At 45.9% G+C, this 144179-nt stretch overlaps 1 protein-coding gene across 1 annotated transcript; it reads right to left on the bottom strand.

Moving 5' to 3' along the window:
- Window positions 1–24479: 24479 nt before the first annotated feature.
- On the bottom strand, window positions 24480–128353 carry NECTIN1 (nectin cell adhesion molecule 1). The gene is made up of 6 exons (XM_083368776.1): window positions 127601–128353; window positions 47155–47502; window positions 44644–44946; window positions 43777–43894; window positions 39144–39295; window positions 24480–26821 (listed from the first exon to the last, which is right to left on the bottom strand). Exons 1-6 carry the CDS (start codon window positions 127680–127682, stop codon window positions 26286–26288), a joined length of 1539 nt encoding a protein of 512 aa, XP_083224902.1. The 5' UTR covers window positions 127683–128353; the 3' UTR covers window positions 24480–26285.
- Window positions 128354–144179: the final 15826 nt, after the last annotated feature.

Genomic DNA, 144179 nt, shown 5'->3' with positions numbered 1-144179 from the left:
CACTTTGGGGAAATCATCGACAGAGTCCAGCTGAAGTTTCTGAAGCTCTTTCAGATGTTCATAAAAGATTATCTGCAAAGTACTTATGCGGGTGACATTTTTCTCAAATCCACAAAGAGCTGATCAGACATTCAGGTGCACGAAGGGCTTCTGGATGGAAAGATAAAGTTTTTGGAGGAACAGACCAATCTCATTGTCAGAACCAAACTACACCCATTGCTTTTCTAATTTCTTCGGACTTGAAGTTACCAAGTTTTTATTCATCTGGCCTTGTGGCAGTGGCTTATCCGGAAATGGGTCCCTGCCTACTTCCAAGCTAATGGTCTAGAGAGAACGAATACTGAGGTGGATGGACTTCAAGACTAAACTTGTCCTTACCAACTTGTCAGGGTTAGTAGACTCAGTAGCTGCCATGTCATAATAGGGGGGCTGGGATGATGTCTTCTGGGCCTCTTCCTCTTGTTCCTTCATGTTATCCAGGTGCACAACCTGTAGTTGAGGCAGTAGGGAAGGTTCAAGACAGCAGGCCCAGCCCAGGTGAAAAACTATTTCCAAGGTGGATTGGATGGTGAGACCATCACACTATGGAGCCATGTTTCTCAGAGGGATTTAGGTCATTGCATTTACTGAGAGATGAGAATATTTGGGGCTTAGGGTTGAACAGCTGAGCTTGGATGTTGTCTTGCAGACATTTTATTACCAAATTAGATAACATCAGCAGTGCTAGAAGAGAGCGGGGTTTGCAGGGAAAAGGAGGAGGGGGAGGAGGGGGAAGAGGAGGAGGAGGAAGAACTATGGGGTCCTGGTGCTTTCTGAGCTTGGTTGTTTCCTTGAAGATGTTTCATTACCAAACTAGGTAATACCATCAGTCATTCCCTTTAGGAATCTCAATACTGTAGAGATTTAGCTACCACCTTAGCTACCACCTATCCTTAATAGGAAAGTCTGAGAACTTTAGGGACTCCAGATGACCAGTGTGAGATAAGAAAGCTGACTCTGGACTCATCTTTATGGAAAATGAGAAATTATTCCAGGAATTAGGATCAAATACAACTCCATGCTAGAACCCATGCTTTGCATGCATGCAGCCCCAAATTCAGTTCTTTGCAATTAAAAAGAGAACTGCAGTTAATCAGAGAAGTTAATATTGATTTAACGAGACAAATAATCCAACTTGGTATCCCCATAAATCCATAAGTCACAGAAATAATGGAGAAGCAGAGAACTAAATATTGGAGAAAATGGAGACTGTTCGTTTCAAATGCCCATCCTACTTTCCTCTTATCTATTCTTCTATACTTGGCTGAAACCACTGTGAAATAATGAGAGAAGCATTTCATTCTTGTAATTCCTTTATTCTGGGTGGCCTCTGAAACCAGCTAATTGATATCCAGATTTTTGGCACTTGTTTCAGAAGCACTGAGATGCTTCTGGGTTGGAAGGATTAGCCCGTGATATACCGTTGCCCGAGGGATGCCCAGTTGGGAACCCCTTTCATGTCCGTGGCAGGAGCAGGAGGGAAGGACAGGAGCTCAACCCTGCTCCGGGGCAGCACTTTGGCCTCGAATGTAGGCTTGCTAACCTCCAACCCAGTGTCCTCACCATGGGATCAACCACATGGTTAATATCCAGATGTGGAGACTCACTCTAGAAATGGCTACTGTTCTGAATTCAAGAGGCATGCTGGGAAATAAACTTTTGGATACCCGATCCAAACATTCTGGATAGAATCAATAAATAGGTAGGAAATTCTACGAATGGCAGAAGATACCTGGATATTCTCTGCAGTCAGTTGGCTTTTCACTTCTTGGTTCTGGCTGAGGGGCAGAGAAGCAGGTTTCTGGGAAGAAGGGAGGTCTATCCTGTAGGAAGGAAAATGGCCAGTTGGACAGACAATGCTTATTTATTTATTCATTCACTTATTTATGAAATCTACATGCTGCCCATCTCACTGTGAAGAGACTCTGGGTGGCTTACAACAACATTAAAACATTGTATAAGATGATAAGAACATTAGAAACATTCAACAATAAGAATTATAAAAAATTAAGCAAAAGTTAGATGAAAAGGGATCAATGCATATATGGGTTAGAAGTGGGATCTTCTCCTAATCTACTTCCTACCTCCAACATGGGACACCTCCCATTGGGGCCCCAGGTCAATTGGCAGAGCCAGATTTTGAGGGCCTCTTGGAAGGCCAAGAAGGTGGGGCAAGATCTCATCTTGAGAGGCACCATGTTAGAGACGTCAGGGGCCACAACAGAAGAGGCTCTTCTCCTGGAGTACAGGAGAAGTTCTGAAGTTCTTTGGCCAACAGGGTCATCAGCATAACTCTTATGCTGGAGCAAGTGAGGTGGACCAGTCCCATTGGGGTGATGCAGTTCCTCAGATAGCCTTGACTCAGGCCATAAAGGGCTTTAGAAGTTATAACCAACACCTTGAATTTGCTGGTTAATAGGACTCAAACCACTCTGATCAACTAACTTTGATATCCAAGAAAGGCTTTAGCTAAATCCACATTCAATACCATTTCAGTCTTACAAGACTATAAAATCTGGTGAGATTTCAGCAATTTAGTTCAAGTTCTCCATATATTGCCAAAATTTCGCAGGCTCTTGCCTAAGCAAGTTGAGATCCCTTTATTCCACAGCAGGTGGAATCCTGGCTGCAAGCCAAAATATCTTTTGCCCAAGTTAATTTTGAACAAAAGCGTTTTCGCACTTACCCAGTGCACAAATCACAGTTTGAGCCGTTATGTATGGCCAACAGGAAATGAACCACTGCCAGGAAATGGGATTTCAGTTTGATTGCTTGACTTTTCTTTTCTAACCTAGTAATTTTTTTCCCAATGAGAGAGAAAAAAAATCTCCCCATTTTTTATGAATTGTTATTTCTGAAGACATTATAGTGAAAATGGCTCAGAAGGACCCATGCAATTCTGGTAGAAATGGACATAAACTGACAGAGTAATGAACAACAGAGAGAGGGAGGGAGGGGGAGAGGGAGAGAGGGAGGGAGAGGGAGAGAGAAAGAGAAGGGGAAAGAGGGGGAAAGAGAGAAACACATTTCAGGAACAAGGATGTTCAGCTCTTCAGTTTGCTAAAAAGTCTGTGAAGAGCCAAGGCAGATAGAAATGTAAGCTGAAGTGCACCTCCCTATAACATTATGGGTGGATCCTCCTGTATGAAGAAGCAGTGTGAACTGTGTTCAACAAGTTGCATCTTCAGCATCATGGACAACTCTCTTCCACTCAGCATTACTGCTGTGTTCTGGATTCATTCCCCCAAAAGTATTTCAGAGCATATAGGGTTTTGAACAGAGTCCCTATATGCAACTTTTTAAAACACCCACATCTTTTTCCCCAGGAACACATTGAAATTTCAGAGGACAGCTGCATTCAATCTGAAAAAAAATATGAAGTGGCTGCTTTAAAGAATACTTGGAGGTGATGCTGGCACTCCTCTGTGTTCCGATGTATCTCGTTCAAATTGTTTCTCAATTGCTGCAGTTTCTGAATTGTTCCTGTTCAGTACACCTCGAATGCCAAAGTCCTTCATTCCCATAAATTCCCATGCAGAAGTAATCTTAGCTATTGTTACCTATCATTTCATATATTCTTAAAGAATGATCGCCGAAATAGGTTTAACATGGAGGTGTGGATACTCACAGGTCATTTTCAGTGTCTGACCGATTCTTCTTCTGTCTTCTGTAGATGATGAAGACTGTAACAGCCCCACCAATAATGAAAAGAGCAGCAATCACAGCACCCAGGATTCCCAAAACACCTCCTAGACCCCTCTGGGGCAACGGCTTATCTGTAACAACAAAGAAGAAGATGAACAAATGAATGATTATGGTGACTAGCAATAATTATGCTTCTTTTAATCATGTAATTTCATTGCTTATCTTCTCCTTTTAAGTATTCTACAGGTACTAAGAGGAATAGAACAATCTAGCTTTAACTTTTCATTGATGTACGTGTTGCAATCTACCAAGGGAAGGAAGGAAGGAAGGAAGGAAGGAAGGAAGGAAGGAAGGAAGGAAGGAAGGAAGGAAGGAAGGAAGGAAATATTGTTTGTCCAACTCTGCATATGAGGCTATTATTATACCAATTTTGGTTTTTGATACGCAGTTTAAGAACAGGTTGTGGAAGATAACATGCTGATTCTAACTGCATAATCATGGCTGGTTATGGGTCTAGATCTGGGATGAGAAGCGAAATGTCTTTGAGAAAAAAAATAACCAAGAAAGTCCAATTGCCTTTTGAAAAAGCACCTTAAGGACAACCATGACCTGGAGGAATAAGAATTTCCATAATCCTTCTTTGGCTTTTTAAGGTGTTGACATTTCCCTCTGTGATCACCCCGGTCAGACGCTGCTCCTCAATCCTCTTTTCCCCAATCCTGCCACCTGTACATCTTCATCTCGCCAGACTGTCATCCTTGCTGTGGTTGCAGACTTGTTTTATTTTTCTGGCCCTGCAAGACTCTTTTGTCTTTCCTACAAAACAGAGCTGCCTGCCCAGTGATGGACAGGGCCATCCAGGTCTCCATCATGGAATGACACAGCCTTCTCGGCTGCAGCAGATGTGAGGAGAAAGGGGCTGAGAGTTGCATCACTCATTCTCCTACCAGCCAGAAGGAGATCTGGTATGGTGCAGGTGGGCAGGAAAACCAGGTTCAAGGAAGACTTGTAATCAAAGCTTAGTGGGATCCTGCCGGATTCTAGGCAACGGGTCTATCAGCTGCTTGAATGATCGGCAGCCCACTTCATTTTTACTGGATAGAATTGGCTTACATTTTCTTCCTTGGATTATATTTCACCTTTTTTGCTACCAAAATGAACAGAGAGCATCCCTTCCTTTCAAGAGGCGGAGAAGACACACATAACAGAATAACAGAGTTAGAAGACACCTTGGAGGTCTTCTAGTCCGACCCCCTGCTCAAGCAGAAAACCTACATCATTTCAGACAAATGATCGTCTAATCTCTTCTTAAAAACCTCCAAGGTTGGAGAACCCACAACAAATTGGCAAACGGGTTCCACTGATCAATTGTTCTCCCTGTCAGGAAATTCCTCCTTAGTTCCAGGTTGCTTCTCTCCTTGATGAGTTTCCATCCATTGCTTCTCGTCCTGCCCTCAGGGGCTTTGGAGAAGAGCTTGACTCCCTCTTCTTTGGGGCAGCCCCTGAGAGATTGAAACACATGCTCCTCTCATCTCCCATGCAATTACCCCAACAGCTCCCTGAGGAAAGCAAGGCTGGGAAAATCTCCCCAGGAGCCTGATGGTGCAATCCAATTTTGAACCCAGTTTCCAAAGCAAATAATTTGACGCCATAATCATGGCATCATCACCACCATCATCATCACCATCGTACCAGAGTTTCATTTCATGGATGTGATAGCCTCGTCCCAGCTGCTTTGTTGTCTGCTGCCTGTGCTTTCCTTAACTTTCGGCAGCTGTGTTATTGTGTTTTTTTTTATTGGATGCAATTGTTTTAATCATTTCATATTCCAGGGAGGCCTCTTGAGAGGCCGGGGCAGAAAGACAGGCTATTATATTTGTTTCCTAAATAAGGTCTAAGTGGAGTTGAAAAGTAAATGTAGCTGCAGAATCAAACCCTAAGATTTGGAGCTGAAATTTAGCGCTTGCTTTATTCCAGGAACCTCTTTATTTAGGGGGCAGAAACCCTATTTTGCTTTTGGCTGCTGCTGAGATTGAAATGAGTACAGGGGGTGGCAGCCAAAAAGCTTTGCAGCGAGTAGCTTTCTGCCTCTCTCTTAACCTTCTCAGACCTTAAGGTTTTATACAGTATTAGCACTTGAAAAAGCTAATCGTTTCATTCTTGGTAATAGAAGCAGCACAAATATCTAAAAGGAAGGAGGGGGAATTTAAGAAATCTTTGCACTCTGCTATCTGTGGGGCTGATTATGGGCAGCTTCCCAGCTTGGTAATGGAAAAGAGTAGCGGTTTGCCCAAGGTTGCCAACATGCTCCCCCCCCCTCCCTGGTAAAGTCAGACGATGCTGGGGGGCCAGACTGAGTTTGCTGGGAAAGGATTTCGAAACACATGATAAAAGGATTTAATTTGCGCTACCTTCCAAGCTAATTAAAGTTGAAAACCAGCTAATTGGTACTTTGTACTTCTAGCTCCAGTGGTGATGAAAGAGAAAGATAATTGGGAGGGGGGGGCAGTGGGGGCAGTGGAAAGTCAGAAGAAGGGAGGGGGGAGAAAGATCTGATCACCTGCAAATAATAGCGAAGGAGAGTGGGAAGGAACTAAGCTACCCAGCAATATCCAGGATTGTCTTAAGAGGGTTAGGGCGAAGAAAGGATCCACAAGAAAGCCGTGGCTCTTTGCGTAACACTTGCTCATGTTTAAAGAAAAAAGGGCGGAAAAAGTCTGCATTGAGTGAAACAGATTCTTGCAGCTTGCTGACAAAGAAGAACAATCTTAATCAAGTCCTCGACCTACAACAGTTGTCTAGTGACCGTTCAAAGTTACAGTGGCGCTGAAAAAAGTGACTCAGGACCATTTTTCACCCTCATGATCACTGCAGCATCCCCATACTCATGAGATAAAAATTCAGACACTTGGTTCATATTTATGACCATTGCTGTGTCATGGTATCCCCTGGACAGGCAAAAACAACAGGAGAAGCCAGATTCACTTAACAACCGTGTGACTAATTTAACAACTTCAGTGAGTCACTTAACGAATGTGGCGAGAAAAGTCGCAAAATGGGGCAAGACCTCGCTCCACAAATTCCTCACTTAACAACCTAAATGTTGGGCTCGGCTGTCGTGGTCTACCTGTAGCCCCTTCAGGACATTGGCGAGTTCCTCTCTACATCCATTTCACTTGTACTTAAGTCCGATCCTGATGCTGGATACTGATTGCAATCCCGACATTTTACATTCCCTTTCAACAAGGGCCAGGTTGGCATTTCTTGCAGAGATGAAAGGACGGGTTTTGTGCAACCTTCAAGTTTTCAGGCTTGAAGATATACGGCACCCGATTGTTCTGACCCCAGATTAGGCAGAGCTAATGCTTTCCAGATGTTTTGGGGCGATAGCTCCCCCCCCCAGTCCTATGTACCTGGTCATGCTAATCAGAGTTCAATGTCCAATCCCTTGAACTGAGGGGTTACTTCTGCAACCCTGTCGGTTTTTCCTGGACTGTAAATATCACTCTATTTATAATTAATCCAACACTGGGATTTGTCCAGCTTTCCCAGTAATCTGATTTAGCAGCTTGGTTTAATGGATGCTTAGGAACAGAAGCACCACTCCGTCTGATCCCTCTGCACCGTGGCTGTGAGGATGGACAGAGATGGCCTTCTCTGGTGGCTTTGCCGGGGTTCAAGATGCAGCGCCTCTCTGTGTGAAGGCTCCTTCCAGTTAGTAGGGCTAATAGATGCAAGATGACCTGTCTTCCCTTCTTTGAACACTTACTGTCTCGCGAATGTATGTCAGGATCCAAAACCCAAGAAAGACACATTGAGTTTCTTCTAAGCAGTTTCCCTTATTGTTCCTCGCCTATAGACAGAATCTTACCAAACTAAAGCAAACACCTTGCATGATTAGGGGACCTGGTGGCACAGTGGTTAGAAGGCAGCATTGCAGGCAAACTCTTCCCACAACCTGGAGTTCGATCCTGACGGGCTCAAGGTTGACTCAGCCTTCCATCCTTCTGAGGTCAGTAAAATGAGGACCCAGATTGTTGGGGGCAACAGGCTGACTCTGTAAACCGCTTAGAGAGGGCTGTAAAGCACCATGGGACACTATATAAGTCTAAGTGCTATTGCTATCATTAAGGATACACTCTGAGAATTGCTAGGGAAGAGCTGTCTTAACTCTCTTCCTCCCAACCAGACAATCTAAGCTTCCCTGTCTCTTGGTCCTCTGGAATGCAGTGCCTCCCTTCTGGGAATCCAGACTACATCCCACCACAACATGTAGGACATAAGATGCTTTTCCAAGTTCAGACTTTTTGGCTTTCCCCCCCAAGCACCTGTTCCATCTTTTGCTCCTTTCTTACAAAGTCATTCTTAACTACCCCCAAGCCTCTGTCCTGGACCCAGCCTTGCAAGCCCTCCCTCAACCCTGCAGGACCGAGTGTCATCAAGATGAATGGAAGCAGCCCAGAGATATCAGCATGCTAGACTGATCTTCAACTCTTCCCTGCCTGTTTCCTCTCCCTGTCTGGGTCCACCCTTTCTCTCCCTAAATGACATTTCTGGTTTGCGACAGCTCACTTAACAGCCAGGCCTAAGCAGACAACTGGGCTAATTTGATAAGATCTTTTTGACTGCATTAAAAACTGCAGTAGCAGATTACTCTGGTTGTGAAGCAGAGGTCTTCTCCAGGATGGATTGGCCTTTACTAGCCATCTTGGGGGACGCAGTGGCTCAGTGGGTTAGGATGCTGAGCTTGTTGATCAGAAGGTTGGCAGTTTGGCGGGTCGAATCCCGAGTGCCACGTAACAGAGTGAGCGCCTGTTACTCATCCCAGCTTCTGCCAACCTAGCAGTTCGAAAGCACGTGAAAATGCAAGTAGAAAAATAGGGACCACTACGGTGGGAAGGTGACAGCGTTCTGTGTGCCTTTGGCGTCTAGTCATGCCGGCCACATGACCACGGAGACGTCCTCGGACAAGCGCTGGCTCTTCGGCTTTGAAACGGAGATGAGCACCGGCTCCTAGAGTCGGAAACGACTAACACGCATGTGTGGGGGAACCTTTACCTTTACCTTTAGCCATCTTGGGAGCAAATGAGAGGCAGGATGGCATGCTCCCCCCCCCCACTTGCAGGAAAGTTCATAAATCTAAGCAGGTGAAGAAATCAGAGTAGCTCCAAGTAGAAATTCGACCTGTAAATCGAGGTGAAGGTGCCAAAGCAAAGAACTAGCCAGAAGTTGTGGGTGCTCCATCACTGGAGATCTTTAAGAAGAGACTGGACAACTGTTTGTCTGAAATGGTATAGGGTCTTGTGCTTGAGCAGGGGGGTGGACTAGAAGACCTCCAAAGTCCCTTCCAACTCTGTTCTTCTGAGTTCTGAGTTCATCAATAGAGTTGAGCGTCAGCATTTCTTTTTTGGTAGAATCTGTTTCCTGATCTGTCCTACACAGAAGGGCTGACAGATATCTGCAGCCCGAGGGGTTTCTCAGTGGAGAGATGAGAACCAGGATCCACCTCTCGTCCTTATAAATTCAAGGCACCTTAAAAGGCACACCTGCACACACTGCTGAACAAGTCGGCAGCCTTTCTGATCTCAGCTACTGTGCCTGAAAGCCTTCTCAAAGCTTGGGATCAACAGCAGCTGCAAAATCAGGATGTAATTTCAGGAAGGGAACAAACTATTGGGATTGCGTGAAAAACACCGGAGAGACAACTTGATTTTCTCTTCCATAATTCTAATTGTTCCAATTAATTTGAGCAGGAAGGATGCTTCCCTGGAGCCCTGTTGGCTGAGATGGACTCAGGTGCCTTTCCCTCTCCCAAAAGCCTGCTTCTCTCCACCCAATTTTTGGCACGTAAACGTAGATGTGTATTTACTCCTTTCAGCCCTGCTTGGTGTGGGGAGCTCTCCTCCTCCTCCTCCTCCTCCTCCTCCTCCTCCTCCTCCTCCTCCTCCTCCTCCTCCTCCTCCTCCAACAGCAGCCCAGGGATCAAGTCTATGTCTCTTAACCACTAAAATTGGCAGGTTGCTCTTCTGCAACACAACTACAGCAGATTGTTGGCAAGCCTAGAGTGATGCAAGAGGTGTTACTTACACCTGTTACTCTTCCAATAGTTGCTATGTAGGGGATAAGGTGACATGAGATCTATAGCCTAACTGCTTTACTCCCCAGTTCTGTTCCAGCTTGTGGGTCAATCTTCCACAGGCCCCTCTTGATCTCCTGCTCACCTAGCATTAACCCTCAGTGAACTGTTTATGGCTCTACTCTAATGAATTCTGCAAAAAGGGGATTTTCTTTGCTCTGTCCTGAATCTCTTGCAAATCTAATCACTGGTGTTAAAAAGGAGGCTTCTATGCACCATAAAAAGTTCAGTTTTTCTGTTGGTTGCCAGCCTTTGGCTCCAATGAAAAAAACACCATCAACTATCAGCACCATCACCTTGAAATGTTCCTCGCACGTTCCTGTGCAGGCAACAACCTCCGAGACCTATGGATCTCCTTTTGGAAGTGCCTGGGTTGCACATTAGGCAACCCAGTTGTTCACTGGGCCTTTGGCCCATCCTGCAGCCATTTCACGGAAAGCATCCGAATGGATAGGTTGTCCCAGCTGGATGGAACATTTTCTCTCTTCTTCTGCTGCCGCTGCAGCCTGCCAACAATGACATTCCATCTGCAGAAAAAGCAGCTGCAGGGTTCATATTCCTATTTCCAGTGACACATATTTACTCTCCTGTCCCATCGAGCACAATGGAAGCCCCACTGCGGAGGGCAGGAGACCCACAGAGTCAATCAAGTCAGGAGAATCCATGGGAAACGAGAAGAGCTCTTCATGTCTAAAATGAAAGCTGATGGCAAGATTTGAAGATGGCTCACAAAGAAAGAAGGTGCCCTATTGAGCCTCTCTCTCTCTCTCTCTCTCTCTCTCTCTCTCTCTGTGTGTGTGTGTGTGTGTGTGTGTGTGTGTGTGTTGTTCCTTTTTCCAAAGTTCTAATGGCTTCAACAAGCGTAGCAGAAGCTGTCAGATGGTTCCCCTCTACGGAGAGTGGCAGTGTGTTTGAAATTACTTGAAATTTCACACACATTCCTTAGGTGGAACAAATGCTTTTTTCTTTTCAGCGGGAGGATGGAAAAGCAGCACAAGGTCACCTGCTGATGAATTTTGAGGTCCAGGAATGCTGGACATGATCTGGTTCAAGGCAAGCGGCTGCCTTACAGATGTTTGGGATTGTGTCTCCCACAAATCCTACTCAATGCCCCAAGGAAATACATCTGCATTGCCTAGTCCTGGTTAGATATTTTTTTTAAAAATCCCATTTATATCCCGCCCTTCTCCGAAGACTCAGGGCGGCTTACAATTTAAGCACAAACCAATGTGCTTAGCGATAGCCTTCATTCTATGTATATGCCTGCTTATTAGGGCTTTTGCCCCCCCCCCAAGCGGCATTATTACACAGTCAGCTTATTGCCCCCAACAATCTGGAGATCTGCATCTATGGTGGGTTTAATCATGGTTCTCAACTGAAACACAACAGGCAGGAATCAGACAGTGTGTCTGTAGGGTGAGGTCAAAAGAAAATCAAGGTAGTGGCCATGATGGATTGACTGAAACTTTGCTTGGTTTTTATGTGCAGTGCATCAGCTTGATTTTTTTTAACCACCCTAGAATCCCTTTGGAAGGAGCCATCTATAGTATGCCAAAGATTAAATAAGATGCATTCAACACAATAAGAGGATCATGGAAGCAAAGGTTAAAAAAAATTCATAGAAGCGGAGAGCATTTGCACACGACTTGATTTTGGCAGACCTTTTAAAGGAGATTGGATTTTTGATGAGTAAATTAAAAGAATTTGGGTCCCTAGCAGGTTTTAAGACTGAGAAGAAGGTAAAATATTTGGGCATAACTGTGACAAATATGAATAGTGGGTTATTTCAAAATGACTGTGTCAAGATGTAGAATGAAGTTTAAAAAGACTTGTCAAAAAGGAACAAATTACAATTGTCATTTTTAGGTAAAATATATGTGATTAAATTGAATGTTTTACCTAGAATGTTTTTTTTCCAGACAATACCTGTTTTGACAACTGATATACCATTTAAACAATGGGAGAAGGATATATCTACATTTCTATAGCAAGAGAGAGAGAGAGAAAATCAAAAGTTAAATATAAGATATTAAAATAAGGGAAGGAAAGACAAGGATTGAGCTTATCATATATGTGAAATTTTATTTTTCTGCCAGCTGTTTGGTTTGGGTGTTTGTTTATTTATTTATTTATTTACTTACTTACTTACTTACTTACTTACTTACTTACTTACTGGACTTATATGCCGCCCTATCTCCCGAAGGACTCAGGGCGGCTAACAACCATAAAAACAACAAAACAAAAGTTAAAAGAGATTAAATAAACAGCCCCAAAATAAATTAACTAAACAATTAAAAATTAAAACATTTTAAAAACCCGTCATCAATCCAGGTCAGCCTGATGAAAAAGGAAAGTTTTGAGGTCGCGGCGAAAGGACCGGAGATCCGGGGCCATCCGAAGCTCAGGGGGGAGCTGGTTCCACAGGGCTGGCGCTCCCACAGAGAAGGCCCTCCCCCTGGGGGTCGCCAGCCGACATTGTCTGGCCGACTGCACCCTGAGGAGGCCTTCTCTGTGTGAGCGCACTGGGCGATGGGAAGTCGTCCCGGGCAGCAGACGGTCCTGCAAGTATCCTGGGCCTAAGCCATGTAGAGCTTTAAAGGTAAGTACCAGCACCTTAAATCTCACCCGGAAGACAACCGGTGACCAATGCAGCTCATGCAGGTGGGGTGTAATATGGGAGTATCGGGATGCTCCCATCACAACCTGTGCAGCCGCATTCTGCACCAGCTGGAGCCTCCGGGTGGTCTTCAAGGGCAGCCGCATGTAGTGAGCATTGCAGTAATCTATCCGAGAGGTAACGAGTGCATGAGTGACTGTACATAGGGCATCTTGGTCCAGATAGGGGCGCAACTGGCGCACCAGGCGAACCTGGGCAAATGCCCCCCTGGCCATGACTCCAATATGATCTTCAAAACTGAGTCGTGAGTCCAGGAGGACGCCTAAATTGCGCACCCTGTCAACGGGAGGTAACATCTCTCCTCCCATAACCAAAGATGGAACCTCTTGGACAAGTCAAGAGGTGTTGTTAAGAAATAGAAGGTTATTAGATCTAGAAGATCACAATTTGAGATTCAGTAGGCATGGATTTATGGTACGATAAACTTTAAGTAAGTGTAGATTTTAAAAATTGTTATGTCAGGTGGGTTATTCTTAGAATATGGAATAAATATAAATTTGGATTCTGCCTGAAAATGCCTTTGTGGCTTTCAGCCCAATAAGTATTTTATAGATGAGAAATGTTAAGTAGAAATTAATGGTTAACTTATTGTGATGTATTAAAATCCTCTCAAGGAGATTGTAAAATGAAGTCAAGAGAAGATTTGTCAACAAGGATATACTTGGCAGTGGTTTTCTTACTAGAGTGTATAGAAAAGTTTAAAATGGATTAAAAGATATGGATTTGAACAAAGTAAGTGAGTTTGAAAAGAATGATGCACTAAAGATTAACTTGTTATCTGGGAAAACGTATAAACATTTGCTGAGATAGGAAACAAAAGAACAACAAATGAAAAATGCATGATAAAATGGGCCCAAAAGTTTGGCTATAGTATACAGTTGGACCAAGGGGAAAATATGCGGTTAGAGAGATTGAAAATCACATTATTTTCCAGATTTAAACAGAAGTTTTATAAAATGATGTATCATTCGTGTTTGTCACCACAGAAAATGTCCAGAATGTATAAAGACATTCTGAATCTTTGCTGGAATTGCAAACAACATGAAGGGACATTTTTATCATGCCTAGTGAACATGTAAAAAAAAGCTAAAAAAATTGGGTACAAATACATTATTTCAGAATCTGGAAGGTTAAAGTTTAAAATACAGTTGAAAAGGGAGCCTTTTCTTTTGGGATTAATGAACAAGCAACTAGAAAACCATCGTGGGAAATTGTTTTCAGACATGGCAACTGTTATTATATGTTCAAAAGTGGAAAGATTTTACAATACCCACAACACAAAAATGCCGGTGAAGAGGATGGAACTTATGTAGATGGATACAATAATTTCTCTGATTAGAGGGAAAAACAATATCCACATTTATAGCTGATGGAAATCCTCTTACAATATCAACTTTTTGCAGAAAATGGGAAAAATGCACTTATTTGTGGTTTTGATTAGGAAAAAAAATCTGGATAATAGAAAAGAATGAGCTTTTTTCTGTAATCACAGAGTAAGAGAAAATATTGTAATTATATTTGCTGCAAAGGAAATTGGAAGTTTATTTTTATTTTTTCCTTCACTTTTTTTTCTTTCTCTTTTCATTTCTGCTTTTGTTTTCTTAATTTGTGTTAACCATTATGCTCTTTGTAAAACTTTCAGTAATGTATAATAATTTTTCCATATATATGGAAAAAAATAGATATGTGGACTTCAACTCCCAGAATTCCCCAGTTGGCTTGCTAGCTAGGGAATTCTGGGAATTGAAGTTCACATTTCTTAAAATCATGAATTTTGAGGAACATTTGTTTCTTCTCCTTCTCCTTCATAGTCCCCAAATTATGGAATGCTTTTCCCAGGGAGATGATTTTGTCCTGACAGTCCCAAAATAAAATAAAATAAAAAATAGCAACATTGCATCTCTTTGGCCAAGATTTATTTAGTTGCCTTTAATTGCTTCATTTTTAAACATAATGTTTTATATTTCTGCTTCAATTGCTGTAAACAACCTTGTGTGTGCTTCTCTGGGAAAAAATATCCACAAACAACATCAATACCAATCGATGCACATTTATTATATAAATCTTAATTGCCTGGGCACAGTCAACTCCAGCCACCGCTCAAGTGTATTCAGGCTTTGTGTGAACACAAACTGGAACTGGATAATCCAGCTTCTTTAATGCTCTATTTTGCTGGGGATCAGCAAACTCTGACCTGAATTCCTTATCAAGATTTCTGCAGCTGGTCCAGAAGCAGGGAGAAATTTTGGGGATATGGCTGGCTCTCTTTTGCTCCCTTCCTTCTGGAGGCGAGGTAGGAATCCTGTTAGCAGTTAGGCGGACAGTGAATATGGGGAGGGGGGAATTATTTCTGACAGAATGCAGTTTGACTCTCTTTACCCCTTTCAGGCTATTTTATTTGAGTGACTGCCTGATAGAGGCAGAGCATCAGTAGGCAGAGGGAAAAAAAATCTTTGGTACGGCGCATTATCGCAGTGGGAGCAAAAGCCTGGTGGATTAAATTCTCCAGTCCCTACAAACTGATGGAAGATAGTTGAATAAATCAACCCACTGGCTTTGCTAAACAGGGCCCTGGCTGCAAATGGCCTTAAGCGGTTATTCTGTTCAAAGGAGAAATTCTTCCTGACTTGGAGGTCTCCATCCTGCCTTGCGCCAGGACCGATTGCAAATCACCAGGGAGCAGTCCCATCTGCCATATTTAATTTGTGGATCTGCACCCCGGTTATTTACCAGGTTGGAGTGAATCCAAAGAAGGAGAGCCAAAGGGATGCAGAGGATTTATCCTATGGTAGCCTAGTCTGTAATCAAGAGCCAGTTTGGGGTAGTGGGGAAGGCATCAGACGAGAAACTGGGAGAGGGTGAGTTCTAGTCCCATCTTAAGCATGAAAGCAGGCTGGTTGACTTTGAGCTAATTACCATGAGACTGTGATTTCTAGTTTCACCTTAGACATGAAAGCCATCTGGGTGACTTTGAGCCAATCACCAGGTGACAAGGAGTTCTAGTCCCACCTTGGGCCCAAAGCCAGCTGATTGACCTTGGCCCAGTCCTTTTCTCCAAGCCCTAAGATGGAGGCAATCCCTAAGAAAGAGGACCACTTTCAAAACCATGTCATGAAAACGGCAGGGCCTTCTCCAAGCAAGAGTCAACACCAACGTGAAGGCACCCAAAGAAAAGTTTCTAATTATGACCATTTTGGGGGGGGTGTAACTTTTTGTAATTTTTCACACTAAATTCCAGTAACAGCTGACTTTCACAGGCCAGAACAAACCCCCAGGTTCTCAAGATATGCTCCTACGTCGCTGGGTTAATCTGAAACTCCTTTGAATTCCTCTGCTCCCCTTGGAAAAATGCCAAGGAAACCATCTGAAAAAATCTGCAGAAAGGAAAGTCCACATTCCCGGGATTCGATGCCAAACTTGGAGGCGAAGGGCTACTCAAACTAAGGATGGGGACAGAGAAACCAGACCCTGTTCTGTCATTCAGGTGATGTTTCCCAGCAGGTCCTTGGCAAACATTTTAGGTCAGAAATAATTGGCAGCCTGTCACCGAATGCTATAAAACCTCCATTACTGTGTTAGAACGCTCCACTTCAAATGAGATTTTAAAAATAAATAAATTAATTAAATAAATAGAACGCTTCCCGGTTGCAATGTATTAATAACACTATTCAATATGCATTGTGCTGTCTACTTTCTTTTTCTGGGGAAAAAAAAGCAAAGCATGTGGTTAATTGGACGACAGCGTAACCCCAGGAAGGGGCTCTTCAGCAAACTATAATGCCTGTTTAATTAGTGTCCCACTTCTCAATAATAATTTTTAAAAATGTCAATCTTTTTTTTCTTTTTCTTTTTCTTTTTTTTTTGCTTCGTTCTTTGCTCACCGAACTGAGTTACAAGAGGAGAATGCAAAATAAATAAATAAAAATAAAATAAAATAAAATAAATCTCCCAGGCTTGGCAGCGGCTTTGAGCTTCTGGACAGCTGAGGAGCAACTTAAATTGCCTGGATAATGACTGGCCCGCCTCTGCTTTCTGGCTTAGAATCCGCCCGGATGTCTCTTCCCATCACGGAGCCTTTCTCTCCGGCTTGTCATCTGGGGGGGGGGGTGTTCCAGCCGGGGACACAGGGAGGAGGGGTGAGGTCAAAAAAGTCAAAATGGTGCCTGCACATGTCAATCAAAGCTCTGCCCCCTTTTTAATAGCTGTTCTGATGTCTGGAACAAAGGGCTGGCCATCTAGGCCTTTGGAGGATTTGAATTAGTTTTTAATTGTTATTGAATTACCCAGCGCATAAGCATCGGACAGAAAGAGCTTAAAAGCAGAGCTGGAAGAAGTAAATACAGGACAGTTCACAGTGGCTGTTCAAAATTACAATGGCGCTGAAAAAAGGACCATTTTTCCATTGCGTCACATGATCAAAATTCAGACGCTTGGCAACTGACTTGTATTTATGACGGTTGCCGTGTCCCGGGGTCACGTGATTCCCTTTTTGTGACCTTTTATGATAAAACAAAAATAAATATACTTAGACAATAAGTCAAGGACTGCTAGTTTCAAAAAAAAAAAGTATTCTAGACTGCACTCATTTTCTTGATTTAACTTTCTTTAACTCCCCCTGTCATTAATTACGATTTGGGTATTTATACTTTGCTTTAAGCTTTTATAGCTGTTGCTTATATCTACTGGAGTCCCTTTTTTCCCCCCAGTTGATTTTAATTAACTTCCCTTTTTCTTCAAAAGCCCCATTCTGAATGTCTCAGCTTGCCTTGCTGAGTATAATATGCATTGTATACCAGGGAGCCATTCCTGCTTGAATTCGAATAAACCTTTATTGTGAATATATATATCCAATTTCTCCATTGCTTCATATTCTCCACATTTGGTCTCCCAATTTTGTATCATCTAAAACAATTCTCTTTTTCCAATTTTGTGCCAAATTAATTCTTGCTGCCATCAGCTGATATCTCAATAAATTGTGATTCTCTTCATTTATACTCTCTGGAATAATTCCTAAAAAAAGATTGTTGCTTTTTATATCTCTTCTGCTGCTGGAGGAGCGACGTCTAGTCTGATGTGGGGTTTGAGCTTCTCTAATTGTGGGATGCTGGTTTCCCGTTGGCAGAGATGTCAACAGAATGCAAAGAGAACTCTATTGGAACAAGCCAAGCCTGTCTTAAGCCAGCATTTTGTTTCTCACGATGGCCAAACCAATGCTCCTGGGATGCTTATAACCGGAAGCATGCAGCATGCTCAACTCTGGCTGTAGTTACGTGGCACCGTGTTTCTCCTATCTTGGATGCCACATGAAGTCTTCAAGGCTGGGAACCCTTCCTTGCCTTGTCCTCCAGGAATGTATCTAATTCACTTTGAAAGCCATCTTTGTTGATAGCCATTGCCCGTAATTCCACAGCTAAATTACATGTTGGGTGGAAATGTAGTTTCTTTTTACTATGCTCAATTGCCTTCCAGTTTTGTCAGATTCCTGGTCTGAGAATTCAGACAAGGAAGGAAGGAAGGAAGGAAGGAAGGAAGGAAGGAAGGAAGGAAGGAAGGAAGGAAGGAAGGAAGGAAGGAAGGAAGGAAGGAAGGAAGGGAAGATTCCCTATTTTCTCCATACACAGCATGATATTATCCGTCTCAATCCTTTCTTCTTGGACATCTTTTTGTTTTTCCTAAGCTAAAGAGTGCCAGACATTGTTGCCTTTTTTTCAAAATAAAGAAAACTTTTGGACTCCCTGATAATTTTGGTTGCTGTCTTCTGCACTGTCTCCAACCCTACTATTATGCTACGTGTGCAGACACATAATCACAATAGAGATGTCTAGATCTATTCTACTCTGTGCGAAGGCCCCAGTTTCTGTCCCCCAGTTAGAGTCGCTTTATAACCTTTTACAGCCTAACCCCCTGGCTGATTAAGACAGGCTGAGGTATTATTAATAAAAGTTGGTGAACACAAAACTAAGTACCATCATACACACACTCTGTATACATGATTATATTAATCATTGAAACAGTTGGAAACATGTCATTTGGTAATAATTGGTATATATTGCAAAAAAGCAATGAAACGTCTGCAAAAAAAGCAACCAAGCTCAGAGAGCATCAAAAACCTCACAGATCCTTCTCCTCTCCATTCCACAAATCCCACTCCTTTCTAGCACTGATGATGTTACCTACTCAGCTCATGAAACGTCTGCAAGAAAACCACCAAATTCAGACAGCACCAGGGACCCCACTATCCTCCTCCTCCTCTCCACAAACCCCACTCCCTTCTAGCACTGACGATGTTCCCTAGTTTGGGTAATGAAGCATTTACAAAAAAACAACCCAGCCCAGAGAGCATCAAGGACTCCTCATTTTACTCTTGGGCTACAAATATTCTCCTTTACTGTCTCTGATTGTTTTGCTTGTTGGCTCCCTGTCAGTATTATGTCTGATTATTGTATTAGAAGGAAGAGCGAGTGGCTAGCAGTGGGCCAGATCTATAACTTTGGTCCCATGGCCAAATCCAGGACCTTGAACCCGTTTGCCAAAGGCATCCTCCACATTCCTTGGGGATCTCCAAAAAGGATCCTTACCTGGTAACGTTTAAAGAGAGAGGAGGGGAAAATGATGAAAGACGGGACTTCTCAGGACTAGATCAAACTCGACTGCAAGTGAAATGAATTCTAGTTTTTGGCCTAGCTCTGGCCCCTTTTGGGGGGAGCATGTGGCCCCCAGAAGTGACTTGCCTTCTTCTTTTGCCCTGGGGAAAGCTCCGGGGGGGGGAGCAAAGCCCCCTCTTAAGTGCCAGCATCACCTGAGAAGGCTCGCAACAACTGGCTTTCCTCTGGCACTGATGGATCTGCACCTGTTTCGGGTTAGTTCTGGGGTGGGGTGAAAAATTGGGAGACAGAGCTTCCTGCATCTCCCCAAAAATAAAATAAAAATAAGAAGAAAAAAAAACCCCGTTGGCTCTGATCTCTTCTTTTGGCTTTAGCCATCACTGAGAGCGCGAAAGAGAAGCCTGGGAACACAAAGACACACATTCCCTCGGGTTGTGACAGCCATGCCAGGCCCTCTGCAGCTGTGGCTTCCTCCCCTCCCTCTTCTCCTCTCCAGCTCTGTGTGTCTTTGTTCTCCGAGCTGAACTCGCCAGACTGAGCCAGCTGTGAAGAATTTAGATTGACACCATCCAGGGACTGGAGGATCCCCTTTCTGCCCTTCCCTGCTGCCGCAGAAGGCCTTCTGCCAGGCAACCTCTGCAAGGGGAAGGGAATTCTGTGCAGCAATTCTGTGGCTAAAAGAGGGCAGCAGAAGAGGGGGATGGAAACATTTGACTGAAATGGTATAAGGTTTCCTGCCTGAGCAGGGGGTTGGACTAGATGATCTCCAAGGTCCCTTCTAGATTCTATTCTATTCTATTCTATTCTATTCTATTCTATTCTACTGTACTCTATATTCTATTCTGATCTGTTCTATTCTTTCTACTCTATTTTCTATTTTATTCTATTTTTTTCTACTCTACTCTATTTTCTATTCTATTCTATTCTATTCTATTCTATTCTGTTCTGTTCTGTTCTGTTCTGTTCTGTTCTATTCTATTCTATTTCCATTCCATTCATTGTTCTATTCTATTCTATTCTATTCTATTCTATTCTATTCTATTCTATTCTATTCTATTCTATTCTATTCTATTCTATTCTATTCTATTCTATTCTATTCTATTCTATTCTATTCCACCCGTCCACAAAGCCATAAAAGTTGGGGAACTCTGCTGTATAGGATGCTTTGCCTTCCTACGAGCACTGATTGTAACTCAACTCTTTTTTGTGGTGTTGTAGGTCCAAACGGTCACGAAATTAACTGTTGTAAGTTGCGGACTACCTGCACAGGCTACCTGCTTTCGTTAATTACAAGCCAAGCGAAAATAGAAGTGATTGTCAAGCCATTTCTTTCTCTATTCGTATTCCTCAGTACGTATCAAGAACATCCAGCAGAGATTCCCTCCAACGTACAGAATCTGGCGACGAGCAACCTCTAAAACTTCCAGATGAAAAAGAGAAGGCCGTCAACAGCGTCCTTGTTTTAAAATTCTTTATTTATTAAAAAAAAAGTACACTTCTTTCCACGGTCGAACCATTCTTCTTGTTCTCTCTCTCTCTCTCTCTTTCTTTCTTTTAAAACTTTGACTTTGTACAAGTAAAAGACGGTGAAGCGAGTGAATGCTCCCAATGAAAACCCCCCTCCCCGGAAAAAAATAAAATAAACAAAGGAACCAAAAAGAAATTATTACAAAGCATTGGGAAAAATTTAAAAATAAAAAATAAAACCAGGAATGAAAGCAAGTTCATTTATTACACTATCTATAATATTTGTCTTCTCCACATTTTTTTTGTTTTTGTTTTTTTTTTTACAAAAAAAGCACTTACAACACAGAAAAACACATCCCTCCCAACGGATATTTTTATTTCTCTTGTGCCACAAGGTTGATTAGAGCAGGAATGTGATGAATGGGAACAAGAAAGTTAAAATTACATAGACCGTCATTTCTCAACCTGGGCAACTTTAAGACGCGAGGACTTCAACTCCCAGAATTCTCCAGGCCAGGTGGCCTGGAGAATTCTGGGAGTTGAAGTCCACACGTCTTAAAGTTGCCCAGGTTGGGGAACCATGGTAGAGAGAGACTCATCTGAGTGAAAGGGAACACATCAGAATGTAGAAAAGAAATCAAAACAACAATGCAGCTGGTTGATCTGTTGGCAATTATTTGGACTGCGTGAATATCTCGTATCTTTGAAAAGCACTATATACACACTTGCTTGCAAAAGACCACACAGATAGTCCTTGACTTACGACCTGCAACTGGGACCAGAATTTCCATTGCTAAGCAAGGCACTTGTTAAATGAATCCCTCCAACTGTTAGGTGAATAACATGGTCATTAAGCAAAACTGGCTTCCCCCGTTGACTTGGCTTGCCAGAAGCCGGCTGGGAAGGTCGTAAATGGTGATCAAGTGACCCTGGGATCCTGCAACTGTTATAAATACATGCCGGTTTGCCTAGTGTCCGAATTCTGACGTGACCGTGGGGATGCCATGACGGTCGCAAGTTCGAGGACCAATCATAATTTTTCCCCCAGTGCTATTATTGACTTCCAACAGTTGCTAAATGAATTGAGCCCAGCATTTTTGTGGCTGAGTGAGACATTTTGTTACGATGCCCCCTTTTGCGTCCATCCTGGCCACCTTTAAGTGAATCCCTGCAGCTATTCAGTTAGTAACATGGTCTTTAAGTGAATCTGGCTTCCCCCATGGACTTTGCTGGCCAGAAAATCGCAAAAAAATATGATCACGTGACACCTCCCCCCCCGGGATACTGCCACCATCGTAAATACGAGTCAGCTGCCAAGCGCCTGAATTTTGATCTTGGGGGACCATGGGCATGCTGCAATGGTCGTTAAGTGTGAAAAATGGTCATAAGTCACTTTTTAAAAGTCTGGTCGTAACTTTGAACGGTCACTAAATGAAGAGTTGTAAGTCAAGGACTACCTTTTTCGGATGCTTTGCCTGCAATGGGACCTTGTATTTTTGGTTCATGAATCCAGAAGGAGGATCAAACCTCGGTCTATTTTCCAGACAAGTTACACTGCCTTTTTCTTCCTGTGCATAAAATGCTCCCCAAATAGTATTCTTCTGATAAAGTTCGGATTCTGAATACTGCTGATTCGGATTCAGTAGCAATCCGAATCTGTTCTGCCTAAAGGACAAATAGGAAAAAACGCCCCCCGCAGCTAAGCTCCCTTCCAGCAAGGCTCTTGATTTGAAGCTGATCTCAACTTTTAGGGTGGGTTTCATTTTCTCCTTAAGGAGAACTCCAGCAAACTTCTCGCCTGCTTTTTAAAAAAAAAACAACAAAAACAAATAACCTGCTGGAATAAGCAAAGAAACGATGCTAAAAGAAGAGAGGGAAGGGTCTCTTCATGAAATACAATAACGAAAATCAAATTGCTGGGATGGGGAAAACCCAGACAGTAACTCTTCTTCCAAACATCTGCCAGATGTGCTCTGCAATACGGAGGCTTTAGAACCATTTGGAAACCTCAGCAATGTTGGGTCTGGATTAAAATTCTGGAAAGAAAATCTGAGATTGCATTTAAATCCATTCCAAGGTTGGGATAGCACTATCCACCTTCCTCAGTGAGAAGAGAGTCTTGCCGTGTTCAATAAATAGGGAATATCTAACAATACATTTTCTGTTTGAGACCATTCACAAGTGACTCTGGCTGCTTGCACCCTATAATTTCCAGAGAGGAAAAATTAGGATTGTGAATGGCAACCTCGAGCAGCCAGCTCAGGGCTGATTCACCTTGTGTCTTCCAAAATTCTAGACTATAACTCCCAGGTTCCAAAAGCAGCTAGCCATCAGAGGCTATAGGAACGGTAGCTATCCACTTGGAGCTGGTTTTCCAATCAATTCATCCCTCGAGCTTTGAAAACTTGGGTCCGATCAGAAGTCTCAAAAAAAATACCTTAAATATGTTACTGTACCAAATCTTTCAGGGGATACGATTAGCTGTGCTCAGGGGAAGCCAATGAATCTCTTCTCCAGCAGAATCTGAGGAGATGAGGAGGACCAGATGTTGGCAACATGTGGAGATTTAAGAGGTCCGGACATGAAGGCGGGAACTTTTCAGAGCAAGTAGGAATTTTGTGTTTTTACTCAATTAGCAGAGGCTTCTGCCAGACTACAGCCTATAGTTTTGCTATACTGTGCATCAAAAGAGGAGACTCAGAAATGCAGATTGAACCTAGAGTAGCCGCTCATATTTTTATCACATTGGATCCTGAGCAGATCAAAGCTTTGACCCAGATTCCTCCATGGTTATTATTATTATTTCTTAATTGCAGGCATTTTATTTCATGCTATAGATTGATTGGGACTCGGAGAGTCCTGCGTATAGAACCAGTCACGTTCCTGTGTGTAAGATTTTAGACTGGATGGTTGACAAAGGCCTGAAGGGTAGAAAGGCAAGAAGGGATTCAACAGAGAAGGGGATGCAGAAATGGCAGCCAACTGGGCAAGATCGTACATTTTGTTTTAAATAAGTCTCGCTACGGGAAAGTTGGCATCATCCAGATGGGAGAATGGGTGGCTTCTATGAACACTGCAGGCAGGCAATACAAGCGTCTGTGTGGAGCTGTGTGCAGAGACACTGGTTTGCTTGGCACAAAGCCTGCTAATGCTGCTGAAGCACAAATTTATGAACTAGCATAAAAGAGAATATTTGCAGCTCAGGAGTCAGCTGTGAGGTCCTTGGTGCTCTTTTGAGCGTGACTGTTTTCTTGCAGACGTTTGAGTACCTAACTAGCTAACATCATCATTGCTGGGGTGGTGGTGGGGAATTGCTCTCCCCACTCCCTTCTAGCACTGATGACAATACCTAGTTGGATAACAAGCAAGAAAACAAGCAAGTTCAAAGAGCACCAAGGACCCCACAAAACACTACTGTACTAGTGTTTAATGTTGGCTTGGTGGAACTGCTGAGTTTTGGTGCATTGGTGCACTCCACCATGCGTCCTCGAGCTATTCATGCAATTACAAAGCACAAAGGATCTCCCTGCTCTTCTCGTTTAGCACAGCAGCTGCTCCTACATGCAAGCAGAAGCATCAGGACAGATGATGTTTTGTGAAGAGTTGCACATGACTGGCAAACTGAAAGAAATCAAAACAAAACAGTGCCACAACATAAAAAAATTGGACACCGTAATTATTTCTTAAAAAAAATAAATCCATCAGCATTAAATGTTTTAACATTTCAAAACATTAAGAAAGCCTTGTACAGAGGATGTATTAACTGAAAGGAATGTTAAGGAATTGAGTCACTCTATTTCTCCTGTAGTCTGTTGGCTGAGCAACTCAAAGGTTTTATCTAAAAAGGAAGTGAAGACACCCTATGCATCAATTTTCTCTCTCTCTCTCTCTCTCTCTCTCTCTCTCTCTCTCTCTCTCTCTCTCTGTGTGTGTGTGTGTGTGTGTGTTGGGGAAGGGAGGGCCACTGTCGATAAGAGATGCTAATCCCAACAGTTGTTTCATTTGGTGAAAGCTAAGCTTTATTTCCATTTTTCCCCCTTTGGGATTTATTTTAATGCTTTCAAAGAAGTTTTAAAAAATCATGCCTGTAGCTAATTTTTCTACAGCCAGGATAGTAGATAGCATTCTGCACGGGCTACTTGCTGACTTATTTTTTTGGTCCTGGAATGAAAAACAAAGGAGTAGCTGGGGGGGGGGGGGTCCTCCTGTTTCTGACGGTCAACCACATTAAATAGTTCAGGTTTTGCCCCAACAAAGAGACAACTCCCCCCCCCAAGTTTAGTTATGTTGGAACGTTCAAGCCATTTCCAGTTTGGTTCCAAAAAACATACAGACCAACTCAAAAGCGTCCCAACAGAGTGGTTTGGATTTCAGCCCCAAACAAAAACACATTTTTCTAGTTTCACACACATCTCTATTTGCTTGCCCTTGAGGCTACTTAATTGGGAGGGCCAGTGACCGGACTAGTAGCCTCCTGTGTGCATACAAAGCCTGTTAAGCTTTGCCAGTCACCTGGTAGACTTCCAACATTAAACAATGAGACTTGACGAAGGAGAACAAGCATCTGATGGTTTGTCTGTTCACTAACTGACATTTCCAGGAATGAGAAACGGGTAGGTATGGACTTGGTTAAGTGACTCTAAGAAGATCCTCATCAACAAAGATGTTGGGTCCAGGAGCAAGTGAGGAGGGGAGGGGAGAGAAAAAAAGAGATAACGTGGCATGCAAATCTTGATAGACCCTGAACCTCTCTCTTAAAATTATAATTAAGAACAAAAACAACAACAACAAAAAAAGACCCACACTTATTACACTTCTCCTCCCTGGATATCATGCACTCTCTTGTTTGCTTCTTTCTTTTCCTAAATGTTCTTCTGAAGATGAAGTTGAGTCTTTTTTTTTCTGTGGCCATGGAGAAAGGCAGGTGATCCTTCTCTTCCCGCCACAAGTGCATTGTGGGAAATGGCCACCGAAGATGCTGAAAGGAAGATACAGGCACAGAGATCCAGGAGAGTTGGAAAGGAGCCAAGCTCTTGGCCCCAATTCTGCGCGTTTGTGCTTTCGGTTTCGGCAGCCCCCAGCCCCACCTTGCTTTCCAAAGTCCACGGGTGTGTGTGTGTGTGTGTGTGTGTGTGTGTGTGTGTGTGCCTTTGGCCCCCTCCCCTCCCCAAAGTTAAGACCATAAACAAACTCCAGTGTTTCTGAAAGGGGTGGGAGGGTGAGAGAAGCCCACAGGCTGACCAAGAGACACTTCTATGTTGCAACCCGGAGGTGTAGATGGGGTGGGATCGGTATACTATACAAAGACAGGCAATAATAATTAAAAGTATTAACATCAAAGCCACCACTGATCAGTACAAACGACACTGTAAGGGACCAATCTCTGTCGGAGAAATTAAGCAGGGGAGAAGAAACATTGCTCTCCTCTCCCAAAGAAAACTAAACTCATAAGCCAAGCAACATCCCTCCCGCCCCCAACTCCCCTGCTTTGCCCCTTCCGGGGTGCCCCCAAAGTAGTGGAAGTTCTCGTTGGCTTCCGAAGTGTCCCTGTACTGTGTCCCACTCCCCAGCTGATGGATGTCTCTGGGTGTGCGTGTGTTGGGATGGTCAGGGGGCTCTGGGTGTGTGACAAGGCACACGGGCTCCGCGGAGCGGCCAACAGCTCTGGGGCATGGCCGGTGAAGAGAGGGCAAGAAAGGGGAGAACGTGGACCAAGCTACACATACCACTCTTTTTTGGAAATAAAAGACCCGTCATTCTGAGAGACCATGTTATCGGCTATGTCCAGTTGCTCGGGGTCATACTGGAATCCAAGTGTCCGTTCGTTGTAGGCTTCAGAGTGGGCTTCGCCCTCGTCCACTGTGAAGTAAGGCCGCTTGGAGTCCTCCTCGTACTTGTTGGGACAGGACCGGTGTTTCCGCTCAGCCCCGGCGTCATCTTCGTCCTCGTAGCTGTTGCTGCCCAGCGGGCCGGGCTTTTTCTCATCGTCTGAGTCGTCGGGATACTGGAGGTTCTGGGCCATGGGTGGGTGATGCTGGGGGATGCCCGCCTTGCTGTACCCGTTGCCGTAGACGTGCTTCTTGGTGCTGTAGTCGCCCTTGAAAGTGTGGCGCCGGTGGCGGAGCACCATAAGGACGACCACGGCCACCACTACGACCAACGAGGCTCCGCCCACCACGCCCCCAATCACAGCAGTGGGGACGGTCGGATGTGCCACGGATGTGCCCGGTGGAGACGGGGTGTAGGGGAATTCTGGGTAGGAAAAGACAGATGGAAGGGGGAACAAGCATCAGTCTGTGAGGAATGGCAAACACATGCTTTCAGACTTGAAAAATAATAAATAATAATTTCAAAAAATCGGAGGGAGATGAGGAGAAGGAAAAGGGGAGGGAAAGCCGGGGAAGGGGGCAGGAAGTGCCTACCTATGGAAGCCCTGGTTTGGGCTCTTCATACCCAGCTTTGTGGTCAGAAAAACCTTGTCCTCTCACACAGCCCGTGGTGGAAATGCTGGTAACTCAACCGAGGCATTCCATCAGCACTGCATATAACCACCTTACATCAAATCACATTTCTTCCCCATTTCAGCACACTGGGGTCCACAAGAATGTGCATCCCCTTGAGAGACCTTCTAGAAACTCACAATATCTGTCAGGTGCAAACTATGGACCCGCATATGCAAAGTCTGAGCTAACTACTTTATTATGTTCTGCCTTTAATACAGGAATCTCCCCCATCTGGCTGCCTACTCTTGGGAGCTAATAGGTAAGGCTCCAAGGAACTTGGGAGAGCGGGGTGGGCCCTGGCCCTTTTGTGGTTGTGCAATGACTCCAGGCTAGCCCTGCACTTGATTCCCTCCTCCCTGCCAGTTCTGGGTGTTTCTCAACAGTGTCCAACCCTTGAAACGAATTCCCTCTCTGTGACCTCTTGCCAATACCAAGATAAGATTCTGCCTGGATCCACCTGCTAAATATTTAGTCAATCCCCAAGAAGGCTTCCTGTTCATAAGCATTAATTCCTCATGAGGATGAGATCTCATGTGGTTCGTGAGCTCGTCTTGTTTGCATGAGGGATATTAAGAACTGACAGGCACCCAGATCGAGAGAGGCACCAACAAGACTGAACAAAGAGGTAGGAGGCCATGTTTGTAACCGAGACTAAACCAGGCACAGATGTCACCTCTTGGGCAGGGCCTGCAAGTCTGCTTCTGGGTCCAATTCAAGGTGCTGGTTATCACCTTTAAAGCCCTACATGGCTTGAGGGCCAAGCTATTTGAAGGACAGCCTCTCTCCTACTACTGTACATCCACCTGACCCAGTAAGATGGGAAGACAGGTGAGTCCCATCTATTAGGGTGAACATCTGGTGGGACCATGAAAGATGACCTTCTTGGTGCGATAAAGAGAGAGAGAGAGAGAGAGAGAGAGAGAGAGAGAGAGAGAGAGAGAGAGAGAGAGAGAGAGAGAGAGAGAGAGAGAGAGAGAGAGATCAGTCCCCAGCTTTTTTCCTCTACCTTTTCCAGTTAGCAAACCCCCTGGCCTTTCTTTTCCCACCCCTGGCTGGGGAATTATGCATTGCTGCTTGTCTACTCGAGCTTTTCCACCACATGATGTGGAGAAGAAGGAGGCTCTGCAGAGGACCTCAAAGACCTGAACGGAAAACCCTGAAGGCTTGGCTTATCTCTCTGCCTTTGGCCCGAGTGTGTGTTACTAAAAGTGGGGCTGAGTTTCTGGAAAGCCAAGACTCGTCACCATGTCTGATGTCAGGTCCATCCTCTCTCAAACAACCAAATCTTCTCAACTCTTATCACACAAAGCGCACATAAGAGAAAGTACCGGCTTGTCTTCCCAAAACAATAATAAAAAAGGGAGCTACTTTCTGCTAAGGAAATGGGCACGTAGAGTAACCCTCTACACAAAGTGTAACCCTCTCTGTGAATTATTATTCCCAGCAAAGTGTAGAAGTGAGAAAAGATGGCGCAGAAAGCGTGCATGCAAAGACACCAGCTCTGTTCAGACTCACATGCATTAAATAAAGGTTTGCACACAAAGGAAAGCATGAACTGCAGCTGTTGTGCTGGGAAAAGGTGCAGCCAAACGCATCAGGGTAAAACACTAAATTGGATCCCATTTGCTTTGCCAGTTAAACAAAATCAAAAGTAAATACTAAATGCGCTCTGTTTAACAGACGTTGATTTAGCAGACTTTGGATTTAGCGGACATTTTTTTGCTTCCAATTCAGTTCACTACATTACGGATCTGTCCTTTAAACGAAGGCTTTCTTGTGGATTTAACAGACACTCTTCTCCAATAAAGGTTTATTATAGTAAACTTTCACTCTGTAGTCAATATAATTACTCTCCTAGTTTGAGTAATTTCCTCTTACTAATCTTAGGCTTGAAATTGCTTGCCCTTTTTGACATTCTGGATAACCCCAAATGTTGGCCAGAGATCCTGAGAGTTCTTTCTGTCTGATACACACCACGCTCTCCAATTCTTCACATGCGAATCTGGGCTTGCCTGTATTATGCTCAGAGGCCCTCTTCCTTCCCACCCTTTGAGGTTTCACTCTGACACAGGACAATGGTTCTGCATGGACAGGGACCGGGTGGATTTTTCCATAAGAAAGAGGCTACAAAAATGAAAGAAAAGGGGAAAGCGATTTCCCCGTACTATACCCTGGTTTGCACCCCCAGTTAAGGGCGATGCGTAGGAGGCATCACCTTGATAAGGCAAGCACATTTCAAGCAAGAGGTATGCCCCCACCCCCATGTTACCCCCCCCCCCCCAGAGGTGAGCAAAGACATGTGTGAAGTGTGCTAGACTCAGGTTTTTCCAGGTCAGAACGTCCCGGAGAAAGAAAATCCCTTGGTCCCAATTCTTTTCCTCTTTCACCCGTCCCCTTATTCTCAATTCAGCAGCAAAAGGGCAAGATGCTGATCCTTTTCACACAACCCCGGCGAGACTTGGTTGCCATGACGTTTGAAGGCATCCTTCTCCCCCCATGGGGCTGCCTGCAAGAATTCACACATTTCCGTGGATTTTGTCTCTTAGAAAGGCTATTCCTTCCACCAACCCCTAACCCTTTCCAGGTTTTGACCAGCCCTGGGCTCCCAAAGCCCGTTGGAACCCAATTCTGAACAATGCCAGGGATGCCATTCTCAACACAGATGATGAAGGGACTATATGGGCAACTGAGAGATGCCAGGAAAGTCCAGGGCTAATAGAGGCTAAGAATCCCTTCCGGTTCATCTAGAAAAAGACAAAATATTTGACAGGCTGCCACAAAAGAAAAGAAAAGGGGTGTGTGTGTCAACTTATTTTCCAAAGCAGCAGAAGGCAGGACAAGAAACAACGGATGGAAACTAATCAAGGAGAGAAGCAACCTAGAACTGTGGAATAATAAACCAGTGGAACAGCTTTGCCTTCAGAAATCGTGGGTGCTCCATCACTTTTATCAAGAGACTTGACAGCCACTTGCCCGAAATGGTATAGGGTCTCCTGCTTGAGCAGGGGGCTGGTCTAGAAGACCTCCAAGGTCCCTTCCAGCTCTATTCCGATTCTAAAAAGGAGGGGAAGAGAGGAGGGCGGGCTTTCCAGGGAAAGAAATTCAGGAGGACAGCAGATGATGGGTGGGACCTTCTGAACACGGCCACTTGGGGGTGATAGAGACCGAAGATTTGTGTTGTGTGGTTACCCTTCGCAACGCAATGGAAGCGAGGGGTCCTTGGTGCTCTCCGAGCTTGGCGGTTTCCTTGAAGACGTTTCTTGCAGAATGTGCTACTCACCGATGATGCAACCTAGTTTGGGTCAGGCAAGGTCTGCAAGAAAACCACCAAGCTCAGCGGGCACCAGAGTCCTCATTTCAATCCCGAGCTGCAAATATTCTTCTGTACTGATAACGATGGACCTTTCAGCCTAAGGCTGCTTCTCCTGACCAGGCTCCTCTTTAAAAAATAGCAGATAAGCACAATACAGGCTTGCAACAGCTCATTCAGTGACTGTCTGAAGTTACAACGGCATGGAGGAAAAAGGACTCGGGGTCTTCAAAAAAATAAAAATAAAAAAAATCATCTCTTCAAGGATGTTGGTGGGTCAGAGATTGTTGCTTAGCACTGTCTCCTCCCCTCCCCACCAATTCAGATCTTCTCATGCGGTGCTTTTTCAGGGATGAATCTTGTAGGAGAACCGGTGGGCTGATGCCGGAGGTCCTACCGTCCAAGTTGGCCCCAAAATGCTAGAATTCCTGGCGCCTGGATGGAAGTGGAAGAAGAAAGAAGACCAAAGGGAAGCCGAGCATAGCGAGGGAACCACGGTCCTCCTTCTCATCGAGAAAGCTCTCCAGTCCTGCTGCCATTAAAAAGAGGGGGCCTGAGCATCCTAAAGAGCTACTATAGGTCTTTCCCTCCTCTACTTTGCCCCAACAGCTGTTGCATTCAAGTCAAGCATCCTGTCCCCCTGCCAACCGCTTGGTCTCCTGGGACAGCTGCTGGAGCAGAAGAAAACCGAAGGATCGTTGCAGCGTTCCTTTTATCCCACCAGAGAAGGACAATGGGAGATTTATTTAACAAGGACTCCATGTGCTTTGGGCCTGCTGGAGAGCTGGAAATCTCCTAGGTAAGGAAGCCTTCTGAGATCCGTTCCAGAGAGATGAATCGTACAGGCCCAACCTGTTCCTGATGGACAACTGGAGAAGGTCCACTGGCCAAGTCTGTCTTCTCATACAGCTGGACATGAAAAGGGCCATGTTCAGTTCTCTGCTGACTCGAGTCTCTGACTTACAGCTTGAGGAAAGGGTCCATCAAGTTTCTAGACCCCAGGGAAGTCAGGTGCCCCCCCCCCTGCAATCTGTCTCTGCTTCTCAATATGAGAATTCCACGCAGGTGGGAAATGGTGGAAATGCTTTCATGGGTCTCTCTAGCGCAGTGTTTCTCAACCTTGGCAACTTGAAGAAGTACGGACTTCAATTTCTAGAATTCTCCAGCCAGTTTTGCTGCCTGGGGAATTCTGGGAGTTGAAGTCCATACGTGTTCAAGATGCCAAGATTGAGAAACACTGCCTTAGCACGTCAAAGCCCATGTTGGTCAAGGAGAAACAGCATGCCTCATGGAACTTCCATATGCAAACGTGTTTCTGATCAGAGAGGAGAGAAAAGCATCCTACTCTTCCTAAGTGTGTGGATTTCCATGAAAACAAGTAATCTTAGCAGAAAGTATGGAGATTTTTCTCTTCATTAGCATAAGCAATTTTCTAGCCATCAGAGTTTTTCAGGTAAGCAGGTAAACTGGAGCGTCTTAAAAATATTTTTTTGAAAAACAGGGAGGGAGAGGGAAAGGGCCTGCTGTAAATCTGAGCACCGAATTAGCATGCATATTTCTGATTTAATTCAGTTTCTGATCCCCAATTCTGAACTCCCAGCACATTCATTTTTTAAAAAAAAAACAAGTTGCGTTTATACCATCATGATGACTGCTAGTTGGATTTATATATTACTTGGACTGCAACAATGTCCTTCCATTTTTAAACCAATACAAGGAATTCATATGCAAAGCAAATTGATGAAATACTGTAAATCCTAGCCTAAAAAATGTGTTCCACTTTAATCTTAAAGCTTATAAATTCCCAGTTAATTTACCTTTTTCTGCTGCTTTCTCCTCTTTTATTGTTTGTCTGTTTCCTGTTTTTTCCTTTCTTACAAATCTTTTCAAAAATACAATAGGAACAATCTAAAAAGACCTCTCTTGTGATTTGCAGCCAGCCAAGCCTTGGTACTGCCAAGACACTTCACACATGCTCAGGCAAACTCATTAATAATATCCCAAGGTTACTACTTAGGGTTATGAAACAGATTCCCTGGTTTTCCTACAAGATAAGATCACTTTTAAGATGGTGCTATGGAGCTCCAGGGCTACCACCACCCTTCAGAGGACATTCTTAATCTGCTCTGGCTTCAAAACTGATTTTGAATCCTAATTTCTGGAGCAAATGAAACTCAGGAAATTAAAAAGCATCACCCTGGCCTGGATTTGGGGCTGGGAAGACAGGCAGCATGTCTAAGAGGGGGGAAATGAGGGAGGGGCGGCTTAATCAGGCTGCAGGGGCGACCCCTTGAAAGCCTATCCAGAAGTTTTGCAGCTGCTGCTGATGTTTCAAGCCCTGACAATTTTGGAGACTGGAGCCAGCTGGATTTTAATCTCACCTACTGCCTGTCAATCAAGAGCTTTGGTGGGGGGAGGGTGTAGAGGACCCAGTCCCATCTTCATTTCTGCAAACTGGGGGGGGGGGACTGGCAGTCAGGTTCCCAGGTTCCCCCAAACCAACATCCATTCTGCCCACTGAGCTTTGCTCTTGAAACCACATCTGCATGCGTCCATGAAGGATGTTAGGCTTAAACCTCCTGCTTTCCTTCCAATGGACCCCCCCCAACAGATTTTGAAAAAGAGCATCTCTTGTTGGGTGCCCCAATCTCCCTCCTCCTTCTATCCCCAGCTGTTGCTGCTGGATCAAGGTACTTGACAGCACTGGGACTAAAAAGATCTTGCTTTTTTCTGGTTTAATTAGTCACCGAGAAGCTTGCCTCCTGCTCAAGACTGCCAAGTGACAGAAGACACCTTGGCTGGGAGATCGCTTATCTTATTTGATCCAAGAATCCGTACCATTCATTCTCTTGAGGGGGGAGAGAGGGAGGGGGGATGGGGTGGGTGAGGAAGAAGATTATCCTTGAAAGCCCAGACTGAGAGACAGAATGAAGAAAAGTATGAGTTAACTTGGCCAAAGCTGGCCGATGTCTTAAGGACATCTGTTACCGTCTGATCTGCTTCTTCCTCCCAGCCTGGATCTCCACCGTTGGGGTGTCTCCATCCAAGCTTAAGTGGTCAAGCCAAGGCTGGGAGTGTCATTTAACATGGTTAAAAACTGGCACTCCTTTTTTGGAAAATTAACACAGTTCTGTACAGGTGAGGATCAGGTACGGTGTGAGGGTCACCGAGAGGGACATTACCAGACCAACCTGATTTTATAACTTGGGTTGTAAAGCGAACCATTGTGTCCAAGTTGCGCAGGGTGTTTGTGTGGTAGTTGGGACTTCAGAACTCGGTTGTAAGTACCTTTTGGGGGAGTCCATTGCACCTTTCAATGGTTGCCAAGTGATTGGTCGTATGTCGAAGTCTACCTTTAATGGTTATGGTACTAGGCGAGGGGAGATCTAGGCTTAGGTTGCTCTTCGCAGAGTCTCCGTTTCTCAGCTTCTTTGAGCACGTTTGAGGTGACAGAAATCAAACGAGGGAAGATTTTATGGTATGGGGTCTCCTGCTTGAGTGGGGGTTGGGCTAGAAGACCTCCAAAGTCCCTCTCAATTCTGTCCTTCTGTTATGCTGCCTTCAACTCTCAAAAGACAAACATCGATGCGACAACCACAATAATGCTGTGAATGACGTCTGAGGATGATGCTACCACAGATTGGTTATAGATCAATAGTTCTCAACCTCAGCCACTTTACGACGGGAGGACTTCAACTCCCACGCTTCCCCCAGCCACCATACTAGGTGCGGAATTCTGGGAGTTGAAGTCCACCCACCTCGAGGCCGCTTAGACTGAGAAACATGTCGACGAAGATTCTCAGTCATCCAGTTGAATCATGGCAACTTGGACTAATTTTTTCTTGTTAGTTTGAGACGTTTCACCACTCATCCAAGCAGCTTCATCGGTCAGAGCATGCTAGTTAGGCACAGAGTCGCTGGAATGTACCAACTCCTGACACCCCTACTTGAGGTTGAGAAACACGTCCGTAGATGGCCAGGAATGCTTGAGTCTAGATTTTGCAAGGGTTGGGCTAGATACCCTCCACCACCTCTTTCCACCTGTAAGAAAGCTGGCTTCCCAAGTCCATGGAGTTGCCAGAGTCAAAATTAACTTGTGCACACACACACACACACACACACACACGCACACGAAACAGTTGGGGAGGAAACCCTTTGAGTTCAGCTGAGCATCCTCCTAACAAGCGATCGAAACAAAGCTTTCAGCTCCCAGGCTGGACATCTGACCACACGCAGCAGGATGGTGAAAAACAAGCATAGGCTCTCAAAAGAATAGTTCAAGTCAGATCTGCCTACTTTTGAATGAGGAGGCCTGGCTGGCTGCAGAGTGGAGCAACCATCCATGAAAGTCTCCTCTCTATGCATGCCCAGATGTGCATGGTTAGCGAGGCATGTTCCCTTCAACCCCAAGCTTCCTCTCTCCCTGGACTCTCCTTATTAAGATTGTGCAAGCCAGCCGTGATAGACTTCCCCACCTCACTGGCTGGATCCAGCATAAGCTAACAAATGTACTGCAATGCTCAGCTACTCCGTGAACAGATTGCGAGAATAAAATATTCAATTTCCAACAAACCCTCGCTTTAATGGGCTCTAACTGGCAGGGAGCGTGGCCACCGTGGTCAACTCAGCCATGCCTGTTCTCCCTGGGGGCTGAGGAATGACCCGTGGGGTGTGGAACAAGTGGGTCCCTTGGACGTGGGTGCCGGGTTCGGGCCCTTTTGCCTTCTCAACCTCTCTCTGGGCTGCAGAGCAGACCTTAAATATCACGCTGATATTCTGCTCCTGGGATGCAAAGTTGCATTTTGCCCTGGCTGGAAAAAAATTTAAGAGGGTAGTGCAATGGTGGGATTCAGCCGGTTCGCACCACTCCGGCAGAACCAGTAGCTAATTTTTTGTTGCCCGGGCCCAGAATGGACTTCCGGAAGCCGCATCCACACAGAGAACCGGTTGTTCAGATATTTGAATCCCACCACTGGGGTAGGGGGCACCGAAGGCCTAAGAATACAAAAAATGGATGTGACAGGCAGGCAGTTGACACTCCCTTTGGCACAGGTCAAGAGTCACAAGGATTCCCATTTAAAGCAGGTTGTTTAAAAAGCTTTTTTTTTGGGGGGGTGGGGGGGGGAAAGGAGGGTTTCCTGTACCAGGAAAGCCACAATAGAAGATGGTGATTAAATCATATGAACAGTTGATCATCTGGACCAGCTCTATGAGAGATCAAAGGGCTGGGTGTTAGTGGCAGGGCCTTCTTAGCCGTAGCCCCCCCCCAATTTTAGAGGCCTTGGGGCCCAAAGGGTGGCTTAACACTCTCCTTGTCATCCCATAAGTGACCCCAATTGGCGCCGCCATTCAACTTGTGACCACAAATGGGCAACAAAATTTCCATCGCTCAGCAAGGCGGTTCTTAAGAGGGAGGCGCATGCCCCATTTTCACTACCCTTTCTGCTACCGCCGTTAGGTGAATCTTTGCAGTTGTTAAATGAATCTCCCCTAGGCAGGGGGTGAATCTGGCTTGCCCCACTGACTTGGTGTGTAAGAAGCTGGCGGGGAAAGGCCAGAAACGGAGACCTTGTGCCTTCGGACGCTGCAACCCTTGTAAATACACGCTAGTCGCCATTTGCCCGAATTTTGATCAGGTGACCCTGGGCTGCCACGACGGTTGTTAAGTGCGAGAACCGGTCCCCGGTCCCATTTTTTCAGCGCCGTTGTTCTTTTGGAAGGTCGTTCAATGAACAGTTGCAACTCGGGGACTGTCGATATGTAGTTCAGCTGCCTTTTGGGTCTTTTAAAGCAAAGCATTTTAATCATTGCAGTTCATGGCCGTTTGCTTCTGAGTTACGCCTGTTTTTAATACTGTGCCATCATTCATGAAGACGCTGCTCGATCTGTCCTTTTTGGCAAATTCTGGATTTTTTTGGTTTGTATTTAATTGCCCTCCTTTTTATCTTCACGGCTGCCAGCTGCTGGGAAAGATCACGAGAAGGATGTGGCTTTTCCCCTTCTGCAGTTATTAGGTTTTCCCACAGCCCTCATTGGCATCCGAAAGCTCAGATCAGCTAGACTTGAGGTCCAGTTTTTGCGAAGATATAAAACTCCACCCCAGACTCCCAATTATGAGACGGTTGCAGGGGGACCTGGAAGAGCCATGGGGGATACAGTAGTCCTCAACTTACAACAGTTTGTTAAGTGACCGTTCCAAGTTGCAATGGCACTACCATTTGTCTAAAATGGTATAGGGTTTCCTGCCTGAGCAGGGGGTTGGACTAGAAGACCTCCAAGGTCCCTTCCAGCTCTGTTATTCTGTTGTTCTATTCTTCCTTCCTTCCTTCCTTCCTTCCTTCCTTCCTTCCTTCCTTCCTTCCTTCCTTCCTCCCTCCCTCCCTCCCTCCCTTCGTCCATCCATTGCCAGGTTTTTAAGAAGAGACTGGACAACCATTTGTCAAGCTCGAGCAGAGGGCTGAAGACCTCCAAGATCCCTTCCAACTCTGTTGTTATTATTATTATTATTGATCATCGCACAGTCAGCCAGATGTTCAGACTGCATTTGGCATTTTTGTCTACCTATTGAGTCCTTACCAAGGACCTGGGATAGGCAGATGTGGATGTTTGAATTGATGGTATTACAGATATCGTCGCAGGATGGAAGCCGTTATTATTATTGTTGTTGTTGTGACTTATGACCGTTTTTCACACACGTGACCAGTGCAGCATCCCCAGGGTCACATGATCAAAAGTCCAATGCTTGGAGACTGACTCATATTTATGACGGTTGCAGGGTCCTGGGGTCACATGACCCCCTTTTGTGACCTTCTGCCAAGCAAAGCCAATGGGGGAAGCCAGATTCACTTAACAACCGTGTTGCCAATTTAACAACTGCAGCGATTCATTTAACAACTGTGGCAAGCAAAGGTTTTAAAATGGAACAAAGCCCTCTTAACGAATGTCTCACTTTACAACAAAAGTTTGGGGGCTCGATTGTGGTCGTAAGCCACGAGGACTGCCTGTAAAGATACCCAGACAGATGATGTACATCCATACTGCAAAGTTATAGGTGCCTTTAAAAATGTGTTGACTGTCATCAAGGAGGTTGTATAGCTTTGGGAAATTTACACAACCTGTTTGACCGGAGCAGAAGAAATGCAAAACAGCAAATGCATGAATTAAACAGCACAGGTCCTCAACTTGAAAGCGACCAAATGGAATTAATTTTTTAAAAAAATATACTGGATTTCCTTCTTAATCAGAGCTCAAATGCCCTTTTAAGAAAACTGCATATGATAAGAAGCAGTGATATAGCCGAGGTGGACCACAAGTTTTGATGCCTAGAGGGATCCACAATAATTATTCAGAAAATAGGAAAATTGGGGAATGAATCCAGCCTCAGCGTCAGGACTGGCCTGAATTGACCTAGCTTACTGCTAAAGCTTCCCTCTGGCCAAATTCTGGGCTGGGCGAGGACACAATTAGGGGACTTTATATTACATTTTTGAATTTTCTTTTTTCAGAACCACACTTGAACTTTTTGTCTGGTCCACGTGTTTCTCTTGAGAGCAAAACTCATGTATCCCTCTAGAACAGGGGCCTCCAAACTTAGCAACATTTAAGACTCGTGGACTTCAACTCCCAGAATTCCCCAGCCGGCATAGCGTGACATCACTTCCTCCCCTTGAGCCTTCCAACTTGGTGTTCTCAAGGCTGGTACGGCATCAAGAGGAGGGGAATTATCTTGAGGTTTGAAGTTGATATTCTATTATGGCACCAAAGGAAGTTGGAAGTCAATGCCTTTTTTTCTCTCCCTTACCTCACTTCTCTAACTCCCTTTTCCCTTCCCCATCTTTTCCGCTATTTGCTCGTGTATTTTCATTGTACCGTATATTAGAAACTAATAAAACTTTTGAAAGGAAAGAGGAGGGGAATTATGGGAGTTGCAACTGGGAGGATCCCAGCGGAAGGACTCTAAATGGCATTTCCATCTGTCATCTCTTGCTTTCTTCTGGCTGTAGGACCGTCCTTCTTTCTGCTGATTCCTGCCCACCGATTCTGCTAATGTCACACCTTGTCTCTTAGTCAACCCTTCCTTCTATGGCTTAGCCAACTCTGGAGGGAAATTGTACACACCACACACACGGACACGCACAGAGACACGCAATCTCTACATGCTTGGAATTAAGAATGAAGTCTGAAAAACCAACAGGAGCTCAACTACGGCAGTCCTGACCGGTGACTTTATTCCTAAAGCTTTTGAAAAACAAACATCCCTTTTGAAAACAATCGGCAGGAACAAAACACCAGCCCCGTTTCATCCTTTTCCAGACACGACCTCGTAGCATGATGTCTTTTGACATCCCATCCTCTCATATATATTTTTTTCACCCCCTCCTTCTGATTCTCATGGCCTTTCATCCTTCTGGCTTTGAACCAGATGTGGAAAGGGCACCAAAGGAAAAGAGAGAGCTAAACTGAGAAACTGCCAGCCACAGGAGAAAAGCAGGAGAAGAAACAGGAATTCCAGGAAAACCAGCACTCCTCATGAAAAACACCCTTGTAAATAAATGGAAGGGCTCAGAAAATCCCACCGGAGTCCGTAGCTTTTTCCCCAGAGGAGCAGAGAAGATGTGAGAACTCAAGGCAAGCTTGTAAAAACAAAAAACAAAAAAAACAAAAAACAAAAACAGAGGTAGCCCAAAACTTAAATTAGGTTTATCTTTTGCAAACCCCCCCCCCCAACAAGGTAGAGGCCAACTTGGTTTGCAATGCCTACCTGTGACATTCACTTCCACCTGCCCAGATCGGGTGCCGATGGTGTTGGTGGCTTCACATATATACGTCGCCGACAGTCTGTGTGTGACTGGTCCTTTGAAGAACAGAGTGCTGTTTTGAATTTCGGCACTGTCGGGCAGCGAGCCATTCAGCCTGTCAAAAACAAGAACACAAAACCCTTGGACCGTTAGCAGAAAGCCTGTCATCCGGCTAGCTAATTCTACAAGCAGCGGCTGGTGAGTTCAACAGTCATTGGGCATCTTGCTGCCATGTTAAGTTATTAGCTAACATAGCTTAAACCCATCTGGAGGGTGATTCCCGATCGATGATGCAGTAGGATCTTGGGCTAACTATCTTCTCCTCCATGGGACTGGGCAAAGAGACAGAAGATCGGTGGGGTCCTGGGTGCTCCCTGAGCTGGGCTGTTTTCTTGCAGATGTTTTATGACTCAACTAGACAACATCTCCAACTCACAGCCCAGACACATCCCTTGGAAGCTATCAAGCTTCTAAAGTCTCTCCTCTGAAGTCCTCTTTGTTAACCAACAGAAGAGAATATCTGTAGCTCAGGGGTGAACTGTGGAGTCTTTGGTGCTCTCTGAACTTGGATTGTTTTCTTGAAGACGTTTCCCAACCCAGCTAGGTAACATCATCAGTGCTAGAAGGCTGTGGGTTTTGCTCTCTGTTTATATACAAGTGGCTTGCCCTGCCAGTGTTGATGCGAGTGTTGGTTTTTTGCAAGGTCCTTGGTGCTCTCTGAGCTTGGTTGCCATCCTGCAAGCTGCACATATTCTCTTTTATTGGTGTGACAGAGATCATTTTGCACCAACAGTGAGCAATACATGCCTGGGTGCAAAGGAAAAGCCCCCAGTTTTGCACAAGATCTCTTGTCACCTCCTAAAAACACCAACAGTTGGGGGAGGTGGCTGTCATCCTATTTCAGTGTTTCAAAAATTTTAAATTATTCAGTTTCAGAAGAGAGGGCCTTTCGCGACCTACAGCTGCCATCTTTCTAACCTCTGGTATACAACTGCGTGATTTTTTTTTAAACAACAACAGCAAAAGGATAGGATGAAAAAAACCAAAACGAAATTAGTTCCCTGGCCCTAAAGAAGCGATAACTTCAACCTAGACTATTTTGTTCGCCCATCTTCTCAAAACTAGATTTGCTAAATGCTGTCTGTTCTCTGGTAACAGTTTTTCCCCATGAAACACCACGCAGAGGAATTGCAGCCTCATAACGTTAGCCCCGATAGAAACTGAGAGAAGAGGCTCAGCAAAAGAGATTAAAAATAAATAAAAATAAATCAATTCCAAAGTGTTTTGGAAAAATCACTGAACAAACACAAACAACTCTGTACAGAGAGGTAAATTATGCAGTTTACTCATTTTTTAATCAATCAGAGGGAAAGCAATTAAGTTCAGCAAAAGCAATTGACGAGCACCCAACCCAGGGGTGACAGACCCGATTTGCATTCAGACGAAGCTCCAATTAGCACCAGTGGGTGGTGGGGAAAACCCCTCCCTCCCCTTGAGAGCAATTAATGTTCCGAATATATTAGCCCAACAGCCGAGGTCCTCTAAAGCAGCTTCGCCATCTACTTGATTGCCTTCAAAACACCATCCCCGCCATCATTAACCATAGGCTATTTGGTCCAAAGAGATAGAAAAAACTGGAAGGTTGAGTTTGTCCATGTTAACGTGCCCCACTGGCAAGGACTTTGAGAAGAAACAATCAATACTTTATAATTTAAGGCAAGCTATAGCATTCCCAACCAGAAAGCTCATAATGCATTATTTTGAAAAGAAAGAGAGTGGGAGATTTGGGTCTTAGAATAATAGAATCCTAGGCCTGGAAAGGACCTTGGGGGTCTTCCAGTCCAATGCCCCAGCCCAAGGCAGGAGTCCATATACCAATTGTTGTCCTATTTTTTTCTTGAAAACCTCCAGTGATGGAGCACCCACAACTCCTGGAGGCCAACTGTTCCATTGATTAATTATGGGGTTCTTGATGCTCTCTGAGCTTGGTGGTTTTCTTGCAGATGTTTCTTGACCAAACTGTGTAACGTCATGAGTGCTAGGACTTTGACTAAGGGATGTCTCTGGATAGAATAGAATAGAATAGAATAGAATAGAATAGAATAGAATAGAATAGAATAGAATAGAATAGAATAGAATAGGGAAGGGACCTTGGAGATCTTCTAGTCCAACCCCCTGCTCAGGCAGGAAACCCTATACCATTCCAGACAAATTGTTGGCCAATCTCTTCTTAAAAGCTTCCAGTGTTGGAGTATTCATGACTTCTGGAGGCAGGTTGTTCCACTGATTAATTGTTCTAACTGTCAGGAAGTTTCTCCTTAGTTCTAGGTTGCTTCTCTCTTTGATTAGTTTCCATCCGTTGCCACATGGACAGGAAACACGGCCGAAGAAGCCAATTGTTCTTCATTGTAAACATACATTAACAGAATCTGGCAAAGAACAACCCACGGTGATGATTAGGTTGCCTCCCTCTGTTTAGATAAGCCAGCTTCTTCCTCCATGCTCATCTGGAAAATGCTCTTCTGCTGGCCTTCTTCAACCACAGAAGACCTATTTGAAGGTCGTGAGGATCGTACCCTATCCAGGGTCAACGCCAGGGTTCCAGGACTGACGTTTTCTCCCTATCAAACCGTTAAATCTCTGCCCACAGAAGAGAAAGGAAAGCTTTCCTTCTGTCGCGCTCACTTTCTAGAGGCCACGCATTGGTGAGAATGCCCACCAGGAAGCAGCCAATCTCAGCCCTCCCTGGGCCTCTGAGAAGCCTGCTTGTGAGAAAGGGACCATCCGCCCGCTCGCCTGAATGACTCCATCCAGGTCACTGCAGGTGATGTGGCCGATGACTCGCCAGCTGTGGATCCAAATGTGTCTGCTTGGAAACGCACAAACACACACAAACCGACTCACACACGAGCACTCATGCTCCTTCCCAAGCTGCCAGCCGGAGATACTCAGGTGGGTGGAAACTGATATCCCCAACAACGTCTCAGTTGCCAAGTAGGAGAAAGGAGCTTTTTTTAAAAAAGGAAAGAAAGAAGAGGTGGGAATATCTGAGGACGACCAGGCCTGAACAGATGGGTGGGTTCTATTTTGAATGTTTTCCAGGGAAACCAACCGGAATCCAGCGCCAGAGACCTACTTCTGAGGTCTAAAGAAGTCCTGCAAGCCATGAAAGGTGAGAATGAGCTAACACCTGAGAGCTTCAACAGGTCAGATCTTCTCCCCTGCTAATTAGATGCTCTTGATTGCAGAAACCGTGTGTGGGAGAATGGTGACGTTTTGTGTTTTTTTGTTTTTTGCTTTTCTGAAACAGCTGCCCGCCAGGGAGACTCTCACCCTGCATCCCAACAGGGTCAAAATTGATCAGGGTTTGTAGCTAGTCTGAGGCAAACCCGGATCAATTTACCTTGGAGGAGTCCAGGGTTTGCTATGGGGACAGGCGGTCCTCAACTTACATCCAGTTGCTTAATGATTGTTCAAAGTTAGGACAGAGCCCCCCCCAAAAGGTACTTACAAGTCAGTTTGGAGTTCCAATGACCAGCCCTTCCCCCCTCTCTGCATTCACAATAGTGCATTTTAAGCTCTTGGCAGCTGATTTGCATTTACAGCCATTTGTAGTGCCCCATAGTCCAATGAACATGATTTAGCAATAACAATAGCGTGTAGACTTCTGTACTGCTTCACAGTGCTTTGCGGACCTCTCTAAGCGGTTTACAGAGTCAGCATATTTGCCCCCAACAATCTGGGTCCTCATTTTGCTGACCTGGGAAGGATGAAAGTCTGAATCAACCTCGAGTCGGTCAGGATCGAACTGCTGGCAGTGGGCAGAATTAGCCTGCAATACTGCATTCTAACCACTGTGTCTTGCAATTTATTATGTTTTTGCCAGAAACTCCTATTTACTTCTGGTTTCCAGCAAAAAAAACACCCATCGCCAACAATGGGTTCACTTAACAATTGCGGTGTTCACTTAACAACCAACTGAACAAACAAACAAAATCAGACATGGTCATGTGATAATCGGCTTAACAACTGGCATGACTTAATGACCATAATAGCAGCCTCAATTACAGTCGTTAGTTAAGGACTACTTGTATACGTTAAGGTTCAGAGGAGGGAGGGACTTAGAACGGGTTGCAGTCCAGCCCCCTTAACTCCTAAAACTCCAGTTGTTCTCAATATGGCGGCTGCCTCTGTCAGACCGAATACAGGAACTCAAGAGAAAACATTTCTTTATGTCATCAGCAGCACTTATTACGGTCATTTTCCTAACCCAGAACCCACCATGTAACAAATATTGCAGAAATGACAAGAATGAGGATAAATTAAAGGGTTACATAAAAGACTTACACAGAGAACAGCAGCACAAATGGAAAAGCTAAACTGGGCCTTGCTTAGGAACGCTACCTTGAAGTCTAAAGGGTACAGTTTTCGTCAAACAACGGAGGAAAAGAAATGTCAATCATTCTTCCTTCACCTGCACAGTCTGACCAAGTAGCTCTTGAAGCAACTTTACGGACGCAAGTGTTCCCAGTTGGCTCCCCACTCATTCAGTGCTACAAAGAACTGCTCATCCGTGTGCTGTGGGTCAATACTTACAGCTTCCACTGATACTCCGTGGCGGGAGGATTGGCATCAGATATACAGGTCAGTTTCACATCCTTCCGGTTGAGATACCAGTTGGCATCGAAACCATCGATTCTAACCTCCGGTTCGTCTGTGAAAGAGGAGCAGGGAGAACAGAACGGAAGAAGGAGGGTGAAAGAGAGAGAGGGGAATAAAGGAAGAAGGAGGGTAAGGGAAGAGAGAAGCAGGGACGGAGGGAAGAAAGGGTCAAGAGAGGCAAGGAGGGCAGAAGGGTGGTTGAGAAGATTAGGAATGAGGGCAACATTGAGGAAGAGAAGGGTGGGAAGAACGGGGTTGAGGAGGCGTGGAGAACAGAAGGATGAAGAAGAAGAAGGGTGAAAGGATGAGCCCACGAGAAGAAAGGAAAAATTGGGACCGGTAAGGGCAAAAGTGGAATTGGAAAGGCAAGGAGAAAAAGAGGAAGGATGGAGGGAATGCAGAGAAGAGTCGAGAGAAGACAGGCAAGTAGGAAAAACAGCAAAGGAGGTAGGGCAAGAGAAGAGGCAGACATTAATGGATGTCCTGGAGACCAGCTTCATCTCCTAACAATGGCTTCTGCAGCAAACCACAATGATGTCAAAATGACACATGCATGACGCCCATCATGTCAGCGATGATGGTTGCAGATGTCCTCGTGTCCTGATGTCATCACACATGATTTGCTACTTGCCCCTCCTCCCTCAGGGAAGCCCATGCCTAGTGCAACTCCCCAACCAGGGAAGTAATCAACTCTTTATTGAGGTGGCTGTGATAAGCTACTATAAGATCACCCATTTTAAGTTCTGTCACTTTGAAGTCCAAACTCCACTGCTAAGCATCACTCCTGTTTCTTCAACTTACACAACACGTTGAGGGTCGTGCTCTGTGTAAAACGCTCCAACTGGTAGTTGACCACACACTTCAGCTGCTGTTGGTGGGCCTCTCGGCTTGGTAAAAGACGGTAGCGGCTGATCACAGTGATGGTGCCATTCTCGTTGCGGATCTCTTGGAATTCTGCCTCGCCTTTCAGCTTAGTGTCCCAGGTCACAGTGCTAGGAGGTTTCCCATTGGAGGATATGCAGGTGGCCACCAGGATTTTCTCTGTCATGCCGGCCCTGGCAATCAATGGTCTGGAGGTGACCTCCATCCGGTTCACTGGTTTGGCTGAAGAAAAGGCAAGGGATGAGCAAGCAGAAGCAAAGGAGTCATGATCAAGTAACCAACAAGGAGCATGAGTCATTTGATGAATGTCAACCTAATGGTCCTCCTCATTAGTTTGCCTAAGAGCTGAACATCAGTGAAGACCTAGATAGACTTGTTGACAAGGATTTCTCTGTGAATCCCATCTCAAATGAAACCAGCCTCCACCTTGTTTCCTTGTTTGTGTTTTTATTATTGTTGTGAGTGAGCCATCCAAAGTTATGTTTTACAAAACAGGAGGAAATACGAATCTTATAAATACACATATACACGGATTAAAAAATAATGCAAACCACAAATGAGATCCTACTGCTGAATCTGAATTCATTGGAATACCACATTTCGTGAAAAACGGGGCACGTTTTGAGTCGTTCTTCATCTGGACGCGATAGCAAACATGCGACGAAAATCCGGTGTGCTAGAAAGGGAGAAGCTCTTTGGTAGCCTCTGATGACATCTCACCTTCCTTTCACACCTCAAATTCTCCCCCCCCCCAAAAAAAATGCTGAAGGGGAAACAACAGGTGCCCTGATCTACCTGACTTCTAGGTTAGCATATTGATTTGAAAACATGTCTCTGCTCTGTTTGAGCCAAGTCGCTACGGTTATTCTACAGACTAGAGTTAAAACAGGCCACGGCTTAGTGAAATGTGTGGATTGTAAGGCTTGAGTTCAGAAATAAGTCCTCCCTAATATAAAAGCGGAGGGCCCGTTTGATGTAGTAGATACAAAATGAGGCTGTAAACCAGGAGACTGTGAGTTTTAGTTTGGTTCTGAGCTTTCTCCCAAACCACATCTTTTGCGGATGACCTTCCCCAGCCACTAACTCCCACTAATGTTGATGTTTTTCACGGATCATTTTCCTTGCGGAGCTTTGTTTTTATATTATGGCTGTAAACTTGCTTCAGGGTTTACGTTAAATGGCCTGCATCAATATTTTCAAAACAAGATGCCCTGACCGGGAGGTTGTGCAATATTTTGAATAATAGCTTCACTCTGTACATAAACATTTGCATTTGTCCAGAGTCAATTTCTTTTCCTTAATCTCAACATGGATGCAGCTTTTTCCAGTTTTCTCGGTCTCCAAGTAAATTTGCAAGAGAGTTAAAAACTCTGACACAGTTGGTGTAGTTTCTGGAGAGCCGGGGTGCAATCCTAGATCTGTTTGCCCAGAGTTGGAAACGGAAATGCTTTCAGACAGGTAAAACAAGGGCTTACATAGGAGATCTACGAAGGTATGTGTGTGTGTGGGAGGGGGGGACTGAAAAGGAACCCCTGAATTTGCAAAAGCCCCTTCTCCTTTCTGCTCTTCCGGTTCCTCTTTTTCGAATCCATTTTTTTAAAAAAAGTTTCTAATTCCCAGAAATGTAACTAAATTTTTATATCTTTTGGGCAGGGAAAAAGTCCTCAGAGCTTTAACCACAATGCAAACCTTTCCAAGCTCTCTGAATTTCTGGTCCTGCTCTCCATCCCCTCTCTGCTCTCACTCGGGGGGTGGGGGGGTGGGACGAGAATGAAATCACCCCCATGTGCAAAGGAGGAAAAAACTGGAAAGGAAGGAGGAATCGGGAAGCCTCTTGATTCCATCCTTGATGCTCTTGTTCAACTGGATTCTACACCTACTCAGAAACTAGTAAAGCCACATGGACATAAAAGAGCATAGGGGAAGATGGATTGATCACTCTGATGCACACACTGTCTTTCCTATAGCCCCAGCAGGTAGGCAATGTTGCGCCTGCTCTGGCAGAAGGGGCATGCTGTGGACCCCAAAGGTCAAGGAATTCTTTCTGGCAGCTTCCAGGAGAAGGGCCTTTCGGTTGAGGCTCCCACACTCTGGAACACTGGGCCCCTCAAGGCGAGATCTGTTCCTCCCCCATCCCAAACTCTCTTGGTCTTCCAAAGTGACCTCAAAACCTGTCTCTGCCAACTGGCATGGGACCCTGATGGGGCGTTCCAGATCGGTGCTGGTTAGCAGAGCAGGAAGAAGTTCTCACCTCCACCCTGTTGTATTCTGGTCCCTAACTTATCAAATTTCTGCCTATGTTAATGTTTAATGTTTCATATTTTTGCTTTTATGGTGATGTAAGCCACCCAGAATCACCTGACAACGAGAGGACAGCATATAATTTTAATAATAATAATCATAATGAATAAAAAGAGACTGGCAACGTACCCAATACGGTGAGGTTGAGTTGGTTTTCCCGGTTGCCAGTAGGGAAGGTGGCAAACTCACAGATGTAGATCCCTTCATCGTCCAGCTGGAGGTTGGACAGCTGGATGGTCCCATCGGTGATGGAGGGGCTCTGGAAGACCACTCTCTCCTCATAGGGGGGCAGGATGGAGACCCCCATGACGGGGTTGTAGATGGCCACGTTTTGCTTGGAGCCATTACTGGCCTTCTGCCAGGTGACCTGAGTGATCCTCGTGTGATTGATCTTGACCAAGTTGCAGTGAAGGACCACGTCAGTCCCGATGAAGCCAGAGACCGTCTCATTGACAAGCACCTTCTGAGCCCAGAGGCCTACAACGAAGGAGGAAGGGAAGGATTAGGAGATGTTGGCTTCTTAAAGAGTTCTCCAAGCTAAGATTTTTGGGGTTATAATTGCTTTACTATTTCCAAGCTAGGCAACGTAATCCATGAAGATTAGGATGTCACTGCAAAGGATCTTTTTTGCTGGGCTTCCAACGTTGTCTTTGTGAATCTGCCAAGGTTGTCATTTTGGAACCGCAAATTCCTGTGAGCTCTTCCAAAGCTCAGAAGATTAATGGGAGACAATTCGGCAACATGTTTCATCTTGTTGCAAGAATTCTCCCATTTCCTGGGTTTGCACAACCCAATGAATCATTTAAGTCACCCAGTGGCCTGGGTTCACACAACATACTAAGACACAGACAGACACACGCACCAAAGAAACAACCAAGGTTAAAGCTAACTAAACTTAGTATTGTGTGCAAAAATAGCCCAAAAGACCATTGCAGAGGCTGTCTCTTTTCTTGAAAGAGAACAGAACAGAATAGTGGAATAATAACTTTATTGTCACTTTAAATGTACACTAATCAGCATACATTAGAATGAGATTTTATTGCATACAGCTCTCAAAGGGAACCACCTCCAATATACACTGCATAAACATGACCAATAAATAAATAAAAAAATAAAAAATAAATTACGCAGACACACACACACACACACACGTCCCAGAGAAACAACACAGTCTAGTTCGGGTGTATACACACACGGCGAGAAAAACAAATCTTGCGAGTTTACCAGGCGGATGGCATAAGGAACAAGTAAGTTATGGAAATCTAGCAAGCATCAATTCTATAATACACGGGAGCATGGATAAATAGAATTCCACCCCACGCCCCACACAAAACGTCCCTCCCACACACAAACACACACAGAGACAAAAGCAGCCGGCCACTGAAAGAAAATAAACATTACAAGGCAACTCAAGGGGTGCTGACTCAGGAGGAAGTGCTGTGCCATTTAATGGGGCTCAGGGCTTTGATGCAAGGCAGCCTTCTTTGGCCTGGTGACTTTCAAAGGTGCTGAGCTGGCAGCTCCCATCAGCCTCAGCCAGCTGGTTGCAGGGTGATTGTATTTGCAGGGGGGCAGCCTGGAAGACCCAGCCTGATGATGTTGCTTTGGGGTGATGAAGGAGAGGAACAGCTTGCAGTTTCACAGCAGACCCAGTCAGGATGACGATTGACAGGAACTGAGTTTTGGAAAGGCTGGGATGCAGGGTGGAGGGGAGACTTTCTCAGTACACTGGAGCCCTCGGTGCTCTCTGAGGTTGGCTGTTTTCTGGTAGATGTTTCATGACCCCAGTTAGGTAACATTATCAGTGCAAGGAGGGAGTGGGCTTTGTTCTTGGAGAGCTGAGGATGTAACCTGGAAGGGTCATGTAACATCTGCAAGAAGACAACCCACCTCAGAAAGCACCCACAGATGTCCTTCTCCTCTTCTTCCTCTTTCTCCACCTCCTGCTCACAAACCCCAATCCCTTCTAGCAGTGATGGTGTCACCTAGATGGGTCATGAAACGTCAGCAAGAAGACAACCAACCTCAGAGAACATCAAAGACCCCGTAGACCTCGTCCTCCTCCTCCTCTTCCGATTTCTCCTCCTCCTCCTCAGAAACCCCAGTCCCTTCTAGCACTAATGGTACTACCTAGTTGGGTCATGAACTATCTGCAAGAAGACAAACCAGGCTCAGAGAGCACCAAGGACCCCACAGTTCACCCCTGAGCTACAAATAGCCTTTTCTCTATTGGAATCAATAACCTTCCAGGAAAAAAAAGGAGGGAGGGGGTTGTGATTGAGCATTAAAAACGTCTGAACTCTTCTCCTTCTCACATTGCAAAATGAGCCCTGGGTCCTTTTAGCAAACGGGAGCCAAGTCTCCTCCTCCAACCATCTCTCCTCCTCCCCATTTCAAATTTCTGCTGCGGCTGCATATTCCCCGATTTGTGTATTTAGAGATAACACGCCAGTAATTATATGGCTGGTATTTTTATTTCGTACAGAGAAAAAGAGATTGATGGGGGAGGGGGGGGAAGGGATGGTTGACAACACACAGCCGAGAACTGGAAAAGCAAGGCCTTCCCACCCCACCTGCCCATCCCAAAGAAATAGAAAGCCTGGGCAAATGCGAACGAGAGGAGATATATCTATCTATCTATATATGTATGGAGGTAAAAATAAATTTAAAAAGGAAGAGAGAACGAAGTGCCTGGGGAAAAGCATCTGGGGGAGGGGGCTTTGACATCTCCCTTTTCCACATCAGCGGGCTGGGTGAGAAACTTCTGCACGGCTGCTGAAAAACCCTGCACGTTCAATCTAAAAGATTCTGGCAGGGCGGCGTCCCGCATTTTCAGGCACATCCTGAATTCACCGACCGGCACCAGGCAGGCCAGTTCGACGGGATTGTCCCCACCCCATGCAAAATGCGATTACATCTTACGAAACACACCCATGGCTGAGCTCCGCAGGGAACGGTGGTAGTTAAGCAGGCGCTAGTAAGCAGGCGGGCTGCTTCGCTGGAGAGAAACTGGTCCACCCTCTCTGAACCTCTTAAGGCGGCCTGGAAATTTTTTTGAAGAAGCTCAGGATATCCTAGGAAACTCACCACCTTGGAAGGAATACAACCAGTGGTGGGATTCAGCTGGTTTGCATCGCTTCGGCAGAACCGGTAGCTAATTTTTTGTTGCCCAGGCCCAGAATGGACTTCCGGAAGCAGCATCCACACAGAGAACTGGTTGTTCACATATTTGAATCCCACCACTGGACACAACGGACATCGTGAACCTGGGGAGGTAACAGCCCGGGCTCCAAGAGACCACCAATGGAAAGGAAGAAGATGCTCAGAAGTGGTACCCCCCCCCAAAGCCAAGGGCATCATCTGTCCATTGGCCTTGGTTCAACGCTTGTTCATGAGCCAATGGGAATCCTGTGGGGTCCTCCGGTCAGTCAGGAAAGATATCAGAGGGAGAGGCGTTTTTTTGAGGTCGTTTTTGGGGGCTCTGTATCATTATGTGTTTGAAAGCATGCAACTGCGAGTAGATAAACAGGTACCACTTCGGTCGAAAGACGCCTTTTTGAGGCCTCCTGACAAGCAAAGTCAATGGGGAAGCCGGATTCACTTACCAGCTATCTTAGCTACTTAACCGGTGCAGTGATTCTCTTAACAACTGTGGTGAGAAAAGTCGTAAAATGGGGCAAAACTCACTCAAATATCTCGCTTAGCAAAACAGGCTCTGGGCTCAAATGTGGTAGTAACTTGAGGACTACTTGTATCTGCTCAATACTGCTAGTCATCAACTTACAACTGTTTGAAGTTACCACAACTCTGAAAAAAGGACTTACAAGTTCCTTGCACTTACAACACCCCTGGTCACACAATGAAAATGGGGGCACTTGACAAGCAGCGTGTATTTTACTACAGTTGCAGCATCCTGGGGTCATCACCACATGTGATCTTCCCAGCTGGCTTCCCACAAGCAAAGTCAGTGGGGGAAGCCCCCGTGATTCACTTAACAACCACGTGATTCACTTAACAACTGGGGTGTTTTTTTTTAACCCATTTATATCCCGCCCTTCTCCAAAGACTCAGGGTGGCTTACAATCTAAGAAGCACAAATCAATGTGCTTAGCAATGTGTTGAACAACCTCTCCCCAAAAGGTCGTAAAATTGGGCGTGACTCACTTAATCCCCGCCAAATTGTGCTGTAAGTCGAGAACTGCCTGCATTGCCTACCGATTTGCTTTTCATCCTCCCAGACGCTTATTAGAAAATAGGAGGTGCGACGCCGGTTCCCGGGATTTGTGAGTCAGGTTTTTCTTGTCTTTTCCATTGGAAAGACCCAATGGAAAAGACAAGAGGCAGCAACACACTTGTGGCATAAGAGACTCGGAGTCCCATGTGGCTTCTCTCTCCCTCCCTCCCTCGCCAGCCAACCAAACCCTCCTAAGCTAGGCAAAACAGCCAGGTCTAAAATATTTGCCAACCCGGGATTAGTCAGTGAAGGCAAATCAGACAAACAGATCTTCCCTGGCTTGTTGTGCCCAGATCTGGCCTTTTGAGGAGAAGAATTTAGACCGCTAACCAACCAATACATCCAAAGAAAGAAGTCCTTTTTTCTTTGCTCCTCTCTTTCCAGGAAGCAAAGCTTCTACACCTGCAAAGGGGTGCCACTGCTTGCCGGGCTCAGCCTCTGAAGCCTTTATGGCTCATTCCGCATGCTGGGACATGTCCGGGAGCACATGAACGGTCATGCAGGAGAGGGCCTGGGAACAGCCTTCCAGCCCTGAGCACTTCCTCCCCCTCTCCCAGGCTTTGGGGTGATCGTCTTTGGCTTCCCCACCCAACCTCTTGAAAGCCAGCCAGGAAGACAAGTTGACTCAGCTACTTGTTTGAAATGCCCTGTCGAGAGGTGCTCAGCCTGAATGGGAACGGCTCTTCCCGGTCCCACTCAACCAGCTTGGCAAAGGCTTCTCGTGAAAGTCCTATCCTAAAAGATCTTGAAGCCACCCATGCCCGCAAACCATGGCTTGGCTTCCCAGAGCCATTACGTGATACTCTGGAGCAACAGGCTGAGTTGAAGGTTTCTTCTGAGCTGGGGCTGCTGCTTTAATAGCTCTTCTGGCCAGCTGACATGCTGCGAAAAAAAGGGACTTAGGATTGGTTGATGCACTTATGACCATCACAGCATCTCCACAGTCACATGCTCGTGTTTTGGGCACTAAGCAACTTGCTTGCATTTACAGCCATTGATCGAAGCTTCGGGCAAGCAAAGTCATCTGCCTAGCCATGGAAATTCCAGCCACAGCTGTGCTTGTAAGTCAAGAACTACCAGCAGAAGCATAACTTTGGGAAGATTCCCCAATGGCCTGGAAATTCAAGGTGGTATAATCCAAATACGGATTATATCGTTGGATGTATTTGAGCTGCAGGACTAAACACACCCACCAGGGTAGAGAGGGACTTCCTTCTATGAATGGGTATAGTGAAAAAACAACAACAACCCACTTTTTCATTGTGTTCTTCTCGCTTGTTCTTGAGAACTCTGACCACAGGAAGAACAGCGTTATCCCCGCAGCCAAAACCAAACAGAAGAAGCCAAGCAATTTATTAATGAAATGAAATGATACTAAGAACACGTCCTTGTTTTTGGAAGAAACCAAACTCTCTGTGCCACTCCTTTGCCCTCATGGAGGGCAGGGAGGAGTTAGAATAGAATAGATATGGAAGGGACCTTGGAGGTCTTCTAGTCTAGCCCCCTGCTCCAGCAGGAGAACCTATACCATCTCAGACAAATCACAGTCTAGCCTCTTCTTAAAAGCCTCCAGTGATGGAGCACCCACATCTTCTGAAGACAAGCTGTTCCACTGGTTAATTGTCCTCACTGTCAGGAAGCTTCTCCTTAATTCCAGTTGAGTTTTTGAGGACAGATCGGGCAGGCAGAAAACTGGCTGCAAGCCCGCTGCCTTCTCCTCCACCACCTCAATCCAAACAACAAGGATATTTTTGGACAAGCAAGATTTGAAACGTGAGAGAGAGAGAGAGAGAGAGAGAGAGAGAGAGAGAGAGAGAGAGAGAGAGAGAGAGAGAGAGAGAGAGAGAGAGAGACAGACAGACAGACAGACAGACAGACAGACAGACTGACTGACTTGGAGAACAAGCAGGAGGTGGGAGAGGAACCGGGTGAAGAAGTCACGGACTTCCTAATGGCTCCCTCCTTGGCATGTGGAAGCCAAAATTATGAAAGAGAAGGACTTCTCCTGCAGGACAGCTCTTCAATCAATCAAGTTCTTCAAACCCCACATGGTCCACATTTTCCAGACTATACTGTAGGACAAGAATGCAACCCCCAGTCTGCAAGTCAAAACTTTGCTCCTGGGCATCTTAAACTCATCCTCCCTCCCTCCCCCCCACCCAAAAAAATAATAAAAAAATAAGATGGCAGAACTTTCCCTGTCCTGAAGAGTTGAGTGCTTGTCCCTAAATCACCACACCATGCAGCAGGCATTTGGGAGGCCAGAAAACATTGCAGCCACAGCAAAAGTAGAATTGTTGGCACTCGACTAATGTAGAGACGCAAAATCTTGGCCCTAGATGCACCAAAATGTAGAATAGGATGGAGAGGACCAGGTTTGGGTGATTGGAATACGTTATTTCGGGAGGGAGGTGGATGGAAGATGAACTGATGCTGCCAAATAAGGCTCCACATTTAAAGAACAAAGGGTCTTTTAGGGTTCAGGTGGGTTTGCAGGTGAGAAAGACATATCAAGAAGCAGAAGCCCCAGGATCTACTGGCTTGATTCAATTAATCTGAAATTAGTCTGTTTTATAGGACTATTAGAAAGATAGAGTGTCTCTGTGCAGATGGGGAAGGTTGCTTCAGGTTAAAGTTCTACCTGAAGCACCTTCCTTCCTTCCTTCCTTCCTTCCTTCCTTCCTTCCTTCCTTCCTTCCTTCCTTCCTTCCTTCCTTCCTTCCTTCCTTCCTTCCTTCCACCTACTACAGTGCTTCCTTCCACCTACTACAGGACTTCAACTCTCAGAATTCCTTAGCAATGGTCATGCTGTCTGGAGGATTCTGGAAGTTGAAGTCCACCCCAGCCTTTCTCCAGCAATGGGTCTTTGAACTGTAGACCTCAGTAAACTGATTCGGACTCATTAACCTATGATGTGGACAAAAATATGTGAGATCACACATACGTTCACTTGGAAAGAGGCTGGACTATGATCTCCTGGGTAAGTAGGCTGAAAGTTTCAGCCTAGAAACATCAAGGCATAGAGTTCTCCTCCATCCATTTTGCCAACTTAGGGGTCAACGCATGAGCAGCCTCCTCTGCAGAAATTGGCCCAAAACAAGTCTGAGCATGATGGTCTAAGCCTCCCCCCCCAGCTCCATGCATTCAGTACTATAAAGCATCTGAGGGTTGGAGACGTACTGGTGCCAGTGCTTCATTAGCTGAGCCTTCGCCCTCCTTCCTCTGGCTTTGCATTTGAAGTGGTTGGCATAGTGTGTCTCTGCCAAGGAGAGATTGGCTGAGTCTTGCAAATGTAGCTTTCTTAAGTGATGTTGGAAGATTTCTGCTGCAAAGATCGTGTTCATGCTTCCAGTAAGGGCAACATTCTGAACATGCTTGTTTCCTGAATCTCAGATAGCACATATGTTTGAACACCTGTCACATTCCAAGCTTTGGTTTGGCTTGCTAGAAGACGGCAGTCCTACCATGGGGACTTTCATGGGCTAGGTTCTACTGCTTCTTCCGACGCTTTCCCAGGCTCCAGGGTGACTCCACCTGCATGCTGGTTAAAAACAGGTTGGGGCTTTGCCTGAGCAAAGGCCAATCCAAAGCTTGTCTCTCAGAAGCTGTCTTGACTCAATTGGACCCAGTCCTGGAGATTCTGCCCTTCCTGTTCCTCCACATTACAAGTTCTCTTGGTCTCCAACAGCCCAACATCCCAACAAAAGCGTAGCACTCTCGAATATCTGAAATATATTGGCTGAACAGGTGTTTCAGAACAATGCAAGATACTATAGTCCCAGCCCATAAATGTTCATTGGACCAAAGTTTTGCATTTCTGAAAGTCACAGATGATCTAAGTATTGTGCCTGTATGATCTCAGGCCTGCATGAATGGCTAGTTTTGAGTCAAGGAGAATCATAAGTGGATGAATCATAAGTATGGTACCACCAAGATCCCACTCTGTATGAATGACTATTTTTAAGTCAAGAAGAGTCACAGATAGGTCTAAAGTATGGCGCCCCAAGGGGTCCCCGGTCTGCATGAATGGGTCAAGGAGAATCATAGAGGGTCTACATATGGCATCCCAAGTTCCCAGGACTGAAATTGAAGAATTATGAACTTGGCTTCCCAAAAAGCTCCTTTCCCTGCCTCATCAATGCCACACTGATGCCTTTTCTCCACTCAGAGTCTGAGACCTCAAGCTAGCCCAAGGCTCTACAACACAATGTAGGTGTAGCCACTTCCAACAGCGTGTTGCAATCTCATGTATCCGATTTGGCTGGAGGGCAAAGAAGGAAAGGAGAGAGCGAAAAAGGGTGCCGTATCATTCATGTACACACAGGTTGACATTTCTAGTCTTAGCCCAAGGATCAGACCAGGATGCTTGAGTTCACCATGTGGAAATCTTGTTTTCAAAAATCCCTATAATACCTCTTCCCCGACTTTAAAAAAAAGATCAGTCAGCTCAAGAGCTTTTCTGGCAAATTAGCTGATGACTGGATTTGTTATTTTGCAATATAATTCATAGAGATAAGCATGAAGACTTTCTTTTCTCGCTTCATAAATGAGGGAATTGTCAAATCATACACCCTCCATATTCGCTGCCGAAAAACAAAGCTTAGCCTGAAATAGTATTTATGTACGCCTCCCCTTCTTCCACTGAATAGATGCCAGCTAATCTGGCATTCAACCTCTGCTCACATCTTAAAGAGATGGACTTTATATTTACTTATTATACATTCTGACAATAGGCAGCTGAAGCGTACCCCAAATTCCTGTCTAATGACTGAATAACAGCCAAGGCATCTGCCAACAGGGTTTAAAATCTGCACGAAAGTGATTGCAGTGTTGCCACCAAAGGCCAGTTTATTTTGCCCATCTGAACATGGATGTGCAAAAATGACTGGGCATCGATCACGATGCTTTAGCTACTAGCATGTTGCATGAATGCTGTCGGAGAATCTGACTGCAAAGCAGGGAATCGTTTCAATACATCACACTACTCAATTGTACATTGTTTCGTCCTGATGAACTGGAAGTTCATGATGCACACCAGTGTGGGACTGCCCTTTGCACTGTCCCCTGACCTGTTCCCACAAGGTGTTGAATTTGCCACAATTCTCACATGCAGATCACTGACACAGAAGAGAGGATCTGTAGCTCAGGGTTGACCTGTGGTGTCCCTGGTGCTCTCTGAGCTGGGTTGTTTTCCTGCAGATGTTTCATGACCCAACTAGGGAACATCATCAGTGCTAGAAGGGAGTGGGGTTTGCAGAGAGGAGGAGGAGGAGGAGGAGAACTGAGGGCTCCTTGGTGCTCTCTGAGCTGGGTTGTTTTCTCGCAGATGATTCATGACCCAACTAGGGAACATCATCAGTGATGAAGGGAGCGGGGTTTGTTAAAAGAAAACAACCACACTCAGAGAGCACCAAGGACCCCACAGATCACTCGCATGAAAGAAACTCCCAGGGAATTCTGACAATCAGCTTCCTCAGATTCTCAGACTGAACGAGCTGGTCTCTTGGCACTTCACAATCAGCAATGAAGTGCTGAAGACTTTCTAGCCATCTCCAATCACTAGAAAGAAGTGAGTTGTGTTCTCAGCTGCCACAACTAAGTATAAATTCAATGGCTCTTTGTTAGGGGGAAGCATCTTGACTTGGCAGAGTTTTTGCACAACTTCCTATGGGCTCAATCCGTGCCAACCTCTCTCTCTCTCTGGCACTCTGTTTTCTAGCTAGCATGTTGCCAACCTGCTTACCCCCCCCAGCCCACACCCCCATCTTGCAACCCTATAACCCGGCTCTGGATCCTGCCACATCCTTGGCATCACCACCCTACTAAGATGTGGCAAGAGCACACCTGTGTCATGGGCTTTGGCTTCAGAGAGATTAACTAGTGCCAATGCTTGTGTTTCAGCTCTCAATGAAAAGAGCAAGGGGGGCATGTGCCCCCTTCCCCACCCTGGGGGCATATGATATCACTAACACTGGGATGTTTTTCTTCCTCTCCATTGACACACCTGCAATGGAACGAAGGCTTCTAAATCCTAATGCATTCCAGAAATTGGGTCTTTGCTCCAGGGAAGATGAAGTTTTGGGCTGCAGTACAAGGTAATCAGAGCCTTTCTCCAATGATGGGGAAATGTCACCCTAAGGCGAGCCTTCCTGGGTTGGCACCAAGAGGCCTCTAAGTCCAGATTTCTGGTTCACCCAGGGGTCAACGAAGGCACCTTGTAGAGTTTTTTTTCATCAAGCAGGAGCTGTTATCTTGATGTCAAAGAGGGGAGTTTGCACTTATCCCAACAGAACTGTTCATCCTTGATAGACCTCTTAGCTGCCACCACCAACCTGCGTACTAGGAGACCAACCCACCATTTCAGAATTGTGAGCTAGATGGGAAGTGATCGAAGGCGTGTCCCAGGATATTGTTACAGGATCCAATTTGGATTCATGCTGAAGTCCATCTCCAGGGAACTTCTCTCTAGCCCAAAGCACAGAGAGAAGTCCCTGAAGATAGACTCCAGCATGAGTCCAAAAGCTCAGAAGACTAAACCTCCAGTGATTGGCCCAGATTGGACCATAGAACGGAAGTCCACAAGACTTGCTGGAAGGTAGTAATGGAAAATTGCTTTGTATTGTCACCAAGAAAACAACATGGCTGCAAACAGGGTCATGAGAACTCAAGCTTGATTTGAAGGAGACTTGATCTTTTAAGCCCTCTCCACCTGTGGATATCAGATCTGGTGATGGTGAGCTTTGCAGATTAATTAGGTGTTCTCTTCCTCTCTCTAATCTCCCACCCATCCGTTTCCTGGAAAGATTCGCAGAAATTATTTCTGCAACATCGTATGACTGAGATCTGGATGTTTGAAGGGTTAGGGACATGGAGGGCTAGCAGAATTCCCCTGGGTAGCACAGAAGATGCAAAGTCTATCCCAAAGACAGACTTTTCAAGATCACAGCTCTTCCTGGTTCCATGACACAGCAGCCAGATGCGGGATGCAAGAAATGAAATTTTTTGTGAAAGGACTGGGAGAATGTTGAGATCCGGTATGGGTAGAGTTGGATTACACCAAAGCTCTTATGATCACCCTCTCTTGGTCGGGAATGAAAAATGTCAGCAGCGAAGAAGGAGACAGCCAACAGGTGGAAAAGAAACCAAGTCACCCACCCTTCTTTTCTTTAGATACACCAAGGATGGCATCTAGACCGCACCTGGACTTAATCTGGGTTGGACTCCTCAATGAATCAGTAGTGTTGGCCCTTTGAAACATGATGCTGCTGGAATCCTACTGAGTCAGGTAAATTTCAATCCCAGATGGTGAGACACTGACACCCTTCAGGAGACAGAAAGAAAGAGAGAAAGAGAAAGAGAGAAAGAAAGAAAGAAAGAAAGAAAGAAAGAAAGAAAGAAAGAAAGAAAGAAAGAAAGAAAGAAAGAAGGAAGGAAGATGGGACAGCACCCTCAGGCACCCACATATTCTGAATTTCTACTCATTTCAATGTCTCCTTCAACTTCTAGACATCCAACTCTACCTTCTTGAAAGCAGGGAGATAAAGGCTATTTTAGGAAAGGAAGAAAGGACGAGAAACTTATGACACCTCCACAACATACCCCATGGCATGGCCATATCAACCTACTCCTTAACAGGACAGGTTGATGTTCTCCTACTCCAAAGCATGGTACCAGTAAGACGCTGTCTGCAAAACCCAGTCCCAAACATAAGATGGGTCTTGAGAAGAGACCCCAGATATTCATTCCAGACTGCCAGTCAGCCTCAGGTGACAGGAAGCTGTGAAGCTGGCTGGAAATGCTGAGGCTGCTGGATGAGGGTTGGGGTGCTTGATGCAATCAGGTAAAGCCCAAAGCTCAGCACTAGCGGGCCAAGGTTCTCAAGGACTCTTGAGTTCCCAGGGTTGGAGCTCCGCCCCTGGGAACAGATTCTGCTGTCGTGAGCACTTTCCCCAACCATCAGCCATCTCTGCCTTCCACCGGTGGGCAATACTTCCTCTTGCCCAGTACAGCAAGAGCTCGGATTGGGAGGCAGAGTCACAAAGGGGGTCTCCATCCCTTTATCCCCAAGGCATGGATTGGGAATTGCCAGGGAGTGAGGGCCACTTGCTCCTTCCTTCCTTCCTTCCTTCCTTCCTTCCTTCCTTCCTTCCTTCCTTCCTTCCTTCCTTCCTTCCTTCCTTCCTTCCCTTTCTATTTTTCCTCCCTCCCTCTTCATTTTCCTCCCTCCCTTCTTCTTTCCTTCCTTCTCTTTCCCTCCCTCCCCTCCCTATTTTTCCTCCCTCTTATTTATTTCCCTCTCCCTCCTTCTTTCCTCCCCTTTCCCTCCCTTGTCTTCCCTTTCTATTTTCCTCCCTCCCTCTTCTTTGTTCCCCCCCTCTCTTTCCTTCTCTCTCCCTCCCCTCCCTTCCTCTCTCCCTCCCCACGACACTACACATTCCTGACCCCAAATATCATCCTAACTTTTCATTTTTCATCTTGCTGGCCTTTCAGCCTTTCAACACTTTTGTTCCCACACAAGACGGGCTTTTAAAATGTCTTTAGGAAGTGCCTTCGTGCCAAACCACCTACCATTATGATTTCTGAAACCCCCTTGGCTAGCACAATGTGAATTTGACTCACTGGCCTAAACTTTGAAATTCTCAGCTCAGCAACCCTCTCTCTTAGAGAGGCTCCCCACGGCCAGCCCAGCATCCGAGAGAGGCTCCCAATTCTGGCTCAACGGGCTATTACTTCTTGCTTCCTTCTGAAAGAGTCTGCAATTCCGTTCCACGTACATACATTTGAGTCTCTTTTTGGCTTTAGCCACGCTCCAGAGGAGCCACTGAAATTTCCTGCAAACCTCAATCTGCTGCTCATTGCCATACCGGCCTGACTTTAGCCAGCAACCCCCTCCCTCCTTGAGTAAGTTAGCTTTGAGTGAGCAGGGTGGAGAATTTAGAAAACTAGCCCACAATTTGCTCATGGAAAAAAAAGGGAAGATCCATTCTCTCTCTCTCTCTCTCTCTCTCTCTCTCTCTCTCTCTCTCTCTCTCTCTCTCTCTCTGTGTGTGTGTGTGTGTGTGTGTGTGTGTGTGATGTGTGTGCAGGAATTCCTGAGCTGGCAGATTAGGAGGTGGGGGGGACTGGAAGGAAAAGCTCACAAACGTTTGGCCGACAGAGCTGTTGACTCATCTCAACACACAATGGGAGCCTGAGAAAATCTGAAATCAAGCTGAGTCAAACCCCCCACCCCACTCTACAAAAGGGAGGTGGGATTATTTCCCCCCTATCTTGAGCCTCATTATCAACACCGTTCACCCACTTTTGCTAACTCAGATCAAAAGGGCCAGGAGAATCCCTTCTCCTCAAGTACTTTTTACCCAGAAGGCTGCGATTGCTCGCTCCCCTTCGCTACAGATATGCTCCTGTTAGGAAGAAGTGGGTTAGGCCTGCTTTGCTTTCAGAAGGAAAGGAAGGAGAAAAAGCTGGAGGAGAGAAATTGGAAGGATAAGGGAGCCAAAGGGATGCTGAGGGAAGTGACTTTGTTTAGTTTCGAGCAATGTATCTCAATCCTGGCGACTTTAGGTTGGGTGGGTGGACTTCAACTCCCAAAATTCCCCAGCCAGCATGTTGGCTGGGGAATTCTGGGAATCGAAGTCCACATATCTTCAACTTGCCAAGGCTGAGACACACTGACTTAAGAGGAAAAATAACAATCTGATTTCATTTCACTTGGAGGTTTTAACTGGTTGTTCACCCTGTTTTGAAGCGACCTTTTATCTATCTATTCGTATGGTTATCTTCTGCTGTTGTAAACCACGCAGAGTCAATTAGGTGAGATGGGCAGTGTAGAAATTTAATAAATAAGTTAATTAAAGTGGCGGAAGGAACAACAGCACCAGATGCCTTTTGAAGCAAGCTCTAATCATGTTGACACAGACATAGCTACCTTTTTGTATCGGCAAGCAGAGGTTTGACCTTCTCTGGGAGGTTTGGATTCGCTGGTCCACCCACCAGCCCCCGGACTCCTTGGGAGTCTCCCCTCCAAATCATGATCAGACCTGAACCTGCTTAGTTTCCAAGTTCTGACAATAGGGTTCAAATCCTTCAATGGGTGCCTGAATGAGGAGAGGCAACAGTCCACCCAAGACGTGATGATAATACAAGAAATTACACAAAACCTAAGGACTGACGAAGAATCTTAAAGCTAGGTTAAGCCCAGGACCCATCTACCCCAACTTTCTGTGCTCCAGAGAGATCCGTCAGATGCAATCAAGACGTTCACAAGCAAGGACATGGGGAAAAAAACAACCTAGTTCTACTCTGGTTTCTAGTAGCTGGCATTTGAGGTATGTTGCCTTGGACCAGCCTTCATTACATCCTCCAGCCCTCAATGGCCCTATCTTTCATGACTCTGGTCCAGTCCTTTTCAAAATGATCTTAATGAACAAAATAACAGAGTGGGAAGGGACCTTGGAGGTCTTCTAGTCCACCACCCCCTGCTCAGGCAGGAAACCCTATATCATTTCAGAAAAATGGCTGTCCAATCTCTTCTTAAAAACCTCCACAACTTTTGGAGGCAAACAGTTCCACCGATTAATTGTTCCCACTGTCAGGAAGTTTCTCCTTAATTCCAGGTTGCTTCTCTCCTTGACTAGTTTCCATCCGTTGCTTCTTGCGCTGCCTTCAGGGGCTTTGGAGAACAGGTTGACCCCCTCCTGCTTTGTATTTGGCACACTGAGTACCTGTGATCTACAGACCGTTTAACTAGGCAACTCTGAGAATGCACTGGGCACAAGCATCAATGAGAACAGCAAAAACAAGCAGGGTCCCCCTTCCTCCCATGCCAAGCAAGCAGAGGTAAGCTTTCTTTCCTTTCTCAAAGTGAGTGGAATTGATTCATGTTGCAACCAAGCCATTTTGGATGTGGTGTAATGCTCTTCCTCCTGACTGTGTCAACTCCTGAGCAAGAGGAAGGGATCGGCTGAGAAGGTTGTGCAACCTCCTCTCCATGAACCAATTCCCTTTAGGGTTTTGCAACTGGGATTTTAGGAAGAATGACCTTGAGAGCAAGTTAATTCTTCTCAAGGCACACTTTCTTGTCCTGGGCCAAAGACTGTTGATGCTTAATTCATTTCGAAGTCAGGAGCCTCTGTTTCCCTGCCCAAAAGTTGATCCCTCTTAGCTGAGTTGCTTTTTAATGGCTTCTTAGAAATACCTTTGATACAAAACTCTAAACTTATACACCAGGGCGGCTTTATGAGATGGTATATGGTTAGCGAAACGGACTCATGGATAAAAACAACCAAGCTGAACTTCTGTGGAAGGGCACAGGAGCACCTTTTGTAGTTGAAATGCGACACCCTCGGTGCTGAGATCAAAGGCCAGCCTGGGGAGGGTGTGTGTGTTGAATGACTGCTTACTTTGGGAGACATAATCCATGTAGAAGTTCAAAGTCACCACCAGGTGGTAGATGGGATCTATGGAGACACACTTTCCTTAGGCTACACCTCTAGTTTTCCTTCATCAGAGCTTCTCAAGCTCTGTATGACCATGTGCACAGCCAGCAGTAAATTTAAGACACAAAACAATAATAAGCACATCCTCTGGACTTTGCACATGCAGAGATCAACTTACGTGTTCTCCAAATGTTCTGTTTCTGCCTTGCCCAGCCAACTTCCCAAACACAATGTCTGTGTTATCTGACAAGCAATGGGGGTTGCAGTCCCATAATTCTCCAAACCATTAGTTTGGGATCTCAAATTAGTTGCTACTTTCCACATTCTAGGCTGAGTCTTCACCCAAAGCAGAATTCTTTATCTAGATCTTCCACTATCTATGTCCATCAAGCCACTGGCCAGAGGTGACAATCCTTTTGATGGTCCACATCTCCCATTAATCCTAACTTTTCACAACTACAGCAGGGCTTCTGGTAACCTCAACCTACCTGAAGGATAATCAGGCTCCCAACCTTCTCTGGTGGAAGCTAATAAATGTTAATGCAATATTATTCTGATAGCGATCTTCTCTCATTCCAGTTTATTCTTCCTCTTGTTCTACTTGCCTTCTAACTAGGCCTGGATGTACCCTAATTTGGATACCTCTTCTCCTTTCAACTTTCCTTCAAATTATCTTGGGCAAAACTGGATTTTAGGAAACTTACACTTTCTTCATCTGTCTCCAGTCTCCACTCTTATTTCAGCCCCACCCCAAAGAACAACACACTAAATTAGCAGAGGGCTTTGTGCCTCCCCCTTTGCCCAAACATGAACTAATTCTTCTCGCCAGAGTTGGGGGAGGAGAGAAAAATCCAGTTACCTTGATTTAATCAACACAGAATCTGTGTGCTCAGAGGGATGAAACCAAGATGCCGAAGTTCCCCAGAGGGGAGACACAACACAATCTCTCCTTTCCTGGTTTATGCTGCAGATCTTAGGCAACTGCAGAATCAGGCCTTAAGAAGTCATCTGGAGGATGAAGTCAACAAAGACATACCAGAAACCTTACTCAAACATTTACAAGCATTTCCCAATCCAGAAGGACTGGAAGCTTCATTGGTTTTCATTGCAAGCTGGGCAGCCAGGTCCATCCCATCCCATCCCATTCATTCATCCATCCACAGCAGTGCTTCTCAACCTTGGCAGGAGGACTTCATTTCCCAAAATTCTGGGAATTGATATCCATGCATCTTAAAGTTGCCAAAGTTGAGAAACACCTCTCTCTCTCTCTCTCTCTCTCTCTCTCTCTCTCTCTCTCTCTCTCTCTCTCTCTCTCTCTCTCTCTCTCTCTCTCTCTCGTCCCTTAATTTGGGGTAGAGTCAGGGCAACCAGATAGACCTGAGCATTTACTGGCTGGATGCCCTTCCTGACACCTAAGGGGAGTTAGCAGCAGATATTTTCTCTTTGTGTCCTGACAGAGAAACATCTGTCGCTACCTAGGATTGAACTCTCAACTTCCCAAGTGGGAGGTGACAGTCTTCACTACTAGGCTACTACACTGCTTATCTATCTGTCTGTCTGTCTGTCTCTCTGTCTATTTATCCATATATCATCTATCTATCTACCTATCACCAGTCATCTATCTATCATCTTAAAGATATCTGCCTGATAGTCTGTAATCTATCTACATTTCCTCAGGGATCCATATCTCTGCCCTAGTTCACTGAATCCTTTTTAATTTTCTGCTATCACCTTTCTGCCCGCATCCCAAAATTACAGCCTCTTCCATGGTTTGTTCTTGCCTGCTGTCACTCATGCTGACTTTTAACATGCCTGCAATGTTACGTCGTCCTAATAAGGGTTGAAAGAATATGACTAACGCTCAGCCAGAAAGCATCGTGGCAAAATCAGGGCTTCCTGGTCACAGACGTCGAGAAAGTAAATCTTCTTTTACTTTAACCCCCATTTTTCTGCCCCCTACGATGCTCTTCCTTCTGATGGGCAAAACTGCAGGGCTTCCCACTAGACGCAGGGGTAGGCAACCTCGGCTCTTTTATGACTCACGGAGTTCGACTCCAAGAATTAGCTGGCTCAGGAATTCTGGGAGTTGAAGTCCGTGAGTCATAAAAGAGCCCAGATTGCCTACCCCTGCACTAGAGCAAGTCCTTGAGTTGTGATCACAGTTGAGCCCCAAAATTTATGTGGCTAAGGGAAACACCAGTTAAGCTGAGTTTGCCCCATTTTACGACTTTTCCTGCCACAGTTGTTAAGGGAAGCATTGCATTTGTTCATTGAGTAACAGGGTTGTTAATTGAATCTGGCTCCCCCCCCCACCTTTGACTTTGTTAGTCAGAAAATCACAAGAAGGGATCACCTGACCTTAGGACGCTGTAGCCGCCCCGTCACAAATACGAGTCAGTTGCCGAGCATCTGAATGTTGATCACGTGACCACGAGGGACGGTTACGATGGTCGTTAAGGGTGAAAAAAAAACGGTCACAAGTCACTTTTTTTCCCCAGGGCCGTTGCAACTTTGAGCGGTCACTAAACGAATCGAGAACTCCCTGCGTTTTGGGTGCTCACATGGCAAACGAACGGTGGCTGTTCTGTGCCAAAAAAAAACCTAAACCCCTTTTCCCAAACCAAAATCAAAGTTGCTACTTGGTCCCTAATAAAACGGGTTTTTAAAAAAAAAAATTGTAAAGAAACACCCTCATGTGACTTTAGGCCTTGTTCTGCTGACGCGCTGCGCTCTGCTATCTTAGTTTAGGGCAAAACAAAGGCATGGCTTAACGTGTTGGGACAAAGCAGCTTTTCCTGCCCTAAAGATCTCCATCGAAAGAAAACTCACTGGAATGAAGAGACATTTCCTCCTCTCCCCCCTCCTTTTTTCTATTCTTTCCACTATCTGCATTTTTAAAGGATTCGCCCACCCAAGTGGGGTGCTTTCCTCCCCCACCCCCACCCCCTACCCTTCCTTTCCATCCTGAAAAATCACCTGGCCACAACATTCTTAGGGAAGTTGCTCAGCTGGGCGAGGATGACATTTCATTCATTCCAAGATAAAGTGGCTACCCCAGAGAAGGAACCTATCAGAGACCACCAGCTTTCCAAACGTGCTGAACATTTAATGGTGTGCAAAATGTTTCAGTTGCGCCATACTCTGTGATGATTAGGGGGCTGGAGGTTAAAACATACGGAGAACGGTTGCAGGAATTGGGTATGTCTAGTTTAATGAAAAGAAGGACGAGGGGGGACAGGATAGCAGTCTTCCAGTATCTCAGGGGCTGCCCCAAAGAAGAGGGAGTCAAGCTATTCTCCAAAGCACCTGAAGGCAGGACAAGAAGTGATGGATGGAAACTAACCAAGGAGAGAAGCAACCTGGAACTAAGGAGAAAATTCCTGACGGTTAGAACAATTAATCAGTGGAACAACCTGTCTCCAGAAGGTGTGAATGCTCCAACACTGGAAGTTTTTAAGAAGAGATTGGATAACCATTTGTCTAAAATGGTATAGGGTTTCCTGCCTGAGCAGGGGGCTGGACTAGAAGACCTCCCAGGTCCCTTCCAACTATTATTCTGTTATTCTGTGCTGGACTCCAAACAGCTGCCTTGACCTGACTCAAAGCATCTCAGCCTCAAAATGTCTTCCCCTCTCCCCTACAACAGAGTTTCTTCTGAAGGACATGGGTATCCTTTGACAAACAGAGGCTGCAAGGACACCCTCTTCAAGGTGACCCATCTTGTCCTAAAGATATGCAGCTGCATACTGTTGACCTCACACCAAGACACAACAACTGGGCTTATCCTAAGCCTCCTATGCAGTTTGTTTAGTTTTGGCTTTATCTGTTATGCTAACTCGGTCACTGTGGTTTGCAAACCCTGCTTCTCCGAAACATAACACATGGGAATGATTTCTGCCGAGCTGGTGAAGGACCTTGAAGAATGCAAGCCAAAAGTCAAACTCCTGGTCCTACCTCCTCCAAAATAAATAAAAATAAATAAATAAAAAAAATAAAAAATAAAAATGAATTGTGACTATGGAAATGTCCTGCAAACTTCATATTGCGACGGAAGGTCCCCTCAGAAGATCCCCTGGATCCCTGCAAGAACCACATCATCTCGAAGGCTGTGCTGTCCAAGGGCTAAATGATCTAGATTTCCAGCCATGGTCTCAGCCATTCTAGTCACTGATCACACATAATTTAATTTTATTCATCAAACTAAAAACAATGCCTGACAGGCATTGTCTGCAGACAAAGTGGTGGACGAAATGCAAAACTGCAGGTCCCACAATATGGTGAGGGGGAGGGGGAGAGGGAGGAGATGGAGAAGGAGAAGGAGGAGGAGGAGAAGGAGGTGGGGAGGGAGAGGGGGAATGGGAGGAGGAGGAGAAGGAGGAGAGGGAGGAAGAGGAGGAGAATGAGAAGGAGAAGGAGAAGAAGAAGACTTCACACAGGACATGACTACATCCGGAAACTGACTTAGCGTTGAGCCCCGTGTTGCTGAGTAGGGAGGCTGTGGAACTCACCCCCCCCATTCTCGAGCATCGATCTGTATACCATCTTCCCAGGCTCTCAGCTCAGCCAGCTAATTGCTGCTGATCCCCTTGTGAGACTCCTGCCAGGGGCACATCCATCATTTGGAAGAGAAGAAAATTGGTAAATAGTGGTAATTTGCGTTTTGCCTAATGGGATTCTGCCCGCCTGGGGCCTGAGCCCGGGGCGGTGAGTAACGGGAAAGGCCGCAAAAGGCAGACGGGTGTCGGGTGGGGTGCAGCATCCTCCTGCAGCCTTGGAGGGGCCCCATAATCTCCCCCTCCCCCCTCTTCCCCTGGAGTCAGCTGTCTTTGCTCTCCCAGGCAGACTGGAGCCCCAAGAGATCAGCGGTGAGCAAAGCCAGCTCAGGTTGGACCAGACGGAGCTGGAATTACAGGTTGCACCAAGTGACTCAACAGGAGGCTGCTTGCTTGCCTGCATCGTGCCCCGTCCCCCGATGGTGCCTGGGCAAGAATCCAACAGACGGGATTGGCTGCCAAGGGCACACAGGGGAGCCTTGCGACAGCCCATTGCAAGCCGTGGTTCTGGGGAAGATGGGGCATCAGGGATCATGTGAAGCCCCGGGGATCGAGGGCCAAAGTCTAGAATGCCCCCATGGCAGTAAGAACTGGTTGCTTCTTTAGGTGGCTATGAATGGACAAGGATACAGGCTGGAAGTCTTCTCCTTCTCTTTCTTCTTCTCCTCCATCTACCTTCTTCTCCTTCTTCTCCTTCTCCGTCTGTCTCCTCTTTCTCCCCTTTCCCCTCCTTCTCCTTCACCTTTCCCCCTTCTCCTTCTCTTTCTCCTTCTCTCCCCTTTCCTTCTTCCTCTATCTCCTCCTCATCTTTCTTCTTCTCTTTCTCCTTCTCCGTCTTTTTCTTCTGTCTCCTCCTCCTTCTTCTTTCCCCTCCTTCTCCTTCACCTTCTTCTCCCCCTTTTCCTTCTCCATCTATCTCCTTCTCTTCCTTCTTCTTTCTCCTTCTCCCCCTTTTCCTTCTCCATCTATCTCCTTCTCCTCCCTCTTCTCCTTCTCCCTCTGCCTCCTCCTCCTCCTCCTCCTCCTTCTCCTCTCCTTTTATCCTTGGGGATTTCATATCATTTGATTCGGCTGGCATGACTTCTCCAGGCCCTTTAATTGTGTCCCTGGCAGGAGGCTCTCAAGGGATCAGAACAATTAGTTGCCTGAGCTGGGAGCCTGGGAAGATTGTCTGCATGGGGTGGGGACAGAGGATTTTCATAGCCTTCCTCCTGAGAACTTAACTGTAGGCTTTTGCGGTAATACATACCGCATAATGGCTAGACAGAGCCTCCCTATTTTGAAGTCTTCTCTTCCACTAAAAACAGGAAAACAAGAGCAGGAGGGAACTCTCAACTTTAAAAACTGCTAAACTGGCTGCTAAGGCTACTGGTGTCAGGTCTGGTCCCTATTTATGCAGGGCAAGCTACTGTATAGAAACAGAGAGCAAGGCTCACTCCCTTCCATCACCGATGATATTACCTAGTTGAGTCATGAAACGTCTGCAAGCAAACAACCAAGCTCAGAGAGCACCAAGGACCCCACAGTTCTCCTCCTCCTCCTCCTCCTCCTCCTCCTCCTCCTTCCTTCCTTCTAGCATGGATGATGTTACCTAGTTGGGCCATGAAATGTCTGCAAGCAAACAACCAAGCTCAGAGAGCACTAAAGACCACACAGGTGTCCTCCTCCTCCTCTCTGCACACCCCACTTCCTTCCTTGCAGATGTTTCCTTGGGTAAGGAAACATCTGCAAGAAAACAACCCAGTTCAGAGAGCACCAAGGACCCTACAGTTCAACCCCAATCTACAAATATTCTCTTTTATCATTACCAGGAAACATCAGATGCCAAGAAAGTCACATAACCATGAACTCTCCAAGAATCAAGTTGAACTTACAAGAGACTTTTTCATCCCCCAAAGTTGTCACTAACAAGAGAAGCCAAAGACTCTCAGCCTATTTCACTTATATCCCCTGCCATGGGACTGTTTGGCTAACCGCATTCTTTCCTCTTTCTTCTTTCCTCTTTCTCCTTTGCCCTGAAGTTTTGACAGCCATCGCTTAATCCCTTCAATCCTCCTGCAACTAAAGCTACATAGGTGTCATTTAAATAAATAAACAGATGTTATCTGCTTCCTCCTCTCTTTATTCATCACTCCTTCTATCACATCTCTTTGGGGTGAATTTTGGATTGCAACCTCCTTACAAGTCCTCTCTAAGCAGACCTGGAATGCAGAAGAGGGAGACCGTTTACAAGCTAAGGCAGTTGTTCAAAAGTTTTGAAGACCAGCAATGTGAGGAAGGAACCACCCAACCCATGGGTCAAGTCAGATTGTACATTTAGGACTTATAATGCTTTCCTATATTTGTTCCTCACCATCTGGTGAGTCAACATGATCAAGCTATTGGATGTTTCTGAGGAGACTTTGGGACAGTCCCTATTGTTCAACCCAGGGATATAAAAGAACAGGAAATCCCCATAATAGGAGCCAACTTGAACTTCTGGAGAAAGGGCAGGACTGAATGCAACTCAAGAAATAATAGCAGTGAACTGTAGCCAACTTTAGCTATAAAACTCAGGAAGAGTATTAGACACTATATCTAATTATTAAGTATTAGGCAAGAAACAACGGATGGAAACTAATCAAGGAGAGAAGCAACCTAGAAGTAAGGAGAAATGTCCTGATAGCAAGAACAATTAACCAGCCAAATGATTTTCCTCTAGAACTTGTGGATACTCCATCACTGGAAATTTCAAAGAAGAGATTGAACAGCCATTTGTCTGAAATGGTATTGGGTCTCCTCCTTGAGCAAGGGGTTGGACTAGAAGACTTCTTACAAGGTCCTTTCCAACTCTATCATTGAGTTCAAGAGTAGCTCTCCAAGGGTTTCCAAAACAGAACTTGGTAGATAGATTGCTGATCCTTCTAGTAAGTCAACCTCTTTCTTTTTCCTATTGTCTGATTGCTATATATCCTCCCAATCAAAAGAGATGCCTTTGGTTTAAGCTTATCTCCATGATAAGGGAGAAGGGTGTGTGTGTGTGTGTGTGTGTGTGTGTGTGTGTGTGTGTAAAGATTCAAGTGGTTGCAATCAGCTCAATATCCCAAACATTGAAGGATATTGTGGACTAGGCATTCTGGATCTCGATCAACCTGAGCAATTGCCTTCTCCTTTGGCAACTGTGAACATCACTTGGTAGCAGATGCTTGTTTGCTTTAAAACAGAGCTGAACATTATTTTATATTTTTCTTAGAACAAACAAACACAACGGAGAGGGAACAGGAATACTTTTACCTGGAAAAATATCCTTCTCTTGTTTTGAAAGCCATTTTCTCTTTCATCTGCTGCTTCCTATATAGATTTTGTTCCCACCACCCATCTGCCTACAACAGGACCAGCTGTTGTTTGTATTGTTTGGGTGGATACATACGGAGGACAATTTAAAAGAACTGGAGAGTTCGTTTGTGTGTGTTTTAAAGAAGGACGGCAATCAAACTGCTTCATTTTTAAGTAGATGTGGCCCCTCGGAGACCATTCCTTTAGGAAAGTTGGCATTTTTAAAAAAACAATAAACTTAATCTCCTTCAAATGTCAAACAGCTCCTCAGGCAAACCAGAAGCAAGGGAAGCTTCTTGTAGGCATGAGTTGGAAGAAGGCATTTCCCTTTTTTCCCCTTCCAAGAGGATTGTCTATCTCTGTTTTCTTCTCCTCTCCTACTTTTTAAGAAGCATTGGCCAGGGAGGGAAAGTTAAGTCTTGGATAGAAATAAATCTTGCAAATTAGCCCAACTAAGACTCAGTCAGAAGGACCAAAATGGTTGGCTAAACGTATTGGTCTCCCATCTAAACACAAGCAGTTGAAACTCCCATTTTTCCATCCAAAAGGTTGACCGGGCCCAAAATGGAAAATGAAAGCAGCTCCACCCCCTTTGTAAAGTTCCACTTACACTTCAATTGTTCTACACCTGAATTCACCCATCTCCAATTACGACATCCTGAGTTTCTGGGAAGTATCATTTCTCCACAATGAATTAGGAGCCGGAAAACTTCAGATCGTCTGAATTACCTGATCTGATCATCGCTGTACAATAAATTCTGGTTTGTTTCAGAACTGCTTTTAATGACTTGCACAGACGTCTGAAGATTAAGACTTTATATAAATTCAATAAAATTCAAATTCAAATACTTTATTTGCATACTCAAGGTGGAGGCTGACGATGTGAATGTGACCACAGATGAATCTTTGGGAAAAAGCATATTAAAAGGCTCAGGAAATGGGTTGATGGGCTAGACTTAGCCCAATTCCTTTTCTTCTTTCAACTTCTTTCTTAAGTGATTTTAGCTTTGGGTTTAAGCTGTCATGAACCTCGGTGGCTGATCATGCTATCCGAGGACAGAAATCATTTTGATAATTACCAGAATTTTCACCATCTGCCCAAATCTCAAAAAAGTGCTTATCTTTTTTCCTAAGTAAGCTGGACTAGTCAACTCCTAATTTTTATCCAGCAAAACATTCTGCACATTCTCAAGTGAGTAAGTATGTTTAGCTTCTTGATACAAGAGGACCTAATGAATCGATACATCATCTTGAACGTCTCCCTACATACAAAAGTAGAATTGCACTTGTATGTAGGCACATCCTCCGGGTTCAAGTGAGGTAGCATCAGCATGCTGGTAATAGGTGGTTTACCATCACTATTCCATGCCAAATTAGAAGCCCTGTGGAAATCCTAACCCAGCTGACAGACCTGAGGATTGGATGGGTAGAAACATCTCTGATACATCAAGCTACTGGAAGGAAACCAAAGCTTTCCCGGGTCAACCATATAGCTGAATTCCCTCCTGACCTTCTTTGAATCATATACTGTACACAAAGCTGCTCAATTATGACAAAAAAGAACTTCATCAAGGACTAAGTGCTTCCCAATATCTACGTCTCTCTCTCTTTGTATCAGGCCCCGATTTGAAGGATTTCTCTGTCAATATTTGTTCCGCTTGGGATTCAGACCAGCTCCTGACAGAGTTTTAGTAAGTATCTCTAAAACCTTCATTTAGAATTGTCACGTTAGCTGACTGCAAAGAGGATTTAGAGCAGACCAAAATATCTTTATTCAATGAATTCATTACCTCGAGATGCTAATTTGAATGGCTTTAAGTTGGATAGATTTTAAATTGAATTCAGATCTGATGTGCTCACCAAGGACAGGGCTGCTGATCCCGAAGACTCGGTGTTAACTCCAGACGGAGATGTGACACTTCCAAATTATTTGTTGCACAGGAGTAGCAGCAGGAGATGGGTTGGTCTCCATCTCCTACTTGCAAGCAAACTGGAGACATCAGAAAAGTGAAAGGCTGGACTCAAACGGTCCTTCTCTTGATCCAGCACTGATCTTAGGTTTCTATGACCACCGTACATTAACTTTTCAATTAGATGCTTTGCTGAAACACATATAAGGAATATATACCCCATGATAGTCAATCCTAGGCTGAATTAATAGAGGGATCAAATCAAGATCACGTGAAGTTCTAGCACTTTACAAAGCCTTAGTAAGACCACACTTGGAATGTTCTGGTCACCACAATGTAAAAAAAGAGGTTGAGACTCTGGAAAGAGTGGAGAGAAGAGGAACAAAAATGATTAGGGGGCCGGAGGCTAAAACTTACAAAGAATGTTTGTAGGAATTGGATAGGTCTAGTTTAATGAAAAGAAGGACTAGGGGTGACATGATAGAACTGTTCCAATATCTGAGGGACTCCTACGAAGAAGAGGGGGTCAAACTATTTTCCAAAGCACCAAAATACAAGACAAGAAACAATGGTTGGAAACTAACCAAGGAGAGAAGCAACCTAGAACTAAGGAGAAATTTCCTAACAGTGAGAGCAATCAACCAATGGAACAACTTGCCTCCAAGGAGGACTAGATGACCTCCAAGTTCCCTTCCAACTATTCTATTCTATTCTATTCTATTCTATTCTATTCTATTCTATTCTATTCTATTCTATTCTATTCTATTCTATTCTATTCTATTCTACTCTACTCTACTCTACTCTACTCTATTCTATTCTATTCTATTCTACTCTACTCTACTCTACTCTACTCCAGCTGCCTAACTTCCTGCAGTTGCATTTTTTAACTTAAGGCAACGATTTTCAAAGTGTGATACTCCCAGAAGTGTTGGTTCTAAAACTGGACTTTTCTTGCGAGAGATTAAAGAGATATTTAATTGCATGATAGGAAGAAGTCCTGTTCACTGCATGAGTTATGAGCCTGACAAACCAACTGGTCCTGAAGTCAGATGATATTAAACATGAGGGAAAAACAGAAGGATCAGTCTAATTTTTTCCTGGTATTCTGTTGATTATTTTAGGAAATGGGATTTTGCTCTAAGCTGTATTTTAATCTGATCTGTTCTCGGGCATCTGCAGAATGGAGACAAAAGATCCAATGGCAATAGGGGTGTCACAGCATCATGACACAAGCCTATGACTTGCGTCCTTGTGTCTCATGAAGTTCTAAGCTTTGTGTTGGGATACAGGCTGTGCCAGTTTCTTGTCATCATGGTTTGTTACTAGATGCCAAAGGGACCCTTCTGCCCCTAGACTGTCAGGTTCACACAAGCTGTCTCTCTCCTGTCTTGCTTCCATCCATTTTTTATCAACTTCCAACAGTGATTTTGACAAAAGACACCCCATTAAGCGGGTCCATGTTAAAATAGGCTGTTTTTAGGAGCATTTCACCTGATTTTGAGGGCCATTTTGGGACACTGGAGCCAAGAACAATATCACAAAATGCAGACAGGTGCAAAATCTGAAGGATAACTAATCTAAGTGATTAGTCAGGGAGATGTGAATCAGTTCAAAATGTGGCTGGACAAAATTTCCAAGCACCCTGCCAGAAGGATGGTTCTTACAAAGTGCCAAAAATTTTTTTCCCCGTTTGTCTGTCAAGAGGCTCTCTTGCTGAGCACTTTTGGAAAGTGGCATGTGTCTGAAAAGGGAAACGAGTAAAAGCAAGCTTCCTTATTGTAATATTTGCAGCGCAGTGGGTGTCAAGGAGCTATTGATGAGCCGAAACCCACTCAACATTCTCTCTGAGCACCCTCCAATCCATCTGCATCCGGGGTGTGTGTGTCTCAGCCTTCCCCAGACTCCTCAGGACTTTCCTTATTGACTTCCAGTGGGCAAGGGGAGGCAGGATGAAGCTCCTCCTGGATGGTGCTTTCTAATCAAGGAAGCCATAACCAGCTTAATTAGAATGATTGCAAAGGGCACAGTCCTGTTTAGATTTCTAGGATCAAGCTGTGATCATAAACTATGTCTAGAAGAAAAGGTAGACCATCTCCCAAGGCCAGTCGCTGGAGGGAAATGAGCAGGCATAGCTATTCTGTTCCTGTCATCCCTGTGGAGTTGGGCATTGGAATGGGAAGGGAAGGGAAGGGAGGGGAGGGAAGGGGAGAGGAGAGGAGAGGAGAGGAGAGGAGAGGAGAGGAGAGGAGAGGAGAGAAGAGAAGAGAAGAGAAGAGAAGAGAAGAGAAGAGAAGAGAAGAGAAGAGAAGAGAAGAGAAGAGAAGAGAAGTCAAGTCCTTAGGAAAGCTTCCTAAAGATCGGGTCCCATCATCGTTAGGGTGATGATAGCCGGGAGGAGTGGGGAGAAGATAGAAGTACTTCCAAATATTATGGGCATCAAAGCTAGCAAAACTTTGCAGATGTCCATTCCTTTCCAGTGTGCTTCTCAGATCAAAGATCTTCACCTATAGCAATGTTCTATACCTTTGGAGGGGTTTGGAGAAGAGAACGCTCTTTTAAAGTCAGACAAAATAAAGACAGGGTTGGCTGAAGGGAAAGAAGTGACTGGGTGAGATTGTGAAAGGAGCCAATGCGCGATGCAAAAAAATCACCACCCTGGGAAATTGGGAGAGACACTGGGCCACACCATGTTTGTGGGATGAGGTGGGGGCTGGAACCGGGTTCCACTCCAGCCTGTGAAAGCCCTTCTTCTCTCAACACTCAGCCCTCCACAATCAGACACACCAATCCAGAAAAGTTTGTTTCTCAGCATTTACCAGCAAGCCCTCTTTCTACCCTGCAGAACCATCCTCTTGGCAGGCAGGGACACCCACCTAGGGATTCTCCCCGATCTCAGGATCCATGTTCAGACAAAGCCAGCTCTCCAAGGCAAAGGGGTTGGTCTCCCCAAACGAGTTTGCAGCCTTGAAGTCATGATGAGATCAAGGTGGGTTTCGCTCTGGTGCTTTCCAAAGAACCAGAGGAAGCGATGAGGGAAGCTCGTGGTAGAGATATCAAAATGCTAGTTATTTCCACTTCCTCCTGGCACGGAGTATGGCATGATTAGTCAAGCCTATAAATCAAAGGGCTGGCCTACATGCTGGGATAAAGTCATAATTGATGTGGGTTTGGGGCTAGAACAGAGAGAGGGGTGAAAGGGAAGGGAAGAGTTGGGAAGCGTTGTCCAATATGAGGGTCAGCTCAGCTAGAAAGAGGGGGAAAATAAGACCCAGGCTGACCTAACATGATCATGGAAGGTGGACCTGAAGAGTAAGAGATGTAAGCAATAAAGAAGAGGGATGCATGTTGGGAAACAGGAAGGACATATTTTTCTTCTGCTACGATGGACATTTGTAGACCAGACAAATTTGTGGAATTTACTACTGACCCACACAGAAAGGGGAAATTTCTTCTTCTGAAGGAAGGAATGCTCATGTATGAGAAGAACCATCTCCTAGAGATCAACCCACGGAATTTACTTCTGACATGGGAGAATCCAAGTAACTACAAGGCCTCCCAAGTCTTTTTTTGTGAGGGTTCTCCAGTGCTTCCTTCACCTTCCTGATTCCATCCAGGTTCCATCACCCTAAAAACAGGGTTTCCCAACCTTGGCAATTTCCAGGTGTATGGACCTCAATTCCCAGAATTCCCCAGCCAGCATAGCCATGGCTTAGAATGCTGAGAGTTGAAGTCCGCTCGCTTTCAATTGGCCACGGTTGGGAAATACTGGTCAAAAAGGTAGAACAAGAGACTGGAGAATTGCAGACGCTAGCAAAGGCGGCCTAACTTGCAGCTGCCACGGAGACACCTCTCAGCTGCTTCTGCCCAGAAACCTTCTAAAAGCAGAGATGGGGATGCTGTAACCCTAGAGTTGTTTTTGAGGTCTCAATGCTGATCAGAGCCAGCTTCTAGAGATGACATTTTTGCTGGTTGGGTTGCATCGAATTGCTACCTGCTCCTGCGATGTATGTGGGTTCTCCTGCAAAGTATCTCTGTTCAAGAGAACTGAAGACCATCAAGAAAGAAACAACTATTTTTTTTAAAAAAAAAGCCCTACGACCCAGTATTTTCAGTTTTCTTTCCAAGGAAGCCCACCATTCCTTCAAAAGCAAACTCTTCAGCAGGCCTGCCGAACCTCTTGCTCTCCTTCTGTTCTGCCACTTTCCTTGCCATTCCAACATTCCCCAGAGTCTTCCCCTCACCTTCCTTATCGGGGCACCCCCTCCTCCTGGATCAAGCTGGATGACAAATCTATGGTGACCTCCCCAAAACGTGCCGCATGCCTTACATTTCTTGCACACAAGGGATTCCAAAAGTCACGGTGCACCCATTCCCATTGGGTGATAGATTACCGTCCTTAAAATCATTTTTCCCTGGAATCCTGCATCCTCTTTTTTCTATCTCAATCTCAGCATTTTCCACCCATCCTCTTTGAAACCAAGGCCTTTTAATCTCCTTTCCTCTCCCTCCTGCATCCCAAATTCCTGGCCATTTATGGCAAATGGCTGCTTGGCCCCACTGTTTTGTTCAGATCTGTTGAATGTAGGCCTCTTTCTCTCAACCTTTCTCTTCCTCTCCCTTTTCCTCTATTTCCCTCTTTCTCCTGCTCTCTTTCTCTCTCTCTTTCTCTCTTCCCCTATTTCTCTCTCCCCCCCCCTCTCTCTCTCTTTCGCCTTTGCATGAACCATAGTCCTCTTGTCTAGGGAGGGAAGCTGCCCAAAGACAGCTGTTGGCTTATTCAGCTGCTAAGCCACTGTAATTACCCAGGATCAGTGGGAAAACAGGCCATGGATAAAGCAAGCCCCATTTCCCTCCCCCAAGGGGGTGGGCTATCTCCTGAACAGCGGATTGTCTCTTTGATTAAATGTTGACATGAGAGGTAAAGACACTCCGGCTTGTGGGGAGGGAGATGTCATCTCACAAAACCTTTGACAGAAAGAGGAGAGACACCTTACTTTGAGTCTGGAGCAAGGAAAAACATGTTCCTGGGAGAAGGAGAAGAAGCAGAAGCAGAAGCAAAGCAGGAGGAGGAGGAGGAGGAGGAGGAGGAGGAGGAGGAGGAGAAGAAGAAGAAGGAGAAGAAGAAGAAGAAGAAGAAGAAGAAGAAGAAGAAGAAGAAGAAGAAGAAGAAGAAGAAGAAGAAGAAGAAGAAGAAGAAGAAGAAGAAGAAGACCAGCAAAAACCCAGAATTTTTGGGCCAGCTTTGAAAATCCTCCCCTTTTTATAACAAAAGTCCAAGCTGGTTTTGGAAAATTTGAGGAATTTAGCTGAGGCCAGCCAGCACATCGCAAGGATATTGTCTACTGTGTGAGAAAGAGGGAAAGGGACACAAATTAACCTTGTAAAATCGGGTGTGAGTCCCTTAAGAAATTCTGGTCCAAATTGTAAAGTCAAGGACTAGTGCATGCAAGAATGCTTATACTTTCAACAAAGTTTGAAAACATTTGGGGGGGTCTCGGAGTGATGTCAGCTAAACAAGAGTGTGTTACGCTCAAGTAAAAGAGTCCACGGAGATTCTCCATCATCCAGCCATGATCTGTCCCAAAGGTGCTTTTCCTAAAGGCAACTGGACTCTCTGGGCTAAATGAAATTATCTGGTTATGCTCAGGTAATTCAAAATCCATATTGTTAGCGCCTCCCTCCCTCCCCCGACTAGTGACTGATGAAAGCAGATGATGGGTGATCTAGTCTAAAAATCTGGAAGCATCGAAGTGTCTACGCTTGGTCGACACAACAAATATGCAATGTGGAACTCACGATTGGTCCTTTAAATCAACGGAAGACATTTCAAAATGATTTTCGGCTAAAGTCTAATGTCATCTGTGTAACATTTTTCACGCTGGCTCTGTCAATTAGTTCAGTCTCATTATTCCCCTATCACTGAGTATAGCCCATTGTCCACAGCCAGCCGCGGGAGGTTTAAATTCCAGTGGGATAGGCTGGTCACATTCTTAGCCACTACCCCTCATGGCCTGGAAAAGAAAAGCTTGCTTCTTAATTAAGATTTGGTAATTGCAGCTCCACTGTAGATACCTTTTTTTTGTTTTTTACAAAGCCCCTTAATTGAACAAATATTGAGAGGATAAAAATAATTGTGAGCTTGTCAGTTGTCAAGATAACAGCCTCACAAGATGAAGGGGAGATTTAACGGCCATCTGACTGATAGAGAAAACCCCTCGATGAGGGCCAGCTATAATTCTAATCTAATTAAACAATCCAGCACTTTAGCCAGCAATTTAACAAATTAAGAGACTTCATCAATCCAATCCATTACGACTTCTGGAGTTAAAGGAGAGGCCCCGTTTTCTAGCCTTGTGCATAAGTCATAAGCTGACACAACACAAGGGAAATATTGCTCCAATTGACCCAGGCGTTCCCTGAGGAAGTTCGGATAAATAAAGCCGTAAATCAGGGCTCTCCAACTTTGCCAACTTTAAGTCTTGTGGAGTTGAAGACTTGTGGACTTCAACTCCCAGAATTTTAAGACTTTAAGACTTGTGGACTTCAACTCCCAGAATCCCCCAGCCAGCACAGCTGCCAAGGATGGACACCCCTGCTGTAAAGGCTATTTGCCAGCTACCCTTAAAACCCTCCAAAGGTTGATGAACATCAAATCTGCTCTTTCCAAGTCCCTCCCGGTGCCAAGATGTCCATGCCAAGATCTTACCCAAGCCACGCACCGTCTTTTCATTAGAAGACCCGCCTACATCCCTCGCAACGTCCACCCCCCAAATCTTTTTCAACCAGCCCTGCTTTCTAGGGCAAAAGAGAAAAGATGAGGGTGCCCTTGGCCCCCAAAGCGGCACGTTAAAAGGCGAGGAGATATATATCCTAACAAGAACCCTCGGAGGTGGGTTGGGCTGAGAAAGAATGACCGACCCAAGGTCTCTCAGCCAGCTTTCACGCCTAAGATGGGACTAGAATTCCCAGACTCCTATGACTGGCCCAAAGTCACCCGGCTAGCTTTTATGCTGAAGGCAGGATGAAAACTGACAGTCTCCTGCTGATTGGCCCAAAGTTACCCAACCAGCTACAACAGGACTAGAGCTCCCAACCTCCTGCTTTGTAGTTTGATGCTCAGTCTGATCCAGCAATCTTTTCCAACCTGTTGTGCTGGATTAAAATTGAACTCAGGCTACAAGTTGCTGACCCCTTTGATACAATCTCCTCCAAAAACACAAGCTGGACCCCTTGTCTTCTTTTCCCCTGTTCCAGCCCAAACACAGATCTTCCTTGTTCAGCTTGGGTGGGTGGGGGGGAAAGATTCCTCTTTTCTCACTCTTTTTTGGCCTTCGTGCTTTTCCCCCCCACCCCTGGTCCTCCCCCCCCAAAACCACTCAGTTTCTCCAAGCCCCTGGTGACGTGCAGTTTCGCTCTCCGAGGACCTGTGGTCGCCAGTGGTCCCCTCCTCTCCCCAAACTGAGATAGCTGTTGTGGGAAGCCGCACCCTGCTCATTTCCAGCCTTAACTTGCAAGCTTTCAAGTTCTGGCTGAGCTCTTGACATACCTGTTGGGGCCTGCAGCTGCCACTGCTGCCGCCACTCCCCCTCCCCCCAATTCTCTTTGAACATGACTTTCATCTGGTGAGGTTGACTGAAAGCAGCTGTAAAATTCACGCCGCCAACCATGGCTTTGGCACCCTGGTGAATCCACTTCCTCACTGAGGACACTGTACGTTTCCAGGCAGAGCCCTCACCGTAGCATGATCTTAGTGCAGAATAACTGAATAACACCTTTGGAAGGGACCTTAGAGGTCTTCTAGTCCAACCTCCTGCTCAGGCAGGAAACCCTATACCATTTCAGACAAAGGATTGTCCAATCTCTTTGTAAAGAAAACCCAGTGTTGGAACATTCACAACTTCTGGGGACAAGTTGTTCCACTGGTTAATTGTTCTCACTGTCAGGAAGTTTCTCTTTAGTTCCAGGTTGCTTCTCTCCTTGGTGAGTTTCCCTCCATTGCTTCTTTTCCTGCCTTTGGGCGCTTTGGAGAATAGCTTGACTGCCTCTTCTTTGGGGCAGCCCCTGAGAGATTGGAACACGGCTGTCATGTCACCCCTGGTCCTTCTAAATCAGTTACAGTGAACCTTCATGTGTGGACCTGCTGTTTCACACCTGGCTTGAAAAGCCAGGTTCTTATTTTGCAATCTCTCTCATGTTCTGGACAGAGATTCCTGATTGGGCAAGAGTTTGATCAGAGTTAAAATTCAAGGATAGGTTTTCCCCTTCCTGAACGTTGGCTCAACCCGGACTCAATCGGAGGAATCCCACTTGTATTAGTGGCACGGACTTTGGTAAGGTCCACCATTCATTCTCCTCAGTTGACAACCCGTGGAATTTACCCAGGCTGGCAGATTGAACTTTTCGTGTTTTGATTCACCGAATGAGAAAAGCAGAGCAACCATGAAAGCAAACAAACCAAAAACAAGCTCCTCTTCATGGGTCAAACTGCTCTGTTGGTTAAAAAAAAAGCATCTTCGCTGCGATTTTCAATCAGTTTCAAACCTATTTACCTGTCACAGCTCTCAAGTGGAAAAGAAGCATTGGTCTGGGGCGGGAAGATGCGGGCGAGGGCTAAGGAAAGCTCTTCAACAAAGGGATTAGCATGATGAAACATATGGAAGGAATCTCTTTTCTGGGGGAGATCAATACCTCCCAAATGTGCGGTAATTTGGAGATAGGAGAATGTGGTTGGGCTAAAGTGCCAAGCAATGAATGGAACTGCTGAATAATTGATGGAAGCAAAAAAAAAAGAAAGAAAGAGAGGGAAAGAAGAGAAATTGGCACCCAATTTGTATCTACTGGCACTTCCAATGGAAAGAACAGGACTTTACAGAAGCTCAAAAAGGAAATTATTTTATCTATCTATCTATCATCTATCTATCTATCTATCTACCTATCTATCTATCTATCTATCTATCTATCTATCTATCTATCTATCTATCTATCTATCTATCTATCTATCTATCATCTATCTATCTATTATCTATCATCTATCTATCTATCTATCTATCTATCTATCTATCTATCTATCTATCTATCTATCTATCTATCCATCTATCTATCCATCTATCCATCTATCCATCTCTGTCTGTCTGTCTGTCTACCTATCTTAACTGCCTTGTAGGGCTGACATATAGGTGAAAAGGGACACTAAAAGAAGAAAAACATCTGTACTGCAAAAGGTAGGTCATTCTCCTGTGTCTGACAGATTTAAAGGGGAAAAAAATCCAGGAACAAAACCTATGTTACATTTGCTTTTCACGACACAAAGATAACTATCTTTATGAGCAACCTGCCAGGAATTATCCGACTCTCATGCAATTCCGAGGAAAACAGTCATGACTGAAAAATGTGAGAAACCTTTGCAATACTTAGTAAATTAACATTCCCTATTATATCCATAAATCGGTTTATAAATCCTGACCCATCCCACTCCCTTTTTTTTCATGTCAATTGCAGACTCTTACACTAACTCCATCTAATTGCAAAATCGAGTACAAGGGCCACTGGGATTATAATCAAAGCAAATAATGAAAAAAAACAAGGTGGTGTTTGATTTTTTTTTAAAAAAACTCCTTAGATGTCAAAGAACTGATAAAACAAGGGAATGAAGATTAAACTTGATTCGTAGCTATGAAAACTTTATTATTAATTTAGGGAAAGGGAATAGAAAAGACAAGAAAGATGAAAGGAGAGATTGCTAGACGGTATCTCAGGAGGATCCCTACAGCATTCCTGTTATTGGGGGGGGGGAAATCAGGAAATAGAATATTCAACCCTTGAATGATTCACTTGTTCTCATTTTTTAATGAGTTCTCAACTTCATACGTACATAAATTTGATTTTGAGAAGAGGAACAAAAACAAACATTTTGGGTGGCTACAACAAACGCGGTGGCTCAAGGGACGCGGTGGCTCAGTGGGTTAGGACGCTGAGCTTGTCAATCAGAAGGTCGGCAGTTTGGCGGGTCGAATCCCGAGTGCCACGTAGCAGAGTGAGCACCTGTTACTCGTCCCAGCTTCTGCCCACCTAGCAGTTCGAAAGCACGTAAAAATGCAAGTAGAAAAATAGGGACCACTACGGTGGGAAGGTAACAGCGTTCCGTGCGCCTTTGGTGTCCAGTCATGCCGGCCACATGACCACGGAGACGTCCTCGGACAAGCGCTGGCTCTTCGGCTTTGAAACGGAGATGAGCACCAGTCCCTAGAGTCGGAAACGACTAGCACGCATGTGCGGGGGTACCTTTACCTTTTACCTTTAACAAACCATTTGCCCAAACTTTTCGTAAACACAAGTTTTAGAAAATCACCTTCTAATACTGGGCAAAACAACTACCAAGCACCACCCTAGGGTACCACAATTCAGATTATTCTGGAGGTCCAGCTCAAAATGAAATGATGTGGTTTTGTGACTGGAGTGGGGAAGGCACTGTAATGAAAGCTGTGATGTGGGGTTAGGAGGAAGAAGGAGCATATTTGAGGAGTCCAAAACAGAATTACAAGGACACTAATGTTGTAGGAAGGAATGGGATTTTAGACCTTCAAGTAAAATCAAGGAGAGACACCAAGACTACCTCTGTAGACTTGCTAGACTGTCTTCATCCCGCACTTTACCCGAATCATCGCTCTATGGATATCTTCTAATGAACTCTTATTTTAAAAGGAAATTCTACGCCTGATTCACGGAAAGAAGCCTGTATCACTTTGATACCCACGGAAGGGCAGGACGTAACTTCTGTGAAGAACTACAGACCAATTTCTCTTCTTAATAATGATGACAAACTGTTCACATTCGTTTTAGCTGAAGAGTTTAAAAAGTTTTTCGAGATTACGTACATGAGGGTCAGTGTGGTTTTTCCACCCAGAAGCCAATTAAAGGATAATGTGAGAATAATCTTGAATATAACTGAACATTTACAACAACACAGTGACAAAGAGGTTGCACTAGTTTTCTTAGACATTCAAGTAATAATCAAGGTGAGACCCCAAGACTGACACTGTGGGTTTGTTTGACTGTCTATGTTCTGCACTTTACCTGAATTACTGCTCTTAGGGTATCTTCAAAACTCCAGCATAATATTACTGGGGGAAAGGGAAGCTTTTGAACAAGAGCTGGAGAGAGAAAACCCAGTCAGAGAACGGGACAGAAGAAGCTTTAATCCAAGCAGGCTGTTTCCTGCTATTCAAGGATGACCCAAAGAAGGAGGTCCAAGGATTTTGAAGCTGGCTGGTTGTTTAGCAATTCAAGAAAACATCTGATTGGGAACTTGGGTCATCTCCCAACCCTATGTATCTGCTTTTTACTCCTCTGAAAAGCTTCCGGTGGATTTTCACCTTACCACCATTCAGCAAACTCTGAGGATTGAAGGTAAGAAGAACCTCTTCATGGACTTCTGCCCCCTTTCTCAGCATCCCCATCTCTGGATTGTGGGTGGTCCTTCCCAAGAACAGCTTAATTGGCCACAGAAGAGGACAGGATAAGCTGTCAGCAGACACAAAAGCTGACGGAGAAGGGGGGAAGAGCTTTGTCTTTCAACAGGATAAAGCAAAGGGCAGAGGTCCAAATTTCAGTTCTAGAATCACTACAATTCTTACAGTCATGCGGCAATTCTCGCCATGTCCCGCTGGTCTGGCTTCCCCATCCCACCAGCTCTAGCTGAGTCTCAAAAATCAGTTTCAGTCTGGCTTTTGATGTATGGCAGATGGCCTCCAAGGAGCTCAATAGCAGAGGAGGAATCCTGAATACATGAAAAGACTCTCCAATCTAACTCTGGATGTTGACAACCCACACCGCGATGCCGTTTGTTTCTGCTGGGTTTTGTTTGTTTAATTAGCCACAACCTGCTGGATTTATAACCACTTATGAAGCCAGCCCACTGAAGTTGACTAAGCGCCGGTTCCCATCCTGCGCTAAGCCTTCTCAGTTAGTCTTTCTCAGGAATTGTAGGAGTGAAATGCAATGCGTCTGATTGGAAGGGTTCCCTCTGAATTTAGCCTCTGTGCCTGTCACACCCGAGGTCTGCCTGGAAACAACAACTTCTCACCTGGAGTTCAGGGTAGATTCATTGCTGGCCTTGCGGAGAGGACCATACAGGTAGTTCTCTACTTCTGACCACAGCTGAGCACAGAATTTCCACTGCTAAGCAAGACAGCTGTTAAATGAATGTCGCCCCGTTTTACAACCTTTTTTGCCACTGTTGTAAAGTGAATCACGGCAGTTGTTATGTTAAGACACATGGCTGTTAAGCGAATCTGTCTTCCCCATTGACGTGGGTTGTCAGAAGATGGTCACGTGACACCAGCAGCCTGCAACTGTCATAAATATAAGTCAGTGACCCAGCGTCCGAGTTTTGATCACATGGGGATGCTTGCAACGGCTGTTAAGTGTGAACAATGGTTGTAAGTCCGTTTTTCCAGTGCCGCTGTTAACTGCTAAATGAATAGGTATAAGTTAAGGACTACCTGTGCTACATTTTGCACATGTTCAAACTTTTTTTCCCTCCCTTTTCAGGAAGATATGGCTAATTCAGGAGGTTCCTCAAGAGCACCTGAATCTTGGCTTAAAAAGTAAATCCTTATCTCTCCTTTTTTTTCCTTTTTTCTTTTTTCGTCTATCTAAGGAGGGTTTCCAGAAATTTGACTTGAATCGGGGAAGGCCCTGTGCAGGTTTCAACTCATCTCTCCATTTCCAGGCCTGAAGAGTCACCTCCTTTCCTATCTCCCTCCTCAAGCGCAGCAGACAAATCACAACGCGCACACAATCCAACCCCCCCTCTTGCTGTCCCCCCACCACCTTACACAACCTGAAAACGGGAGGTCCTGCTCCAACTTGCTAAGCCTCAAAGGCGGCCACCATCGCAAGGGGGAAAGAGCCAAGGAATGCAATCCTTCTCTTGTGATGCAGGATTGGGCCCTCTCCTGGGTAAACAAGGGAGGGTTGGGTGCAAGAGGCGCAGAGGTGGTGGTGGGGGGTTGTGTCTGCCTTAGCTTGCAGAGGAATGTGCCAGTTATGCATTGCTCTGAAAATTAAGACCGGAGCCAGTCATTGCCAGGTGGGTGAGAAACCCAGCAGTCCTCTGAGCAAGTTTCCTAAGAAAGCAATCATGGCAGAGATCAGTAATGGTAATAATCTGAATTAAAATACCTATGTAAAGTAATAAAAACAATAATACAATCAAAGCATCCATGATAATGCTGTTGTTGTTATTGTTGTTGTTATTTTCTTTTATTCATTAAACATGAACATTCAAATTGACTGGCGCTGATAGTTGACACGGGTTGCTACCAGCATCCTAGGTATCAACCAGGTACCTCAAAATGTAAGATGTTCCAAGTAGCACAGTTTTTTTGTAACTTTGCTGGAGTTATTGCAGGAAGCTGCAGTTTCTTGATGTATTTGGCAAAGTTTTTGGACTTAGTTCCCAGTGCCCCGATGACACTGTTACATGTTTCATCCATAATTGTGCTGTTGTTGTTGTTGTTATTATCATTAATTTTGGTGTGCTGATATTCCACCTGGTCTCATCAGCTTCCTTCAGAATTTCTCAAGAGTCTGCATCATTGGACCTCATCTCCATTTGAGAAGGGTTTTGGTGACAACTGAGGAAAACATGTTTGCTTCATTACTTTATATAGATATTTTAATCGTCAGTTTATTACCCTATAGACCACTGGAAGTCTTTTTAATACACAAGCAGAATCAATCAATCAACACAGGGAAGATATGGGCACTTTCTGCATTTATCCAAAAAAGTGTAAGCATAGCCAAATCCACTCACTATTTTTAGAATAAAAAGAATGATGGATGAATTTAATCTTCTGCCTCCTTTCATGCTAGTTTCTTTCTCTCTTCACCTCCCCCCCCCCTCTAGAAGTAAATTCCCAGTTCTCGTGACTCCTGCAGAATCTCTTAAGAAGTTGGAAAAAGTCTTCAAGGAGGATTAACTGATGGCTGGAGGTCAAGAGACGTCCATGCTCTGCAAAGCTGCCACGGAAGAAAGTAAGTTGGCTAGCTTTTTGGTGGCAATGGCCACAAAGGGAGTAGGCCACTGCTGACATCCGGCCAAGCTTTTATTGGGGCACATGTGTGCAGATCAAGGACAGAGAAGCCATACAAGTCCATGAAGGTACAGGTAATTCACCCCTGCATTAGGCTGTCTAAAAAAATGGAGGTGGAATCTCTCTGGCACAATGTAGATGGCGTACCAATAGAAGAGAATATTTGTAGCTTGAGGTTGTGGGGTCAAGAAGTTTGTTTTCTTGGAAACGTTTCATCACCCAATAAGTAAAATCATCAGTGCTGGAAGGGAGTGGGATTGGAGGAGGAGGAGGAGGAGGAGGAGGAGGAGGAGGAGGAGGAGGAGAATTGTGGGGACTTTGCTGCTCTCTGAGCTTGGTTGTTTTCTTGCAGACATTGCATTACCCAACTAGGTAATATTTTCAGTGCTACCGTAGAAGGATTCACCCTCTGTTTATGTACAAGTGGGTTGCCCTGTCAATGTTGGTGGGACTTTCCTTGGTGGTTTCTTGAGGAACTCCAAACAGTCCCACCTACATTGACAGGGCAAGCTAATAATATATAAAGAGAGAGACAGACACCCCCCTCCCACTCCCTTCTAGCACTGATGATGTTTCCTAGTTGGGTCATGAAACATCTGCAAGAAAACCCCCAAGCCCAGAGAGCACCAAGGACCCCACAGTAGGATGGAGACTTTGGCTATCCCCACCACCTGCCTGGAGATGTTTTTTAAGAATGCCATTCAGAACCAACAGGAGATTGGACCACTTCCAATTCTGAGTGCCCAGGAATTTCATCCTCTTTTATTCAGAGCACGGTCTGAATGCCTGGCTGACAAGCCTCACCTTGCTTGCTCTGCCTTTTGGGAGAGAAGCTTTAATTGCTCAGCCCCCCCTTCTCCTCCCCCCCCTGCTCATTCTATGCCCGGCTTAAGGCTATAATTCCTTTCTAGACTACTCAGGCAAAATTTTGCCCTTTTCCCTTCATGAAAGGAAGGAAGGAAACTCCAGCATTAGTTCTCCCTCACTTTCAAGTCATTTGCTGGAAGGGAACTGGGGAATTAAATTGCATTTGCAGCTTGGGGGAGAGGAATTAAGAACCAGGGTGAGCGCATGCATGTGGACACAGGCACACACACAAGAGATGCACAGACCCACAAACAGACACACAAGGGAGGGGTACTTTTTAAATAAAGGAATTGCAATGGGGGGCAGGAAGCCAGGACCCCAGTGGGCCAGAGACCTCTGGAGCCAAAGTCAATAGTTGGAAGGGCCAGAAACAGGGAATATAGAAAGGCCAAATCAGAACTGCTTCTGAGCGTAATGGATTCGAAGTAATGTTAATTAATTATTCATTCATTCATTATTCATTAAATAATATCGGAGCGATCCTATTGGCTCCGAGTTGAGCGTTGCTCAATCTTAGCCAGGCTAAGATGTGTGAACTTCAGCTTTTGGGATGAGAAGTGAACACGTCTTCAAGGAAAAAACAAAGAAAGAAAGTCCAGTTGCCTTTTGGAAAAGTCCCCTTTTCATGGGACAACCGTGGCCTGGATGACTGAGAATGTCCAGAGGCAGCAAGAAGAAGGAAGAAATAAATATTCTAGAAGGTTCTGCCCACTGTGGCAAACATCTTGCAAATGGCCAAGCCAAGTGTCATTTGCTCGCAGGATGTTCTCAGATTTGCAAACGAACCAAGAGTATCCAATGGAGACTCTAGAGATTGGGTGGAGAACTCAGCATTACGGAGCAAATCCGTAATTAAATCGCCATGTCGGCCTGCAAAATGGCAAGACCAGCTCCCTCCCCCCCCCCGTTTCTCTTTAGGAGAAAACGGAGAGTGATCCAAACGACATTCAGCACACAGGAGGACTCCAAAGGGAAAGGCTGAGTAACTGAATAAAATTGCCCAATCGATATTCTGAATCCAAACAAAACATTTTGACATTTCCAAAGGAGGTCTTTTGTTCCCCAACTGTTGATCTGGCTGCTTTGTCAAATGTTTGCATTCCCGGAGCCTCAACTGGCAGAGAACATCTTTGAAGGCTTTTCCTCCTTCCCACGTCAGTTCCAAGCGGCACCGGAATGTTAATTGCATTTGCAACCGACAAAAACAGAGGCAGCCCGGCTGAAATCAGCCGAGTTTGGCTGCACATACGTATGAACGACGGCAGCCTCGAACTAAAATAGACCTTTTGACCATCCAATTCAGGCCTGTTTACACCTAGCTTTCCTACTGTGGCATCCTCCAGACATGCTCAGCAGAGACCCCACGAACCACAGCCGCTCATGATTTTACAAGCATAGAAGTTATATTACAGGTATTCCTCGATTCACGATGGATTCCCCCCCAAAAGCTACTTACAACCTGGTTCTGGACTTCAACTGGCTGCACACACCACTTGAGGCCACAGATCACAATTTGGGTGTTTGGCAACTTGTCTCACCTTTATGATCAGTTACGGAGTTGTGTGGTTATGTGATTCATGACTTTCTTTTGCTGGTTTCTGACCTGCTCGGCCTATTTCCAGCAAAATACACAGCCCAAGGAACACTTTGATTCGCTTAACGACCCTGGCGTTTACTTAACGTCTGCTGCGTTTGCTTAACAGCAGACACATTCACTTAATGACTGCCACAAAAAAGTATAAAATTGAATCCGGCCATGTAGGGGTGCCTCAACTTACAACCATCACGACTTACGACAGACAGTCATGAGGACTCCTGCGTCAGATGGAACAAGAGTAGACCGAGGACTTGGGGATACAAAGATGCACCACCTGTCCACAACTTTGGGGATTAGGATCAATCACGAAGCAGCAACAGGATTCATGCCCTGAAAACACCCCCAGAACACTGAATGTAGATTTCAGAAATAGTGGAGAGGCAAAAACAGACATCAAGGTGCAATGGGACAGATGTTTAACCCCTGCTGCAGTTGTGATCTCCCGTAGACCCAGGGAGTTCAAAGGAGGGACCAGCACCATTACAGAAAAGATTCCTGAGTCCAGAAGAGAGAGGAGAAAACATAAAAAAGAGACGCAGAGTAACTCCATCTTAATTACGCTAAGTGTAAGTTGGTCTGGACATTTGCTTTGGCAGGATGTCAAGACTCGTGCCAAGTCCTTCAAAGCTGGCCAAGTCAAGAAACAAGAACCACTTGCATTTCTGGAACGATCTTTATGGCTATTAGTCTAATGCAGTGTTTTTCTCAACCTTGGCAGCTTGGAGGTGGGTGGACTTCAACTCCCAGAATTCCCCAGGGAGCAAGGTTGAGAAACCCTGGTCCAAGGTAGCAAAACTTTGAAAGCTTACAAAGCCATTCTCCAGCATGTCCGGCATATCCCAAAGATGCTTTTTCAGGAGGCAACTGGACTTCCTTCTTTTTCCTGGAAGATGTTTCGCTTCTCATCCAAGAAGCTTCTTCAGCTGAAGAAGCTTCTTGGATGAGAAGCGAAACATCTTCAGAGAAAACCAAGGAAGTCCAGTTGCCTCCTGAAAAAGCATCTTGGGGATAACTGTGACCTGGAGGACTGAGAATCTCCGCAGACACACACCTAGCACCATTAAGGTGGCGTTACTCCGAGTTTTTCTTTTTCACGTTATCTTCTCTCTCCTGAATTCAGAAATCTCTTCTGTAACGGTTCTGCTTCCTCCTCTGTATTTCCAGGATCCACTAGCCATTCCACCACAGTCGTAGACAATGCCGAGGTAGAAAGAACATGCTAGCAGTTGTTGAAACACATCTACTTTCCCAGTATTCCAGCCAACCACCTCAATGGAATCCTGGCAAGAACAGGTAACCCAAGTCATCTCCATACCCTGGGAAAAGTGGTTGCACATCCTCCACCTGCTCCTGATAACATCAGAATATAGTTATTTTGGGATGGTAGCAAATGAGTAACCTTGTTTGAATCTTGATCTGACTCACGGCATGCTTTGGCTCTCCATCACTGTGCAGAGGAGAAGAAGAAGAGCAGCCTTCGTGTAGGGAATTTAATGTTTCATTCCAGGATGATCTGCCTCAGTACACAATGTTAAAAAATAAACCCCGAGGAATTGGGGGGAAACAACCAGAAAATCCACAGGCGTTCAAAAATGGGAATCTTTCCACCGGATTTCTGTTGCTGCTGGAGCAAGGGCTGCAAACACCTTCTCTTTGGCTGTCAGAGTACACGACAAACCTAGATTTTCTCCTGCGTCACCCAGTTGTGCTGGGGGTTTCCCGATACTCCCATGTTACACCTTTGCTCCGCGAGCTGCATTGGCTGCTGGTTGCCCTCCGGGTGAGATTCAAGGTGTTAGTAATGACTTACAAAGCCCTACATGGCATGGGTCCGGATTACCTACGGCAACACCTGCGGCCGGCGTCAACCTTCCTCCGTCCAGTGCGCTCCCACAGAGAGGGCCTCCTCAGGGTGCCGCCGATCAAAGAATGTTGATTGGTGGCCCCCAGGGGGAGGGCGTTCTCTGTGGGTGCACCAGACCTGTGGAACCGCTTGCCGGTTGGGCTCCGGATGGCCCCCGACCTTCGCTCCTTCCGGCGCGATCTAAAAACGTATCTATTTGAGCAATCTGACCTGGTCTGATGGGTTAGGGTTGGGGTTTTAATACGTCTTAATTATTGTTTTAACCTTGGGCATTTATTTAATCGTTTTTAACTTTTGTATCCTGTTTAGTATTTATTGCCCTGTACACCGCCCTGAGTCCTTCAGGAGAAGGGTGGTATAAAAATATAATTAATTAAATTAAATTAAATTAAATTCTGTGAAAGCTGCATTAGCTTCCAATTTGCCTGCTTAAGCCCTTAAATATGTGGTGTGAAGGTCTATTTGCTTCCTTTATTACTACAGCTACAAGTTGCTTCCAGATCCAAATCAAAATTCTGCTTGTCATTTTTAAAGCCCTCCATGGCCTTGGACCAGGCTGTTTGAAGGACCATCTTTTCTCAGTTATATCTACCCAACCCACCACAACAGGGAGACAGATGATGTTAAGGGTCCCCTCTCTTAAGGAGGTCCATCTGGTGAGACCAAGAAGAAGGACCTTCTCTGTGGTGGCTCCCTCCCTCTGGAATATCATCCCTCCAGAAACAAGATTGGCCTCCACAGTTCAAGAAAGGTCCTGAAGAAGTGGTTTTGTCAGCAAGCCTAAGGACCTCAGGATAATATAGAGCCCATCAATTGGTTCTTTGATTGTTGTCACTGGTGGTGGTGGGGGGGGGTTGCATTGGGGTTTCATATTTCTGTTAAGCTACCTGCAGTCACTAAGAGTGGGTTGGGCAGCCATATACATTTTCTTAATGAATAAATAAACTTCACACGTGCCCCCAAATCCCGTTTCCTCCTGGGCCCCAATCTTGCAGGAAATCTCAGCAAGAGACGGTCTTAGCCTCATCCAGGAAGGTGGGTCAATAAAATATGAGATCTGAAGGGTGATTTTGGTTTCCCCAAAGAAATTCACTTTTATCATTTCACATGCAAGAAAGGAGAAGGAAAGGAGGGCAAAGAAGATGAGGCCAATGGGTGATGTATTACAAAGGTGGCAGCAGCTACTTGGCCTTGAGTAGAACTTGGCAGGAGATTCTCAGCAGGTCCCAAGAAGAAGGCCACTCCATCAATGCCACCCCAGAAGGTGAAGCAAGTGCTGGATACTCAAGAGTTTGGGAGATGATGCCAAAAGGTCTTCATTACTTCAAAACAAGGAGGACCTCAAACACTTGAGCCAAATCCAGATGCTCAAGGAGCCAACAACTCAACTCCACCAGCCTTTCGCAAGATAGAGAAGACCTGCACTGTCCCCCCCCCCCTGACATTTGGTCAGGGTGGAGATGATCTCTACTATGATGGTTAGTTAACGGCTTATCCTTGGTCACTGGGTGGTGCTGATAGTGGTTACGGTTGGGATCTTTGTTTTTAATCCATGGTCCATGGTCCACGGTCACGTGTGCAAGAGGGGCGGCTATTTAAATAATACCAATACATATCAATGCACATCAATAAGAAAAGTTTTTCAAACGAGGTGAGGGAAAGTGATAGGAAAAAAACAGAATATGGCAGAATTCTCCCTTAATGGGAGAGGAGGACTTCGGCACTTCCTGAAATTATAGATTTAGACAAACGGTTGCGTAGAAGGCAAGTCCCTACACAAAATCTGTCAGGGTTAAGTATTTTATTTACAGACTTTTGATTTTTACGCTTCATTCATGCATGAGAGACTACCATTCCCATCCAGTGCAGAATGTTAATATTTTATTTCTCTTTGTTTTTCTTAGCAGTCGTATTTTGCTTGCCAGCTTGAGTCTAGGAAGCAGTGAATAAACAAGTACAGATCTGTTCAGGCCTAATGGCCAGGATGGATTTGATTTGTATCATCAAAGCCACTTCTGTATTGTTCCGATTTGCATTTCCAAACCAGCTTCTCACACTAAGTCCAAATGATTCAGAAAAAAATAATTCAGTTTGCCTGTGTGGGAGGGGGCATCTTTTCAGTGGGTGTTCGAATGCCAGAGGCACCTAGAGAACCTAGTTCTTTTGTAATTTATTATTAATTAAACATATTTATATGGCCCTCCAACTCACAGGAGTGACTCCGGATGAGTTACAACATCAAAACCATAACATCCCCCCCCATTATGGCAGCAACCACACCATCAGATCAACCCCACAATCATCTCCATTTGGGATCTGCAGGCCTCCTGGCCAAACCTAGTCTTCAGGACCCTTCAGAAATGCAACAGGGTGAAGGCCATTGGTACCCCGGGGGAATGATGTTCCATAGAGGAGGGGCCAACACTGAGAGTGCCCTTGAGAGAGAAGAGTTCCTTCCTTGAGAAAGAACTTAAGACCAATCTCTGGTCAAAGATTTGAACAGAGGCTTCCAATTCAAGCTGATATGAAAATTAGGATTCAGGAAAATCAATGTCAAGCTCATAGTGTATGATGCTGCCACCATTATTGCTTCTCAGCTTGCTAACGCACTGGGGGGCAGGAGAGGGGGGAATAGAATTCAGCCTCCAGACGACATGAAGTCCGCCTGTGTGAACCAAGGACGTTTCAGCAGGTGTTTGCCAACCCAGTGAAACTTTCTCATAACAATATTTTGACACTCGATTGGACCATGTGATCTGCACTAATAGGGGGAGGGAGAATTCTATACTAATTATACTGGTTTGCGTGGGAAATAACCAGAGCTGGTTTTGCTTTCATCTGTGCCAAAAGGATGTACTCAATTAAGTTTTGCATTAAGGGATTGGATAGTCTCGATGGTGCTTGCTCAGTTGGGTTCATCAGTCAGAACCATGACAGTCAATTTTATTTGGAGAGTTAACAATCTTCTCACAACCCTCCAAATGGCCAAATATCTGGCACACCCCTTGAACACCATCGGCACTGACAAAATCACCATCAGTCAATTGCAAAAGGCAGCTTGGCTTGGAACAGCTCACGTCCTGCAACAATATCTTTAACACCACCAAACAACACCTGCCTATCCCAGATCCTTAGTAAACACTCACAGGTGGATAAAAATCCCACATAAACATTGGCTGACTGTGCAACCAACCTTAATACTAGTCTTTCCATCCACTGTTACCGACACAGAGTTGAACTGCTAAGGGTGATTTCTGAAACTATGGATTGATACCATTGAACAATGAGACCAAACTGAACAAGGAGCTTCTACAACAACCAGGGTTATCACTGCCTATCATCTCTCCAAGATGGATGAGATCAAGATCTACCTACATAAAAGCTGATCTACCCATGCTTTATTAAATGGGAATATTAAACCAGACTGGATTATTGGCAGCCCCAAAATCCGTGGGAGCTCCACAGATCCGGCGCAGGCTGTGTCAGAGAAGGTCAGGCCTCTTGTTTATTTCTTCCAGAATGTCTTTCCACATATCCTCTTCAAGTACCAACAAGCTGGTGGGGAAACGTGCCTGGAAGAACCGAAGGGATCGACAACAAGCAGGGCGAGATGCTGTTGTGTCAATCCCCTCTTGAAGGAAAACAAAAAAACAAAACAAAATTCAAGCAGGGGTTGACTGTCATCAGTCACAAGATCCACATGACAGACAAGCAGAAGGTGGGGGGTGGGGGGGTCAGAATTAAGTCACGTGGACAAAGTCACAACAGGCTGCTGCAATGTGTCAGCAGGAGGAGGGTGTGCAGTAAAAATTTTTTTTAAAAAAATGCTGCAGCGTCAAAACACCCAAAACCTCCCAAGGCAAGAAGCAAAATCTACATCCAGGACACTCCTTGTTGGGTTGATGTTTTTGTTGTCCTGCCACCCGAGAAGATCCTTCCTTGTTTTTGTCCCAAAGGTGCTTTCTCTCCCCCCCCCCCCCGCCAAAAGGCAACTGGAGTTTCTTGGGGTGTTTTTTTTCTTTCTTTGAAAACGTTTCGCTTCTCATCCAAGAAGCTTCTTCAGAAGAACTTCAGAGAACTGAAGAAGCTTCTTGGATGAGAAGCGAAAGGTTTTCAAAGAGAAAAAAAAACCCAATCAACTCCAGTTGCCTTTTTTTTTTGGGGGGGGGAAGCACCTTTGGGACAACCATGACCTGGAGGATGGAAAAAATCCCCAGAAACTTCCTTCTCCTTCTACCTTTGACCTGATGGAATACAGGCAGCCCTCGACTTACAACAATTCATTTAGCGACCGTTCAAAGTTACAATGGCCCTGAAAAAAAAGCGATTTTCGCACTGATGACCACGGCAGCATCTCCACGGTCATGCTTGACAACTGACTCACATTTATGATGGCGGCAGTGCCCCGGGAGGTCACGTGATCCCCTTTTGCGACCTTCGGACAAGCAAGGTCGATGGGGGAAACCCAGATTCAATTAACAAGCGGGTGACTAATTGAATCACTGCAGTGATTCACTTAGCAACTGTGGCAAGAAATGTAAGATGGGGGGAAACTCACTTAACAAATTTCTCCCTTAGCACCATAAATTTGGGACTCAATTGTAGCCCTACATCAAGGACTAATTTTACGGTCTCCTGAATTGAGTTGGTAGCTGTTTTCTCCTTCACCTCTTACTCCGAGTTGCTCCTCGGTCTGTCTGCTTAAAATACAGATTCAGACACACAGAAATAAGGGGGAAACCAATGTTTCTGACAGCCCCGTCTATCCGTCCCCCCCACCTCCCCGTTAAGCCAACCTTTCAACCAGCCACAACAGTAGCTGCCCCCCCCCTCCTTCCTCTGGATTTCCCGGAGACCAAACGGAGCGTCTATTAATTCATCCATCCCTTTCAAAGCAATTAGGCCTCAGGTTATGTAAGACCCGACTTATATAAATTGGTGGCTATGAAAAATTGTCAACATGCTGCTTTTATACTTATGTGCACAACAGAAATATTTACATTACACGTAGAAAACCGTGCGTCGATGTGAACTGCCTCGAAACGTGCCTTAATGCAAAAAAAAAAAAAAAAAAAAAATCAGGTCACACATGGCTTTTCAGAAGGGAACAGTTACATAAGTCACCCTGCTGGATTCTGAATGAAATATACAATTTAATTTTAGATGCAAGCAAGAATGGATCCTCGGCTTAAAAATATACACATCTGGAACTTAAGCAAAGGAGAGCTTAGTAAAATCCAGTCGTTTCTGCCAATAATTACTGCTGGTTATCATCTCTCTCTTTCTCTCTCTCTCTTTCTTCCTCCCTCCCTCCCTCTTTCTAATTTCCTAGAAATGCTCTGTTTTTCCCCAAGTAGCTGCAAAGCTGCTCTTTAACAAGGATAGAAAACAAATATTTGAAGGAGGCAAGGAAGCTGCCAATGACCCCTCCCCTCTGAAATACATAAAATAAACCTCATGGGAGTGAATGTTGTGGGTGCAAAACATCAGCCCAACCTTCGGAAACCTTCCCAGGTCGCACTTTCCAGGTGAGAGGACTTCAACCTCCCCAGAATTCTCCAGATGTTGGTGCTCAGGGTTCTCCTTAAGAGTCGGCACCAACTGTCCTAACTGAATGCAGCCATGTGGTCCTTGGGGGACCATCTCACAATAGCCCATGGAGCTGGATGGTCTTCTCCTGAAGGTTCAGGACCAAAGTGGACCTCCAGGATGGTGTTCAGCTGAACTTGGAGGCTACTGAAATCACAAATGATAGTTGCTCTGCAAGAGCATGGCTATCTCCCAATGCCAACGTGTGAGAGCCTTCGAACTGTCGAGCTGCACAACTCAACGACCTGATTTGCTCCATGCTGCAACAACAGGACCCTGAGCTGCACTGGCAGGCTCAGCTTCAGGGTCATAGCCCCCATAATTCCCAGCTATTCCTAAAGCACATGGTGCTTATCCTCTAATCCAGCAGGGATGGCAAGAGGTAAGGACCCAATCCTACGTCTGTACTAAGCAGCGCATCAGGCACAGCTTGGTTGCAGACCCATGTGCCGCAGCATCAGAAAACCCTCTTCTTTAGGAAATCACCCCAAAGGATACGCTGAGCAGAAGAACCACATTCAACCCCAGGAAAACCGGCCGCTTCTGGGGCAGAATCAGGACCACGTGGGACATTCGTTCATCAACTAAACGTGGAGCTGGATACTGTAAATCCCTCTTTCTCTTCAGTCTGGCAAAGGTTAACTTTGGTTTTTGCTTATCCGCAGCTGCTAATAACGTGGAAAGAAATGTCTTCTTCGCTCAGCATGAGCTCCCTAACAGGGTTAGCCACTCTGCCTAACTCATACGCGGAAAATTTCCACGGGATCTGAAATTTTGCAGAAGTGCACATAACTTGGAAGGCGGCGTCGGCATAGTTTCTTGGAAATCAGCTTCACGGTGGAATTAAAGCCCACTTATCCGGGATTAAAGGCCCCTGAACCCAGGGAGGATTACTTCCAAGAGAACAGTGCATGAGAGCTGTCTAATTCTGGATTAATTTACAGCACAATCTTCCTCTTACCCCCTCAGACAAAAGACACCATTGAACCTAATGGAACCTTCTTCTAAAGAAGATACGAGTCGGATTTCGCTTCAATACAACACCAGGCAGTCCTTTGATCTGGAGCAGGTTTCTGTAATGTCATTTCTTTCCTTAATTATTCCCCTTTTCTGGCCATGGGCAAAGCCAACATTCCTTGCATGATTTTACAATCCGCTTACAGACTGTAAGTCCTTGACTTGCCACCGTTTCTTTGGCGACCGTTTGAGGTTACAATGGCACTGAAAAAGTGACCAATGACACATGGGCAATGTTGGTTGACCCAACAGGGTCCATCCAGCAGCCCATTCTTAATGGAGGAGGAGCAGGAGAAGGAAGAGGAGGAGGAGGAGAGGGATGAAACAACCTACACTTGGGCAGGTGTCTCTTGCTAATTTTTCGCTGGGCCAGCCCATGTCCTTATTAACAGCGGCACATAAGAGATGCTCAAAAGAAGGATTAAGCGCCTCTTGGGACTGAATTTTGGGAAAGAGGAAGCTGGCCAGGCTTGGGGTTCAAGGGCAAAGTGAAGCAACTGGGAAGTAGTTTTCAAGGAGGGTTTCACTTCTGCAAGGATGGTTTCTAAGCCTTGAAGGTTCAGCCCCATTTTGCTTCTCAAACAAGTCAATCTGTTTATAGACAGGAGCTGACTATTGGGTCTGCTCATCTGCAGCCCAAATCTGGCTTTTTCAAAAGGCCAAGAAATATATCCTTTTTTCTGAATTGGGTCGTAGAATCACAGGTCTGGAAGGGACCTTGGAGGTCTTCTGCTCCAACCCCCTGCCCAAGACACAGTCCTAAAGACCATCCTGAACAGATGGCTGTCCAATCTTTTCTTGAAGGCCTCCAGCAATGGAGCACCCACAACTTCTGGAGGCAAAGCTGTTCCATTGATTAATTGTTCTGTCAAGAAATTCCTTCAGATTTCCTGGTCGGATTTCTCTCTGACCAGCTTCCACTGATCTTCCTTCCTTCCTTCCTTCCTTCCTTCCTTCCTTCCTTCCTTCCTTCCTTCCTGGTAGGGACCTTAGAGATCTTCTGACCCAACCCCCCTACTCAAGGCAGGCACCCTTATTCATCCTGGACAAATTATCTTTCCTTAAAAACCTCCAACGATGGAGCACCTTCAACTCTGGGAAGCCAGCTGTTTCATTGATTAATTGTTCTCACTGTCAGGAAATTCCTCCCGATTTCCAGACTGGATTTCCCTCTGACCTGCTTCCACCCATTGCCTCTTGTCCTGAAGATCCTCTCTCTGCATTTCAGGATGACTCCCCAGGAAAGGTAGCCTTCAGACAGAACCCAAATAAGTCCAGAAGAGCAGCAGAACCATCTCCAATCAATTCTGAGAGTTAACCACCTTGCTCAAAAATCCATTGGATTCTATGATGGCTTCTGAGATCATCAAAACCCCAGCACCTTCTCTTTGCATCTGGCAATTGCGCTGCCCTTTTAGGAATGGCATGACTGAACGATCAGGGTGACCTGGCTGAAACTCTCCATCACTAACCAAAGGTGAAGCATGCAGGGACCCAGCAGGAAACTTCTTGCCAATGGTTGCTTCCGACCCGGAGGAGCCTTTAATGATTGTGATAACTTATTTGTCGCTGCAGATGGGCCTCCCTTTTAATGATGTCCTCGCGGGCCTCAACACCACACTTGGGAATTATCCTTGGACACACAATTTGGCCCCTGTGTACTTCCCCCAGCCCAGCCAAATCACACCACAACCCAGCCAGATGGAAGCCCAGCTCAGCAGCATAACTTATACCAGAATTCAAAGAAAGGGGGGGGGGAGGAAGCACCACATTTTAATTGTTGCCAAATGGTGATGGCTATATTTGCTCCTGGGAATTACGTTTATTAATCTCCTTGCTCTTTTTTTTCTCTCTCTCTCTCTCATTCTCTTTTTTCTGCAGCCGTTAAGATGCATCTGACTGTCACCTCTTTGGGGAGAGAAAAGATAGGGCGGAAGAAAATGAACAGCTGTCAAGATGTGGAAGGAGCATAATAAAATCCGAAAGTGAAAATTTTGCAATGCTAATTCCTTAATGTTCCAGTTTGCAACATTGTCAGGCATGGGGAGAACAAAGGAGCTTTTTGGTAAACTTTTTCTCAAGAGGAGGAGGAGGAGGAGGAGGAGGAGGAGGAGGAGGAGGAGGAGGCAGCCCAGCTGAAACCACTGCAGATACTTTTTAACTTTATTTCATCCCCGGGTCCTTTGCTTATTAGCAGGGACGGGGTTCAAAACCCTTACAGCTCAGCCTGATTTTTCCTGGCCTGCATAAGCGGCAACATCTGGAAGCTCTGGCTTCAGAAGCTAAGCAGGGTTGGAGCTGGGATGGATTGGGATGGGAGCCTGCCAAGGTACATCTAAGCTGAAAAGTTTTTTTTAAAACACACACACACACACACACACACACACACACACACAAACCAAAACCACAAAAGGCCTTTCAAACTTTTCCCTTCATTACCCCAAACTGCTTATCCGAAAGCCCTACTTACCTAATGTAGGTAAAACACAATTTGAGTCCATTTAAATGTCCCTGTGGTGATTGGGTAATGGGTTTATGTGTCATTACCCAAAGAGACACCACGTGGAGCTGACCCAGTTTGGGACGCACTGATCCACTGGGGAAAAACCACTACCGCGCAGTTACTGCGTAGAATAACTCTTTCCTTCCAGCGAACACCCAGAATTACCGAGAGTCGAATGCAAGTTGAAATACTAACAACAATTATTATAATAAATAAGCATCTGCCCCACAACATCCCACAGTTAAGAACTGTTGATAGGGCAAACAACAACGTTTGTATCGTGTAAACTGAAAACACAGAACAGAACAGGAGAGAATCACGAACCGCAGAGACCTGCATGCAGAAGTAGAACGATGGTGGCAAAAGAAAGCTAAGATGGTATCAACCCAAGAAGTCCTTGACTTGCAACAGTTTGTTTATTGACTGTTCAAAGTTACAGCGGCACTGGAAAAAGTGATTTATGGCCCCTTTTCACACATTCGACCCTTGCAGCACCCCAGGGTCAGGTGATCAAAATTCATACGTTGCAACGTCCAGGTTTCTTGTGATAACCTTCTGAAGGTCAGTGAGGAAGGAGTCACTTAATAACGGCGTTACTAATGTAACTGCAGTAATTCACTCAACAATGTTGGCAAGAAAGGTAGTAAAATGGAGCAAAACTCACTTAACAGCTGCCTCGCTTAGCAACGGAAACATTGGGCTCGATTGCGGTACAGAGAACTACCCACAGAAGTAGAATGATGGTGGTAAAGGAAAGCAAAGATGGTATCAATAGTAATCAATGCCTAGGGTGCAATCCCAAAACATCTGGAGCGCCTCTTGAACAGCATCGGCATTGACAAAAAAAAACAACATTGGTCAATTGCAAAACAGGCAGCTTTGCTTGGAAGAGCTTACATTCTGAGTGTCAAGACTGATTTGCCTTTTCAACTAGATTTCCTCTTTTGCTCGTATCTTGGCAATGGAATGCAAGAGTTATGTGGGGGACCAGGGGATGCTTACCACTATACTAATGAGGAGATGAAGGGGGGAGCCTTACAGCAGGGGTCTCCAACCTGTTGGCCAGTGGGCCATTTGCGCATGTGCAGGAGTTCTAGTGCTGCTGCCAGTGTCACACAGTGCTAGTGGCCTGTTTACGCATGCACACGGTTGCTAGCAGCCCGTTTGTGGGTTCTAGCGGTCTGCTTGCGTGGGCACCCAGGTGCCAGCATTGCTGCAGGTGCCCACAGTCTGCTTGGGCATGCGCACGGATGCTGGTGCCACCGCTGTGCACACACTCATTTGCGCATGCATGCACGCACACACACATTTCTCTGCTCCTCCCTTTCCCTCCGGGCCCTCAACCCAAAAAGATTGGGGAACTTTGCCTTACAGGAGGAGGACCAGTAACTTGCCTAACAGAGCCAGTGAGCCTTAGGGTTGGGACCCACGTAGAAACTATCCTTTTTATTGGGGGTCCTTCGAATGACCGAGTACTAATGGGGCTGCTGAATGCGCCAACTCATGAGTGGAGCTATATTTGCGCTGCTATGCAAATTTCTGGAAATGCCAACTGGACAGTTTGACGCTGCGACAATATAGTTTAATGCCAACAAACAGCAATATCTGCCTGTCTCAGGTCCTTGGGAAGGAACGCGATAGGTGGATTAAAAATGCCAGATCCGGCCTGAACATCTGGCTGAGCGTGTGACAGACACGATAATAATAATTCTCCTATTTAGTTTGGTTATAAAAAGGGCCAGTTTTGCAAAATGCTGATCCACCAAGAGGCTGGAAAGGTCGAGCGGAGATAGACGGCTTTGAACTGCACTTTGTGAAGAGATTCTGCTTTTCCAAGCCTGCAGCATGACAAAGTGGATAATTACGGTAAATGGAAAGGAAGTAATCCTCTCCATTTGGAGGAACGGATCCAGGATGTGAATGGGTTATCTGGTTTTGAAAAAAAATAAAAATAAATCTCTTGTGTCTTAGAAAGGAGCGGATGGAGCAAAATGCTTCTATATAATCTAGATTTAATGATAAGCTTAAGGGTGGAATTAATTTTATACCGCTATCAATAGTTATTATATGAATCTTCTCACTCTTTTTTTCCCCTGGTTAATTTGCTTTTTCTTCCTTTTTTTCCCCGTCTTAAAAGTTATCATAATCGGCAATATATATCTGGACTTTTTTCTTCTTCGCCGTATAACTACCGTTTCCTTATTTAGTTTTTTTTCCCCTGAAGGTGCTGCAATGTTTTGCATTTCAGCACAATGGATAGACAGACAGATGCATTGCATGGATGGACAGATAGACACAGAGAGAGGCAACGCTGGACCATTTTAACTAAATGGGGCCGGGTCTTCTCCCAAATTTCACTCAGCTCTGTCTGTGGACCACTGAGGCCCAAAATTTAGAATTTCGCAACTGAAAGCAAGACACATGAATGACGTGCATGGGTGGACAGATAGACAAACAGAGGCGATGCTGCACCACTATAATAAAATGTGGCCGGCTCTTCTTTCAAATTTTCAACCCACCCCATGTTTTTAATCAGTGACAATGCCGAGGGCCAAATGTTAGGGCTGGGCGCTCTTTCCTAAAGTTATCTCTTCCTCAGTGATTTCGGGAACATTGAACACATCTGTCTTTCTGGCATCCAGAAAAATGAGGAGGAGCCTACTCTCAACAGCTGCAGATGGAGCAGGAGTCTCCCAGCTCTGTGTGTGACAAGGCTGGAGAGGGAAGGGGGAGCGTGGGTGGCCAGATGGCCAAGGAATTCTGGAGCAATTCAGGAAACATCCCCTTTGCGAAATGTCAGCATGGAATTCAACCTGAACTGGGGGAGAGGGCGGGGGGGGGGAGTCCCATGGAGCTACTACTTAAAGATCTTAGCCAGAATCAAATGTCCTACACCACTTCCACCCTAGCTGCATCAGCTGTTTGAGGCAAACGTCTGATTATCTCCTTTGGGTGGGGAAGTTCATCCTTTAGATATCTTCGTGAGACCTTCAATTGACATCTGGTGCTACCGAAGGCCCACCAAGATGAATTCTAGAGCTTGGCGCACCGGAAACTGTCAAGGGTAGTAGTCAGGAGGCACGTACAAAATATTTTGCATTCAGACCGCCTTGAATTTAAAACACCCCACCTTTGAGTGCAAAACCCGGAAGCATTTGGCACTCAAAACCAACCTGGGCCTGGCATCCCAGCATCCTCTGCTGTGTTTGGGCTCAATTCCCTTGGATTATACAGTACAATCGAGACGTAGGTCTGTTGATGGTTCTTGGGCACACACACAATTGTGCATCGCTCAAGATTTGCAACAAAAGAAGACTCTCTCTGTCTCTCTGTCTTCCTAATCATGAAGCCACTTGACAAGCGTTGTTGTCCTCAGAATGGAAGGTTTTAAAAATAACCGGATGTCTTTTGGCCGGTCCAGTGGACAATCTGGACTCTGATTGTCCTGCAGGCTTATCTGGTGTCCCAGTTCCGCGTAATAGATGGCCCAGCTCTAGAAGACTTCTTTTGTCTCACAGCTATTCAGCAATGCAAGAATGCTGGCACATGAAGACAATGGGAAATGCTTTGAACGCAGGGGACACAGACCTATCACCAGCGGGAGGGGAGAAAGGGCAAAAGAAATGAAGGGGTGGGGGAAAGAAGGAGGCGGCGTTCCAGCCATACAGCCAAGCCAGTTTCTTATAAAATATGTACTGGTCAGCAAGGACCAGAGGGGGGATGGGAAAGACAATTTTCACTGACGCAAATGTGGTTCGCCATTGGAGCATGTTTCCCTTCTCGTCCAAGAAGCTTCTCCAGCTCTTACTGGATGGTGGGGAATGGAAGGATTTATACTCCTTCAACACTTTTTTCCTTTTTTTTTGTCATCAAGTTTTTGACCCCTTGCTAGGCGACTGGTGGTACTTGGATGTTGCCATATCCTAAAAGTGGTACAAGGGGTGAAAAGGCTGAAAAGCCCTGATCTAGTCCAACCCCCTGCTCAGGCAGGAAACCCTATACCATTTCAGACAAATGGCTGTCCAGTCTCTCCTTAAAAACTTCCAGTGTTGGAGCATTCACCACTTCTGGAGGCAAGTAGTTCCACCGGTTAGTTGTTCTGACTGTCAGGAAGTTTCTCCTTAGTTCCAGGTTGCTTCTCTCCTTGGTTAGTTTCCATCCGTTGCTTCCTTCCTCTTCCCCCCCTTGCATTTTATATTAGTTTGGCGGGTTACTTTCCATATTTCCTTTAAAGCCTGTAATAATATTTACTTTTCCAAGGAAGGAAAAAGACCACGAAGGGAGGGGGAAAACCATTCGCAGGCAAACAGCTGTTTTCTTTCCCTGGCTTTGGGCTCCCTTCCACCTCCCAGCTCTCTCCACCTGAATGGTGAACACAGATGGCAAGTTTCTCGCCACGCAGAGATCAAATAACTCATCACTCAAAGACAAGATATTATCCCCTATAACGATTCAACGCAGGCTCCAAACAAACGCTCAGCTTCTCAGATTAAAAGCCAATTAACAAACTTTGCTTTTCGAGAGAGATACACAGCCCGAGTCCGCCTCTTTCTCTCGTCTTAGCCACGAAGGGATTTGCTTCATTTTAAGTGAACAGAAATCAATTATTCTGTTATTAAAAGAAAACAAGGGAGGGGGGAGGGAGGGGGGGAAGGACCAAATGCTCCTGGGCCTTAGGACTTTGCACAAAGGAGCAGAGTTGGGGAAGGAGGAGGAGAACAGAAACCTTGAGATTACTGAAAGGACAGGTTGACGTGAATGCATAAAATTTGCTTCGGGGACGCGGTTGATTTCTGCATCGTATTTATACAAAAAGGGAGAAAAATTGGAACTCAAGGAGAAAATTGGAATTTCCAAACATGCTGGTTCCAGCTAGCTGTGTCTCTTGCATGACAAAGCAGCTGGTTATTCATAACAATCTTTTTTTTTCCTTATCAAACCTAGATGTGGCACCGAGATGGGTTCACACGACCTGCCACACTTGAATGAAAAGAAGTTGGGTAGTCGCTGGTCATCCCACCCGGGAACTGTCCTAGCATGTTGCAAAACCTGACCACCATATTAAGCATTTCTATTGTTTAGTTCTTTGGGCAGGGCGCTTTGTGTCAATGCAAGTGTGTTTTGTTCCCTTGTGGGTCGGGCTAATGTGGAGCCAGCTTCAGAAGAGAGAATAAACAAGGCTTCAACCATCCTTTGCTACCTGATTAAAAATCTGGAAAAAGTCAGGAGCAATAACCCTGACTCTCGTCCACACGAATCAGAGGGGTGTCCACAGATCTATGCCTTCTCTTCTTCCAAAAAATACATTTTAAAAAACATCTTCCCTCACCTTCCACTATGTGGTAAATGCTACTGACTGGAGGGTCTGCTGTCCAAAGTCCAGCTTTTATTGCATTTGGCTTGCCCACCAAGGAAGGAAAAGATAAAGAAAGAAGTAAGTAAAGAGGGCGGGAGGGAGGGAGGGAGGGAGGGAGGGAGGGAGGGAGGAAGGAAAATATAGAGAAAGAAGAAAGTAAAAAGGGAGGGAGGGAGGGAGGGAGGGAGGGAGGGAGGAAGGAAGGAAGGAAGGAAGGAAGGAAGGAAGGAAGGAAAATATAGAGAAAGAAGAAAGTAAAAAGGGAGAGAGGGAGGGAGGGAGGAAGGAAGGAAGGAAGGAAGGAAGGAAGGAAGGAAGGAAGGAAGGAAGGAAGGAAGGAAGGAAGGAAGGAAGGAAGGAAAAGATAGAGAAAGAAGAAAGTAAAAAGGGAGGGAGGGAGGGAGGGAGGAAGGAAGAAGGAAAAGATAGAGAAAGAAGAAAGTAAAAAGGGAGGGAGGGAGGGAGGGAGGGAGGGAGGGAGGGAGGGAGGAAGGAAGGAAGGAAGGAAGGAAGGAAGGAAGGAAGGAAGGAAGGAAGAGATAAAGAAGGTAGTTAGGAGGCTGGGAGGGAGAGAGGGAGGAGGTGCAACTGGTGCGAAAGGAAACAGCCCAACCGGTTCTTAAGCGCAACAGGTCCCACATGAAGCCACCCCAGCCAGAACCGCTCTTTTCTCTTTTCCTTCTTGCAACCTGACCTCAACCTCGCATTTTGCAAAGAGGTAAAACCACGGTCCTTCGCTCCTGGAATCTAAAGGACGGACGCCCACCTGAAGGAGCAAAGCCATTTCCAGCACTACAGCTAAGGAAAAAGCGAACAATCTGGGCTTCCTGCTTAAAAACCAGCGAAGTTTCTAGCCCTCATGGTTGCAGGAAAGGAAGGCCTGGAGGCTTTCTGGCAAAAGAAATGGAAAGCTGCAATTATAATACACAGCGAACAATAAGTCGTGCACAGCGACAGGCAGGAAGACAAAACAGGGAGACGGTATCTTTTATTGGGCCCATTTCTTACCCGGGAAGCGTGTTTCTCTACCAGCTCCAGGCTGCACAGGAGCTCCTTCATTAAGCAGATGGGAAAGCAGCCGATTCGCATCCGTGCAGCCAACAAGGTTATGGATCGATGCAAACATGGGAGATTACTCTGTTTGGCTTGTCTTCCTTTTTCACCTCCCCCCAGCCTCAGATAAATCTACCACCTCTCCATCACGGAGGCTCCAGGCAAACACGTTCTCCAGCGTTTCCTTAGCTAAATTATTTCCCAAATGTCTTTTCTACTATGAAGAAAAAGGAACCACGTTTTCTCCCTCTAACTTTACTGTTTTGTTTTGTTTTGTTTTGTTTTATTACCATTATTGGCCTTCTGCTCTTCTCCACCAAGCTTGGTGACATGCATCTCTATTTTTTCCCCCTTCCTTCCCAGGAAGAAGTAAATCGGTGAGCTCATCTAACATGACGAATGATGTTTTCAGACGCGCCAGAGTCACAATATTGGATAAAAGGGAGAGAAAAAAGGCTCAGAATTTAAAGAAAAAACGCCGGCTGGGTGACTTTGGGCCAGTCGCTCTGTCTCGGCTCTAGCCCACCTCACAAGGATGTTGTTGTGGAGAAAGTACAGCAAGAGAAAGAAGCATTAGGTAGGTTTATCGCCTTGAGTCACTTATAAAGTGATAGAGACAGGATAAAAATCTAATGGATACATGCACGCATGGATGCAAGGATGCATCCTGCTCTGCAGCAGTGACCATACCTAGCTAACCATGGCTATCTGGGAAAATCGTAACAGATTTAGACCTGGTTAGGATTAGTGTCGGAGACTCACAAAATGATCTGAGGGTTGGATGGGGACATCATCTCCATATCGCTAACCAGAAAATGAGGAATCTTGTACTGTTCAAATGGGGGGGGGGCAATGTTTAAAAAACGTGCACCTCTGGAGGAAAAAAAAATCTCACTTACTCGCAAGTAATCTGGAAGTCACAGTGTTTAGGATGTTTGACAGGGAAGAGCCTCAACAGGAGTTGAATTTCAAACAAAAAACAAAAAAAAACGGCCGTGCATTGTTTCTTGTTTATTGACCCAGCAACGGCTTTCAGGAAGGTGTGCCAAGCGGGCAGGTGTTACCTGGGGAGGGGGAGGCCTCTGCAGCGTATCTTAATCTTGTATATGCAAAAGCAAATCACACAAACACACACGCACAAACACATTTGGCCCCTATATGCAAAAGCTACAGAGACACACATGTGCCCCGGTACATATTTCTAAGTCTAAAACGAGGCTGCGTTGGCGAGTTCCCCTGTGAAAAAAATGCAGGGGTGTGTGTGTGTGTGTGTGTGTGTGTGTGTGTGTACATGGCTGTATTATTTACACAATCCTTCCTGTGCTGCTTAATCACAGGATGAACCCTCGGTGGCTTTATCTCAGTTCGCCTCTTAAAACAACAAAAGAAGGCTCGCTGGCCCCATCCAAAGCGGAGCAGAAAGCTGGCAGAACCAGCCTGGCAAAGGACTTTTGCCAAAACCACTCAGAACAAGCGAGCCGAGAAGAGGGAGGAAGATTGGTGGTGGTGGAGAAGAAGAAAATGCTAGTCTAGTTCCTGGACTGGAGGCTAAAACACATAAAGAACGGTTGCTGGACCTGGGTCTGCCTAGTTTAATGAAAAGAAAGACGAGGGGTGCCATAATAGCAGTCTTCCCATGTCTCAGGGGTTGTCCCAAAAAAGAAGGAAGCCAAGCTATTCTCCAAAGCCCCTGAAGGCAGGACAAGAAGCAAAGGATGGAAAGTAATCAAGGAGAGAAGCAATCTAGAACTAAAGATAAGTTTCCTGACAGCGAGAACAATTAACCAATGGAACTGCTTGCCACCGGAAGTTGTGAATTGTCTTAACACTGGAAGTTTTTAAGAAGAGACTGGACAGCCATTTGTCTGAAATGGTATAGGGTTTCCTGCCTGAATAGGGGGTTGGACTAGAAGGCCTCCGAGGTCCCTTCCAACTCTGTTGTTGTTGTTGTTGTAAGATTTTTTTGGAGATCAGAGATCGCCTGTCTAGGAATGGGGACTTACAACCGCAATGGAGTCCAAAATTTATGTTGCTGAGTCTTTTGTTACGTGCGTTTTGCCCCCTTTTATGACCTTTCTCACCACAGTTGTTCAACAAATCACTGCAGTTGCTAAGTTAGTCACACCGTTGTTAAGTGAAATCTGGCTTCCCCATTGGCTTAGATTGTCAGGTCGTCGCAAAAGGGGATCGCACAACCCTGGGACACCGCAACTGTCATAAATATGAGCCAGTTGCCAAGTGTCCGAATGTGGGGCTCCGTTGTGGCCGTATTTGTCGAGGATGACCAGCAAAAGGTAAATGAAAAAGAGCTCTTTGGGGATCGATCCTGCAGGATTCTCCCCCAAAGGAAACCCATTTGGGTGTGTAGCATTTTCTGTTGTTCAGGAAGAATGTAATCCTCTCTTCTGATTTCTCAAATATACACATATATTTTTTAAAGGCTATGCCTTGAGTTCCTGTTCAGACACCTTTAGGAAGCTGGATTTCTGCTTTGAATTCGGTCCAGCTATCGGCAACCCCTTAGGGTCATTTAGCTTACAGAGACAGAGCGATTTGTCCTCCCAGGAAGCTGGAAAATGGCGATGAGGGATATTGGCCGTCCTTGTTTTGGAAAAAGATGGCAGGCCAGTCCCAAACTCCGCCTAGGTCCCTGGAGACGTTTTGGGACGATGCCTCCTGGAACTCCATTCTGAATTTAATGGGCTATTACTCAAAAGTAACCAGTCCCCCTTCCTTGCATGTCCTTGGTGGAGGTGGTGCCCACCTTGTAATCTCCCGTGATTAAGTTTCAGGTAACTCTGGCTAGTCATTTGACTCCTACAATTTCTTATCTGGCCATGAGCTGGGTTGGAAACTAATGGTCCAGGACAACCTTGCCGAGGGTCTGGCCAAGGATCAATCCATCACAGCCCAGCTTCTCTCCCACCTCATCATAATGAAACCGATTCTTCTGTTGTTCCAACATCTCCGCAGCTTCTGTGCTGCTGGGGGCAGCTCCTGCCATTTTCTCCCCAGCTCTACCCCACACCTTATGAACTTCAAGCCGCCAAAAAAGCAGTGAACCGAGCAGCCAAAATGAATAGCTTTCATCTTCTTCCCAGCAACTCCTTAAAAACATTAATAAAAGAGAGTGACAGCCAGATGGTTGGCACGTTTTCTGAATGCTGTAGCTCCTTCCGTCTTCAGCCAAGGCCATTTTGCTTACTAATGTAGCTCCTGACTTAATGTACTTACCCCAAATGCTCTTTTAAAATCAAGAACAGATTTTGCTTACGGCAAGCTTTCAACGTCTATGTCCCACTTTCTACCATCAGACCATTGTGACAGACCAAAACACCAAGAGAAAGCTTTTATACCACGAAGGACCTTCCATACTGCTTCCAAGAAAGCTAGGGAAGATGTCCAGGAAATCACCAGGAACCCACCTTGATTCAAGGGTGTCTTTTACCCTTAGCCTGCCCAGGTATGGAGCACAGATATGCTTACAGAGCACCAATTTGGGGAACAACAGAATGCAGAGTCCTGCATGAAGATGCTCAAAGAATTCAAGTCCAAGCAAAGCCAAGTCAACTTGTACGGTCCACCTGGAACACAACACTGATTGGCAGATATAAAGCATTCTCACATGACATACCCAGGGGAATCAGCCAAAGAGCCTAGGGCCTTTTGGGATCATCATTGAGAATTTGCAGTGATGCCCAATGCTCTCGGTTCTGACCAGGAATTCAGCAAGTCTCCTGGACCTTTGAACTACCAAAAAAGGTGGCTGGTACCCTGACATTCGTTGCTTCTTGTCCCGCGTTCAGGTACTCTGAAAAATAGCTTGACTCCCTCATCTTTGGGGCAGCCTCTGAGATATTGGAATGCTGCTATTATGTCACCCCTCGTCCTTCTCTTCATTAGACTAGACGTACCCAATTCCAGCAGCCGTTCCTTATATGTTTTAGCCTCCAGTCCCCTGATCATCTTTGTTGCTCTTCTCTGCACTCTTTCTAGAGTCTCAACCTCATTGCGGTGACCAAAACTGGATGCAGTATTCCAAGTGTGGCCTCACCAAGGCATTATAAAGTGGTATTAACACTTCACATGATTTTGGCTCTATCCCTCTGTTACTGCAGCCTAGGACTGTGTTGGCTTTTTTTGACGGCTGCAGCACACGGCTGGCTCTGTAAAGACGTTAGGGCTTTGGGACACTGCTAGAGTGTCCTGACTTTTTACAAGTGAGAAGATTCTCTCCAAGAACTTGCCTTTGGACTAATCAGACCCACGTTGTGGTGGAAAACGCCCAGCCACAAAGCCTGGGAATGGATGATGTCTCCTTGCAAAGAGGCTCTGAACTTGCCACCCAGCGCCTGGCTCTTGCAACGCTTGCCTGTTGCAATCCCATAAATTCATGACGATGCAAATTTGTGTTACCTCGAACCGCAGGAGCCACCATAATTCCCTGGTTTCCACACTTCACTCCTGATTGTGCCAAAAGCAGAAGGTTATCAACCAGTGGGGAGTAATCAATTATGTAAATGGGGTAGCCCTGGATTAGCCAAAAGTCAAGAGTTGAGCAACTTTTCTTAAATCAGTCTGGGAATCTCTGTCTGTCATCAACGCTGATGATAATAAAGGCAAACCCAGGGAAGAAGTCAGGCCTGCAAAGAGCCAGCTGACATTCACAATTACCTTCTTCTTCTTCTTCTTTTTTTAAATCCTTCTAATCCTTACATTTTGCTTCACGGATCTGAGCCCTCCTTAGCTTTCCTTCTGCCTATTACTCCCGGAGAAAAGCAAAGAGTAATAACACTCCGAACTGTTCTTTTATCTTACCGCGACGGCCCTTTGTGTGGCAAAGGGGCGTAATCAGAGATGGTATTATTGGAAGGGGAAAAAAAAATCAAAGTCACATCTTATAATAATCGTTGCGCCTGGCATAAACTCTGCCTGGAAGAGCAGCGATAAATGTAGCCTACCTTTACGGAAAGATAATCCCCAGCCATTCCAGGCATTGTATTCCATTACTGCATTGCATTTGGACCTGCCTTAATTTAAATCCTTGTTCACCCTTCACTGTCCTGAACAGATGCTGCTAATGGCTTTTCTCCTATTCTTTTCCAATCCACTTTGAAAGGGCTGAATGTTCACTGAGGATCAATTGAAGTGCAGCCGCGAAGAGAATTTGCTAAGAGTTAGAAACTCTTCCCCAACCCTTCCCCCCATCTTCACCGAGCCCTCTCCTTCAGCAGTAGGAGGGCAGCTTTAGCAGGCAAGCTGGCAGGATCGCTCTTGCATCTGCCCAAACAATACACAGGTAGTCCTCGACTTATGACTGCAATTGACCCTCACATTTAGGTCACTAAGTGGGACAGTTAAGTGAGTTTTGCCCCATTTTGCAACCTTTCTTGCCACCGATGTTAAGTGAATCGCTGTGCTTGTCAAGTTAGCGTGGGTAGTCCTTGACTTACGACTGCAATTGGGACTTAATCTGTTGTTAAGCAAGGTGGCGGTTATGTGAGTCCTGCCCGAATTTACGACCTACTTTTTGCCATGGCTCCCAAGCGAATCACTGAAGCTGTTAAGTGAGCCCCGCAGCCGTTAAGCGGATCCAGCTTTGCGGGTCGTCCTTGCTTGTCGGAAGCTGGTTGGGAAGATCACCAATGGTTTGATCACAGGAACCCCCAAGATGCTGAAGTGGCCAAGCACCCAAATTTTGATCACGTGTCGGTAGGGATGTTACGATGGTTGTTAAGCGCCAGGACTGGCTTTGTAAGTAACTTTTTTTTTCCAGAGCCGTTGTAACTTTGAACAGTCACTAAACAAATGGCTGTAAGTCGAGGGTTACCTGTATATGAAAATGTACCTGTACAGAAAATGCCCTGTGCAAACAGATATGGCTGAACTCCATGTCAACTGTCTGATTGCAGAACTCAAAATCAAGGAATCTTCAAGGCTTTGAAATGCCACAAAAGATCAATCTTTATTGAGTACACATCTCAGGACTGAAGAAGCAAAACCAGCTCTAGTTTTCCCACGCGAAAATCTGCCTAGTGAACAATAGCTTCCTTTAAACCCCACCCAGCGGGTGTTCACTTTGCCCAATCATATGTCTTGGCTTTGTTATGGGAACGGTCCACTTCTGCATCAGACACCTGTGTTAGTGGCATTACGTGGACAGCTTCTTGGACTCCCGTTTCCGCCCTATGTTTCCTCCCCTTCCCCATTTCTATGGCAAGTTGAGTAGCGATAGAAGTTAGCTGGCATCTTGGCGATTCAACCTTGACACTCCGACTCTCAGAATTCTCTATATCTGCCAGGCTGGTGAGGATTTCTTAGTTTTTCAAGTCTATAACATCTATAGGAACCCTAGAGATGGGACCTTTTTATTGGGATTTCATCATCTCCACCTCCTATAAATCTTATTCAGCTTAGTTCATATTTCAGAAAGTAGCTCTACAGAAGGATTTTAATAAGGTCTCTCTATTCGTTTTTTTTAAAATAGATCAATTCCTACTAATATTATTCCATTCCACCATTTCAAATCATTTTTATTAAACGACTTAATACACCTGCATTGGGAGTAAAAATCTCCCAAAATGGTCTCAGTCTTTACTTAAAGAAAAGTAGGAAAATACTTGTTTCTATGACCGATGAGTCATCAGAAAACGCCTGCCTTGATACATCTGGATTGCCAAACCCTGCCCCAAGGCCCCTCCCCCTTCCAACAAGCCCCACCCCTTGATTCCGGATTGCCATTTGGCCTGATCTGTTCCGCCACCCCAGATCAGGTGGGGTTAAAGTTGGAAGACACTAGGCTACACTGGAGCCAAGACAAATATCCCCGTTGTCAAGGAGGGTATCTGTTATGCTGGAAAGACAGGGCTGAGTTCATTAAAACAGGAGTTATGGATGCACTTTGATTTGGAGAGGGGAAAAAAATTAAATTAGTTGGCCTGCCAGAAGGGTCAGTGAATGTTTACGTGGCCAGCAAGTGAAAAGAGAAAGAGAAAGGGAGAGGATGGCTGCCTGGTTTCTCAATCTGAGCCCATCAAGAGTTCTTGAGAACCTATCTCCAACTTCTGGGAATCGAAGTCTCACACTTCTGAATGGCAGCAAGTTGGGCAAGGCTGGAACATCCTATTTTTGTTGCTGGCTCTCTGCCCAGAGTTCCTGGTAGGGGAACTTTCTGCTGCCAACCCCTAGGAAATTAGGATTTAAGGACCATATTTCCACATGTTCAAAGACTCCATCAGCCCTTAATCTGCTTGTAGCAGAAGAACAAAATAAACGAGTTGCAAGGGACCTTGGAGGTCTTCTAGTCTAGGGGTCTCCAAGTGTGTCTCAGTGTCAGGAACCGTCTTTTATGGGGAAAAAACAGACTCTTCCACTCTCAACCGCTATTGTTGAAGACCTCATTTGTTGTGGCTGTGGATGGCATGAACATGTCCAGAAAACACAACCCCTTAAGACCCTGCATTGCTAGGATCCAGAAGAGGACAGAGACTCAGAGAAGGTTGCTTGTGACTCAGATTGTCATCTCTGGAAGCAACCCTATTAGTCAGCCACCGCTGCAAAGCCAATCTCCAAGCCTCGCAGATGCCTTCAAGACCTTTTCTCTCTCCCCTCCCCCCCCCGCCAACTCTAGACCAAGCTGCACAGCAGAATGCTTTTCGGTGCTGAAAGCATGTACCATCCCAATGCTCACTGACCTTATCCACAGCCCTTCACGTCTCTGTCACGAGGGACAGCAATGCGCCCAGCACGAGGGATTAAAACGAGAAGATATAAAGATGTCCAAAAAAAAAAAAAACATGAGCTGATTTCAGTTTGGGCTATAAATAACCAACAGCAGGACAGAGCTGTTTCAAACCCAGACTGAGAAAACACACATCCGTTTCAGGAGAGCAATATGAACGTTTGTGTGAGGTCAGCAAGACTGACCTGATTTGGGAGGTGGGGGAGGAAGGTTGAAAGGCTGGAAGAGCAGAAGACAACCCCAAAGGGAAGAAAAACGAGCCGGTTGAACCCGGCCAATAAAAGCTTGCAAAGAAACATGGCTCAAAAAGGTCAAATCATCTGAGTGCATTACCAAGAGAATTCTCCTTATCGATCTGGCTCAAAGGTAGACTCCAAACACAGCCTTCCCTTGGCTTATCTGCCTTGGATTGGGGAGACCACAACCCTTACCATTCATGGTGAAGGCACTGAACTGGAGAGAGGATTAAGTTCTCCACTGGAGTGGAGACAGGACCACCTTCAGCCAAGGATGTCCACTGGAAAACTGAACCAATCACTCGCTTCGCCCAAAGCATCTCCCAAGGCGGATATGGGGCTAGTATGAAGGGAGATTTCCCCCAACCCCCGTGAGGAATGTTTGAGCTTCTGGAGAAAAAGTGGGGTACTATCAGAATTGCAAAGTTGTCCAGACGAGACATACACCCAGATGAAGTAATTCTACTTTATTGTAAAGTTACCTTGAGTCTTGCAAGTCTGAAGGGATATTTCTCCTCTGTCCAAGAAAATGAAGGGTGGGGGGGAGGGTCCCTTACGAGAGGTTTTTGAGCTAAGCTGCCTCTTATCCAACTATCTTCCCCCTGTCCCCCCAAGGACATTCGCACATGCCATTATAATACAAGTCAAACAACAGCAATCAAAACACCTAAAAGGGGTCAGTTCAGTTCCAAAAAGCTAATCGGTGCTTCCGTAGTGTCACACATCAGTTAACATATCAAACACTTATATACCAAAATTAATTTGGATTGGTCTCCTTCTCTCTCCCAAATACTTTACACAGAAGCAATATGCCCAAAGAGGCACACTATATAGTGATGGTTGTATATAGCAGCAGCAGCAACACAGTGAACCAGCTCTTGGTGAAGGCTGCTATGTATGTGCAAAACACTGGCCATCTCAGGAAAATGTTACGCATGTTTAAAAGGGGAAACGCTGTAGCTCTGTGGCACAGAACATGCTTTGCATGCATAAGGTCCACGTTGAATCACCAGCCTCTCCAGCTAAAACATGTTAGAGGAAGATCTGGATGAGCGACACCCGTAACAATTCACACGTTGCATTAATTCATAATGGTCTGTTTGATTTTGGCTTAGTGTGTGGTAGAAGCCCAGCCCACAGTTAGTTTGCAGGGCATCATTTATGGCTCAGCATGATGTGGAACCCAGGCAATAAAGCACAATTAAGCACCTTGAGCTAAAATAGTTCAATAAGATAGGGAGAAACTGGACATCTGTTAAGACATTATTTATGCAAACCTATGTCAATTGTCACCTAGGAGTTTTGTGGTTTTGTGGCCATCTCTTTTCTGTTCAATAACAGGCCAGGATGCTTAGGCTCTCCATACACTCACACGTTTTTGAAGACCTCTTTGAACATCCTGGTCATCCATGTTCCCTTGACTGACAATGGCCATTTGCTAGGCCCATACCACCACTAGAGACAAACTGGTTTTCCTCTTGATATTTTGATGACAAAGCTCCCGGCCATCCTTCGTAGCCATAGTTAGAGTCTATAGCATTTGTAGTCTAAACATCTGGAGGGCAACCAGCCAGATGTCCATGCAATTGTGGCTGCTGACAGACATGGAAAGGCAGGGAGGCAGTCCTTGAAACAACCCTAGTCAATCATCTCCTGCATCCATCATCCATTGTCCTCTTTTGACCCATTTCTACTTCTAGATCCTCTCCTGATCATTTCAACTCTACTACAACAGAGATCTAGCCCCCAAATAGTCTCACAAGGAGGAGAAAAACTTTTTCATGTCCACCACTTCAGCAAGAACTTTGAAAATCCAGAGTTCCATTGTAACTTTAATTGTGGAAAGGGTGTATGCATCACCTAGGGACCTTGGGAACATTCCTTCTGTTTCTTTGGTTCAGGGCTGAGATTATATTGCTACGAACTCAGGACTAGGGGAAAGTTGAAGAGGCGAGGAGGGATGGGGTGGGGTGGGAAAAGAAGAAAGTTCTGTCTCTATCTATCTCCCACTTGGGGGGGGGGAAGAAGACAAGCATAACTTCTACACAGGACCTTTGGCAACTCTTTGCACTTTGCAACTGACTCAGACCAAGATGACTGAGATCCTCAAATGCAAATCCTAAACTGGCAACCGTGTCTGGGTGGCCACAGCGAACAGACCGATTTCCAAGCTCTGCAAATCTCAGCTAATGCGGTCATGTAACTGAACAGTTTTCCCTCCCCTGTTATTTAATTAGCAGTAGTGCATCTCTTGCTGAGCCTTCCTCTGTTTCCCCTCACTCTAATGGATCTTGTTTTCCTTTGTGCAGAATGGCAAACAGATGTAAGCAAGTCTACGCACGCAGGGAGGCACCAAAACAACACCCTTGGGGGCTGACCCAGCAGAGGGGACCCAGGAGATGCTGGACCCCAGAAGAAGAACAGAACCTTAAATCTTTGATCTTCCAGATGGAAATTCTACTCCGGAGAAATTAAGGAGGTTTATTCTTCTGGCAAAGAGCTCATCACTGATCTATTTTGATGGGGACCTGATGGCCACGCCAAGGTCTTTCTCACTGGCCAAAGGAAGTTCTAGGGACATCTAATTGAGCTGAGTCCTTTGATGCTGCTTCCTGCTCTGTCTCGACATTCTGCTGAAATTCACATTCTCCGTTCCTTGGAAAGCTTTACAGTAGTTCTGCAGGGAAGCTTCACGACGACGACGAGGCAAGTAGAGGAAAAAATAATCAAAAAGGTAGCCAAGAGGCTGGTTTTTCTGCAAAAGGCGCCTGCAAAAATCCACCACGCACAGAAGCGGCCGACTTCAATGGAAGCCGTGTGATTATAACAAGGGTTGGTGACCAGCGCCGCGCGGAAGAGAGACAGACGGCCTTTTCTTCATGCGGTGCCTCCGAGCACTTCTGACTGCAACCACCTCGATTTTAAATTAAATTGGTTCAAACAATATTACATTGTTATTGATTAAACAGATTTCTCCTTTTTTTTTAAAAAAAAAATGACACTGTAGCGTGCCCGGTTCTCCATCACAGACTGCTTTGAGGTCTGTTCAAGGAGGAAAAACAATGCTTAAATTGAAATGCAAATGGATCTTGCTTTGGAAAAAGTGCAAAGAAGAGCAACTAAGGTGATTAAGGGCCTGGAGACTAAAACATATGAAGAACGGCTGCAGGAACTGTGTATGGCTAATCTAGAGAAAAGAAGGACTAAGGGTGACATGAAGGACTAGTGAAGATATGATAGGGTTAGGGTTCCACATATGAAGGTTCACTGTAACTGATCTAGAAGGACCAGGGGTGATATGACAGCCATTTTCCAATCTCTCAGGGGCTGCCCCAAAGAAGAGGGAGTCAAGCTATTCTCCAAAGCACCTGAAGGCAGGTCAAGAAACAATGGATGGAAACTAATCAAGGAGAGAAGCAACCTGGAACTAAGGAGAAACTTCCTGACAGTGAGGACAATCAACCAGTGGACCAGCTTGCCTTCAGAAGTTGTGGGTGCTCCATCACTGGAGGTTTTTAAGACCAGACAACCACTTTCTGAAATCTCCCTCCCTCCCTCCCTCCTTCCCCTTCCTTCCTTCCTTCCTTCCTTGCTTCCCTCCCTCTCCTGCCTCCCTTCCTTTCCTCCCTCCCTCCCTTCCTTTCTCCCTCCCTCCTTCTCCTTCCTTCCCTCCCTCTCCTCCCTCCCTCCCTCTCTCCCTCACCTTCCTTCCGTCCCTTTACGTCCTTCCTTCCTTCCCTCCCTCCTTCTCCTTCCCTCCCTCCCTCTTTCTTCCTTCCTTCCTTGCTTCCCTCCCTCCCTCCCTCTCCTTCCTTCCTTCAGTCCCTCTACTTCCTTCCTTCCTTCCTTCCTTCCTTCCTTCCTTCCTTCCCCCCTCCCTCCCTCCCTCTATCTCCTTCCAAGGCCTCCTCTTATCCACTTGCCCCCATCCCACTACCACCCCATACCCCTAGCAACGTTTCCCTTGGCAGAACACCTTGATGAGGCAGCGTCTTTCAAGCCTCTTCTTCCCCCGGGCTACAGCTCTTCCAATAAAGCTCAACCAACTTTGACTGTTGCCTGCTGGTCTCCTCCACAGCCTCTCCTGACTTATCTCTCTCTTCTATCTAGGTTTGTTCACCCCACCCCACCGGTTGCTCTTTATCTCATTACACAGCCTGGGCTAATCACGGCAGGTAGGAGAGGGAGGGAGGGAGGGAGACGAGGTACCACTGGCTAGGCCAGGCCTGGGAAATCAGGTCATATGGAGCTGGCTCTACAGGTTTACCTTCTGACTCAGCTCCGATACAAGAAGATGCCTGCAGGAATCTTCCAGGCCGACGAAAAGCAGCATCAAAAATTAAAATAATGTAGCAAGCGTCTGGATTGGCAAGGAGGGACAAAGCCTTGGTTCAGCTTCCAGCCTCCAACGAGGTCAATGAAGTTCTTATCCAAAGCTTCTAGGCCAAGGCAAGCTCTCCTAAGGCATAACAAGGGATGGCTTGTTCTTCAGCCTCCTTCCTGTCTCCTTTAGGAGGAACAGAAGGCATATCCAGCTATATAGGAGGATAGAGACATACAGCTTAACCCTGAGCCTCTTCATTACCCTCCAGCTGAGTGGCCAAAATCGCAGAATTCCGCAACCGGAAGAGCCGTTGTTAAGAATAAAGGTAAAGCTAAAGGTTCCCCCGCACATGCATGCTAGTCGTTTCCGACTCTAGGGGCCGGTGCTCATCTCCGTTTCAAAGCCGAAGAGCCAGCGCTTGTCCGAGGACGTCTCCGTGGTCATGTGGCCGGCATGACTAGACGCCAAAGGCGCACGGAACGCTGTTACCTTCCCACCGTAGTGGTCCCTATTTTTCTACTTGCATTTTTACGTGCTTTCGAACTGCTAGGTTGGCAGAAGCTGGGATGAGTAACAGGCACTCTGTTACGCGGCACTCGGGATTCGACCCGCCAAACTGCCGACCTTCTGATCGACAAGCTCAGCGTCCTAACCCACTGAGCCACCGCGTCCCTGTTGTTAAGAATACGGGGGACTAAAATCCACCAGGCTGGGAAAAACTGTTCTAGGAAGGAGGAAAAGTAATGAAGACTACGAGAGGAAGTGTTTGAAGGATGTGCAATATATTTTTTCCCATCCAAAAGATCCTGCAAAGCTGGTCCCTGGGCTGGAACTTAGAGGCCGTAGCCTGGAGGCAGGGCTGAGTTCCATAAGTCTCCCTTTCCTTCTCAAGCAATGAATGACTTAGACCAGGGGTCCTCACCCTTGGCAACTTTAAGACTTGTGGACCTCAACTCTTGCGCTGACCAGTGGGTAACTGAGGCACAGACTGACCTTTTTATGCCCACTGAATTCCCAAAGCTCTCAAAATTGATGCATCTGATTCTTGGGCCATAAGTCACGTGCATAACAATGTGGGGAATGCCAGACCTTTCTCTCCCATGTTCTGGGCCTTGACACCCCAAAGTAACATTTTACACAGTGGGCACAATTGATCAATTATTGTATCAAGCATCAATAGACTGTGATGTTTCTCTGTGTCATATACAGTATGTGTGTGCGTGTGGGTATATACATAATGGCATTTTTTTCTGGAGAGCTGAATGCAACACAATTTCATTTTAATGTATGCTGATTAGTGAACATTTAAAGTGACAATAAAGTTTCTATTCTATTCTATTCTATTCTATATTTCTATTATTCTATTCTATTCTATTCTATTCTATTCTATTCTATTCTATTCTATTCCATTCCATATTTGTATTCTACTCTACTCTACTCTACTCTACTCTACTCTACTCTACTCTACTCTACTCTATTCTATTCTATTCTATTCTATTCTATTCTATTCTATTCCATATTTGTATTCTATTCTATTCTACTCTACTCTACTCTACTCTATTCTATTCTATTCTATTCTATTCCATTCCATATTTGTATTCTATTCTACTCTATTCTACTCTACTCTACTCTACTCTACTCTACTCTACTCTACTCTACTCTATTCTATTCTATTCTATTCCATTCCATATTTGTATTCTACTCTACTCTACTCTACTCTACTCTACTCTACTCTACTCTACTCTACTCTCCTCTCCTCTCCTCTACTCTATTCTATTCTATTCTATTCTATTCATCGGATCAATTCTTCATTTATTCCACTATTTCCCCCATCTTTTTAGTTGCGTACCCTTGGCAGGTGATATAGTTGGTTTCACCTTTTAACTTCTGCTTTATTTCTTCCTGTTTTGTTATCTGGCTGATAGGTTTTTATAGTAGGCTTATTTTAAAATTATTTACATTATTCGGTAATAAGGCTGGACGGGAGCTCATGTTGTGGCCAATAAAGAGAGGTGAGGCATGGAAAAAAAGTCCTGAGAAATATGATTTGGAGGTAGCTGAGTGAGGAAATGGGGCCCTCTCCTAACTGGAGTTTTTTTTTCTTCTTTAAACTGCCTTTCTGTGTAAATACTTATAAACACCTATTGTACAGCTCAACCTACGAGTACAGTTGGGACCAGAATTTTGGTTGCTAATCAAAGCGGTTATTAAGTGACTCGTGCTTGATCTTACGACTTCATTTTTTGCCATAAACGAATCTCTAAGGTTGTTAAGTAAAATGCAGTCATTAAGCGAATCCAATTTTCCCCCCTTGACTTTCCTTGCTGAAAGATGCCGGGGCGGGTTCCAAATGACAATGACAGGATCCTGGGATGCTGCCGCCATCATAAATTCAAGCCAATCGCCGCACAGACAAATTTTGATCATCCGGCTGTAGGGATACTGTGACGGTCGTAAGTGCGAGGACCAGACACAAGTTGTTTTTTTTCAGTGCAGTTGTTTCTTGGAATGGCCCCTGAATGAATGCTCATAAATCAAGCACTACCTGTACTCAGTTGATACTTAAAGCTTCCTAACACCCTGTCCTCCCTTGGTTACTAATAGGCGGAGGGCCGATTTTTGTGATCCCGCCTTCATCCTAGACTTTGCATTCAAGTCAGGTCGATCTAACACACACGTTGGTGTGTGTGTCTGTGGTTGCTGGCGATGCCAACAGCTTTGAGAAGCTTTGAGAAATTTAGTGTAATTATGACTCTTGCTGACACCAAGGATCTGAAGACTTCTTGCAAACCAGCAAATGGAATAATTTCCTGCATCCAGCTAATGAAGCGATGGGGAGGGGGAGCGTTAGAGAGAGAGGCGGGAGAGAACCTTAGCAGTGGGAAAAATTTTTTTCCCAAACATAATCTATTATTTCCTTGTCAGCTTTTACATATCAAGTTGTTGTGCCTGTCAGCGATACAGTCCCCAAGGGGGAAGAAATTTTTTTTTAAAAAATAAAAATAAAAACCCATACGTATATGTGACACTTATTATTTATTTAATAGAGCAGCCAGGCTGAGACTTGAATTTGCACCATCCAGGCGCACTAGGTCATTACTTAATGTGTAAAGTATTTGCAAATACCTGGGAGGAGGAGGGGAGGACTTTGCAGGGCGCAAACCTACCACTGCTTTCCTCAGTTCATCCTAGATTCAGTCACAGCTTTGTTCCATACGGTATTAACCTTGTGAACTCTAAAGCTTCCTCCTTCCATTATGTATTCAAGATGGACAGTGATTAATATCTATTTGTAAGGGTGTAGGTCTGTGCATATGTTGCATATAGTATGTTTAAATGTGTGTTATGTATGTGTACACTTTGAGAGCAAGCAACTAAATTTCATGTTTAATGTGTGCCATTGTGCCCAGAGGAAAAAATGACAATAAAGGTTATGTATTCTGTTCTGTTCTATACTATTCTATTTCCATTTTCATTTCTATTCTTTGGAAGCCAAGATGCTTTAATAATTCGGACACTACTATGGACACTTTAACCGGCCCTGGAAGGCAAGAACTGCTGCTGGGTTCTTTATTGTCCTTGCTCCGCTGAACCCATTTCCCTGACAGGTAAATATAGGAAGACCTTGACTTACAACAATTCATTTAGTGACTGTTCAAATTTTTACAACATCACAGGAAATAGTGACTTATGACCGTTTTTCACCCTGACGACCGTTGCAGCATTCCCCCTGCTCACGTGGTCAAAATTCAGGCGCTTGGCAACTGACTCACACTTATGACGGATGCATTGCCCCAGGGATCACGGGATGCCCTTTGGCAACCTTCGGACAAGCAAAGTCAATAGGGGAAGCCAGGTTCACGTAACAACCGTGTGACTGACTTAACAACTGCTTAACAATTGTGCTGAGAAAGGTCGTAAAATGGGGCAGAACTCACTTAACAAATGTCTTGCTTAGCAACGTAAATGTCGGGCTCAGCTGAGGTCAGCTGAGCTCAGTCCAGAGTCCCCAACGGGACAACATTGCTCTGCTGTCCCTGGGGTCCCCCGGAGGCTTTTTCCAACATCCCCGTCACTTTTGCAATTGCCAAACCTCCCGTGAACCCCGCAACCACACAAAAAAAGGCCCCGTTGTAGGACAGCTTGCAGGATACACATCCGTGGTCCGTGGCTGAAGGCAAATTTGCCCAGCCTCCTCCCACCCGCCCTCGGCAAGCAGCGACCCACGTTTGCTTTTATGGCACTGCTCCCTTCTATTTTATTTGTGCATTAAGGAAGAGCAAACACCGTAAGCGGGAGGGGCAGCTGCAGCAGAGGAGCAGACGGTGCCATAAAATCGTATCTACCTGCGCGGAAGTGATGAGCATTAATAGGGAATGCAGGGGAAACACAAAGCCTGGCATAAACTGCCTGTTGTGTCTACCGCAGGACGGTTCTGCTTCCCCATCGAGGGGATGGCGGGAGAGAGAGAGGGAGGGAGAAGGAGAGGGAGGAAGAGGAGAGAAAGGGGGGGGGAGAGAGGGAGAGAGGGAAAGAGAAAGGGAAAAGGAGAGAGGGAGAGGGGGAGAGAGAGAGGGAAAGAGATAGAGGAGAGAAAGGGAGAGGGAGGGAAAGAGAAAGGGAGAGAAAGGGGGAAAGGGAGGGAGAGAGGAAGAGAAAGAAGAGAGGAGAAAGAGAAAGGGGGAGAGGGAGGGAGAGAGGGGAGAGGGAGGGAGGGGAGAGAAAGGGAGAGGGAAAGAGAAAGGGAGAGAAAGGGGGAAAGGGAGGGAGAGAGGAAGAGAAAGAAGAGAGGAGAGAGAGGGAGGGAGAGAGGGAGGGAGAGAGGGAAAGGAAGGGAAAAGGAAGAGAGAGAGGGAGGGAGAGAGGGGCAGAAACCGAGGAGAGAGAGGAAGGGGGAGGGAAAGGGAGAGAGAGGAGGAAAGGGAGGGAGAGAGGAAGACAAAAAAGAGAGGAGAGAAAGGGAGGGAGAGGGAGGGAGAGAGGAGAGAGGGAAAGAGAAAGGGAAAAGGAGAGGGGGGGAGGGAGAGGGAGAGAGGGAAAGAGACTGAGGAGAGAGAGGAAGGGAGAGAGAAAGGGAGGGAAAGAGAAAGGGAAAGGGGGAAAGGGAGGGAGAGAGGAAGAGAAAGAAGAGAGAGGGAGGGAGAGAGAGAGGGAGGGAGGGAAAAGGGCAGAGAGAGAAAGGGAGAAGCGTGTTTTACTGGTCTTTGTGAAAATGGGCTGGGCAATTTGTGGGAACTGTTATGTGAACCAGGTCCATCAAGTTAAACCAGATTAGGATTTACTTTATTTTAATTTGGAGTACAGCATGCCCACCTTTTTCTGCAGCAGTTGAAAGTTTAAATGAATGGATGGATGGACAGAGAGAGACAGAAAGGCACCTGATTGGCTCTTGGATTGAGTGGGCGGGACCAGCCTAAATTCAGCCAAGAATTTTCCGTGAATGCAGAGGGGCAAAATCTGCCTCTCCCTGTTTCTACTCCAGCATCTCTCCAGGTTGCCTTTTTTATTTCTTCACCTAGGTTTAGTGCCTCTCTCCTCTTGTGCTTCACCCGGGAATGTACGAATACAAACCTTTTAACATAAGCAAACCCCACTCCCTTCTAGCACGGATAGTGTTACCTAGTTGGGTACTGGGATGTCTGCAAGATAGCACCCAAAACTCAGACAGCAGCGAAGACTCCACGTTTTAACCGAAATCTTCCCCTCCTTCCTTTTCCGCCTACTGATAAGCCAAATTCCCCCCTTCATGGTCCCTTTAAGGACAACCGTGCTTTGCACGCTGGAATTCCCAGCTGCAGGAAAGGAAGCTACTGAAGCCAAAATCACTTTTACCAAAGTTGCTAAGAACAAAATCCTTCTTGATTTTGGTCTCCTTTTGTGGGCAAGAATTCCACGCTCACGTTTGCAAGAGAAGCTGCTCTTCCTGGAAATACATGTCCAAATTTTGGAATGATACAGGGCAGGGAATTTGTAAGCAAAGTCTTTATTCCTGAGCTGAGCTCCCGAAGGCCGTAAACTCAGCCAGGATTTGCTACTCAGTAAACATCCATCCGCTTCCGAAGCTGAAAGTACGTTCTGCTCGGTGAAAAGGCAGGTGAAGAGGAGGGGAAAGCGTCCCGTGGTTTGATCCCAAATCCATCAAGACGGATGTTGCTACCGTGCTGACAACTCCGTTCCCTTTCCTTTCTCTCCTTCTGACTCTTCACCATGAGAAGCACTTAGCCTCCAAGCCCCTTGGGGTAGGAACTTAGCAGCTTAATGCAGGCATTAATTCCCATTGCTAAGCGAGACGGTTGTTAAGCGAGCCTGGCCCCAGTTTACGACCTCTCTTGCCATCCCTCGTTAAGCGAATCGCGGCGGTGCTTAAGTGAGTCACACGGATGTGAAGCGAATCTGGCTTTGCTTGTCAGAAGGTCGCAAAAGGGGGAACGCGGGACCCCGGGACGGTACAACCGTCATCAACGTGAGCCAGCTGCCGAGCGGCTGAATTGGGATCACGTGACCCTGGGGATGCTGCAAACGGTCGTAAGTAGGAGAACGGTCCCACTTTTTTCAGCGCCGTTGTAACTGTGAAAGGGTCACTATAAGAGCTGTAGTTAACTCGAGAACTATAGATTGCATAGATTGACCAAATGGGATAGGAGGAGAAAACGGCTATTTAAAAAAAAATTAAAAAGCACAAAAGGTATAAACAAGTTCCAGGCGCCGTTTACGAGCTTTGCTCCTCTCTAAGTGTCCAAGAGGCACCTCTTGGCTTCCAGAAAGGCTGATATCTCTCTCTCTCTCTCTCTCTCTCTTCTCTCTCGATTTTTACTAGGATTTTCTATTCCAAACAGTTCAAGAACTGATCAGCCAGAGGCTGGGGCTAATTCTCATCTTCGTTATGTGGTTCTACTGAAATGAAAGGGGAGGGGAGGGGGGAGCTTTGGGAGCACAAAATTAACACATTTTTCCCACATCAGAAGGCACAATCTTTTGAAAGGAAGGTTGCGTAAGACCGCACAGAGAAAGATATTCATGGTGTTCATGCACAATAAGTGCTAAGCTACTGAGTATAAAAGGAGGACAGGAAACCAACCAGTGGTCTTTTGCATGCGGCCGGATTCTAAGGACCATCAGTCCCAGCCAGCAACCCAGTGGGCAAGGATGATGGAGACTGGAGTCCAACCACCATCCAAAGGAACAGAGGCACGCAAACCAGCCACCTTGAGATCTGCCTCCTTCTAAGATAGTCTGATCCACCCAGGATCCTGGAAAAGCATTACACTGAACCCTCTGGAGGGCGTCCCTAGTTGCTGCCTCCAGCACGAGCTGCGGCTAAGCCTGCCACCACCTGCCGGTCCCCGGCAGAGAGAAAGAGGGAAAGCACCACGGACCACCTTCCCACCTTGGAAGGCTCCCTTTCTCCTCTCTTCTTCTTTGCAACCATCTCTAACCCTGAACCCCAAACCAGCTTTCCAGGTTGATCGACAGCTGGTTGCTTCCTGGCCTTCTGAAGGCTCCAACTGAGCCTCCTCAGCTTAGTCTGCCCTCTGCTGTACCAGCAGCAGAAGCGGCACCACTTCGAAAGCCAAGCCGAGCCTCGTTTTTTTTTAAAATTTTGGCTTTTTGCAAGATGCCCCTCCGGCATCTAGGGCTGTCTCCCCACCCCCACCCCCCCAAAAAAGCAAGCAAAAAGAAAAGACCCAGAAGGCAACCGACATCAACCTGGCCAGGTCAAGAGCCACCTCCTACTTTGGCCAAGAGAAACGGACGTGGTTGTTGGGTCTGTCTAGGCACCCAAAGCATGGCTGAGCCAGCTCCTTGCAACCTTGCAATTCTCAGCTACCAAAACACAGGTTTTGCTGACGACACAGTTCCTGCCAGAAAATTCCTCCTGCCCCGAAGACCCACTGCCTCAGTTTCCCTCCATGACAGGTTAGCATGACATTCAGGGGGGCGGGAGCGATTCTTCCTCCTCCCCCCCCCCGTGCCCCGCAGCATGGATGCATCCTCCCCACATTCCCAACACACAGGTCCTACAACCGTCCAGTCCATTAAATGCCCACTTCTCGCCCACACAATACATTTGCCAGCTTCCTCCACGGCTGCCATCCCTCCTCCATGCCCCCCCGGGGTCCTGTTAGCACCCACCAACAATGCTACCCCACCCCCTCCAAATTATCCTAAGGAACACACAGGGTTTTGCTTAGAAAGAGTTAGAAAGCTGGGTCCCTCGTTTCCACCATTAAGTGCAGGGAGGGAAATCTATCCAAGATGCCCCACACAGAATTGTTTCAAAGGCTAGATGCACCCTTACCCCCCCCCCCCCCAGCCGATCTGGGCACAAGGGAGAAGTGCCCACAGTTAGAAAGAGGGGAGTCGTGATCCAACTCAGCTCGGTTGTAGACCCCTTGTTCTATCCAGGGGGGGGGGGTTGAGACATTTTTCAACCAGAATGAGCCAGGCTGCCACTCAGCCACCCCTCTGAAATGTTCTCTTGACCCCCCCCCCGCTTTTCAATCCAGGGGAGTGTACCTAGGATGGACCAGTCTTTCCACCCCCCCCCCCCCACATGTTCCTCCCCAGCTTGGAGTACACCCTCCCCTTTCCCCTGGCAGAAAAGCATGAGGGGGGGGCGCAGCCTCGTGCCACCCTCCCAACTGGCATGGGTGGGGGGTTGTCCACAGCCCCCGCCCCCCCTCACCCAAAACGGACAATCTTAAGCACAGTCAGCCTTAGCAGCGGCAGGGACCCCCTCCCCCACCTCTTTTCTTCCAACTCTCCCCTGCGCTTTCTCTCCCCTTCCTCCGCGCCCCCGACTCGACCCTCCCTCCGACACCCCCCCCCTTGTACCACCACCACCCCCTCCAGAGGGGAAAAAAGGGGAGGGGGAGGCTCACCTGGGAGGGCCAGCGCCGCCAAGCACACGCCGGTAGTCCACCAGCCCCGGAGCCAGCCCAGCTGCTGCGCTTGCCCGGCCATCGGAGAGGTTTCCTGGTCTGAGCAGGCAAGGCGGCGTGGGAAGTTAATTCGGAGCGAGGCGCCGACCGGGATGGGGCATCCACGGGATCCGCGCCAGGGACGCCCCGCTGCTGCTGCTGCTGCTGCTTCTGCTTCTTCTGGGCCGCGGGGCAGGAGAGCCCAGGAGCCCCCGGGGGTCGCCCGCAGACGCCCCCTCGGCGCGCCCACCGACCCTTCGGCCGGCGGGGGACGGCGGGGTGGGCGGCGGGGCGCTTCTCGGCCGGCCTCCGCTCGCCCAGCGGCTGCTCCGATCGGCTGGTCCGCGGCAGCCCAGCCCGGCGCGCCTTCCTCGCCCCGAGCCCAGCGCCGGCGGAGCGTCTCAGAGCGGACGCCGGCGCCGAAGCATCGCCCGCGGCCAGAGCCGCGCGCCGGACAGCCGGGAGGCGGAGAGACGGCGCGGAGCCGGAGTGCGGAGGGGCGCTCCCGGGACCGCCTGGGTGCCGGGCAGCCCGGCTTCAGCGCTGCGCGGCGGCTGCTCAGAGGGCCTCGGCGGGGCGCGGAGGGAGCCCCCCGTCCATGGCTCGGTCCGGGCTTGCGGCGGCCGGGCGGCCGGAGGAGGAGCGGGAGGAGGCGGCTGCGCCCTGCACCATCAGCCCCGGCTGCCTCCGAGCGGGAGTCGCGTCTGGCCGGGCGGAGAGAAGCGGAGCGAAGAGGGAGCGCGCCCCGCGGCCCGTCGTGCCCGCGCTTCTGCCCGCCTCGCGCCGCCGCCAGCCGGGCACGCGCACCGCCCGCACCAGCAGCAAGAGCGGCCCAGCCCCTCCCTCCGGCCCCGCCCCTCCGGGCTGTGATGTCACGGCATGTAACGCTCCGGGCGGGGCCTCCGCCTTAACCCGCTGCTGGACGGCGGGGCGCGTGCGCAGTGCGAGGTGCGCGCCAAGCTCCGAAAAGGGGGCAGTTTGGCTGAGTGGCCCCTTTTTCCCCGCAGTCTTTCTTTCTTTCTTTCTTTCTTTCTTTCTTTCTTTCTTTCTTTCTTTCTTTCTTTCTTTCTTTCTTTCTTTCTTTCTTTCTTTCTTTCTTTCTTTCTTTCTTTCTTCCTCTTCTCTCTCTCTTTTCTTTCTTTCTTTCTTTCTCTTTCTTTCTTTCTTTCTCTTTCTTTCTTTCTCTTTCTTTCTTTCTTTCTTTCTTTCCTTCCTTCCTTCCTTCCTCTTCTCTCTCTTTTCTTTCTTTCTTTCTTTCTTTCTTTCTTTCTTTCTTTCTTTCTTTCTTTCTTTCTTTCTTCCTTCCTTCCTTCCTTCCTTCCTCTTCTCTCTCTCTCTTCTTTCTTTCTTTTTCTTTTTCTTTCTTTCTTTCTTTCTTTCTTTCTTTCTTTCTTTCTTTCTCTTTCTTTCTTTCTTTCTTTCTCTTTCTTTCTTTCTTTCTTTCTTTCTCTTTTTCTTTCTTTCCTTCCTTCCTTCCTTCCTCTTCTCTCTCTTTTCTTTCTTTCTTTCTTTTTCTTTCTTTCTTTCCTTCCTTCCTTCCTTCCTTCCTCTTCTCTCTCTTTTCTTTCGTTCTTTCTTTCTTTCTCTTTTTTTCTTTCTTTCTTTCCTTCCTTCCTTCCTTCCTTCCTTCCTTCCATCCTTCCTTCCTTCCTTCCTTCCTTCCTTCCTTCCTTCCTTCCTTCCTTCCTCAAGCTCCAGCAGGGCTGGGCTTCTCACAACGCCCCACCCCTTGATCCACAAGCCACTCCATCCTGGTTTAAAGTAGCCTGCGTGTGCTCGAAGAGCGAGCTGTGTCGTGCTCCTTGTAGCTCTCAAATGACAGCTACTCTCCCGTAAGCCAAGTGCATTAGGGGTTACTTTGCCCTCTCTTTTTGAGGGGACACCCCCCCCTTTGGGGCAGCTGCTTTGCCTCTTCCAGCAGCGTCGGCTGTCTCCCGGTCGGAGCTGGTCAGCGGCTACCGGGACTCGGGCAGAATCCCAGAAATCGTGGCTCGGTGAATGGTGCCCCGTGTGGCCAGTCGGGGTGCTGCAATGTGGTGCAAAGGATGGGGAGGCTCAGGGCTGCCCCTCCTGCCACCCACGCACCATCCCTAAACCTGGGATTCAGTAGCCCACCTGCCATTCGTTTAGCCTAGAGTGGTGGGGTCCGCGAGAGAACCCAAAACCCCACTCCCAACACAATTCCTGCTGCCTCACTGTGGAAAGCAAAAAAAAAAAGGAAGAATGGATCAATCACTCACTCGTGGTCAACAAACTGAATTTGTGATCATATTTTACGGTCCTCGATCTAGCTAGAATAGAGTAGCATAGCATAAATCTCAGATAACATAAAACAAACCGAACAGAACAGAATAGTACAGGTCTTTGGGCTGGAATGGGAATAGGGATAGGATGCAATTCTCCAGTAAGTCGTTAGCAGTTTTTGGATGAAGTTGGATATCTGTCGGTTGGCTTAGATGTGAAACCGGGTTTATTTGCCTTGTTGCTGCTGCTGCCCCCCACCCCTGCTGCTATGTGGACTGATTTGGACACACCAAGGTTTTGGGGCCTTGGCTCTTTGCCTGAGCCTCAGTCCTTCTTGCAACCCCATCATGTTGTTGGGAAAAATAAGAGCCTTCTGGAGTTTCCACTTTGGGGTTGGTTGGGGGGAACCCTACCCCCTTCATCCGTTCCTTTGTCAATGCAGCCGGCCAGTGTTTGCATCTTTTATTCCCAGACAACAAAATCTTAAATCCTGATCTGTTCCATCTTGGGCAATGACAGTGAGGCACAAAGCGTTGGAGAGCAGCTGGTGCACCCCGCCGATGAGAAGAGCCGGTTGATCTGAAGCCCCATTAGATGCCTCCTAGCAAGGCCTCAATGGCTGGCAAGGAAGAAGAAAAGAGAAGGGATCGGAAGGGGAGGATGTGCAACCAGAAATGGAGGAAGAGGAGGGGGCAGGAGGGAAACACTATAAAAAGATGCCTTTTCGTGTCCTTGCAAGCCTTCCCTTCGTTTATGGCATCAAGAGTTCATTTCCACAGATGCAAAGGAAGCCTGCGGTTGGAAATAATATGCCAGTTATTTTTATTCCGGCCACAGGAAAGTAATAAAATCCTCAGGTCATCTTAGGAGAGAGCATTTTCAAGGTTTTGAATTCCCTTCCCAGTAGAAACATAGCCCATCAGGGACTTCAGCCCAGCCTCCATCTTGCTGGGCTGCTAGCTTTTTACTTGCAGAAAAGAATTTATTCATAGGTTTAATGCAGTGGGTTACTGATCTTATTAACCTGGAGGATCTCCAGACCAACCAGGGGGAAAAAGCCACATTAAACTTCACTGTAAAATCCATTCCAGCCTTGAATTCCAGCCATATACTACATACATGGCTTATGCCATAAGTAAACTGGCCAGCTCTTACAAGTATGGTCATGCTTATATAGCTCTTGAAATTGCAATTAAAGCATGAAACAATATTTGGACTGTGGAAGAAATATTGCCAGCACTTATAAATGGTTCAGCTTTACTTGGACAACAATGTGCAATGCTTTGGAACATCATAGCCTTCAGTCTTTGTATCTCATGAGGCCAGGAAACCCATCATGACCACCTTCCTTCCTTCCTTCCTTCCTTCCTTCCTTCCTTCCTTCCTTCCTTCCTTCTCCCCCTCCCTCCCTCCCTCCCTCCCTCCCTTCCTTTGTTAATGTTGGCAGCTCTGGGACAAATTCATTTCCCAGTGATTCCTGGTTTTGTCCAGAGCCATCTGTATGGAACGGGGATCAAAGAAAAGAGAAAGGAGAGAGATTGGAAAAGGGAGGACATATAATTTAGCCAGGGCACATGGGTTGGGGGAAAAAAACCAATAGAAATTACCTTCATTGTTGTTTTTGATTGTTCCTGTTGGTTGGCTCAGGCATTCCATTTTGGAGCAATAAAAGACGTTCCAAATATGTGGGTTACACTGTGGTCCTCTGCAATCTCCTCCTCTTCCTCCTCCTCCCCCTCCCACCAGGAAATGCATTTCCCCTGCAAGCCCTCCTTCCCTTCAGCCTGGGGGTCCCCTTTGTTCCGAAGGCAACCCTGTCACTCAACGGGGAGAAAATTGTTGACACTTGTCACCGCAAAAAGCCTGCCGTGTTCTTCCTGCTGTACTTGATTATATTACCTTTTGGTGTTTATAAACATTAGAAATTTGTGCAGAGCGCGGTGTCAAGCAGCCTGCGAACGCCCACATTGTCATGATGCTTGCTCCATTGCCTCTAAATGCTTCTAACGCTCCATGAATGAATGAATACGGAATGGGCTCAGCTGCCTCTGACCCAGTTAAATTAAGGGGCTGGACCAAGCCTGGGGAAAGAAATACAACCCCATCCCCCACCCCATCCCCATCACCGGTTCTTCTGCTCACTTAGCCTTAACCTCTTTCACAAGGTTGTTTGTAAGGGACGAAAACACAGGAAAACCTTGCATCTTTCTTAAAGGCCAGTAATGAGAAAGCAGGGGTGGAAATAAACAATAGGTGCTCGAAAAGAATCACGTATGGACGTCTGATCCATGTTGGAGCTGGGCAGCGGTGGGATTCAGCCGGTTCGCACCAGTTCGGCAGAACCGGTAGCTAATTTTTTGTTGCCCAGGCCCAGAATGGACGTCCGGAAGCAGCATCCACATGGAGAGCCAGTTGTTCACCTATTTGAATCCCACCGCTGGAGCTAGGGCATCTTTCACCCAAAGAAAGCTGTGACGTTGAAGAATGCTTCTCAATCTTGGCAGCCTGAAGATGGGCAGATCATAAAAATCATAAAAATCATTTCCAGACTGTAACCCTGGATGATGGAAAAAGATTAGCATCCTTTGCATAACAACATCAGGGAATAAATATCAGTTTATCATCTAACAGAGAATCAAAGCCTTTTCCTTAAAATACAAGGGGGGCTGGACATGAATGAGATTAGAATTGGGGTCCTTTTAGTAGGTTTTATGTTTGTTTTTTAACTCTTGTTTCTTCCCCCCACCCACCACCCCAAGTATCATGCTCACCTTTTCATGGTACCTTTTATTTTAATCTCTTGCTTTCCTCTGTATGCAATGGCTGTGTTGACACCTAATTTTAAGCCGTTGTTTCTTGTCCCATCTTTGTTTGAATAAACTACAGTTGGATGGTCCCAACGTAGAACTAAGGAGAAATTTTCTGACAGGGAGAACAATTAATCAGTGGAACGACTTGCCTCCAGAATTTGTGGAGGCTTTTAAGACGAGATTCGACAATCATTTGTCTGAAATGGTGCAAGGTTTCCTGCCTGAGCAGGGGGTTGGACTAGAAGGCCTCTAAGGTCCCTTATTCTGTTATGCAATATGTTACACCATAAACAACGGTGGATAAATCAGGGCTAGATGCTGAGGCCAATGGAACACACACTAGCTGCAAACACACTTATGGCTCCGTGTGGCATAGACCCACAAAGCAATGGGGGGGGGAAGGCAGTGTCATTGTTACTACTAATTGTAGACACCACAACCACCCAATTTTTCCTCTGATTGGGCACATTCAGCAAAACAGTCACCCACCGTTTCAGCGCATTTTTCCTATTTACAAATCAGCTGGAGAATTGGAACCATGTTGTCTTTTCAGCATCAGGCCTACGCAGAAGAGAATAATAACGTGGATGTCTCGGTGATAAATGTTTGTGCAAATCTTTATAAAAGGGAGGCAAATTTTTGTGAAAATCAGTATTTTGCGTTCCCTTCTGTCCCGTATTGTAAGATAGAAGACCAGAGTTACATAATGCAACTTTCCAGTGCCATCTAGTGTTTGAAGAGCAAGGTCTAAATTACTGATTTTGCTCAACGTAGCTGGCTGGCCCTGTCCTGGACAATATAAATGTGTCCGATTGGCACAGCTGTCCCTGAAGGTATAAAATATGCAGGAATATATCTGGAGAAAGATTTTTTTAATTGTTTATTGTTGGACTTCCTCACCTTGATTTATTCATTCCTTACAAACGTATAGCACAATCTTTGCTGCCCCCATTTTCTCCTTCTCTCTCTCTCTCCTTCTCTTTCTTTCCTCTCTTTTTCTCTCCTTCTCTCTCTCCTTATTTCTCTCTCTCTCCTTCTCTCTCTCTCCTTCTCTCTCTCTCTTTCTCTCTCTCTTTCTCTCTCCCCTCTCTCTCTCCTCTTCTCTCTCTACTTTCCTCTCTTTCCTTCTCTCTCTTTCTCTCTCTCCCTCTCTCTCCATATCTATTCATCTATTTTTCCATTAGACTCCAACACTTCATTTGCTCCAAATGTATTAAAGAGAAATACCCCCAAAAAAGAGAGGGGGGGAGGGAGGGAGAGAGAGAGAAGGTAGCCTAATTGTCACAGCCCCCCCCCAAAAGGATAAACAGGTGCGGGCATTTTCACGCAGGCTTGAAAACAGCATACCTGCAATCTGATGCAGAAACCGAACGGTGGTGCATTTTGGGTTTGGTTAAAAGTGGACGTGAGAGATAGATTTGAGCTGTCAGCATCCCCTAAATCCGAATAAACTGTCTGGAACAGCGAGACAAACAGCCTTCATTTTGCATCCTGCCTCTTAAAAGATTAAGCTTGAACTTTGCTTTGGAATGAAAAAAAAGTATGCTGGGAAAAAAGAAGAAGAAAAGAAGGCAGAATCATTCAAATAGGAGAAGGGTGTTGTTGTTGTTTTTTACCGACACACTGATACACAGGTTGTTGGTGTGTAGGGGAAGAAAAGTGTGCAGGCACAGAATTTTGTCACCAGCAGCAGATTTTGGAAAAGGAATTCAATACAGGTAGTCCTTGACTCATTTAGCGACTGTCAGGATTTACAACAGCGCAGAGAAAAATGACTTACAACCAATCCTTGCCATTATGATTATCCCTACGGTCCCATGAGCGAAATTCAACTGCTTGGCAAACTTGCGCGTATTTACGAGGGTTGCAGCATCCCAGGGTCCTGTGATTGCCATTTGCCACATTCCCAGCCAGCTTCCGACAAGCAAAGTCCATTGGGAGAAGCCGATACGCTTAACGACCCCAGGATTCACTTAACAATCACGGTGATTCGCTCAACAACCATCGGCAAAAAAAGATGCTAAGATTGAGCCCAACCCGTTCAACAGCCGCCTTGCTTAGGAACGTAGATTCTGGTCTCATTTGGGCCATATGCAAAAACAGGAAATGCCGTGGCACACGTGATTGTACTGAATGTTCAGATTGATCGATGTGGCACGCATGGGCTCAGGCAACACGCGAACCCATCACGTGGTTCATTTGCTTTTGGGTTTCAACCATCATGGCTGCTCAGTCACGGTTCATATGGGAATGTGGGAATCACCCCAGCCTTGTCTAGTTAACAAATCAACATGAGAGAGAGAGAGAGAGAGAGAGAGAGAGAGAGAGAGAGAGAGAGAGAGAGCGCCCAACGTCCACATCCCCTTTGGCAACAACAAGAATCAAATCTCCTCCCTTTCTCTCTCCACCTCCCATTCCCCTGCAAATCTTGAAGTGGAATATTCCTTAGGGGTCTACAAATATTTGCTGGGCGCACCCTTTAATTGTCAATCGATTGAGATGAACATCTGCCCAGTCCATTTGGGCTTCCCAGGGGCGCCGTTTTGCCTAGATCTATAATTACAGTTCAAGTTGATTGAATGTTGATTGCAGAGATTGATTTTGGTATTTGATAGTTGGCGCAGAGTGACACCGGGGGATGAATGGCACTTGAGGGACGCCAAGGGCTCTGCCAGCCACTGAAGCATCTCGGGGGTGGAATTCAAGAAGCAGAGTGACGTAACAAGGGATGTCAGGGCATACAAGATCAGGCTGACTAGGCAGATAGGTTGACGTGGCGTTTGAACAACTTAAGGTCCACTTCTGGGGAGAGCCAGTAGCTTCTACCTGCAGCTTCTACAGTTTCAGGCTACTAACCAAGAAAGGACTCTTTTGATCCTGAAAATAAAACAGTAGACAGGGCATGATTTCTGGAATCTTTTCCAAAGCTTTGTGTGCATGGGTGAAACACAGAAATAGGCAGCATAGGAGCCAGTTTGATATAGGGCTTAAGCTGGCCTACAAACCAGGAGATGGTGAGTTCTAGTTCTGTCTATGCCCAACTGTCTCTCCCAGAAGGGTACACTGGGGGAAATTTTCAGAACTATTTTGTTCCCCTTCACCTCATCTGGCATTTTGGTCTTCCTTTTGCTGGCTCCTTCCTTCCTTCCTTCCTTCCTTCCTTCCTTCCTTCCTTCCTTCCTTCCTTCCTTCCTTCCTCCCTCCCTCCCTCCCTCCCTCTCCTTCCTTCTTCCACTATTCCTTCCTCCACTAATTCAGCCATTTTCCTTCCTTTGTCCACTCACCTTTCCCCCATCTCTCTTATTCCTTCCTTCCTTCCTTCCTTCCTTCCTTCCTTCCTTCCTTCCTTCCTTCCTTCCTTCCTTCCCTGAGCCTCTTCTGTTTTTGGACAGTTCTGCTGATGGATGGATGAGGCCACTCTTATTTAACCTTCTGCTGGGCTGTAAAGAAAAATGATGACTCTCCTTGTTCATAGGTGCATCGTCTTAACAAAATCCATTTCATATTGTACCAATGTTTCTGGCATCCAATCTCAGGTTTAAGAAGCTTGGCATTCCAGGAGAGGAGGAGGAAATTCTGATTGCAGTATCTAAGGGGCTTCCACAAAGAAGAGAGGGATCAACTTATTCTCCAAAGCACCTGAAGACAGAACAAAAAAACAACGGATGGAAACTAATCAAGGAGAGAAGCAACCTAGAACTAAGGAGGGATTTCCTGACATTTAGAACAATTAGTCACTGGAATTACGTGCCTTCAGGAGTCGTGGGTGCTCCATGACTGGAGGTTTTTAAGAAGAGACTGGACAGTCACTTGTCTCAAATTCTATGGGGTCACCTGCTTGAGCAGGGGTTGGGCTAGAAGACCTGCAAGGTTTCCTCCAGGTCTGTTGTTCTGTTATTCTGATCTTCCAGACAAAGAGGAAGAAGAATCACATTGCTTGAGTTACTTTTAAGAAATTACTTGAACCCCGGGAAGCAAGATAGTTAACTCTCACGTCACTCGAGAAAAACTACGCTATTACTCTGAAAAGTTATATATGTAGTTTTCTGTGGACGGACTTTGCCACCAACTCATCTTTGTTGGCTGCATTTTCCTGGCAGTTCTTCAGATGTTGGCCTGGAGTTTCTACAATAACATGTCGTGGCGTGAACGCTGACAGTTTTCATTTAACAGCAATAATCCTCAGTCTACTGGCTTGTGTCCTTAGTAAATATCTCTGTGATGGCTTTTGATGGGTTTTTCTTATTATGATGATTTCATTGGCCCCTTTCGGTAATGCTTTATTAAAACAATAGTGTGATATTTTTTCCCCCCTGTATTTTTCTATTTTCTCCATTCAGCCAGCACTGACAAGTCTATTTCCTGTCGGTGTCAGTTTTAAATGTATTCCATCATGAGCTCACCCTGTCTTGCTTTATTTATTTGCTCAATAAAAAATGGACTTATTTTTGTCTTGGCAATTTGCATCTAGACAGAAACTGCACCCAAACCTCAGAGGGATGAACTAGAGGTTCCCCCCACTCCCATGGCTTAAGGGACGAGCGACTCTCCTCATCCAAGAAAGTAAGAAAAATAGCAAGCTAATCTAATGGTCACTCAGAGTCTAATTTTGTAACTGGAAAATGAGAATATGCACTTCCAAAGTGGGAAATCTGCTCAGCAGACCCATAACAATAATATATAGAGATGGATCTGCCTCTACCGGTGAACAGAATGCTGCATTTGAATAGTTCCCTAGTAATCAGTTTCAGTTTCAGTTTATTTGATTTATATACCGCCCTTCTCCTTGGTAGGACTCAGGGCGGTTCACAGGGCATATATAAAAAACAAAAAACACTATACAAAAATTAAAAAAGAATTAAACCCTTGCCCAATAAAACAGTAATACAGATTAAAAACAATTAAAAAACCCATAATCCCCATCAGGCCAGACCAGCTAATTCGAACAGATGGGTCTTCAGGCCCCGACGGAAAGTTCGAAGGTCTGGTGCCATCCGGAGCTCCACCGGCAATTGATTCCATAAAGCCGGGGCCCCCACAGAGAAGGCCCTCCCCCTGGGGGCCACCAGTCGACACTCCCTGACTGGCGGCACCCTGAGGAGGCCCTCTCTGTGGGAACGCACAGGGCGGAGGGGAATCGATGCCGGCAGCAGGTGGTCCCTGAGGTAACCCGGACCCATGCCATGTAGGGCCTTAAAGATCGTAACCAACACCTTGAACCTCACCCGAAAGACAACTGGTAACCAATGCAGCTCGCGGAGCAAAGGTGTAACATGGGAGTACCGGGAAACTCCCAAGACAACTCTCGCGGCCGCATTCTGTACCAGTTGGAGCCTCCGAGTGGTCTTCAAGGGAAGCCCCATGTAGAGAGCATTACAGTAGTCAAGGCGAGAGGTCACGAGCGCATGAGTGACTGTACACAGGGCATCCCGGTTTAGATAGGGCCGCAACTGGCGCACCAGGCGAACCTGGGCGAAAGCCCCCCTAGTCACGGCCACTATATGCTCTTCCAAAGTAAGCCGCGAATCTAGAAGGACTCCCAAGTTGCGAGCCCTATCCACGGGGGGTAAGAGCTCACCCCCCATAGAAAGAGATGGAACATTTGGAATGTCCCGGGATGCCGGAATGCACAGCCACTCAGTCTTGTCAGGGTTGAGCTGAAGTCTGTTCCTCCCCATCCAGACCCGAACCGCCTCCAGGCAACGGGACATCACGGCGAGGGCATCACTGGGGTGGTTTGGGGTCGAAAAGAAAAGTTGGGTATCATCGGCATACTGATGATACCCAACTCCAAAACCACGAATGATCTCACCCAGCGGTTTCATATAGATGTTGAACAGGAGAGGCGAGAGAACCGACCCCTGAGGAACTCCACAAACGAGAGACCTAGGGGCCGATCTCTGCCCCCCTGCCAACACCGACTCCGAGCGTCCCAGGAGATAGGAGGAGAACCACTGAAGAACTGTGCCTCCCACTCCCAATCCCCTGAGACGCCGCAGCAAGATACCATGGTCGATGGTATCGAAAGCCGCTGAGAGGTCTAATAGGACTAGGATAGAGGAATGTCCCCTATCCCGCGCCCTCCAGAGATCATTCACCAGAGCGACCAATGCCGTCTCCGTGCTGTACCCGGGCCTGAAACCCGATTGGTAGGGGTCCAGATAATCCGCTTCATCCAGGACCAGAGGGAGCTGATGCGCCACCACACTCTCAACAACCTTCGCAAGAAAGCGAAGGTTGGAGACTGGACGAAAGTTGTTCAAAACGGCTGGGTCCAGGACAGGCTTCTTGAGGAGAGGTCTCACCACCGCCTCCTTCAAGACGGCGGGGAAATAACCCTCACTCAAAGAAGCAGATATAACCGCCTGGAACCAGCCTCGTGTCCTCTCCCTAGCTGCATAAACCAGCCAGGAAGGGCACGGGTCCAACAAACATGTGGAGGAGCTCAGCCTCCCCATAATCCTGTCCACTTCATCAGGGGTCACAGAATCAAACTCTTCCCAGATAACATTGACAAGACCGCCCGTGTCCTGATCGCCTGACTCTGCCCAGCTGGAGTCCAAACCGGTCCGAATCCGAGCGATTTTATCCGACAGATGATGACTAAATTCCTCGGCACGACCTTGCAAGGGATCCTCTCTCACCTCCTGATTGAGAAGTGAGCGAGTCACCCTAAACAAGGCGGCCGGGCGATTATCTGCGGACGCGATGAGGGTGGAGAAGTAATTACACCTCGCCACCCTCATCGCTGCGAGATAAGACCTAATATAGGTTCTTAACCGCAATCGGTCGGGTTCGGATCGGCTAGACCTCCAGCAGCTCTCTAGGCCCCGTTTCCGGCGCTTCATCTCCCGGAGCTCCGCGGAAAACCATGGAGCTCGCTGGGATCTGCGCCGGGTCAGGGGCCGCAAGGGTACAACCCGGTCAAGTGCCTCAGTGGCTGCCCTTCCCCAGGCTTCCACTAAGGCATCAGCCGAGCTGTGAGCAGTGGAGGCAGGTGGGGACCCCAGCGCCGCTTGGAATCTGTCAGGATCCATTAAGCGTCTGGGGCGGTACCATCTAATTGGCTCCGTACCCCCACGGCGGGGGGTGGCAAAGCGGAAGACCAGCCGCAGGAGATGATGATCGGTCCATGACAGGGGCATAATAAATGGAGAGCCCCCACCTAAATCATCCAACCACCGTCTAGATAAAAAAATCAGGTCAAGGGTGTGGCCTCCCTCATGAGTTGGCTCTGAAATTACTTGCGTCAGGTCCATGGCCGCCATGGAAGCCATGAACTCCCGAGCTAGCTCAGATGAACCTCCCAGGGATGGTAGATTGAAGTCTCCCAAAACTATAAGTTTGGGAAACTCAACCACCAAACCCGAGAGGATATCGAGCAGCTCGGGCAGGGCTGCCGCTGTGAGACTAGGCGAAATGTACACCAGCAGCAAGCCCAACTGCGCCCCAGGACCAAATCTCATGAAGAGAGACTCACACCCGACTATCTGAGAAACGGTGGCCTCCCGCGGACATAAGGTCTCCCTAATGGTAACCGCCACTCCCCCACCCCTACCTTGAGCTCGTGGCCGGTGTAGCACCCGGAAACCTGGTGGGCAGAGGTCAACCAAAGGGACCCCACCCTCTGGGCCCAACCAAGTCTCCGTGATGCAAGCCAGGTCCGCATGCTCACCCTCAACTAGATCCCTATTTGAACCCCTTTATGGGTTCAGATATTTGATATCTGAACCCATAAAGTCCTAGTAGGGGTCAGTTCTATGTTCTGCCTCACAGATGAGGCATCTCCGACTCACAACCAAGAAATGTCCCTTGGAAGCGGTCAAGCTTAAAAAGTCTTTCCTCTGAAGTCCTGCTCTAATATATCTCACCAGGCTAGAAATCGGGAAATTGTAAGTTCTAGTCCTGTCTTTGCCATGAAAGGCGGCTGGGTGACTTTGGGCCAATCACCAGGAGCCTGTGAGTTCTAGTCCTGCCTTTTCCATGAAAGCCAGCTGGGTGACTTTAGGCCAATCACCAGGAGATGGTGAGTTCTAGTCCCGCATTAGACATGAAAGACAGCTGGGTGACTTTAGGCCAATCACCAGGAGATGGTGAGTTCTAGTTCCGCATTAGACATGAAAGCCAACTGGGTGACTTTAGGCCAATCACCAGGAGATGGTGAGTTCTAGTCCCGCATTAGACATGAAAGCCAGCTGGGTGACTTTAGGCCAATCACCAGGAGATGGTGAGTTCTAGTTCCGCATTAGACATGAAAGCCAACTGGGTGACTTTAGGCCAATCACCAGGAGATGGTGAGTTCTAGTCCCGCATTAGGCATGAAAGCCAGCTGGGTGACTTTGGACCAGTCATTCTCTCTCAGCTCAACCCACCTCGAAGAGTTGTCGTCATGGGGAAAATAGGAAGAGGAGGAAGTTGAGTTGGATATGGTCGCTATCTTATTTGTAAAAACAATAAAGGTGGGATATCAAACAAACAAACAAAAAAAACCCCCCCAGGTCAATTTGGGGGGAAGTAAAACCCAACCCTCAGGAAAAATTTCCACCGCCCTCCCGAATTGGCTGTGGAAAAGCTTCCCCTGTTATTCTGATCCATCCCAAATAGTTGCTTGTCCTGTGCCCGATGATGATCAGAAGGAAGCGAAGTGGCAACGGAAAGAGAGAAATCAAAACACCGAAGATAAGCTGCTTAGGGAAGGAAAGAGCTTCTCTCTTGGCTGCTGAAATTGATGGTCACTCTGAAGGGAACAAACGTTTTCCTCCGGCAGGCAATTCCGTTCTTGTCTAATCCACTGATTGCAGAAATAGCAGAGTTTCTGCCCGCCGCGGTGGATTTGTCAACTCCTAAACAAAGAGAGAAGTAAAAAAAATCTTTCTTTTCCCCCAAGGAACATATAATTCTAGCCTTCTCTGGCTCCCCGGGAGACTTCACCCCACCCCTCAAAAAAAAAAGCGTCTCCAAATTGCCCTTATTAATATAACAAAATGAGAACATCACAAAATGGAATGGGAGACATCACGTTAATTGTACTTAATTAAATTTGGAGAACATTTCACCGTAAACGGAAGGAAACTGAATGTGGTCTCACCCACTTTGGGGGATGTAAATTCCCACACTGGGTTCAAAGAGCAGGCTGAGGCTACGGGTTCAAACAAAATTGTGCACTTTGCTCAGGCTGATCTTCTCAAAAGTGATGGGATTCCTCCTTCTTCAACTCGTTTAATCTGAGCTGCGCATTTCACGACAATAGAAGACTTGCAAAGTGGGATCGAAAAATGGTTGAATGGTTTTAGCGCCACACGTCATAATTAATGGCAAGAGTGTGCTTCTAGATTAATCTAGAAGGTTGTTTCTTGACTTTGACAACTTTAAGACGGGTGGACTTCAACTCCCAGAATTCCCCAGTAAATGGGGAAAAAACACCTGAAATTAGGATATATGGATCTGATGATTAGAAAAAAAAGTAAATGATAAAAAAATGAAAAGTTATGTTGTGAAAGAGTAAGAGCTGAATTTATGCTTATTTCTGTTGTAAAAGGAAGTCGGAAGTCAATTTTTAAATTCCCTTTCCTTCTTTTGCTTTCTTTTTCAATCTTCGCTTTTCTTCAGTAGAAATGGCTGCCTAGATACTAAGAACAGTGATTGATTTTTGTTAGTTTTTATCTTTTTACTTTAAAATTTAATAAAGTTATTTAAAAAAAAAAGTATTCTTTCAAATAGGTGAACTCTGCTTCTCTCCCTACTCAGATTTATTTACAGCCGAAGGTATATAAATTGTTTATAGGCTACCTAATAACATATTAATAAAAATATTCCACGGCTTCCCACGGACCCGTTCTCTTCCACATCCGTTTTTTTAAAAAAACTGACAAAGGAAGGCAGACCAAATGTGGGAACAGAGAGAACGAAAATGTGGTGCAGAAATCAGCTTTGCAGAAATCTCAGTGACTGATCTGAGCAATTCCAGTTCCTTTTGCTCTCTCGTTCACCTTCCGTCACCGTCATAATGCTATAAGGCTCTCATCGCTTCTGGCTTGTAGGATTTATTGACTAATATCCAGTAATGTTGCCATCTCTGATGTAGCTTCCTGATGTCATCCTACTACGATGAGAAAGTTGCTCACTCACTGAGGAGGAGGAGAAGGGGGAGGGAGAGGGAGAGGGGAAGGAAGGAGGAGGAGACTGTGAGGGCTGCTTGCTCCTCTCTGAGCTTGGTCATTTTCTTGCAGATGTTTCATGACCAAACTAGATAACATTAGCAGTGATAGAAGAGAGATGGAGAGGAAGAAGAGAAGAGGAGAAAGATGGGAGGAGGAGGAGAAGGAGGAGGAGGAGGAGGAGGAGGAGGTGGAGGAGGAGGAGAAGGAGGAGGAGGAGGAATAATTCTCTTTGGTGCAGTGTGGTGCAGAAATGGCACAAAAGAGGACAGTACATCCCAGTGAAAACAAGCTCTGATCATTATATCATCTCAACCCAAATGCAAATCAATAGCAGTAGAAGCTTCTATATTCTTCTATATTGGCTCCGACCCCACCCACCCCTTTCCTGTTTTCTGTTCTGTGCATACAAATGAGATAAATTGGCTGCCCACTTAATTGAGAACGATCCCAAGGGAATATAATGGAACATACTTTTAAGTGGGCGCACCAGGTGTAGAATCATGACGTGCAAGCCGTTTGCAAAGTAACTTTTAAAACACTTCCTTTACTGAAATCCGGCTCTACGGTATATATCTTAAAATGTGCCATTTTATAATTGCATCTCTCTTTCTCGCTCTTCTTACCATCTGTTCCTGGACCACTACCCAGTGCTTTTTAAATTGCTTTTACTTATACTGTAGAAATTCTCTCCAAAGTCCATATGTAGATTCCTTCAGCCCATATATGTGTATTGTATATGCATGCTGTCGCCAAACATTCTTGCACCAAGCAGAAAATTAGGGAATAACCCAGGGGTCTTCAAACTTGGCCCTTTTATGACTTGTGGACTTCAACTCCCAGAATTCCTCAGCCAGCGTGCCTGGCTGAGGAATTCTGGGAGTTGAAGTCCACAAGTCATGAAAGGGCCAAGTTTGAAGACCCCTGGAATAACCCATTACATGATAGTTGATGAATAAATTAAGGGATCTCACCTGAGAACAGGTAAGTTCCCCTGAAGGGCAATTTTGAAGAAGATAGCTATCGATGTTTAGAGAAAGTGTAGTTGTCAACCCCTAAGGAAAAATAAATGATATGAGAGAGGTCCATGGATGTGAGGGAGAACATCAAAATTTATACTTTGGAGTGCCAAGTAGCAGCCATGTTTTTCAGTTGCTTTGCATTGCCTCCCTCCCATGGAGAATAGAGATAACTTTGAAGAAACACACATCAGTCATTAAGAAAACATGAACTTAGTCCAGGATAACAGGAAAAGGTGAGGAAGATACTCAAGAATGCTTCACCTTGACTCTTTTCAGTATAGCTAAAAATCTTGAAAACTCTTATCAG

This window comes from Vipera ursinii, assembly GCF_947247035.1.
Source record: "Vipera ursinii genome assembly, chromosome: 8".
In the NCBI taxonomy this organism is placed as follows: Eukaryota; Metazoa; Chordata; class Lepidosauria; order Squamata; family Viperidae; genus Vipera; species Vipera ursinii.
The sequence above is the reverse complement of the archived record's forward strand: the minus strand, read 5'-3'. Positions and strand labels throughout refer to the sequence as shown.

Bases quoted from the DNA above. Each gene is read 5' to 3' on its own strand.
- NECTIN1 (XM_083368776.1), bottom strand. From the start codon at position 127,682: ATGGCCGGGCAAGCGCAGCAGCTGGGCTGGCTCCGGGGCTGGTGGACT. The intron at 44,947-47,154 runs GTACGTTGCCAG...CCTTTTCTTCAG, and splicing joins ACTCAACCTCACCGTATTGG to CCAAACCAGTGAACCGGATG. The intron at 43,895-44,643 runs GTAAGTTGAAGA...CCTCTTTCACAG, and splicing joins CACGACCCTCAACGTGTTGT to ACGAACCGGAGGTTAGAATC.